At 44.7% G+C, this 144,179-nt stretch overlaps 3 protein-coding genes across 7 annotated transcripts; 2 read left to right on the forward strand and 1 right to left on the reverse strand.

The window, feature by feature from the left end:
- The first annotated feature begins 12,823 nt into the window (after nt 1-12,823).
- LOC129860858 (histone deacetylase 7-like) lies at nt 12,824-85,404 on the forward strand. Of its 5 annotated transcripts, none has more exons than XM_055931713.1 (26): nt 12,824-13,207; nt 26,930-26,998; nt 58,824-59,005; nt 59,287-59,380; nt 62,295-62,415; nt 63,709-63,809; nt 64,489-64,611; nt 65,245-65,369; nt 66,361-66,462; nt 66,619-66,790; nt 67,134-67,333; nt 67,542-67,742; nt 68,698-68,908; nt 69,172-69,305; nt 69,556-69,676; nt 70,572-70,621; nt 71,619-71,726; nt 71,844-71,899; nt 72,241-72,328; nt 72,629-72,748; nt 72,992-73,089; nt 74,397-74,515; nt 76,447-76,580; nt 77,810-77,891; nt 80,422-80,560; nt 80,716-85,404. In XM_055931713.1, exons 1-26 carry the CDS (start codon nt 13,189-13,191, stop codon nt 80,756-80,758), a joined length of 3,012 nt encoding a protein of 1,003 aa, XP_055787688.1. In that variant the 5' UTR covers nt 12,824-13,188; the 3' UTR covers nt 80,759-85,404. The 5 variants fall into 5 exon arrangements, with proteins under 5 accessions (XP_055787688.1, XP_055787690.1, XP_055787689.1 ...); XM_055931715.1 differs by having other exon boundaries at nt 66,646-66,790; XM_055931714.1 differs by having other exon boundaries at nt 65,245-65,354.
- A 505-nt stretch (nt 85,405-85,909) lies between these two features.
- LOC129860861 (twist-related protein 2-like) lies at nt 85,910-90,045 on the reverse strand. The gene is made up of 2 exons (XM_055931719.1): nt 88,999-90,045; nt 85,910-86,326 (listed from the first exon to the last, which is right to left on the reverse strand). The coding sequence occupies exon 1, from the start codon at nt 89,752-89,754 to the stop codon at nt 89,140-89,142; it is 615 nt and encodes a 204-aa protein (XP_055787694.1). The 5' UTR covers nt 89,755-90,045; the 3' UTR covers nt 85,910-86,326; nt 88,999-89,139.
- An 8,940-nt stretch (nt 90,046-98,985) lies between these two features.
- LOC129860860 (E3 ubiquitin/ISG15 ligase TRIM25-like) lies at nt 98,986-101,510 on the forward strand. The gene has a single exon (XM_055931718.1). The coding sequence runs from the start codon at nt 99,060-99,062 to the stop codon at nt 100,683-100,685; it is 1,626 nt and encodes a 541-aa protein (XP_055787693.1). The 5' UTR covers nt 98,986-99,059; the 3' UTR covers nt 100,686-101,510.
- Nucleotides 101,511-144,179: the final 42,669 nt, after the last annotated feature.

Below are 144,179 nucleotides of genomic sequence, written 5' to 3' on the forward strand. Positions count from 1 at the left end.
ATTTCATATGTATATACTGTATCCTATATCCTATTCAACTATTGCTATATATATATATGTATGTATGTATGTATATATACTATTCTATCCTATGTATTCTAGATACACTACATATTCTATCCCCTTACTGTCCATAATGTCTATACTTCCCATCACACATATATGCTCCGGACTCTGACATTGCTCATCCTAATATTTATACATTTCTTAATTCTGTTCATTTACTTTCAGGTTTGTGTGTATTGTTGTGAATTGTTAGATACTACTGCACTGTTGGAGCTAGGAACACAAGCAATTCACTATAACCAGCAATATCTGCTTAATGTGTATGCCTCCAATAAAATGTGATTTGTACTGTGTGTGTGTGCTAGTGAGAGTATATGTGTAGACAACCATACGCTCTAGTTGAGCTCTACCCTGTAGGGGAGAGAAAAACATGACCTTTGTAGCGCACTACTCCCTGAGAGGCCAGAGTCAGTACTTAACCCCTGGGACCGACCAGTCAACATGGAGTCATTCATCACATAACGCAAGACCCAAACACTCCTCCTCCTGGTCTGTCGGAGAGCTCACTGCCCCACAGCCCCTAGTCCCAACCCCTTCACATACATTATGTGCGTCATACAAATATTTTCATAGCTTCTTACATAATAATTTTGACCTTCATCAAGTGGTTATTCTAGTCTGCTCGTCCACAATTGGTCTCTTATTTATTACTGGAAACCAAGGTAACCTCGCTCATAAGACAACCTATTCGTCATTGATACAGTGACAAATGTTGAGAAACCAGAGAATTGCGCACATTCACAATCTAAAAGTAGGTCAATATTAAGTGTTTCTTAAGTCTTTTCCATAAACCTGCTGATGTAATGGTGACCTACAAAAGCAGATGGGGTTGGGGGCCCTCTGCGGTCGCCTGGCTGCTCCAGCCCAAACGCCTGGTGGCTCTACAGGAGGAAAGGAGCACCGGCCCTTTAAGAGCGCCTTCTCAACACAGTTTTATGTTTTATTAAAGTTTTTTTCTTTTCTTTTTCTTCTGCTTGAGTTCCAGTTCCGGATGTGCCAAAATAAAAAGTGGACGAAAAGTATTTCACAGCAAATTCCTCCTGCTCCGTGAAACAAAGCCATAATAGAATAAAATGTGTATCCAATTGTTGTTCTTTTTTCCAACAGCAGGCAGATGTGTTCCATTTGATGTAACAGGGTAGCCTCTCCTCTGAGTGAGCAGCAGCATTGTTACATTACTAAGTTCAGAGGGTAATGTTTGCTCTTACATCACGACCAGCGCTATCCGGCGTTGTCCACCATGACCTCTCAACTCGACTTTCTAAGCTCTCAGGACCAGACCAGGTCGATCAAACCTGTGGTCAACCATGGTTTGACCATGTGATCCAGTTTATGACATCAGAGGGGACATTATGTACCAGATTTTATTAACCCAAGAAACATTCCTGTGGAGATGTTAAACATCCTCTTGTGTGGCTCATCTATTGGGGTCTCTAATACAAGGTGCAGAACCGTCCAAGCATGCTGTTAAACCCACCACAATGTCCTTGAGCTAAGAGCTCTGTCTGATACAATCATTCGATATGGCCTCAAAGAGAGAGATTTGAACCCAGGCCCAGGCAAGCATCTGCAGCCTGGGCAAAAGGCAGGGGTGGATGGAGAGCGGGAGGTGAATTGGACATGGAGGAGGAGAGCTTGCATTCTTGCTCTGTTCTGGTTGCATGTGAAGCTGAAAGCTACATAGCATTACTGTGGGTCTGCGTGCTGTGGGGAGTTAGGCCTGTATCCCAACAGCACCACATACAAAGCCGGACCAGACCAGACCACACAGACACCAGGACCCAGCTGGGGCCCTCAGCCCTCCTCTCACAGAACTTCACTCTCACTCCACTGCTCTATCCCTGACTCGCTTTCTCCCCCCTGTCTCTTCTCCCTTATACACCGGACTCTGTCTCTCCCTCTCTCTTCTGCTCTATCCCTGCTTCCTCTCTCTCTCCTCTGTCTCCATGTACTTCTCTCTCTCTCCTCTGTCTCCATGTACTTCTCTCTCTCTCCTCTGTCTCCATGTACTTCTCTGTCTCTCCTCTGTCTCCATGTACTTCTCTGTCTCTCCTCTGTCTCCATGTACTTCTCTCTCTCTCCTCTGTCTCCATGTACTTCTCTGTCTCTCCTCTGTCTCCATGTACTTCTCTCTCTCTCCTCTGTCTCCATGTACTTCTCTCTCTCTCCTCTGTCTCCATGTACTTCTCTCTCTCTCCTCTGTCTCCATGTACTTCTCTCTCTCTCCTCTGTCTCCATGTACTTCTCTCTCTCTCCTCTGTCTCCATGTACTTCTCTCTCTCTCCTCTGTCTCCATGTACTTCTCTCTCTCTCCTCTGTCTCCATGTACTTCTCTCTCTCTCCTCTGTCTCCATGTACTTCTCTGTCTCTCCTCTGTCTCCATGTACTTCTCTGTCTCTCCTCTGTCTCCATGTACTTCTCTGTCTCTCCTCTGTCTCCATGTACTTCTCTCTCTCTCCTCTGTCTCCATGTACTTCTCTCTCTCTCCTCTGTCTCCATGTACTTCTCTGTCTCTCCTCTGTCTCCATGTACTTCTCTCTCTCCTCTGTCTCCATGTACTTCTCTGTCTCTCCTCTGTCTCCATGTATTTCTCTGTCTCTCCTCTGTCTCCATGTACTTCTCTGTCTCTCCTCTGTCTCCATGTACTTCTCTGTCTCTCCTCTGTCTCCATGTACTTCTCTCTCTCTCCTCTGTCTCCATGTACTTCTCTGTCTCTCCTCTGTCTCCATGTACTTCTCTCTCTCTCCTCTGTCTCCATGTACTTCTCTCTCTCTCCTCTGTCTCCATGTACTTCTCTCTCTCTCCTCTGTCTCCATGTACTTCTCTCTCTCTCCTCTGTCTCCATGTACTTCTCTGTCTCTCCTCTGTCTCCATGTACTTCTCTCTCTCTCCTCTGTCTCCATGTACTTCTCTGTCTCTCCTCTGTCTCCATGTACTTCTCTGTCTCTCCTCTGTCTCCATGTACTTCTCTGTCTCTCCTCTGTCTCCATGTACTTCTCTGTCTCTCCTCTGTCTCCATGTACTTCTCTCTCTCTCCTCTGTCTCCATGTACTTCTCTCTCTCTCCTCTGTCTCCATGTACTTCTCTCTCTCTCCTCTGTCTCCATGTACTTCTCTCTCTCTCCTCTGTCTCCATGTACTTCTCTCTCTCTCATCTGTCTCCATGTACTTCTCTCTCTCTCATCTGTCTCCATGTACTTCTCTGTCTCTCCTCTGTCTCCATGTACTTCTCTGTCTCTCCTCTGTCTCCATGTACTTCTCTGTCTCTTCTCTGTCTCCATGTACTTCTCTGTCTCTTCTCTGTCTCCATGTACTTCTCTGGTTCCTCTGTTTATTACTCCCACTGGACTGTTACTTCTGTCATTCTGTATCATCCTTCCCCACTCTATACAGTATTACTATAAACCGCTTTCAATGTTTTTCTTTCCCCAGTCTTTTTATCTAAATGTTAAGGATTCTTTGGCAGTATGTGGAAGAGGAAGCAAATATTATACTAAAACTAAATAGGAGTCTGAGGCTGAATGCAGAGCGATCCAAAAACAATCTAAGTATTGTTAACAATGGGGTAGATTTATTTGACTGGTTGTTAGGGTTGTGTACAGGCCAATATTAAACATGATGGAAGCCTTATTGAAGCAGGAGAAGGGCGGTTGAGTTGGTTCCATCCCAGAGAATGAATTCCTCCTTCCCAATGGGGAATCATCGCATGCTGATTTTTTTTTAATTATGCATTTTACGAGCAGATCATAACAGAGCTCAGTGAAGGGAATGCAAAATAAGACGTCAGTGTGCTTCTTCCCCACTAGCCACTGTCATACAGATGTAGTTTTATAAATCCGTGAAGATAATAGACAATAACACCTACAGCAAAAATCCAACAGTAGTTCCAGTTAAGCATCATTCCATTGCCATGGGTTCCACTGCAGACTTCCCAGTCTGACTGATCTGTATCCATCCTGTCAGGGCCGGATTACCAAACGGGCATGTGCCCCGGGGGTCGGGGGCACCCTAAATAGCATATGAACAGCTTTAAAAAGATTACATTTTCTCATCCTCATTGCAAAATGTGAAGAATAGCATGAAATGAGCTAGCAAACATCATGTTGGCATTTATTGTCATGAATGTTACCCTGGAGGTAGCTCTGCAGACTAGTCACTAGCTGGCACGGCCACTAAGTCATCAAATCTGACATCGATTTTTTTCAAGGGAAAAACTGTCTTGCTAAATAAAGGAAAACAGAGGTAGGTGCTCCAGCACCCAAAATGCGTCCGGCCCTGATCCTCTAGTGGCTTTCCCTACTACACTGATATAACTATGACCTATGACCTAGCTCAGCATCCAGCTAGAAAGTATTCATACTCATTGGCTTATTCCACATTTAGTTGTGTTACAGCCTGAAGTTGTAACAGTTGATCTCATCCATCTACATACAATACCCCATAATGACAAAGTAAAAACATGTTTTTAGATTTTTTGTTTTTGAAAATATCTAATTTACACAAGTATTCACACCCAATTTCCTTTGAGCATCCTTGATATGTCCTTACAACTTTATTGGAGTCTATCTGTGGCCAATTCAATTGTTTGAACGTGATTTAGAAAGAAACACACCTGTCTATATAAGGTCCTGTAACAGGTCCCACAGCCAATAGCGCACGTCAGAGCAGAAACTATGCTATAAGAGCAGAAACTATAAGTCCAAGGAACTGTCTGTAGATCTCTGAGATACAATTGTGATGAGACATATATCTGGGTAAGAGTATAAAACTATTTCTAGAGTGTTGAACGTTTCCAAGAGCACAGTGGTCTCCATCATTGGGAAATTGAAAAAAATATGGAACTACCCAGACTGCCTAGAGCTGGCCGTCCAACCAAACTGAGCAACCGGGCAAGAAAGACCATGGTTAGGGAGGTGACCAAGAACCCAATGACCACTCTGACAGAACTACAGAGTTCTTTGGCTGAGATGGGAGAATCTGCCAGAAGGACAACAACCTGTACAACACTTTACCAATCTGGGCTTTATGGGAGAGTAGCCAGACGGAAGACACTCCTGAGAAAAAGACACATGACAGCAAACCTGGAGTTTGCAAAAAGCCATGTAAAAGACTTTGAAAGCATTTTCATTTTATTTATTTTAATTTAACCTTTTTTTAACTAGGAAAGTCAGTTAAAAACAAATTCTTATTTACGATGACGGCCTACCCCGGCCAAACTCTAACCCGGACGAGGCTGGGCCAATAGTGCAACGCCCTATGGGACTTCCCAATCACAGCCGTTTGTGATACAGCCTGGAATCGAACCAGGGTGTGGAGTGAAGCCTCTAGCACTGAGATGCAGTGCCTTAGATCGCTGTGCCACTTGGGAGCAAAAGGCAAAAGATTCTGTGGTTTGAGGAGACAAATATTTTACTCTTTGGCCTGAATGCAAAGCACTATGCCTGGAGAAAACCAGGCACAGCCCATCACCCATCTAACACCATCCTTACTGTGGAGCATGGTGGTTGCAGCATCACACTATGGGGATGGTTTTCAGCAGCAGGAACTGGGAGACTGGTAAGAATAGAGGGAACAATGAATAGAGCCAAACACAGACAAATCCTTGATGAGAACCTGCTTCAGAGTACAAATGACCTCAGACTGGGGTGAAGATTTACGTTCCAACAGGATAATAACCCCAAGCATACAGCCAAAGCAACACTGAAATGGCTTCTAAACAAGAATGTGAAAGTCCTTGATTGGCCCAGCCAAAGCCCAGACTTGAATCGCATTAATAATCTGTGGAAAGACTTGAAGATTGCTGTTTTATCTCTGCTCCCCATCTAACTTAAAAGAGCTTAAGAAAATCCCCAAATCCAGATGTACAAAGCTGATACAGATTTACCTACATTTACATTACATTTAAGTCATTTAGCAGACGCTCTTATCCAGAGCGACTTACAAATTGGTGCATTCACCTTATGACCTCCAGTGGAACAGCCACTTTACAATAGTGCATCTAAATCTTTCTAAGGGGGGAGTGTCAGAAGGATTGCTTTATCCTATCCTAGGTATTCCTTAAAGAGGTGGGGTTTCAGGTGTCTCCGGAAGGTGGTGATTGACTCCGCTGTCCTGGCGTCGTGAGGGAGTTTGTTCCACCATTGGGGTGCCAGAGCAGCGAACAGTTTTGACTGGACTGAGCGGGAACTGTACCTCCTCAGTGGTAGGGAGGCGAGCAGGCCAGAGGTGGATGAACGCAGTGCCCTTGTTTGGGTGTAGGGCCTGATCAGAGCCTGAAGGTACTGAGGTGCCGTTCCCCTCACAGCTCCGTAGGCGAGCACCATGGTCTTGTAGCGGATGCGAGCTTCAACTGGAAGCCAGTGGAGAGAGCGGAGGAGTGGGGTGACGTGAGAGAACTTGGGAAGGTTGAACACCAGACGGGCTGCGGCGTTCTGGATGAGTTGTAGGGGTTTAATGGCACAGGCAGGGAGCCCAGCCAACAGCGAGTTGCAGTAATCCAGACGGGAGATGACAAGTGCCTGGATTAGGACCTGCGCCGCTTCCTGTGTGAGGCAGGGTCGTACTCTGCGGATGTTGTAGAGCATGAACCTACAGGAACGGGCCACCGCCTTGATGTTAGTTGAGAACGACAGGGTGTTGTCCAGGATCACGCCAATGTTCTTAGCGCTCTGGGAGGAGGACACAATGGAGTTGTTAACCGTGATGGCGAGATCATGGAACGGGCAGTCCTTCCCCGGGAGGAAGAGCAGCTCCGTCTTGCCGAGGTTCAGCTTGAGGTGGTGATCCGTCATCCACACTGATATGTCTGCCAGACATGCAGAGATGCGATTCGCCACCTGGTCATCAGAAGGGGGAAAGGAGAAGATTAATTGTGTGTCGTCTGCATAGCAATGATAGGAGAGACCATGTGAGGTTATGACAGAGCCAAGTGACTTGGTGTATAGCGAGAATAGGAGAGGGCCTAGAACAGAGCCCTGGGGGACACCAGTGGTGAGAGCGCGTGGTGAAGAGACAGATTCTCGCCACGCCACCTGGTAGGAGCGACCTGTCAGGTAGGACGCAATCCAAGCGTGGGCCGCGCCGGAGATGCTCAACTCGGAGAGGGTGGAGAGGAGGATCTGATGGTTCACAGTATCGAAGGCAGCCGATAGGTCTAGAAGGATGAGAGCAGAGGAGAGAGAGTTAGCTTTAGCAGTGCGGAGCGCCTCCGTGATACAGAGAAGAGCAGTCTCAGTTGAATGACTAGTCTTGAAACCTGACTGATTTGGATCAAGAAGGTCATTCTGAGAGAGATAGCAGGAGAGCTGGCCAAGGACGGCACGTTCAAGAGTTTTGGAGAGAAAAGAAAGAAGGGATACTGGTCTGTAGTTGTTGACATCGGAGGGATCGAGTGTAGGTTTTTTCAGAAGGGGTGCAACTCTCGCTCTCTTGAAGACGGAAGGGACGTAGCCAGCGGTCAAGGATGAGTTGATGAGCGAGGTGAGGTAAGGGAGAAGGTCTCCGGAAATGGTCTGGAGAAGAGAGGAGGGGATAGGGTCAAGCGGGCAGGTTGTTGGGCGGCCGGCCGTCACAAGACGCAAGATTTCATCTGGAGAGAGAGGGGAGAAAGAGGTCAGAGCACAGGTTAGGGCAGTGTGAGCAGAACCAGCGGTGTCGTTTGACTTAGCAAACGAGGATCGGATGTCGTCGACCTTCTTTTCGAAATGGCTGACGAAGTCGTCTGCAGAGAGGGAGGAGGGGGGGGGGAGATTCAGGAGGGAGGAGAAGGTGGCAAAGAGCTTCCTAGGGTTAGAGGCAGATGCTTGGAATTTAGAGTGGTAGAAAGTGGCTTTAGCAGCAGAGACAGAAGAGGAAAATGTAGAGAGGAGGGAGTGAAAGGATGCCAGGTCCGCAGGGAGGCGAGTTTTCCTCCATTTCCGCTCGGCTGCCCGGAGCCCTGTTCTGTGAGCTCGCAATGAGTCGTCGAGCCACGGAGCGGGAGGGGAGGACCGAGCCGGCCTGGAGGATAGGGGACATAGAGAGTCAAAGGATGCAGAAAGGGAGGAGAGGAGGGTTGAGGAGGCAGAATCAGGAGAAAGGTTTGAGCAGAGGGAAGAGATGATAGGATGGAAGAGGAGAGAGTAGCGGGGGAGAGAGAGCGAAGGTTGGGACGGCGCGATACCATCCGAGTAGGGGCAGTGTGGGAAGTGTTGGATGAGAGCGAGAGGGAAAAGGATACAAGGTAGTGGTCGGAGACTTGGAGGGGAGTTGCAATGAGGTTAGTGGAAGAACAGCATCTAGTAAAGATGAGGTCAAGCGTATTGCCTGCCTTGTGAGTAGGGGGGAAGGTGAGAGGGTGAGGTCAAAAGAGGAGAGGAGTGGAAAGAAGGAGGCAGAGAGGAATGAGTCAAAGGTAGACGTGGGGAGGTTAAAGTCACCCAGAACTGTGAGAGGTGAGCCGTCCTCAGGAAAGGAGCTTATCAAGGCATCAAGCTCATTGATGAACTCTCCGAGGGAACCTGGAGGGCGATAAATGATAAGGATGTTAAGCTTGAAAGGGCTGGTAACTGTGACAGCATGGAATTCAAAGGAGGCGATAGACAGATGGGTCAGGGGAGAAAGAGAGAATGACCACTTGGGAGAGATGAGGATCCCGGTGCCACCGCCCCGCTGCCCAGAAGCTCTCGGGGTGTGCGAGAACACGTGGGCAGACGAAGAGAGAGCAGTAGGAGTATCAGTGTTATCTGTGGTGAGCCATGTTTCCGTCAGTGCGAAGAAGTCGAGGGACTGGAGGGAAGCATAGGCTGAGATGAACTCTGCCTTGTTGGCCGCAGATCGGCAGTTCCAGAGGCTACCGGAGACCTGGAACTCCACGTGGGTCGTGCGGGCTGGGACCACCAGGTTAGGGTGGCCGCGGCCACGCGGTGTGAAGCGTTTGTATGGTCTGTGCAGAGAGGAGAGAACAGGGATAGACAGACACATAGTTGACAGGCTACAGAGGAGGCTACGCTAATGCAAAGGAGATTGGAATGACAAGTGGACTACACGTCTCGAATGTTCAGAAAGTTAAGCTTACGTTGGAAAAATCTTATTGACTAAAATGATACAGTACTGCTGAAGTAGGCTGGCTAGCAGTGGCTGCGTTGTTGACTTTGTTTGAAGTGTAGCTGGCCAGGTAGCCTCGATAGCTGGTTAGGTAACCTCGGTAACTGGCCAGATAATAGTCTAACTACACAATTGTCCTAGATACAAGGTCAGCAAAGACAACTATGTAGCTAGCTAACACTAGCCAGCTAACACTACACTAATCAAATCGTTCCGTTGTAATGTAATAGTTTCTTCAGTGCTGCTATTCGGTAGAAGTTGGCTAGCTAGCAGTGTTAGCAGTGTTAGCGGTGTTGACCAGCAGTATTGACTAGGTAGGGGAACGGCAGCGCGGCGGACGAAAATAGCTGGCTAGCTAACCGAAAATTACTCTAGACTCCACAGTTATCTTAGATACAAGGACAGCAGAGACAACTGTGTAACTAGCTAACACTACACTAATCAAGTCGTTGCGTTGTTCCGTTGAATGTAGTAGATTCTACAGTGCTGCTATTCGGTAGCTAGCTAGCTAGCTAGCAATGTTGATTACGTTACGTTAAAAGGACGAAAATAGCTGGCTAGCTAACCTAGAAAATCGCTCTAAACTACACAATTATCTTTGATACAAAGACGGCTATGTAGCTAGCTAAGATCAAACAAATCAAACCGTTGTACTGTAATGAAATGAAGTGAAAGTGTGATACTACCTGTGGAGCGAAGAGCTAACTGTTTTGTGTGGATATATACTCTTTCAGGTAACAACATCTTTCAGCAAACCTTTTTTAACCATATATTGGGATTGAGATTTTACTTGCGATTTAGATCAAAACACTTGGGTGAACTGTTGGGATCATAGAAAACCTAAGACCTAAGACAACTCAAAGCTGTAATCGCCACCAAAGGCGCTTCTACAAAGTATTGACTCAGGGATGTGAATACTTATGTAAATGAGATATTGCTGTATTTCATTTTCAATCAATTTGCAAAAGAAATTAGGAAAACACTCATTATGGGGTATTGAGTGTAAATGGACGAGAAAAAACTATATTTAAGCCATTTTCAATTCAACACAACTAAATGTGGATTAAGTCAAAGGGTATGACTACTTGCTGAAGGCACTGTACATTCCACACCATGTACTCTAACAGCAAGAACAGATAGATCTGTCATGATATCTGGATTCAGAAAATTATATTTTCTAATTACAACCCAACACTCAGATTCAGAGATGGATTTAGAAATTTTGCAAATACTGTACCTTCTCCATCAACCACACGCCTGCATGGTTTCATTTTATGGTAGTAAATATGTAAATATGTCAGAAGGACATGCATGAAATGTACATTCTTTCCACATCTCTTTCAAAGCTCTGTACATTGTTAGCAGGGCAACAGGGAGGCTAGTTATAGGCACTTAGCGCCTCCTCTACTGACAGTTGGATAGCAGCGTTGGATTTTAGGCTTAGCAGAGGGGTTGGTAACCAAAACAGAGGAGGGGGGAGGACACAGAACAATCACTGCATACGTCACACACCCACATCTGGAGGTGTGTGTGTGTGTGTGTGTGTGTGTGTGTGTGTGTGTGTGTGTGTGTGTGTGTGTGTGTGTGTGTGTGTTACATACTCACCCTTCTGGTGGGACCTCGCCCATGTGTTTAGTCATTTAATGACAAAAACCTTCACTGTGTATGCATGCCACGCTGCTCTGCCGACAGTGACACACAGCCTTGTTTCATTATTTATTCATAATGAAAAGCCTTCAGAATTAACCTGCAGCCAATTTCTCAACTCATATTACAGTTATGAATGTGAAGGGCTCCGACTATTGTTATTGATGTAACTACTCTCTAGTTTGACCCACAAGACCGCAGGCAAATTAGTCAATCTGACCAAGTCATCAGTTTACTAACAATCATCCATCTACTATCAGCTCTCCACAGTGTGAGGCAAGCAGCTCCACAAGGGGCCGGTTCATCCATGTCCTCCTGGTTCACCTTTTCCCCTAGAGAGGAAATTGAATTAGCATGGTGAAATCCATCCCCTTGTGTGTGCAATCAGACTGGGGACAGAATACTGTCTGTTGTGGCCCAGCAGCTGAGGCTAAACAGAGAGTACTGGGGACGCTTTTCTTATCACAAGGTATGATTAGTGTGTGTGTGTGTGTGTGTGTGTGTGTGTGTGTGTGTGTGTGTGTGTGTGTGTGCACTTCTGCGTGTGTAGGAAAGTCACGGCCGGCCCGCTCATTAGGCAGGATTAGGCGGCCGCCTATGGCGGCAGATTGACAAGGGCAGCATTTTCTGAGATAAACTGTCCAAGAACATCCAACAACAACACATAAAACTTCACTTAATTCTGCCCAAAAACAAGGACATTTTCTCTCAACCAGTGGCATATGGGCTTTTTAGGTAAGTGTTGATGCCTCCATGTGATAAGCCGTGACCACTTTGCCTCTTCAGGCTGCTGTTGGACAATATGGAATGGACAATCACAACTGTTGTCCAGGAGTTTCACCCCATTGTCATGATCAGTGGTTTCAAGTTTGTATCCGTCAATTTTGACAAGCTGATCAAAGCGAAAAATAAAATATTTCCCGCTGTGCAAACAAATTGCAATTAGGCTCACGATAACTCCTGATAAAGTTGGGTAGCTGATATTCAGAGCATAAATAGCTAAATTGATGAGTCACAGGAATCAGGACTAATGAAGACAATGCAACAACCTGTTTTACAAATGGTGGGCCTAGCACATGGATGGGCATTCATAAAATTCCATTGCAGACATGGTAGGCTACACCCCATTAAGCACGAAACATATTTTTTTGGTCCTGTCCGGACTTTGTTTTTTGGTGTTTTACAAACGGTAGGCTTATCACATAGCTGGGCATTCATAAAATGATATTTCAGGAAACACTGTAGGCTACACCTCAGTAAGCGCGGACCGACACGACGCCTTTTGGTGCAGTTCCGGACCGGCCTTGATTTCCACATCCACGGACATTGGTTTTTGGTCCTGTCTGGACCAAATATGAACCAATCATAGATGTCTATGTTTGGTTCAGATTTTGTTCGGTCTGGACCAGCCTTGATATGGCACAAACATTGACGTCTATAAATGGCTTATTTTCAACTTTCATTCAGAACCAAATATGAGCCTGATCTCAACATCTGAAAATACATGCAATGTCTGTAAAATATGCCTTTTCAACATCCTGAAAAAATATGTATTTTAAACATACGGAAAATACCTTTTCACCGCTTATTCAGAACCTAAATTCAATGTCTGGAAAATATGTACATTAGATATATTTTCAACGTCATTTTACTTACTGGGACTATTATAGTTTTTGCTGGGGGTGGCAGTTTTTGGTCTCGTCTATGGCGGCAGAACAGCAGGGACCGGCCCTGAGGAAAGCTTGAAGTGAAACTAGGACTTTGATATGGGCCTACAGTAGGACTCAAACAGCAGGGCTAAAAATCTCTTATCTTTATCATTGTTGTTTTGTATGTCATTGTTTGCAGTCGAGGCACAGTGCATCATTTGTTTTCCATGTGGATGTCATTGTTTTTGCACTTTAAAATGATTTTTGCAATGGTTTTTCCCCCTCCTGATAGTGTTTCCTGCCATTGTCTTTAGTAGTCTGCCTCCGGCCTCCAAGCTGTGCCTGTCCCTCCTACCTTAACCCCCCTCTCCCCAGCTCCTCTCTCTCACACACTCTCACTCTCTCACACACACACACACACCACTGCACACACATTCTAATCCTCTTTCTTTTCCTCCACTCGCCACTTCAGCTTCTGAGGCAACTCTGACATAAGTTACCCAAAAGTCAGTGATAGGGGGGACCAACTGTGAACAGGTTATGCGTACATGTGACTAGTGTGTGTTAGAGAGAGAGAGTCCACCAGTTAGCTCAGAGTGGTTAATCTCTTTCTCCCTCCCTCTATGCCTTTTGTTGCGGCCCCTCACTTTTCCCCTGCTAGCCTGGATAGAGGGAGCTGACACTGTGCCTGCCTGCTCTGGACTGGATATGGCGTAGAGACACCCTGACGCTATCCTGACTGGATGTTCACCCTACCAGCTGGTAAGACCCTGCTTCAGCGCTACTCTAACTTTACAGCAGTTACGCTTTCATTAAATGTGTTTTTATGTCTGTTATAGTATGGAAGGAGAATGTGTCTATGTGGAAATGCAACCATGTCTCAGTCCTCTTTTGTGTGTGAGTTGGCTTAAAAATCACTTGTGGATTAAGTTAATGTTCAATATACATTTTGTTTCAAAGTCAGCGCTTCAGAGATTAACATCGTACCCAGTCAAAGTGCTCTCTCACTCTTTTTCTTGCCCTTTCCCCGGTTCCTCTCCCTCTTTTCTCTTCTCCCCCGGCTCATTCTGCAGCCCCCTGCTCATGTTTCCAGCTTCCTCCTGTTGTTTTCTGCACAGGTTTTCTTCTCCTCTCCGAGCGTGCTCCCACGCTCTCTCAAAGAAAGGAAGGAAAACAGTGATAACCATTTGCGGAGCAGCAAGATGGAGCTGCTTTAGTTTCCCCTGTGTCTTTAATAGTGTGGAACATTTAAGTGTGGCTTTTTTTCTTGCTTTTTTTGTTGTTTTTGGAACAAAGTTTTATTTTTGGGGCGGAGGGGTGAGAAAATTGGAAACAGACCCACCCACACTGGAAGTGAGTTAGCCCGCATTTGTGATGTGTTGACTGCCAGAGGACAGACAAATTGTCAGAGAGGACTTTGCTAAAGGCAGAGGGAATATGTTTGGCGTATTCTGTTGTTGTCACTAAATCCCCATAGTTTACATGTGCTTAGGAACCGGAGAGGAGAGGACAGGAGAGGAGAGGTCTGGCCTCTGTCATGGGCTGTTTTGAAAGGGAGGGAGTGGCTTGTGTCCATCTGGGACAATCCCAAGTGTTGAGTGCTGAAAGCTTCCCCACCCTGCTCCCAAACCCTGTTTCCCTCTGCATACACAACTGGTAGGGTTGTAGCAATGTTAACTTGACTCTGAGTGTGGGCTGGGGGAGTCTGTGCATAGTCTCTGACAGTGTTGTGCATGTTATCATCGTAGCTAGGTCACCAGAGATGTTGGTGATACATCAGCCCAATTCTGATATTTTTTCCCAATAATTGATAGTTTGACCAATTACATCAAATCTTTCCACATCAGATCTTTTCGGTCAAAATACCAATTAGTGGAAAAAAAGATCCGAATTGGGCTGCCATATTTAACCACCGTGTGATTGTTATGCGTGCAGACTCCATCAATCACTGAGCCTGTTATAACAACATACTGATGCTTTCTTCACTTTTATCTACTTCAAATATGTTCCACCTTACAGAACAAACGTACAACTACAAGGATGCTGTCAATCTAATCTTCGATGTGTTTGTCACAGACAGATAGCAGATACTATAGTACATTCCACTTGCCTCACTCCTCATCTACAGTAGCCTATCTTGTATCTCTCTACACCCTTTACATTCCACTCTTTCATTTGCCTCTTTATCAAATACCCTCTCACTTTCTGTCAATGTATCCCTCCTTCTTTTTCTATCTGACTGTCACTGTCTGTTACTCCATCCAGTTCTCTCTCCCCAGCCCTCTTCCTCCCAGCCTGTGTAGTCAGTGATAAGGGGCAGCAGCAGTAGCCCTTCCTGTCCTGACTGGAAGTGTTGATTTCCACTCCAGTCTCTGGACAACCCTGCCCCTGTCCTGTGTCCACTGGGAACCTCCTTCCACTCTGTGTGTGAACAGCTCTCTCTCTACACACACACACACACACACACACACACACACACACACACACACACACACACACACACAAAACAGCCACACGCACGCACAAACAGCACCACCTACACACAAAATAATTTTGATCAAAGTGGCTGTGTGATTTGAAGCCTCACTGAGCATCACCACATTCAGACTGGAGGCAGAGCAGTATTTTTCCTAGCCCATTGAGCCTGACTGAACAGATGGGTGAGAAAGGACTCAGTTACTGACCTTGGGTGTGGGAGAGGCCACGGGATGATTGGCTAATTACCTCCAGTGTTGTGGTATACCCACTCCGTTCATATGGGACACCAGGGGAGCCGTTGAGCTTAAATCAACACCAACGACACTCATTCATCACCTAATGGCTTCCATTTACTGTGAGGGGCCCGGGGCGGTGGGGAGGGAGGTGTTGGAGGGTGCACAGTGGCTGTAATGCTGTGGCTGTGGCTGTGGCTGGAGGTCAGGAAGGGTTAAGAGGTCACATGGAGCCTAGGAGCAGGACTTCAGGGCAGGATATCCTGTCAGGAAGAGCCATGCTTTTCTCTCCCCTTTATTCCCAGGCATGGAGGGCTAGTGGAGTCAGAGGACACAGTGAATGTGGGGGCAGGGTGGGTACTGGTCTGGTGTAACATTTCACTCACATCTCAAAACAAATGGAGTCTTCCACATGTTGCCCTCCAAGGGTTGTGTATCTATGGCAAACTTGTTTGGTGTATCTAATGTTGAACAATAGACAACGGTAGGCCTGACTGTGCCTATTGAATCAATATGGAAATCATAGCCTAGTCATTGTTTTGTTGTGTTTGGTATTCCAGAGATGTTCTTACCCCTGTTGAGTCCAGATGAAGTCTTTAAGTAAAGAGGTGCTCCAGATGAAGTGGCTGAGAGACCAGGGTTGAGATTAATGAGGCGGAGTTAGAGGGGTCATGGAGAAGATGATGCTAAGGGGCAACAGATGGTTCAGAGGCAGTGGAAGCTGCTGAGGGGAGGACGTCTCATAATAATGTCTGAAAAGGAGCAAATAGAATGCCATGAAACACATGGAAACCATGTGTTTGATATATATGATACCATTCTGCTCCAGCCGTTACCACGAGTACGTCCTCCCCAATTAAGTTGCCACCAACTGTTCAGAGGAGAGATGCAGAGAAAGCACGAGTGGTTTACTACCTTACTGACCGCCCTCCTCTGGTGATACAATGTAACTACAGATGCTGCCGCTTTGCTTACAAACTTCAGGCCTGATAACATGTCATAAAATGATTTAAACAATGTTGATTGTTACAATCAGAAAGTGTTTTATTTAACCTTTATTTTAACCGGGAAAACATATGGAGATCTAGGTGTCTTTTACCAATGGGCCCTGTATATACAACATAAATATACACATTATACTCAAACATATACACATTAAAATACAAAAACACAGTCATGGGAAGCATCACAAATCACCCAGAAAAACAGTTACATTCCTCCACAAAATGAGTCCCCAATTAATACTCTAAATTGCCCAAACGAAACCAGAACATCAAGATGAAATGTATTTAGAATTTTGTTCCAGGAATACGGTGCATTAAAACTAAAAGCAGATCTACCTAGCTCGGTGGAGACCCAAGGAACCTCGAGTTATCCAATCCTGTGAACTGGTTACGCAACTCTGGTGTCTATACTTCAACAGCAAAGTTAGATAAGACAGCATTTATGAAGTAGGGCCTAGTAAACAAAAAGGGAGTAATGTAGAGATCTATGGGTCTTTAGCGAAGTCCAGCCAACCTTTTGATACAGGATGCAGTGATGAGGATCAGAACTGTCACCTGTCAACAAAACCAAGGGCACTATGGTAGATGGCATCCAAAGGTTTAAGCAGCTGCCCTTTCAATAAATAATATCACTATAATCAAGAACAGATAAAAAGGTTGACTGAATAATCTGCTTCCTACTACTTAGAGAAAGGCACAATCTGTTTCTGTAGAAAAATACAACTTCTTAGCTTCTTAACCAGCTCCTCTATATGTTGTTTAAACATCAAATCCTTATCAATCCAAATGCCTAAGCATTAATATGCGGGAACACGTTCGATTGGAAAAGCACCTAATCAGTGAACATGTGGTTCAGCTGAAACATTCTTACGAGAGTTTGAAAACAACATGTAATTGTTTAAATCAGGAAGGGATTCTAAAATAGCTATATAATCTGACTGGTTTTGACACATCCAGATCAACAGTCACGGCAATTGCATACATAATAGTATCATCCGTATATAGATGAAGTAAATAAAAATATTGGATTGACCAATGGGGTTTATATGAGTAGTGAAGAGAAGAGGTCTCAAAATCAACCCCTGTGGTACACCTTTATGTACTTCAAGAAATTCAGAGCACTATTACAGAAACCACTGTAGTTTTTAATGATTTAGACACTAAAATGAAATGTGATGTTTTGTTTGTGGAACTGTCAAAAGCTTTTGATACTGTTGATCATGCTATTTTATTGAAGGAGTTTTCCTTGATCGGCCTGAGCTCGGACGCCTGTACATGGTTTCATGATTATCTTAGTGACAGAACTCAGGCCATCATGATTGATGGGGTTAACTTAGTACTTGTGTAACATTTTATATACATCTAGGTACATAGAATTTCTCACATTCAAGGACCAGATAGGCAGATAAGTAACTGATACTGTGTGTGCGCAAGATAGAGATGGAAAGGCAGAAAGAGATATAGAGAATGTGACAGGCTATTTTGGGCTTCTCTCCATGTCCTACGCCCACCTCGTTTGTCTTGTTGTTTGTGAGAATAGTGGGAGTTGAGATGTGAGATCTCATTCTGATCGCCGATACCGATATTGAGGTGCCCTCTGGGATTCCCCCTGGGCTGTCTTGCTCTTTTGAACCATCTACAAAAATGCATGAAATCAGTTTCAAGTTTAATTGGAGAAGGAGATTTAGTTTCCATTGAGCTTTGACTGAAAATTGCCACATGTGGTATCTGTATGAATCAATATTAAAAATAGCAAACATAAGGTATACCATAGTTATTTCCTATAGTATTACTTTATATGAGGTATGTGCTCATGTGAAACTCATCAGACATACCACCTACTACCTAATGTTGGGTTGAATAGATTATCAATCTCCATTAAATATATATATATATATGAACACAGTAGAGCTTGATGACTGTTCTAGAGAGAACCTAGTGTGAGCTGTTTTCCTTTTGTTTTGGAAAGTGACTGTTTGAACCTGGTGGTGTACTGAACAGAGACACTGATGATGTACAGGATAGAGAGCTCTAACCAACACTTTCCAGTTAGGCCTCTGACACAGCCAGCTGTATGTTTCAGACTCTCGCTCACACAACCACCCACCACGTTAGTGAACGAATGGATACTAAAAACCCATGGAAAATGTGCTATGAGTGTCCCTGTGTATATGTGCGTATTTTTTAGTATGACTGGGTGTGAATTGGATTCTGTACGTGCAGTTCAGGGGGTGTACGACTGATAAGCGAGGGCCAACAGACATTATGCTGGGTCGCAGATAGCCTAGTGGTTAAGAGCATTGGGCCAGTAAATGTTGTTGGTTCGAATCCCTGTGCCGACTGGGTGAAGAATCTGTCGGGGTGCCCTTGAGCAAGGCACTCAACCCTAATCGCTCTGGATAAGAGCGTCTGCTAATTGACCAAAATGATCCTGTACTGTAAACCCTGTCCACGCCATCCTTCACTGCTGCTCCTTGCTTATATACAGCACTGCACACTGTTATCCCATTTCTGTCAACCTCTTTCAAACACACACACACACATACACTTGCATGTGTGCACAAATACACACACGACTCCACTATTAAACATCTAAACATCCACTGATTCCATTGTAGTATTCACTCTCCAACAAACTGTCCTGTACTCAAGTCCATTCTCCATATGTCTTTCTCTATGCTCTCTCTCTCTGCCATACTGTGAGTGTTATAACGATACGACTGCTCTCTCTCCGCCATACTGTGTTATTACTATATGACTGCTGCTCTCTCTCTCTCTCCGCCATACTGTGAGTGTTATAACTATATGACTACGCTCTCTCTCCGCCATACTGTGCGTGTTATAACTATATGACTGCTGCTCTCTCTCCGCCATACTGTGCGTGTTATAACTATATGACTGCTGCTCTCTCTCCGCCATACTGTGAGTGTTATAACTATATGACTGCTGCTCTCTCTCTCTCTCTCCGCCATACTGTGAGTGTTATAACTATATGACTGCTGCTCTCTCTCCGCCATACTGTGGGTGTTATAACTATATGACTGCTGCTCTCTCTCTCTCTCTCCGCCATACTGTGAGTGTTATAACTATATGACTGCTGCTCTCTCTCTCTCTCTCCGCCATACTGTGAGTGTTATAACTATATGACTGCAGCTCTCTCTCTCTCTCTGCCATACTGTGAGTGTTATAACTATATGACTGCTCTCTCTCTCTGCCATACTGTGAGTGTTATAACTATGACTGCTGCTTCCATACCTCCTTATCCAGCATTTTTCACATTCCTTTTGGCTTCTTAAAGGGAAGGACCCTGTTGGCAAGCTGTGACCATCCTCACATCAGACACATTGCTCACTCCTCCATTCTCTCTCCTTCACTCCCTCTTCTTTCTTCTCTCACACTGCAGTAATAAAGTATAGGCCTATCAGTTCACATATATGTAACTGTTTCACTCTCCCACAGCCTGGTGTTTCTGTGCCAGGACATTTACCAGGAGGCATTCTGCTTATATTCACTACACTGCTGGTACTGGTCACTTAGACCATTGTACATTGTGTTTCATAATTGGTGAAATATGATTCTCCAGAGATTTAAAATGATCTCATTTATATACACACAAGTAAATGCCCAGTACTGATTTTTACAACTGCATACTGTCCACACATGTAGCTAACATAAAGGCCAACAGCGCCTTGAAATTAACAGCTTCATGAGGTTTGATTCAGTGGAAAGGTTCTCAACAGCTGGCACAATAACTGTAATCTAGTTATATCTATATTGAATTCAAATGCTCGTATTTACCAACTTTCTGCTTTAGGATGACTTAGTGCTTTGGTTCTCTTTTAATCACTAAATGGGAGTGATTCATGGCAGGAAAACATATTCCTGTGTTAGTGTTTGCACCATACGGGACTGTTTCGGTTGTTTGTTTGTACTTTTGTTATTTTGTTCAGTGTTCTATTGAGTTATGAAATATCTCATTATGGACACTTACCACGCTGCACATTGGTCCGATCCTTGCTACTCCTCCTCAGACGAAGAGGAAATCCGTTACAGATAGAGCAAGAATACAAAATGTGTATTATTTCTTAAACCATAGATGCTGAATTATTGTGGATATTTCAGAAATTGTATCTTGATCATTTGTTGGGTGATGATGGAGTAGGCCACCAGGGTGGTACCATGCACTGTGGTGACCTGCAGGCTGTCTGCCTGATATTTTACACTCAACAACCACCACCACTGTTGGCAACTTCTGGTCTCCCGGTTAGCCCTTTCCCTTGTCATCTTGATCAGACATTATACTAGACATCGGAAAAATAAAAAGTCCCTATTTGTGAGTGTGTGTTGTAGAGTAGATGCATTGAGGTCAGGGCAGGCAGAGAGAGAGTTGTTTCATATGACTGGATTGGCTGGCTGGCAGGCATTCTGGGGCCAAGGGGTTTCAATAACACGGACAATGACAAAGACACACTTTGTTTGTGTTGTGTGTTGTGTGCCTGATGGAACACTAGTGTACATTTCTGTACAGTACGTTTGTGTATGACGGTATACTACAGTATATGTGCTTGAAGCTGTATGACCAGTGCTGGGGAAGCTACACTGAAAATCTAGAAGTGAGAATTAGGCAGGTCTGATGCTGAAAAATGAAGAAAATTCTTGCCTACTTCACCCATATTTTATTTAGTTTTTGCCAAAAAACTAGTGTGTAGTTCCAGTAATTAGCTACACCACTACATGGTGTGTTTGCGAGTATGTTTGCGTATGTTTGCGTGTCTGTATGCAAGTGTGCGCGTCTGACTGCCTGCTCAGAGATAATAGCCAGTACTGAAGGTTTAGGCTAGAGGTTGGGCACAGTGTTTACTCTAGCCTGTGTGCCACATGGTGTCCCAGTGTGCCGCATGGTGTGCAGCATGGTGTCCCAGTGTGCCGCATGGTGCCCCAGCGCGGAGCATGGTGCTCCAGCGGGCCAGCTGAGCCCCGTTTAGAACCCAAACAATGGCTGTCTTCATCCTGCCCTCCTCCTCCCTCCGTCCCTGTCACCGTCTGTCTGATGCCCTCCTCCCTCCGTCCCTGTCACCGTCTGTCTGATGCCCTCCTCCCTCCATCCCTGTCCCCGTCTGTCTGATGCCCTCCTCCCTCCATCCCTGTCACCGTCTGTCTGATGCCCTCCTCCCTCCGTCCCTGTCACCGTCTGTCTGATGCCCTCCTCCCTCCATCCCTGTCCCCGTCTGTCTGATGCCCTCCTCCCTCCATCCCTGTCACCGTCTGTCTGATGCCCTCCTCCCTCCGTCCCTGTCACCGTCTGTCTGATGCCCTCCTCCCTCCGTCTCTGTCACCGTCTGTCTGATGCCCTCCTCCCTCCATCCCTGTCCCCGTCTGTCTGATGCCCTCCTCCCTCCATCCCTGTCACCGTCTGTCTGATGCCCTCCTCCCTCCGTCCCTGTCACCGTCTGTCTGATGCCCTCCTCCCTCCATCCCTGTCCCCGTCTGTCTGATGCCCTCCTCCCTCCATCCCTGTCACCGTCTGTCTGATGCCCTCCTCCCTCCGTCCCTGTCACCGTCTGTCTGATGCCCTCCTCCCTCCGTCCCTGTCACCGTCTGTCTGATGCCCTCCTCCCTCCATCCCTGTCCCCGTCTGTCTGATGCCCTCCTCCCTCCATCCCTGTCCCCGTCTGTCTGATGCCCTCCTCCCTCCATCCCTGTCACCGTCTGTCTGATGCCCTCCTCCCTCCATCCCTGTCCCCGTCTGTCTGATGCCCTCCTCCCTCCGTCCCTGTCACCGTCTGTCTGATGTCCTCCTCCCTCCATCCCTGTCACCGTCTGTCTGATGCCTTCCTCCCTCCATCCCTGTCCCCGTCTGTCTGATGCCCTCCTCCCTCCATCCCTGTCCCCGTCTGTCTGATGCCCTCCTCCATCCATCCCTGTCCCCGTCTGTCTGATGCCCTCCTCCCTCCATCCCTGTCACCGTCTGTCTGATGCCCTCCTCCCTCCATCCCTGTCCCCGTCTGTCTGATGCCCTCCTCCCTCCGTCCCTGTCACCGTCTGTCTGATGCCCTCCTCCCTCCATCCCTGTCACCGTCTGTCTGATGCCCTCCTCCCTCCATCCCTGTCCCCGTCTGTCTGATGCCCTCCTCCCTCCATCCCTGTCCCCGTCTGTCTGATGCCCTCTCTCTCTGGACCACATTGTGATCTTGGGCAGAGGTTACCAGGTCTTGTCCTGAAAGGCCTAAAATAATATCTGTATCTATCTATGTCTTATTGACTTGAGTTGGAATGTACAGCAAAGTTGCAAAAATTCGGTGTATTTTAATGTAATTAAGAGGCATCCCAGGATCTTGCCGTGGAACATGGTTTACGTTTTGACAGTACTCATCTTGCACTTTTTGGAAGCGTTGTCTTATTTTGTGTATTGATCCTGATTTATAATATGTGTGTGAAACTGAGAGTCCTTGTCAGTGAAATTGTGCAGGTGGGAGTCAGAAGTTGGAAGTTTACATACACCTCAGCCAAATACATTTAAACTTAGTTTTTCACAATTCCTGACATTTAATCCTGGTAAAAATTCCCTGTCTTAGGTCAGTTAGGATCACCACTTTATTTTAAGAATGTGAAATGTCAGAATAATAGTAGAGATAATGATTTATTTCCGCTTTAATTTCTTTCATCACATTCCCAGTTGGTCAGAGGTTTACATACACTAAATTAGTATTTGGTAGCATTGCCTTTAAATTGTTTAACTTGGGTCAAACCTTTCGGATAGCCTTCCACAAGCTTCCCACAATAAGTTGGGTGAATTTTGGCCCCTTTTTCCTGACAGAGTTGGTGTAACGGAGTCAGGTTTGTAGGCCTCCTTGCTCGCACACGCTTTTTCAGTTCTGCCCACAAATTTTCTATGGGATTGAGGTCAAGACTTTATGATGGCCACTCCAATGCCTTGACTTTGTTGTCCTTAAGCCATTTTGCCACAACTTTGGAAGTATGCTTGGGGTTAATGTCCATTTGGAAGACCCATTTGCGACCAAGCTTTAACTTCCTGACTAACGTCTTGAGATGTTGCTTCAATATATCCACATAATTTTACTCCTCATGATGCCATCTATTTTGCAAAGTGCACCAGTCCCTCCTGCAGCAAAGCATCCCCACAACATGATGCTGCCACCCCCGTGCTTCAAGGTTGGGATGGTGTTCTTCGGCTTGCAAGCTTCCCCCCTTTTCCTCCAAACATAATGATGGTCATTATGGCCAAACAGTTCTATTTTTGTTTCATCAGACCAGAGGAGATTTCACCAAAAAGTACGATCTTTGTCCCCATGTGCAGTTGCAAACCGTAGTCTGGATTTTTTATGCTGGTTTTGGAGCAGTAGCTTCTCCCTTGCTGAGCGGCCTTTCAGGTTATGTCGATATAGGACTCATTTTACTGTGGATATAAATACTTTGTACCTGTTTCCTCCATCATCTTCACAAGGTCCTTTGCTGTTGTTCTGGGATTGATTTGCACTTTTTGCACCAAAGTACGTTCATCTCTCGGAAACAGAACGCGTCTCCTTCCTGTATGACGGCTGCGTGGTCCCATGGTGTTTATACTTGCGTACTATTGTTTGTACAGATGAACGTGGTACCTTCAGGCGTTTGGAAATTGCTCCCAAGGATGAACCAGACTTCTGGAGGTCTACAATTCTTTTCTGAGGTCTTGGCTGATTTCTTTAGATTTTCCCATGATGTCAAGCAAAGAGGCACTGAGTTTGAAGGTAGGCCTTGAAATACATCCACAGGTCCACCTCCAATTGACTCAAATTATGTCAATTAGCCTATCAGAAGCTTCTAAAGCCATGACATCATTTTCTGGAATTTTCCAAGCTGTTTAAAGGCACAGTCAACTTAGTGTATGTAAACTTCTGACCCACTGGAATTGTGATACAGTGAATTATAAGTGAAATCATTTGTCTGTAAACAATTGTTGGAAAAATGACTTGTCATGCACAAAGTAGATGTCCTAACCGACTTACCAAAATATAGTTTGTTAACAAGAAATGTGTGGAGTGGTTGAAAAATGAGTTTTAATGACTCCAACGTAAGTGTATGTAAACTTCCGACTTCAACTGTACATACACAGCTGACCACATCCTGTACATACAGAACTGACATAGAGGCCTCTTCCCTCACATTAACTGACATCTGAACGCGGTAAATATTCTATACAAATAAATTTCAACATGTTTTAACTGGGCCCTCTGTGTGTCCAACCTCTGTTTAAACATTTTGGATACATTTGATTGAATTATATTCTTAGAAATTCTTAGTGTCTTACAGTCACTCTAAAAGAGTGTTTGTATGCATCAAGCCTCTGACACAGCATAATATGGGTAAAATAAAACAGTTTAACATCAGTCTAAACCAGAGCAACAGATTGGTCACTGCTGCCTGTCTTTTACATTTGGGTGTTACAGTGCAGGGAGGCTCACATAGGCCAGCAACTCGCCAATGCGCCTAAATTTCTGCCTGTGTTTGTGATCATGTGTGTGTGCCTAACTGTGGGCTGCTAGCCTGCTGTGCCGTTTCACTGTCACACACACTGTGGTCTTGTTATTTTCAGCTCATTCCGGACGTGATTCAGACTGGGGGATTGTGTAATTGACAAGACAAACCACACACACATGCACACACTCATAAACACCCACACTTTGGGAGGATTTCTGGTAAGGGTGCTGGGCTCCCCCTGTGCATACGCATGTGAAGGCGAGTATAACCCACAGCACAGCCTGCAGTAGGTTTCGTTCTTGGTGTGCATGAACAGTTTGTTTTACTGTTGAGCTTGAAAAGTGCATCACAGAGGTTGAGTGGAAATAAAAGCAGTGCTCAAGTCGGGGAAAACAGCCTTTGAAAGATGGACTAAACTCTTTATCATAGATCACTTTCTGTCATTTCCTGTCCTCAAAACACGCACAGCACACACAGGTGATGCTCGACTCCTACCTCAAACCCTCATATTGTGTTATTTGCTCCTCTGCAAGAGATGTACATATGTAGGATCTGATTTTGAGTCAGTTTGCTACAGCAGGAAATGTGCATTATTATGTGGATTATAATTAATAGACATTTTTGTAGGGGTTGATAAAGTTTTCGTAAGGGAAAATCAAGTCTGAAATTCCAACGTGGAAATGACAAACTTCAGAATCCTTTTCAAACCTCAAATACACGACAAGTAAAACATGTCCTGCATTGCAAGAAAGTTTTCCTGCAACAGGGTGATCAAAATAAGATCCTACATCTGTAGACAACTGTGTCATTCGGATGTTTTAATCCAAACATCACTATTTATATTGTTACTGTTTAACAAAGCATCAGGGTCACAGGAAGAGTTAGTGGGAGGTGACAGATAAAGTTATGTGCATGGGTTACCTTGTCCAACAGATAGACAGGAAGCCCTTAGTGACTATTTAGATCGCACCATTTCCTAGGAGCTACTGTACGCATTCATTGACATTTCATAGAATTTGTCTGTGAAATTGAAGATGCCCAGATAAAGCTGACAAATTACGTTTTAACTTTCATCTTTTCTCAGAGTTCCATATTTCTCTGCTGTAACCATACATGCTGCTAATTGAGAAATTGAGACATGAACTACTAGAGCACTTGTAAACTCTATATCATATTGTTAGGTTTACTTGATTGTTGTCATAAGTTTACATGAAAATGCTACATTGAGAAACATATTGGAACAGAGAATATTTATTATTACACAAGTTATTACATAGCGTTGTCCAAAAAGTACGAGTAACTCTAACATAGTTATTCTCTTGCAATAAACAGTGGTTGCCATGTCAGCAGGTGGAGCTGTAGAAGCCATCTGACAAAAACTGTGAACAAAGTTTCAGACAGTAAAAAGTATTGTGTTCGGATTGGCTACAGAGTGTACCAATAGGAAGCTCCTATGCTGAAACAATGGCAGAGAGAAGTAGTGTGATGTCAACGCTATTTTTGGTGGTACCCGCCTAGATTTCTATTTTCGTCTTCTTCAGGGGCTGGACTTACCAAGTTGCTTGCGACAACTCTTTCTTTCTCACTCTCTTGTACTACTAACGAATCTCATCCTTTGACCCTGGTCCCGTTCCCTGTAAGTCATTTCACAAATAGCCTAGGCTTCACAGGACGAATCATATCATTGGCTTTTTTTGTGGAGGAGTAGCCTGTTTAGAATGTGGAGTTATTTTGTGACTTATCCTTACAAGGTAACACCTTTTCATTCATGCCCATAACTTGCGAGATCTCAGATAATTGTTCGGTGTTATATTGCAGCAGTAGAGTACCCTATATACCTGGGAATGTATCATATTGGTGATGTTTCTGTGCACTGTAGTCAGGTCTGTCATTCTAGAAATAGGTTGGCAACATTTTTAAACAAGTCGATTTAATTGGGGCTACAATCAACCTCTCCTCGCGGGGCCGTCTTGTAAATGTAGGCATATTATTTCTCTCCTTTCTCGTTTCCATGGCATCCCCTCAGAGCAGATGTTCAGGCCAGGGCAACAGGTTTTCTCGGAGTGAGAAAATGAATTCCACTTTTGAATTGTTACAATAAAGTTCGTGATCGTGAAGCGATACTTTTGTCGGAAACAAAGTGTTTCTTACTTTTTCTGAAAGCTGTGTAAGCTCCTTTGTTTTAGACAGCCTACACTTTTCATATATATGTTTGAAGTTATCACGAAGATAACATTTATAATTCATTGCTTGATGATTGTGAATAATACACTTTCTCTCCCGGTCTGCAGATGCAATCACGGCGTCGGGACCTACCCTAGACAAAGACCAACGGGACAGCGTTTTTTCAAGAGTGGCAGGTAGGCCCCCTAAATGTGTCACTTGAGCCGTGAAATAACAATGTAACAACTCATTGCTGCATATCACCTCACGGTCTTCAGAATAGGCCTGGCCTATATATATATATATATCTTTATATATATATATATATCTTTATATATATATATGCATGTCACCAACCCACCCACTATTCAAGTTTCTTTGAACAGGTCAGAAGAGTTATGCAGTTGTCAGAAACGTTCAGATCTAGCCTATTCTGTATGTCTATAACAATCTATGCACTGACAAATATGGAAATATCCTGGAGAAAACATTGTTCTGGGTTGAGTGCTGCTAATGATGACGAGCATGTCATATTTCATGATTTGTCAGAGGAAGTAAAGTATTTTCACTTTAAGCACGTGATTCTCTAGATATATTAACTTTTAGAGCATCACACGCACACACGTACGCACACCACAACACTACAGTAGGGTAGGGGATCCTATGTTGAATAGGGGATCCTATATTCTTATGTTCTCACACCACAAAGTACTCCCAGAATGACAAACACAGTACATATGAATAAGTAAAACATGTACTGTGTATGTTGTTGTTTTGAATCTGATGGGGATGAATCCTGTTTGAACTATCAATCAGTGTTCATTGTAAAGGCTGACATGCTTATTACGTGTGTGGAATAGTTGGCACTGACGGTCAGTCTGAGTGTATGTATTAGCTCTGACTGCTAGCTCTTGCTGTGCCAGGCTTATGTTCCATCCTTTCAAACGAGTCCGATTTCCTTAGAAAAACAGAGTGAGGTCATGGCCGAGGCTGCAGTGTCCAGTTTCATGTGTGTCCATCCAGGCCAACTGACAGGACCCTTCTCCTCTGTGTCCCTCTAATCTGTCGCTATTCATCAGAGGGCTGTGCGTCTCATTCTCCGCTAGCTGCTGCTGTTGCTCTGATGAGACACACAACAAGCCCCCTTAATTGAAGTTAAACCAATGAGGTAATTAAAACTAGGCTGTGGTCCATCAGCGCTGTGCTGTGGTTGTTCCTCAGATCCTCCTGTTGTGATTCTACTGCCACATGCCAGAGGAAAGATACTGTGTCTGTGATGTGTTATGTGCCCAGATGGTAGTGTATCATTCCATAGCAAGAAGCTCAATATCAGTCAAAGATATTTTCTAGCAGTTTGGATTTGGGTCATGACAGCCTATTCAGAGTCTGGAACCGAGTACGTGTCTGTGGTTTTCTGTTTGTCAGGACGAGGTATTTGTTGCTTGTGAAACCACATAGTGAAGGGTTGTGATACGGAGAGTGAAGAAGATGAGAACTCACCAACCCTCAAAAAATATAGTCTTACATTTCCCTTAACATACCAGGAAAGGAGGAAAATAGAGATAACAATAGCAAGATTGTTTTGCAAGGAGCTGCAGTAAAGATCACGTTTCCTGTTTCTGGCTGAAACCTGGGTCAGCTGACTCCCTCTTCCCTCCCGTTGCTGTCTTGAGAGAAAAAGCCCAGAGGGTTGAATTGAACTTTTAGTCAGGGAGGCAGAGACTTTTAGTCCTGTATTAGTCCTATATACAACTCGACTGAAGTTGGATAGATTGATCGTTTGCTATCCTTTAGATCCATGAAATCATTTGATACAGGTAGAGTTTCATATTCCTTGTGAGGACAGACCTTGTTATCTGTGGAACCAAACATTGTTGAATGTGAAATGTGAGTCTGGATCCCTGAGGCAGGCCTGTACATTGTGTCCTTAGTCATGCTGTCCAGGAATTGGTTTAATAACGGCAGCATATACATATAGCATTTACCTCTCAGGCCAGTTGGACATGTTAAAAAGTTACCAAGTCACCTTAAGCAAACTCACAGATCTAGTCAGTTAATGGCCTGATGCTCTGCTAATGGTCTCATGCTCTACCTGTGTTAACTTTAAATGCCATGAACCAAGAAAATATATCTACTTATAGCTCTGAGGTTTGCTTACTGGATTTGGCCTTTCTAGGGAGTTTTTCCTAGCCACCGTGCTTCTACACCTGCATTGCTTGCTGTTTGGGGTTTTAGGCTGGGTTTCTGTACAGCACTTTGAGATATCAGCTGATGTACGAAGGGCTATATAAATAAATGTGATTTGATTTTGGAGATGGATACGTTTCTGGTCTCCGATAACGACTGTGGGTTTTGCAGTTATGTATTCAGTGTGTGTGTGTGCGTGCGTTTGTGTGTGTGTGTGTGTGTGTACATGTACATGCGTGTGTGTGTTACCAAGAATTTTAATGTCCTCTTCTGTTGTTGTTCATTCAGTCAGAAAAGTGTGACTCTGCATATTCATGGTTTTCCCAGAACAGTTGTTAAAGTTTAAACGTCTCAGAGAGTTTGCTATAGGGAGAGAGATAGAAAGAAAACATGTAACTGCAGAGGGACACAGAGACTTAAACTTGGCGAGAGAAAAACAGAGATGTACGGATGTCAGAAAGATGTCATTATCTGCATTTTTCTGTGCACTCATATGCCGTTTACCTTAACCACTGAATTATACTGTAGCCTCTCCTCTTCTCTCAGAGAGCAGTAAATGTAGCAAACTCTCCTCTTTCCTTTCTGTGTCTCTGCCAAGCTGGGCTGGCCATGAATGTTCTGTTTTCATAGTACCTTAGCGTTAGCAATCCAGAGGCCTTTCTTCTCTCCTCTCGTCCCTCTCTTCCCACCCAGGAGCCAGACCAGGGTTCACTACACAACGTCCCCATACTGCTGACCTCTGGGTCAAGTGGCGGAACTTTCGTTTACCTGTCTGTTCTGCTCTCAGGGTGATGCAGGAAATTGTGTTTGACTTCGTAGTCATGGTTATACAGTACAGGTTGCTCTTCCACGGTTCAGTGCAACAGGCTTTTTGAGATGCGCTATGTAGTTCTTTACTGGGTGCATCCTCTTCTTAAATAACATGACAGAGAATGAAACCGCAGTAATTGATGCATGCAAGACAAGTGCAACCTTTCATATCACACCATGTAGCCTACAGCACAGCAACACTTAACGCGACTCAACTGGCTGTCCGTAACAATGTTTGTTTTAGTTTCTTGCTAAGAGATGATGTGGTGATACGGTGGTGGCATGGCTGAGACAGGTGTGTGTTGTTGTGAGGGTTGTTGATGTGGGTGTGTTGACGTATGATGGGCCTGGGTGATGAGGGGGCCATGCAGAGTCTTTTTGAGAGAGTTGCTGTGTTGAGTGTCTTATCCCACTGGGGCTGTGGGGAATGTGTTTGATGTTGGAGGTGGATGGAGGGGTGGAAACACACGCACGCACGCACGCACGCACGCGCGCGCTTTAAGGGAGTGACTAATCAAATAACCTCACCACCCAGCAAACAGGGGACATCCTGAGGACATTCAGAGACGTTCCCTTTAGGTCCCACAATTCTATCCTCCTGCTTACAAGCAAAAATTACAGCAGGAAGCACCAGTGACTCGGTTTATAAAAAAAAAAGTGGTCAGGTGAAGCAGATGCTGAACTACAGGACTGTTTTGCTATCACAGACTGGAACATGTTCCGGGATTCTTCCGATGCCATTGAGGAGTACACCACATCAGTCACTGGCTTTATCAATAAGTGCATCGAGGACGTTGTCCCTAAAGTGACTGTACGTACATACCCCAACAAGAAGCCATGGAATACAGGCAACATTCGCACTGAGCTAAAGGGTAGAGCTGCCGCTTTCAAGGTGCGTGACTCTAACCCGGAAGCGTATAAGAAATCCTGCTATGCCCTGCGACGAACCATCAAACAGGCCAAGTGTCAATACAGGGCTAAGATTGAATCGTACTACACCGGCTCCAACACTCATCTTATGTGACAGGGCTTGCAAACTATTACAGACTACAAAGGGAAGCACAGCTGCGAGCTGCCCAGTGACACGAGCCTACCAGACGAGCTACATTATTCTATGCTCGCTTCGAGGCAAGCAACACTGAGGCATGCATGAACGCATCAGCTGTTCAAGACGACAGTGTGATCACGCTCTCCGTAGCCGACGTGAGTAAGACCTTTAAAAAGGTCAACATTCACAAGGCTGTGGGGCCAGACGGATTACCAGGACGTGTGCTCCAAGCATGTGCTGACCAACTGGCAGGTGTCTTCACTGACATTTTCAACATGTCCCTGATTGAGTCTGTAATACCAACATGTTTCAATCAGACCACCATAGTCCCTTGCCCAAGAACACGAAGGCAACCTGCCTAAATGACTACAGACCCGTAGCACTCACGTCCGTAGCAATGAAGTTCTTTGAAAAGCTGGTAATGACTCACATCAACACCATTATTCCAGAAACCCTAGACCTACTCCAATTTGCATACTGCCCAAACAGATCCACAGATGATGCAATCTCTATTGCACTCCACACTGCCTTTTCCCACCTGGACAAAAGGAACACCTACGTGAGAATGCTATTTATTGATTACAGCTCAGCGTTCAACACCATAGTACCCTCAAAGCTCATCACTAAGTTAAGGATCCTGGGACTAAACACCTCCCTCTGCAACTGGATCCTGGACTTCCTGACGGGCCTCCTCCAGGTGGTGAGGGTAGGTAGCAACACATCTGCCATACTGATCCTCAACACTGGAGCCCCTCGGGGGTGCGTGCTCAGTCCCCTCCTGTACTCCCTGTTCACCCACGACTGCATGGCTAGGCACGACTCAACAACATCATTAAGTTTGCAGACGACACAACAGTGTGATCAACATGCTTGGTCACCGACAACGACGAGACAGCCTATAGGGAGGAGGTCAGAGACCAGGCCGGGGGGTGCCAGAATAACAACCTATCCCTCAAAGTAACCAAGACTAAGGAGATGATTGTGGACTACAGGAAAAGGAGGACCGAGCACGCCCCCATTCTCATCGATGGGGCTGTAGTGGACCAGGTTGAGAGCTTCAAGTTCATTGGTGTCCACATCTCCAACAAACTAGAATGGGCCAAAAGGCAATTGCTCGGCCTCCGATCGCAAGGCACTACAGAGGGTAGTGCGTACGGCCCAGTACATCACTGGGGCTAAGCTGCCTGCCATCCAGGACCTCTACACCAGGCAGTGTCAGAGGAAGGCCCTAAAAATTGTCTGACCCCAGCCATCCCAGTCATAGACTGTTCTCTCTACTACCGTATGGCAAGCAGAGTGCCAAGTCTAGGACAAAAAGGCTTCTCAACAGTTTTTACCCCCAAGCCATAAGACTCCTGAAAAGGTCATCAAATAGCTACCCGGACTATTTGCATTGTGTGCCCCCCCAACTCCTCTTTTACGCTGCTGCTACTCTCTGTTTATCATATATGCATAGTCACTTTAACTATACATTCATGTACATACTACCTCAATTGGCCCGACCAACCAGTGCCCCCGTACATAGGCTAACCGGGCTATCTGCATTGTGTCCTGCCACCCACCACCCGCCAACCCCTCTTACACTACTGCTACTCTCTGTTCATCATATATGCATAGTCACTTTAACCATATCTACATGTACATACTACCTCAATCAGCCTGACTAACCGGTGCCTGTATATAGCCTCGCTACTGTCATTTTCACTGGCTTTTTTACTGTTGTTTTATTTATTTCTTTACTTACCTATTGTTCACCTAATACCTTTTTTGCACTGTTGGTTAGAGCCTGTAAGTAAGCATTTCACTGTAAGGTCTACACCCATTGTATTCTGCGCACGTGACAAATACACTTTGATTTGATTAAGTGTTTCGGCGTGACGTTATCCCTCTGACGTTCTGAGAAAGTTCTAAGAATGTTGCGTGATGGTCCCAAAGGAACGTTCTCTAGTTGAGTGTCATCCGAATAGCAATGATAGGAAAGATCATGTGAGGATATGACAGAGCCAAGTAACTTGGTGTATAGAGAGAAGAGGGCGTAAAACTGAGCCCTGGGGGACACCAGTAGTGAGAGTATGTGGTGCAGACACAGATCCTCTCCACTTCACCTGCTAGGAGCGGCCTGCCAGGTAGGATGCAATCCAAGAGTGTGCAGATCCTGAGACGCTGAGATGAACTCAGCATTCTTGACCGCTGATCAGCAGTTCCAAACGCTGCCAGAGAACCGGAATTCCACATGGGTTGTGTGCGCATGGTACACTAAATTAGAAGGATTGCAGCCAAGTGGTGGGGAGCGTCTGTAAAGCCTACAGGGAGAGGTGCAAACGGGTGTAGAAAACACACACATAGTTAACCTGTCTAGGATCAGCGTGGCGCTAGCGGCACCCCCCCCCCCCCCCACTGAAAAACCAGTGCCGCGAAATTCAAAAAAAATATTTTTTTAAAATATTTAACTTTCACACATTAAAGTCCAATACAGCTAATGAAAGACACAGATCTTGTGAATCCAGTCAACATTTCCGATTTTTAAAATGTTTTACAGGGAAGACACAATATGTAAAGATGTACATCTATTACCTAAAAACACATTAGCATAATCCACCATCTTTTATTTGTCCACCAACACCAGTAGCCATCACCAATTCGGCTAAACTAAGATATTTATAGCCCCTAACCAACAAAAAAACTCATTAGATGACAGTCTGATAACATATTTATGGTATGGGATAGGTTTTGTTAGAAAAAAGTGCATATTTCAGGTAGATGGCATAGTTTACAATTGCACCCACCATCACAAATGGACTAGAATAATTACAATGAGCAACGTGTTTACCTAACTACTAATCATCAAACATTTCGTAAAAATACACAGCATACACGAATCGAAAGACACAGATCCTGTGAATACAGACAATATTTCAGATTTTCTAAGTGTCTTACAGCGAAAACACAATAAATCGTTATATTAGCTTAGCACATAGCAATTAGCAGCCCAGCATTGATTCTAGCCAAAGTGAGCGATAAAAGTCAACATCGCCAAAAGATATTAATTTTTTCACTAACCTTCTCAGAATTCTTCCGATGACACTCCTGTAACATCATATTACACATTCCATATAGAGTTTGATCGCAAATGTTTATATTTAGCCACCAAAATCATGGTTAGACAATGTGAAATGTAGACAAGCTGGTAAAGAAAATGTCCTTGCGCCACTTAGACAGTGATCTACTCTTATACATAAATACTCATAAACGTGACTAAAAAATATAGGGTGGACAGGGATTGATAGACAATTTAATTCTTAATACAATTGCGTTATTACATTTTTTAATTTATCCTTACTTTTCAATACAGTTTGCGCCTAGCGAAGCTACGTCATAAAACATGGCGTTCTAAGCCACTAAAATGTTTCGACAGAAACACGATTTATCATAATAAAAATGTCCTACCTTGAGCTGTTCTTCCATCAGTATCTTGGGCAAAGGATCCTTTCTTGGGAGAAATCGTCTTTTGGTGGAAAGCTGTCCTCTTGCCATGTGGAAATGTCAACTGCGTTCGGGATGAACTGAAAAGCGTGCCCAACTTTTCACATCGTTGCAAAAATAAATGTCCCAAAATCGCACTAAACGGATATAAATTGCTATAAAACGCTTTAAATTAACTACCTTATGATGTTTTTAACTCCTATAACGAGTGAAAAGATGACCGGAGAAATATAACAGGCTAAACTAACGCTTGGAACAGGAGCGGGTCGGTGACCAGCACGCGCGTTACGCACCAAGGAAAGAATGACTAGCTTCAGGGTTTTTTCATTTGTAGGGCCTGTGAACGTGCAATCGACCCCGTTGGAATCGTCATCACGTAAAGGCATCCAGGGGAAGACGTAAGAAGTGTCCGTATAGTCATAGCAACGACAGTGCCCTTTTAACTGCCTTCAGAAGAGTGGCCAACATTTCTCAAATCTGACTCCATGTCAGGGAAATTGCTGTAGAATGGGCTCTGTTCCACTTAGAGACAAAATTTCAACTCCTATAGAAACTATAGACTGTTTTCTATCCAATAATAATAATAATATGCATATTGTACGATCAAGGATTTTGTGGGAAGCCGTTTAAAAAATTAGCCACATTAGCATAAATAGTCTAAACAGCGCCCCCATCCCCAACAGGTTAACAGAGCTACAAAAGAGCAAAATGAGATCTGTAATAACCAGATACTCAGGGGAGAGAGTAGTGTGGAGCCTTCCTCTCTTTCCTTCCTCAAACAACTCCACAGAACAATTCGGCAGAACCGTCTTTGTTTCGGCAACGGTCTTAGTTTTACGACACGACCGCCACTGACACGACCATGGCCACCATAAAGGCCTGAATAACTAACACTAATTGCTAATTGCCTAGGAGAGGTGAAACATCTCCCCCTCCCCCAATATAGCCACTGATTACCAAAATAAGTCACAAATTGATCCTAGTTGATGTGTCAAAAATTATCTGCAAATTATGAGCAGTCAGCAGTTCACACTCCAAGTAGGCTGCTGGGAAAACAGGCAGAAGTTCACACTCCAAGTAGGTTGCTGGGAAAACAGGCAGCAGTTCACACTCCAAGTAGGCTGCTGGGAAAACAGGCAACAGTTCACACTCCAAGTAGGTTGCTGGGAAAACAGGCAGCAGTTCACACTCCAAGTAGGCTGCTGGGAAAACAGGCAGCAGTTCACACTCCAAGTAGGCTGCTGGGAAAACAGGCAGCAGTTCACACTCCAAGTAGGCTGCTGGGAAAACAGGCAGAAGTTCACACTCCAAGTAGGCCGCTGGGAAAACAGGCAGCAGTTCACACTCCAAGTAGGCTGCTGGGAAAACAGGCAGCAGTTCACATACAAAGTAGGCTACTGGGAAAACAAGCAGAAGTTCACACTCCAAGTAGGCCACTGGGAAAACAGGCAGCACTTAAAGTATATGGCCCTAGCTAGACAACAACAGATTATCACTCCTGGAGATAGCAGGAGTCCTCTAGCTATAGCATGAAGCAAAGTAATGAAATGGTATCGGAGTTTTAAGGCAAGTGGTACACTGTTCAGCTAAATTAGTGTAAAAGTCTTTAAACAATGACACTATTATTACATTTGACATAATCACTTGGTACTGACTTTTCAATATGACCCCGCCTGGGATTTGAACTCACAACCTAGGAATTTGAGGTATCCTAATCTTCCTGCTGCGCTACTAAATCTGTAGAATTTCAGAAGTCTCCTACACATTCATGACCTATAATACATCTCTGTACTTAACAGAAGAGTGCCATCTGCACTGATATTTAAAACCTCTTAAGGATCGGACCCTTTTTTTAAATGTTCGCCTAAAATTACATACCCAAATCTAACTGCCTGTAGCTCAGGACCTGAAGCAAGGTTATGCATATTCTTGATACCATTTGCAAGGAAACACTTTGAAGTTTGTAGAAATGTGAAATTAATGTAGGAGATTATAACACATTAGATCTGGTAAAAGATAATACAAAGAAAAAAACATGTATTTTTTATTTATTTGTTTGTTCCATCATCTTTGAAATGCAAGAGAAAGGCCGTAATGTACTATTCCAGGTTAGACGCAATTTAGAATTTGGCCACTAGCAGTGTATGTGCAAACTGTTAGACTGATTCAATGAACCATTGCATTTCTGTTCGAAATGTTATATCAAGACTGCCCAAATGTGCCTAATTGGTTTATTAACGTCTAAAGGATCGGTGTGTCCCCCACGGGACTGCTGAGCTAACGTAGGCTAATGTGATTAGCATGAGGTTGTAAGTAACAAGAACATTTCCCAGGACATAGACATATCTGATATTGGCAGAAAGCTTAAATTCTTGTTAATCTAACTGCACTTTCCAATTTACAGTAGCTATAACAGTGAAATAATACCATGCTATTTGCTTGAGGAGAGTGCACTCTTATTAACTTGAAAATGTATTAAATGATCAGTTAATCTGACTATTCTCTCATTTATTTCATTTACTAATTTCAGCATTTTGAGCTTAGTTGTCTAATGTTGGTGGGGCATATTATAAATATAATACTTTTTCTTCAGTGTATTTTTAACAGTGATGAGATTTACTTTAAAGTGCAAAGTGTAGGAATAGGCCTACACGTGAAATCAGTAATTGATAGACATGGTGGAATAGCAGGGAAATCGGAACGCTGTGAACCAAAGGTTGTGAGTTCAAATCCCAGGTGAAGACATGTTCAATTATAATTACTGTATGACTAAACATATGTAATGTGTGTCAAATATGTAAGTTGAAAACACTATGTTAAAAGCACTGTCTGTGTGTGGATGTCCCTAGCATTGCCAAAAGACAAAGTGTTGTGAGTATACCTGTGGTTCACCAATCAGAGCCTTGTGGACCTCATGCCCTAGGTAGAGGGGGAAAATGTTTATTTGAGCTCATCAGGTGACGTCCCCGGGATAAACAGGGAACTAGACAAAAACCAACAGAGGACCATGACACAATGTCCCAAGAACGTCCTAAAAATGTCCCTGGGACAAACGGGGAACTAGACAAAACCTCCAGAGGACCATGGCACAACATCCTAAAAATGTCCTCGGGGATGTCCCTGGGAAAACGGAGAACTAGGCAAAACCTCCAGGGGGACCAAGGCACAACATCCCAAGAAAGTCCTAAAAATGTCCTCGGGACCAACCGGGAACTAGAAAAAACCTCCAGTGGACCATGACACAATGTCCTGACGACTTTAGGCGACCATTTCTTGACGTCCTAACGACTCATTACTGTTTGCAGGGCAGCTGCTTTTGAAGCAGAGGGTCTGAAAGGCGCTGACAGCTGTGGAGTCCTTCAGACCCTCAAAAAGAAGGGGAAAAAGAGGGGTTGAGTAAAACAGAGGGAGAGAGAGAAAAAGAGAGAGCGAGAGAGATGGAACTGAGAGAAAGACAGAGAGAGAAGGGGATGTAGAAGTACTGACAGATCAGGGTATATGGAATTGCGGTCAACAGGCACTATAATTAGAGATCCTGGGTTGCACAAGGTTGATTTAGCAACGGTTAAGAGAAAAACACTATCATTGTTTAAAGGCCCAGTGCAAGCAAAAACATGATTTGCCTATGTTTTCAACACTGAGGTTGAACATTGAGGTTGAACATTATGACAATGCCTTTTTAGTTAAAACTGTTTGAAAAGTAGTGCTGAGAGATTAGTGTGTTTTGATGTCGGTTCAATTTCGGGTTCAATTATTAAAAAATAATCACTGTTTTCGATTTTGGTTTTGATTATTTGGTTTAAATGCTGTAACAACACAGAATAAAACAATTGTCACGACTTCCGCCGAAGTTGGTTCCTCTCCTTGTTCGGTCGGCGTCGCCGGTCTTCTAGCCATCATCGATCCACTTTTAATTTTCCATTTGTTTTGTCTTGTCTTCCCACACACCTGGTTTCAATTCCATCATTACATGTTGTGTATTTAACCCTCTGTTCCCCCCATGTCCTTGTCCGGAATTGTTTATTGTAAGTGCACGTTTATCTGGTGTGCAACGGGTTTTGTACCCATTGATTGTTTGTTCTGATTCCGGTGGTTTTTATTATTAAACTGCTCCGTTGTAAACACAGTTTTTGCTCTCCTGCGCCTGACTTCTCTGCCGCCAGTACGCACCCCTTACATTAATAAAAGTCCTGTGATGGTAGTGACTGTCCATTAATGATTATCACTTATTAACCATTATTTATTCACATTACTTTACTTTAATAAAATATTTCAGTTGTTGTATATATTACATTTGTTTTATTTGATGAATGTATTATTTAATTTCAAGTCATCTCATCACTATAGACCTGCTGCCTATGCTGTTTGACAAAATCACTATTTTGTAATTCTTCAAAGTAGGTAAGGCAGGTGACTGCTGAATACTAACTATCAATTACTTACAGCCTGTATTTTCAGGTGGAGATACCTCGCAACACAACAGCTGCTCTCTACAGTGCATTCGGAAATTATTCATTCCACTTTTCCACATTTTGTTACGTTACTGCCTTATTCTAAAATGGATAAAATTGTTTTTCCCCCTCATCAATCCACGCCTAATACCACAGAATGACAAAGGAAAAACAGCTTTTTAGACATTTTTGCACATTTATAAAAATAATAATTTAAATATTGCATTAAAAAAATTATTCAAACCCTTTATGCAGTACTTTGTTGAAGCACCTTTGGCAGTGATTACAGCCTTGAGTCTTCTTGGGTATGAAGCTACAAGCTTGGCACACCTGTACCTGGGGAGTTTCTCCTATTCTTCTCGGCAGATCCTCTCAAGCATTGTCAGGTTGGATGGGGAGCGTCGCTGCACAGCTATTTTCAGGTCTCTCCAGAGATGTTCAACTCTGACTGGACCACTCAAGGACATTTTCATCAAGGATCTACCTGTACTTTGCTCCGTTCATCTTTCGCTCGATCCTGACTAGTCTCCCAGTCCCTGCCTCTGAAAAACATCCCCACAGCATGATGCTGCCACCACCCAACTTCACTGTAGTGATGGTGCCAGGATTCCTCCAGTTGTGACGCTTTGCATTTAGGCAATATAGTTATATCTTGGTTTCATCAGACCAGAGAATCTTGTTTTTTCATGGTCAGAGTCCTTTAGGTGTTTTTTGGCAAACTCCAAGCGGGCGGTCATGTGCCTTTTACTGAGGAGTGGCTTCTGCCTGGCCACTCTACCATGAAGGCCTGATTGGTGGAGTTCTGCAAATGGTTGTCCTTCTGAAAGGTTCTCCCATCTCCACAGAGGAACTATGGAGCTCTGTCAGAGTGACCATCGGGTTCTTGGTCACCTCCTCGACCAAAGCCCTTCTCTCCCAATTGCTCAGTTTGGCTGGGCGACCAGCTCTGAAGAGTCTTGGTGGTTCCAAACTTCTTCCATTTAAGAATGATGGAGGCCACTGTGTTCTTGGACCTTCAATGCTGCAGACATTTGTTGGTACCCTTCCCCAGATCTGTGCCTCGACACAATCCTGTCTCTGAGCTCTACGGGCAATTCCTTCGACCCCATGGCTTGGTTTTTGCTCTGACATTCACTGTCAACTGTGGGACCTTATATAGACAGTTGTGTGCCTTTCCAAATCATGTTCAATCAATTGAATTTACCACAGGTGGACTCCGATCAAGTTGTCGAAACATCTCAAAGATGATCAATGTAAACAGGATGCACCTGAGCTCAAGTTCTAGTCTCATAGCAAAGGCTCTGAATACTTATGTAAATAAGGTATTTTCTTAAAAACATTTATACATTTGCAGAAATGTGTAAAAACCTGTTTTCGCTTTGTCATTATGGGGTATTGTGTGTACATTAAGTAAAAAAAGTTTTAAAATCCATTTTAGAATAAGGCTGTAACGTAACAAAATGTGGAAAAAGGGAAGGGGTCTGAATACTTTCCGAATGCACTGTATATCAATCAATCAAACACATGTATTTATAAAGCCCTTTTTACATCAGCAGATGTCACAAAGTGTTATACAGAAACCCAGCCTGAAACCCCAAACAGCAAACAATGCAGATGTAGAAGCACGGTGGCTAGGAAAAACTCTCTAGAAAGGCCAGAACCTAGGAAGAAACCTAGCGATGAACCAGGCTATGAGGTGTGGCCAATACTCTTCTGTCTGTACCGGGTGGAGATTATAAGAGTACATGGCCATTTAAGGCCATTGTTCTTCAAGATGTTCAAACGTTCATAGATGACCAGCAGGGTCAAATTATAATCAGTGGTTGTAGAGGGTGCAACAGGTCAGTGCCTGAGGAGTAAATGTCAGTTGGCTTTTCCTAGCCGAGCATTCAGAGGTCGAGACAGCAGGTGCGGTAGACAGAGAAAGTCGAAAACAGCAGGTCCGGGACAAGGTAGCACGTCTGTTGAACAGGTCAGGGTTCCCTAGCCGCAGACAGAACAGTTGAAACTGGAGCAGCAGCATGACCAGGTGGACTGGGGACAGCCAGGAGTCATCAGGCTAAGTAGTCTTGAGGCATGATCCTATGGCTCAAGAAGGGAGGGGGGAGAGAGAGAGAATTAGACGGATCATACTCAAATTCACACAGGACACCAGATAAGACAGTAGAATTACACCAGATATAACAGACTGACCCTAGCCCCCCGGCACATAGACTATTGCAGCATAGATACTGGAGACTGAGACAGGGGTGGGTCGAGGGACACTGTGGCCCTGCACAATGATACCCCCGGACAGGGCCAACCAGGCAGGTTATAACCCCACCCACTTTGCCAAAGCACAGCCCCCACACCACTAGAGGGATATCAACAGACCACTAACTTACTACCCTGAGACGAGGCTGAGTATAGCCCACGAAGATCTCCTCCACGGCACGAGCCCGATCACGCATTATTTGTCTCTTCCGTAGCAGGCGTAAAAGAAACACAGACCTTACAAGTAGATGCGCAATGGATTATGGTCATTGTAGTTAATTACCACTTTTTATGCGCTAAACTATGTAGAATATCGGCCTGTTGGAAACTACAACTCCTTACTACATTGCACAGTTCAGGCTGGATCTGATTTATCTCCAAAGAAGCTGTGCATTGAGCACAAAAAAAAAATGAAATTCAAATAATTGAACCGATGTCAGTCAATTAGTTGTTTAAAAACTGGGAAAAAACAGACATTTTGGTTAATCACTCAGCACTATTGAAAAGACAGCCTGAAATCTCAGCCTGCTTTGGTAGGATGGAGTTTTGGCCTGCCTGGTGACATCACCGGGCGGTAAATTAGTTAATAGACCAATAAGAAGGAGTTCCAAACCTCTCTGCCAATAACAGCTAGTTTTCTGTTTTCCCCTTCCAACTCAGACCACTCCCAGACAGTCTGAGCAAAATTCTTGCTTGAGAAATTGCTCTTTGCTAAAAACCTATTTTTGTTTCTTTTTGACCATATTAATTGAAAATGTAAATCTTGCCCAGATATTATTTGATATTGAGATCAAAATGGCTGCATTGGTAACAACAAAATACTAGCCCCATTCAGTTTTCTAGGAGTCAATGACCTGGTTTTTACTTTCAATCCCTTACTAACCTTTCCATCTCTCCTCTCTCTGTTGCTGTTGGTTAATTAGTTTGATGTCCTCAGGGCCTATGGAGTGAGAGTTAGACATTAATCAACTCAGTTGAATGGGTAGCAGCTCCCCTTCAGCCATTTACTGGCTGGGCTATGGGCTGGAGGGGGAGAGGGGGGAGGGGGAGAGGGGACTCCTGCTGGCCCCTGGTCTTTCAGCTCAAATGTAATGTGAGGAAGAAAATATAGCTTGGTCTTGAATAGCTTGGTCTTGAAAATACTGAGCTAGCAGCACATGCATTTGACTGAGCCTGTCTGAATAGTTGTAGAGCTATAGCTTTACACTCATGGTTTATTAGTAGAGACATCTGGTGTACATTCTGTTTACTACTGTTCATCTAAGAACAGTAGTAAAGTGTACATTTAGCATATGTTCTATATTTGATCTGGCGTGTGTATTTGTGTTAATTTGGCCACCGTGAGCTTCGCTTTGGTTATAGCTTTACGGTTCATAAATACCATCTCAACAGAAGTGACTGGCTCGGAAGAAGCTAAACTCTGCAAACAGGAAGTGTCTCTTTCTCTCTCATTGTTGTGTTTTTATCAACTGTGCTTCCTTTTGCCTGCCGTGGTTACCATGGTTACACTAGCCCCCTGATCTCTAGCGGTGTTATGGGATGGCCCAGGGCAAAGCAGAGCTAGGCCATGTCTGTCTGTGAGAGCTGAGACTGAATATGGCCAGTAAGAGCGAGAGAAGAAGAAGGAGTTAAAAGAGGATGTGGTCTGTTCAAAGATGAGTAAAGAGGGGGGTAGCACTTCTGACTAATTATAGCTCACAGAGAGAAGAAGCACTGCTGTGTGTGTTTTCATATCTTTCAGATAGTTTTTGAAGCGTGGTTGGCTTGTTGTTTTGGGCCTGTCTCTGTCCGTGTCTTTTTCTGTCCCTGTCTCTGTCCCTGTCTCTCTGTTCCTGTCTTTCTGTTCCTGTCCCTGCCCATGTCTCGCTGTCCTTGTCTCTCTGTCCCTGTCTCTCTGTCCCTGTCTCTCTCTCCCTGTCTCTCTGTCCCTGTCTCTCTGTCCCTGCCTATGTCTCTGTCCCTGTCTCTCTGTCCCTGCCTATGTCTCTGTCCCTGTCTCTTAGTCCCTGTCTCCCTGTCCATGGCTGGAACCTGAGTTTTAATCACTAGGGCTTCCTTGCCTGAGCAGGAAACCAAACAATAGACTACTTTAAAAAATGATCTCAGGAGGGCAGCTGGTGGGGAAAGCTGTGTGTGTGTGTGTGTGTGTGTGTGTGTGTGTGTGTGTGTGTGTGTGCATGTGCGTGTGTGTGTGATTAATTAAAATGTCTGAGAGCTCTTCTGGTGTTGATTAAAGCTCTCTGCATTCTCCCTGCTCTATGGGGCTGGTATTTGCGCTGCTCCTTCCACAAAACAGAAAGAGAGAGAGAGACAGGCAGCGAGAGAGAAATTGAGGGAACAGAGGAACTGGAGAACTGCAGAGGGACTCAAACAGTTAGTCGGGCCACTTTAAGATTGTAGAAGGAGATTTGAGAAGGACCCAGTTCTTAGAGCTTTTGCTCACTTTTTTTATGCTAACCAATCTCTCCCAATTTATTCCAGTAGTATTCCAATCACCCATGTTACGTTAATGGAATCTTTCTAATGTTCCGTAGTAACATATACCATATGGAGAGACGTCACTGTGAGGCCTTGGTAATAAATCTCACATTGTGTTGTTTTATCTCGGCACCCCCTGACCCCACTAAAGGAAACCTGAGTTGTTTTGGAAACCCAGGTAAGGACAGTGGACACTTTAGCCTGGACAGAATGTATAATACATAAACCTCTGCTCCACTGTCAATCCACTGGCCCACAAAGAAAGAGGTAGTCACACACACAAATGCCAAGTTATCTTTACTCATTGTGTATTTATTCCTCGTTAATATTTGTATATTCTTATTTTTTTAAATCATAAAAAGTCTACACCTGTTTATGAAACATGTGATAAATAACGTTTGTCACACCGTCTACGAATAGCAAGATGTACTTGGCTTAGCTGAGGAGTTACAGAGATAGTCTCTGTTTTTATTCCGTATTTAAACGGGTCCCTGTATTTCCTTGGAGCAGTCAGCCACTGTGGACAGGTCTACTTCACTTCACTGTGTATGCTGAGCATGTTATACAAGCTGCCATGTGGGCACAATTTTCCATTCTGATTCTCTCTCTCTCTCTCTCTGTCTAGCAGTCTATCTACCCTCCTATACTAATTCATCAACTGTATAAGTTATTATACATGAACCTTGGACCTCTTTCAGTAACTCTAGGCTTGATGACGTGAAGCTTTATTTGGAATGCTATAAGTAGTTACTTCCACTTGAGAGGACTAGGCCCTGGGAAAGCAGGTCTGACTGACTGAGGAATTGAAGACTAGTGAAGGAGGTAAGGAAGCACATGATATTGAACAAGCACCATGGAAGGAGGAAGATCTCAGTCCACAGGCACGTCATTATGGTCGGCTTCAATTAGGCAACACACGCGCATACACACTGAGGCACACACACACACACACACACACACACACACACACACACACACACACACACACACACACACACACACACACACACACACACACACAGAGAGAGGTAGGTCTCAGGTGATTTCCATAACGATGAGGGCTGGAAGCACACCTTCCATTGGTAGTCCATAGATAGCTCTCTGGCACATCTGTCCTCCCACACAAACAAATGAGCTGGCCGGATAGGATCACATCACACTAAACCAGTCACACGCCACACACACACACAAACGTGTCCGCACACATGCCAGCCTGAGATAAACCATTCACAGAGAGGGCCACATACAATGTCTCTGTTATTCCACAGCTGGTTATTTTGGGCTTGTTTATATTGTTTTTCTATGGGAAAATGTTATTTCACAGTACATACAGTACTTATCTCTGGTGCTTTATCAATCTGGAATTGTTTCTCTTGATTCTGCCTCGAACCATATCACAAAAGTCAACTTTTCATTTTGACCCCAGATTCGAATTCCATGAAAACACAACTCATATCTTTATATTAGCAACACTCTATTCTCCAAGCTCCCTATGTGCTCACATTGTTTTGGAGGTATGTTCTACACATTTTTCTTAGTGACAGGTTGATAGATATGCTGGGCCATGATTAACATTCCTGCTGTAATTCCAGACATATTTACCCAGCAGAGGAAGTCTACATACTGCTACTCTGCTCTGCTGTTCTGCTCTCTGTCAACCTTTGTCTTATCTTACCTGTCTGTCTGTTTCTGTCTGTCTGTCCTACTGCTACAGCTCATAGAGATGGGAGGGGAGGAGAGGAGAGGTGAAGAGATAAAGGAAGAGAATGGAGGAGAGGGGAAGAGAATGGAGGAGAGGGGAAGAGAATGGAGGAGAGGGGAAGAGAATGGAGGAGAGGGGAAGAGAATGGAGGAGAGGGGAAGAGAATGGAAGAGAATGGAGGAGAGGGGAAGAGAATGGAGGAGAGGACTGACAGGACATGGAGGAGACTAGTGACTAGTCTGGAACCAACAGGACTCTGAACAGCTTCTACCCCCAAGCCATAAGACTGTTAAATAGTTAGTCCGGGTAGCTATTGGTTAACTATTTAACGATCTGCTTGACCCTTTTTGCACCTTTTTTTTTGACTCATCACGTACGCTGCTGCTACTGTTTATTATCTGTCACTTTATTCCTAGTTATATGTACATATCTACCTCCATTACCTTGTACCCTGTGTATATAGCCAAGTTAATCTTTACTCATTGTGTATTTATTATAACTTTTTACTTTTTAGATTATTTCTCTATTTTCTTTCTCTCTGCAATGTTGGGGAAGGCCCATCAGCAAGCATTTCACTATTAGTCTACTATTAGTCCTGTTGTTAACGAAGCATGTGACAAATATTATTTTATTTTACTTTATTTGACTACCTACCCTGACTGACCTATCCACCTCATTTTTGAACGTTGCTATGGGCACAGCCAAACAATGGAAGTGATGGATTCGACTTCCGCTTTACTTTCCCACTGCAGCACGCTGGTGGCAAACTTGCCAGTGTAAATTATTTGAAAGAGTACATTTACAGAGTATAAAAGTCAAGTAAACATGTATACTGTAAGTGTATAAGTCTAATTTTATATTTATTTAATTCAAGTTAGTTGGGTTGTGTCAGTGTTAAGGCCCGGGTCTTCAACCAAGCCAATAACTATAACGATGATGATAGGCTACATAACTATAAAACGTTGGTGAGCATCCACACTAGAAGAAAGTTAATAGTATATCGTTATACAGTCCTACACCTGTTAATCAACTGATCAACGCACCGTACATGCTGCTATTAGGTAACACAAGACCATTCATGAGGTCTCTAACGCACAGATAGTGGTTCAGACTGTTCAGTGCTTTCAGGGTGTGTTCATTGTCATAGTGACAACTGCAAATAATACTTTAATGTACATGTAGGCATAATGAAAATAATATAGTAACTCGTTTTTAAATGTAGCAATTCGACAACAAACACTGTTTACTCTGCGCATCTTTTAGGCCTACATAATGCCATTGCCTCATTGCTCAAGTGGTTTGCAAGTGATTTCCATTTTTTCTAATGGTTGTCAATTTCTTTGGGTCTTCTTTTTTTACAGTGCTCACCTCTGTCTGTCCTGTGCAACTATTTGCAATGCATCAGTGCAACAATGTTATCATAACGGGCCAAAAGGGATCACACCAATGCACTTTCTCTCCTTAACTTTCCCCGACATGCATTTCCAATGCTGTAGGCCTGTTTTACATTCAGCAATTAGCAAGAGCAAGCCTTCTCATTTCCCCGAATAGGCTATTAGGTCTAGAAATAAACACGATCAAAATAAATGTCCTATAGCTTTTGTAGTCTATATCTTTCCCTGGGATTTTATGAGAAGAGGAATGGCCGGCCTATTGCGGAGTGGCTTGTGCACGGGAACAGCTGGAAGAGAGAGGCTAGTGATGTGTAGCCGAAGTAAGAAGCTAAATATTAGCTAGATATTAGGCCATTCAGTAGCTAAATATTAGAGCTATAGGCAAAATATTTGCCTGTCAAGGTGCAAGAAAAATAAGTAACCAGATTATGAAATGGCAGATCTTTAATTGTCACATGTTTCGTAAAACAGGTGTAGACTAACAGTGAAATTCTTTCTTACGAGCCCTTCTCAACAATGAAGTATACAATAAATAAAAAATCATATTTAAAAAAAAATAGTAACACAAGCAATGATAGCTTGACTATATACATTGGGTACTAGTACCGAGTCGATGTGCAGGGGTATTAGGAAATTGAGGTAGATATGTACAGTGCATATAGGTATTAGGTAGGGGTAAAGTGACAACAGGATAGGCCTAGGCCAAGGTTTGTAGACAAAATTATTATTCATGTGCTACAACAACACAGTTCAATGAGGAATGTATTATTGTTATCAAGTGAATACACAATTATTGTCCATAGACAGTAAACGTCAGTGATGTGGGCTAATTGGAATAACTGCTCATAAATAAATGTTTCATGCCGAAATAACTGCATAGGCCAATAGACTAGGCCTGATCATGCAACCATTTGGTTCAGTTTGGGTCTATTCTCAACAGTTCAGAGGGTCCAGAAAGCTGCATTAGTAGGCCACTCACATGGCGTATGTCTATTTAGTCAGGATGTAGCCCCGTGTTAAAATAGGCCTAATATAGGAACATATGGGCTTCTCCTTTCCAACTCCCCCTGCCTGTTAATGCTGTAGCCTATTTTACATTCAGCAAACAAGCATTCATCTCTCGTCCAATAGGCTGTTAGTAGGCTAAAGAAAATACGTCAAAATAAGTGTCAAACAAGCTTTTGTTGTCTGGCTTTTCATGCCCCTCGACAAGATTTAAAAGGAATCGCTGTGGCAGCGGAGAGGACAGGTGCGTAAATGCACAACAGAACAATTAAGACACACAGGCTCGAAATGTAGCCTATAGCCTAAGTTCGAAGCGTATGCATGTTAGCCCATAATTCATAAGCTCAATGTTAGGCTTAATATTGCAGTGAAAATATCTAGTCAATTTATCCCGCGAGAGAAAAAAAGGTTTAGGCTGTCAGATCATAGTTCGCCTACACTATGTGTGCTCCTGAAGCTGCGCTCCTTTCTAGTCCCAGTCCCGGCGGGTACGCAGCACGAAAAGCTACCCTATTGTTTTAGTTTTTTAGGGACAAGAAATGTATCCTACCTAGACTACAATAACAACACAATGTAATGAAGAATGTTATTATTGTTTTTAAGTGAGTACAAAACACTAGTCTAGCCTGTAAACTGCAGTGAATAGCCTATGACATTTGAATAACCGTTCTGGCATTTTGAATGCATATTCATTTCAAAATAACTGCATCTAGCCTTCCTGATTGGGCAACCATTTGAATCAATTATGGTTTTTTTCTCGGATGTTTAGCCTACAAGGTCCATGCAGATTAGCAGGACAGTAATATGGTGTATTTTGTCATGGTGTATCAGTTAACAGAAACATGCTAATGCAGGGATTTCTGGTGACGCGCATATGAAGTATGATAATGCGCAAGCATGGAGGAAGTTGTATCCATAGTTTCCACGTTTGGCTTCCGTGTTTTAAAAGCGTTCGAAAATGAGGTGGATAGGCCTGACTAATGAGGCCTGATATAGGCTTCTGTTATCAACAACTGCATTTCATCACAATTATAAAGAATGCCGCTATTTTGTATGAATATTTCGTATGCGTTAAGTCCTCAAGCATTACTGCAGAGCTATGTTACCTGATGTACCAACATGTGATCTGGTATCCTAGAAATTGAATAGAGGTGACCTTTGTATATGGCAGGAACAACTCCGTTATGTATCCACATGTTGGAAACGGGCAGCTCCTAGAAGTACATAGAGCACAGCTAACTGCAGGCAATCCTATACTGCAGACAGGAATGGCAAGCCATGCTGCGCAGCAGGGTTGACCTCGCGCACTAAACACACACGCTCAGCGACAGGAGGGCCTGCAGGAAGAGGGAAGGAGGTGTTGAGTTGCACTTGTACTGAGAGATGGTGAAAGACTCCTCCTCAGGAGTGGAACACACACACATATAGAGGTTGGGATCATAATAACACTGTGGCATGTCGCCTTTTGGGAGGGAGGGAGTTTGAGATGCCTCAGTGGAGGCTCAGAGAGGGGGGGGGGGGGGGGGGGGGGGGGAGGGGGGGGGGGGGGGTCTCCCCGGTGACTTTCTCAGGGGTGTCAGGTTGTCATAACAATCCCCCTGCTCTGACCTCTTTCCCCTTTCCTCCTCTCATTTCTTCTCTGTTTAATTATGTCTCAGGAAGTTCAAAGGGAATACTTTAAGCTCCTGGCAGTCTTGCAGAGACTGGTTGTGTCTGAAATCTTTCTTGTCTACTACTTACTGAAACTGCATACATACTTTGTACTAATCGTACTACATACTATTTAAAACTTACTGTTTAGTAAACCCGAATGCAGTAAGCACCAAATATCAACATACTAGGCTACTGAGAATGCATCATCTAATGCGTAATTGCGTTTATTCCCGCCATTGGTTAATTTTTCTACAGCCCGTCACCATATCTGATTATCAGCTGTTGTCAAACACGTGAGTCTGAAAAACAATTATCTTCCTCAGTTGGGTGCAGCGAATTCTACTAGATGAAAAGTCGAAATGAGTAGGCATTTAAAGCATACTCAAGTTTTGACATTTTCATGTAGTATAAAACTTTCTTTTCGCATACCCAAAATGCCTTCTATTTATAATGCAAGTATTCAGACACGGTCACAGAATGTAAAGGAACTGAACCTGCATGACTAGAAAATTGCTCATAATGTAGGTGAACCTTTCCACTAAGTAACTTGACTTGTGTTTTAAGCTTGGCCAAGTGTGGGGCTTTTGTAGTGCCTTCATGGAATAAATTCTTTATTAATTTTTTTTATATTTTTGGAAAAGAGACGGTTGGAGAATTGATGCAGACTGAATGTAGACCAGAGGATACAGTGGTGATAGATAGTGTGTTGTAGATAGGGTTGCACATTTTGGGGAATATTCAGAGGTGGGAACTTTTCGTGGGAATATATGGGAATTAACGGAAATATATGCAAATTAATATTAATACCATTTAAATGTAGATATGTTTTGCATTGGATATATTTACCATATCATATGGAGACTGAAATATAAACATTTTTACCTTATCATAAGTAGACATAATTGCAAATGATTAAATCCTTCCAATGGAAATTTAAAAAACTATTTAGTTACAAATTTAACTTTAATTCAATTAGTTGACTCTTCACACGGCATGATTTTACTGAACAACAAAAGAAAGGGAATATTGAATGATCCCCAATGATCCATCGCATCTCCCAAAAATGTTTTCAACATACATCTGTAAAATGATAGTCTATAAACTAAAGCTTTGGTTGTCTTCCTCTCAGGCTTCCATGTCTTCTTTCGGTACCTTCTCAATGTCCACCTCTTGAACATCAGACTCTGAAGCCTCATCTTCACTGTCACTTTCCAACCTTGTTGAGGATGGCTCGTTGTCAGGCTCAAAAAGACTCAAATTTGCCCGGATGGCCACCAATTTTTCAACCCTTGTATTGGTCAGCCTGTTGTGTGCTTTGGTGTGTGTGTGTGTTCCCAAACAAAGACCAGGTGCGCTCTGATGCAGCTGATGTTGGTGGTATTTGGAGGATGATGGAGGCAACAGGGGAAAGAGCCTCACTGCCAAGAACCTTGCCCTCATCCAGGCCAAGGTGGCGAGACACAGTAGTGATGACCCCAAAGGCCCTGTTGATCTCTGCACCAGACAGGATGCTCTTGCCAGCATTCTTGGGGTCCAACATGTACACTGCGGTGTGTATGGGCTTCAAGCAGAAGTCTTCACGCTTTTTGATGTATTTCAGAACTGCAGTTTTCTCTGCTTGGAGCAACAGTGAAGTGGGCAGGGCAGTACGGATTTCTTCTCTTACATCTGCAAGCAGAGTCTGAACATCAGACAGGACGGCATTGTCTCCCTCAATCTGTGCAATTGCTACTGCTATAGGTTTCAGCAGTTTCAGGCTGCTTACCACTGTCTCCCAAAATACATCATCCAGGAGGATCCTCTTGATGGGACTGTCCATATCAGCAGACTGATATGGCCATTTCTAGGAGAGACTCCTTCCCCTCCAGGAGACTGTCAAACATGATGACAACACCACCTCAACGTGTGTTGCTGGGCAGCTTCAATGTGGTGCTCTTATTCTTCTCACTTTGCTTGGTGAGGTAGATTGCTGCTATAACTTGATGACCCTTCACATACCTAACCCTTTCCTTGGCTCTCTTGTAGAGTGTATCCATTGTTTTCAGTGCCATGATGTCCTTGAGGAGCAGTTTCAATGCATGAGCAGCACAGCCAATGGGTGTGACGTGAGGGTAGAACTCCTCCACTTTAGACCAAGCAGCCTTCATGTTCACAGCATTTTCTGTCACCAGTGCAAATAGCTTCTGTGGTCTAAGGTCATTGATGACTGCCTTCAGCTCATCTGCAATGTAGAGACTGGTGTGTCTTTGTCACTTGTGTCTGTGCTCTTGTAGAATACTGGATGAGGGGTGGAGATGATGTAGTTAATTACTCCTTGCCCACAAACATTCGACCACCAATCAGAGACGATTGCAATACAGTCTGCTTTCTCTATGATTTGCTTGACCTTCACTTGAACTATTGAACTCTGCATCCAGCAAATGAGTAGATAAAGCATGTCTGGTTGGAGGGGTGTATGCTGGGCGAAGAACATTCAGAAATCTCTTCCAATACACATTGCATGTGAGCATCAGAGGTGAACCAGTTGCATACACAGCTCGAGCAAGACATTCATCAGCATTTCTCTGACTACGTTCCTCCATTGAGTCAAAAAAACCATCTGATTTCAGGAGGACCATGAGCTGTCGCTATCTTTAAGGTGTCTGATTCCTCATTTTCACCTCGAATAGAAGTAGAGGGACTTTTGTCAGAGGTTGCTTGTTGTGAGCACTGAGGGAACTTTATGCACTTGGCCAGATGATTCTGCATCTTTGTTGCATTCTTCACATGTGATTTGGCACTGTATTTGCAAATGTACACAGCTTTTCCTTCTACATTAGCTGCAGTGAAATGTCTCCACACATCAGATAGTGCCCATGGCATTTTCCTGTAAAGATTAGAGAAAAAAAAGACTTAAAATACAAATAAATACAGATAAAGAGTTACGCAGTTAGATTAAACAACTCCTTTTTAAGACAAATGTTTTAAAATGAAACATGTATGGAAACAGGTGAATTAACACTCCTCAGTTAGCAGGCTCAAGCAAGCTAAAACCCACATGGTAGCAAAAACTAACTAGCAGAAAGTGTTAACAAGTTATAAATGATTTAAACACACTTTGCTGTAGGCTACTTTTTACTAATTAACAAAAAATCATGCATGTCATATAAAATATATTCACCCCACCCAGTATTGTAATCAAAACTAATCAGAAAGCATGTAGTCCTTGGCTCAGACAGTGTAGTGGTGTGGGCTCAATAGTGTGCAAGATCTTGAGAATCAGCTGTACATGTGATGGAGGAATGCACTGTGCATGGGATAGTTTATCCAAAATATGCTACAAGACCTAGAATTGCCATATGTATATCCCACAAAAAAAGGTTAATTGTTGTAAGCTAACTTTTTTAGATGAATTTAAGCAAAATTCCCCAAATTCCTGGGACATTAACCGGAAACTTTCCGACCCTTTGCAACCCTAGTTGCAGACAGTTGTTGTATTCCTGGGTGTCACCACTGGCACCATTCTGTGGACTGTCATCAATCTTTTAGTGTATGCAGAGTGACAAGGCTTATCTACAAGCCCTAAAGGACTGTTTGCACACTCAGACACACACACACACACACACACACACATACACACCTGTGCATTAACAAATACATTTATATTTTCAGAATGGTTCCTTTTTTAAAGACTTTATACACATTATGCGCATACATATTCAATAGATTTTCACTGGAGGATGTTGTTTGTGCTACATATCCTCTGGGCTGATGGACAGGACCTTTGATGAGGAGGAAAAACAAAAGTCACCATAGAAATTAGCAGCAGAGCCTGAAAAAAAACATTCCTCCCACCCCAAAATAGATGTAGACATGCCAATTAGAGCCTCCAGTCCAGTCAGCATAAACAAAAGGAGGTAGGGGAGGGAGGGAGGGAGTGAGGGAGGGGGAGGCGTCTGACCCAATTGGAGCAGATGTCACTTGGTCAATACTTCCTGTTTTGTTGGCCTTTTTATTTTGAGACGCCTAATTTAGAGGCCCAGCCGGTCTGCCCCTCTCTCTCTGTGGAGCTGGGCCTGAGATTTACTCTGACACTTTGGCTCCCATTGTTCCAGTTTCCTTTCTCTCCTAGCAGACCTGACCACAGAGGACGTCACTCAGCTCCAACTCAGCCTCCATCAACACAGACTATAGTGTTGATAGTGTCACCACTGTCTGTTCCCCACGCTTTTCCCCTTTATCTAACCTTATTCAGAGGATACAAATGTCAGCAGTTGACATGTTTTCTTTGGTGGTGGGGTGTGTGTACTTACTCCAACTTCATACTACAGTTATGGTACTGTACACATAAGTTATCCGTGCAGAATGTTCATGTCAACTGATGAGTGGAGTGGTAGAGGTTATAAGAGGTAGTGTGTCTAGTTACAGAAAGGCTTGGTTTCATACTTACTCAATCAGTCATTCTGTGTTCTGCCTAATCTGGAGGAGGGACCAGAGGGAGAGAGGTTCCCGTACACACTGGCCATACTGGTATAACCGGTCCAGAGCGGAGAACAATATTCTGGGGAAGGCGAGAGGAGGAGGAGGAGGAGAGACTCATTGTCTTCTGTCTGTTCATTGTTCAGTTGGACTCATTATCCCTCAGGCCAGCATGGAACCAGGCTTCAATAACCACATCTCATCATCATCACATCACAGCCAATCAGAGCACAGAGACCATGACTTCATCATCACATCACAGCCTATCAGAGCACAGAGACCATGATTTCATCATCACATCACAGCCTATCATAGCACAGACCATGACTTCTTCACATCACAGCCTATCAGAGCACAGAGAACATGATTTCATCATCACATCACAGCCTATCAGAGCACAGAGACCACGACTTCACAGCCTATCAGATCACAGAGAGCATGACTTAGGCTGTAATGTGATGATATAGTGCACTACTTTTGAGCCAGGGATTAGGGTGCCATTCAGGACACTGCCTCTGTCTGTTGTACTGTAATGGTTATTGTATTGTTCTTCCACTGAGTGTTCCTCAGACAGACAAAAAAACAGACCATCAGGCAGACAGTGCATTTCTATGTGCAGTCCTGCTCACATTTGCTTGACATTTTTATGAGTTTGTCCATCAGCCAGTTTCATATTTCAGACATTCTCAGATGCATAGTTTACCTTTGAGAGGGTCAGACAAACAGGGTATCTTCCTCACAACACAGACAGGCAAACACACACACACACGCACGCACACACACAGGCAAACACACACACACACAGGCAAACACTCTCACTCACATACTCATCCCATTTCCCAGTGGGTTCCATTACTGTGGAAACTAAAGGTGAGGGAGAGTCTGGTGAAAAACATAAGGCTTGTATAGGTAAATGTTGTCTCTAAATATAGCTGGCGGTGGGAGAGGGATGCAAACAGAAAAGGCGCTTGTGTTTTCTGCTGATGAGTGGCCCCCTTTGTTTCCTTTTATGAGTCGCTGATGTTACGTTCCTGGAATAATCCACTTGTTCCTCCTTATTTGTCAGACTCTAGTCAGTGTCTCCTAAATAGTACACTAGTCCCTATATTATGCACAAAAGTAGTGCACTATATAGGGAGTAGGGTGTCATTTGGGATGCACACAGAGAGCCTGTTGACTCCTCGTCAAGAAGGATTTTAATAATTCCAAACATTGATGGCATTCATGCAGCCTCTGTCAAGGTTTTCGCCTTTCTCTTCTCCAGCCTCCTAATATGGAGGCCTTAAGCAGAGGGCTGTGTCAGTACATGTTATGGCCCGGTTGTTACAGCTGCATTTATACACAAACACCAACTGGACTTTAAAAGACAAAAATGTCCGTCAAAGGCTTCACCGCCATCGCGTCTGCAATGCATGCATTCATTTTTACACAGAAAAACACACTGCAGCCTACACACACACACACACACACACACACACACACACACACACACACACACACACACACACACACATATTCAGCAGCCCGTTTTTAGTCCTACAATAGGATTGTGAAAAGCTCATCTTTCATTCCTAGATAAACACACTTTTGTTGGTTCTCTCTCATTAGCAGTAGGGAGTGATTGATTTAGTTAAACAGTAATAATGCTAGTCGGGTGAACAATGAAGTGTTTGTGTAATGAAACAGTATATGTTGACACTGTCCCCAGCTGGCTGTGCACTGTGAGGGCCTGCAAACAGCCCTTGGATTTCCATGGGCGTCCAAACTAAAGCATGAATCACATCATCTGTTGTTCCCATTCGGGATGTGAGAGTACACAGCTGGCTATATCAGTGTGTATGAAGGAGGCTTTTCTCCTCACACACAGGCACTACACACTACACACCACAGCAGTGTTGTAGGCTATAGAATATATCTATCTTACCCTCAGTCACTCCACATGCTCCTCAACCCAGCTGTGAGATACAGTTCTACTGCCTGCAGGTCCTGACACAAGACAGAAACATTCTCGCTGGTGCTGCTTGGAATTTGGAAGCAGGCCAAGTCAAACTTCATGAAATGTACAGTACATCATTTCACTTTACAAAGCCTCAGACAATTGAGACTTTGTGTGTGTAGTTAAAAACTCAACCAAAGACTTGGCAATTATGTCAATAATTGTTTTGAGTCTGTGTCCGTATCCGTGTGTGAGAGTGTGAATGCATGTGTGTGTTTCAGTACTGTGCAGTAAAACCCACAGCTCTTTCCCAACCCCGTCCTGGATCCTGTTGTAGAGCGCGGCAAGGCAATCTTTCCCACTGACTCACCCATGCAATGCAAATGTCCTGGATTATCATGCAAATCAGACATTTATGTCAGTGAATAATCTATAGTGAGGGAGACAGTGGAGGGGAGAGGGAAAGGCTGTGAAAGTGGAGGGGAGAGGGAAAGGCTGTGAGACAGTGGGGTGGAGAGGGAAAGGCTGTGAGAGTGGAGGGGAGAGGGAAAGGCTGTGAGACAGTGGAGGGGAGAGGGAAAGGCTGTGAGAGTGGAGGGGAGAGGGAAAGCCTGTGAGAGTGGAGGGGAGAGGGAAAGGCTGTGAGAGTGGAGGGGAGAGGGAAAGGCTGTGAGACAGTTTTGGGGAGAGGGAAAGGCTGTGAGACAGTTTTGGGGAGAGGGAAAGGCTGTGAGACAGTTTTGGGGAAAGGGAAAGGATGTGAGACAGTGGAGGGGAGAGGGAAAGGCTGTGAGACAGTGGAGGGGAGAGGGAAAGACTGTGAGACAGTGGAGGGGAGAGGGAAAGGCTGTGAGAGTGGAGGGGAGAGGGAAAGGCTGTGAGACAGTGGAGGGGAGAGGGAAAGGCTGTGAGAGTGGAGGGGAGAGGGAAAGGCTGTGAGAGTGGAGGGGAGAGGGAAAGGCTGTGAGAGTGGAGGGGAGAGGGAAAGGCTGTGAGACAGTGGAGGGGAGAGGGAAAGGCTGTGAGACAGTGGAGGGGAGAGGGAAAGGCTGTGAGACAGTGGAGGGGAGAGGGAAAGGCTGTGAGACAGTGGAGGGGAGAGGGAAAGGCTGTGAGAGTGGAGGGGAGAGGGAAAGGCTGTGAGACAGTGGAGGGGAGAGGGAAAGGCTGTGAGAGTGGAGGGGAGAGGGAAAGGCTGTGAGACAGTGGAGGGGAGAGGGAAAGGCTGTGAGAGTGGAGGGGAGAGGGAAAGGATGTGAGACAGTGGAGGGGAGAGGGAAAGGCTGTGAGACAGTGGAGGGGAGAGGGAAAGGCTGTGAGACAGTGGAGGGGAGAGGGAAAGGCTGTGAGACAGTGGAGGGGAGAGGGAAAGGCTGTGAGACAGTGGAGGGGAGAGGGAAAGGCTGTGAGACAGTGGAGGGGAGAGGGAAAGGCTGTGAGACTGTGGAGGGGAGAGGGAAAGGCTGTGAGACAGTGGAGGGGAGAGGGAAAGGCTGTGAGAGTGGAGGGGAGAGGGAAAGGCTGTGAGAGTGGAGGGGAGAGGGAAAGGCTGTGAGAGTGGAGGGGAGAGGGAAAGGCTGTGAGACAGTGGAGGGGAGAGGGAAAGGCTGTGAGACAGTGGAGGGGAGAGGGAAAGGCTGTGAGACAGTGGAGGGGAGAGGGAAAGGCTGTGAGACAGTGGAGGGGAGAGGGAAAGGCTGTGAGACAGGGGAGAGGGAAAGGCTGTGAGACAGGGGAGAGGGAAAGGCTGTGAGACAGGGGAGAGGGAAAGGCTGTGAGACAGTGGAGGGGAGAGGGAAAGGCTGTGAGAGTGGAGGGGAGAGGGAAAGGCTGTGAGACAGTGGAGGGGAGAGGGAAAGGCTGTGAGACAGTGGAGGGGAGAGGGAAAGGCTGTGAGACAGTGGAGGGGAGAGGGAAAGGCTGTGAGACAGTGGAGGGGAGAGGGAAAGGCTGTGAGACAGTGGAGGGGAGAGGGAAAGGCTGTGAGACAGTGGAGGGGAGAGGGAAAGGCTGTGAGACAGTGGAGGGGAGAGGGAAAGGCTGTGAGAGTGGAGGGGAGAGGGAAAGGCTGTGAGACAGTGGAGGGGAGAGGGAAAGGCTGTGAGACAGTGGAGGGGAGAGGGAAAGGCTGTGAGACAGTGGAGGGGAGAGGGAAAGGCTGTGAGACAGTGGAGGGGAGAGGGAAAGGCTGTGAGACAGTGGAGGGGAGAGGGAAAGGCTGTGAGACAGTGGAGGGGAGAGGGAAAGGCTGTGAGACAGTGGAGGGGAGAGGGAAAGGCTGTGAGACAGTGGAGGGGAGAGGGAAAGGCTGTGAGACAGTGGAGGGGAGAGGGAAAGGCTGTGAGACAGTGGAGGGGAGAGGGAAAGGCTGTGAGACAGTGGAGGGGAGAGGGAAAGGCTGTGAGACAGTGGAGGGGAGAGGGAAAGGCTGTGAGACAGTGGAGGGGAGAGGGAAAGGCTGTGAGACAGTGGAGGGGAGAGGGAAAGGCTGTGAGACAGTGGAGGGGAGAGGGAAAGGCTGTGAGACAGTGGAGGGGAGAGGGAAAGGCTGTGAGACAGTGGAGGGGAGAGGGAAAGGCTGTGAGACAGTGGAGGGGAGAGGAAAAGGCTGTGAGACAGTGGAGGGGAGAGGAAAAGGCTGTGAGACAGTGGAGGGGAGAGGAAAAGGCTGTGAGACAGTGGAGGGGAGAGGAAAAGGCTGTGAGACAGTGGAGGGGAGAGGAAAAGGCTGTGAGACAGTGGAGGGGAGAGGAAAAGGCTGTGAGACAGGGGAGAGGGAAAGGCTGTGAGAGTGGAGGGGAGAGGGAAAGGCTGTGAGACAGTGGAGGGGAGAGGGAAAGGCTGTGAGACAGTGTTGTATATGTACAGCAGACATTCTTTTTGTATGTGTCGTGTCCAGTGTGGGATCGCCGCTCACATTCATCTAGCCCACATCTATACACTGAGTGGGCTGTGCCTCTGGTCTATTTATCTCCCTCTCTGTCACATCTCTCTTTCTCTCTCTCTTCTCTTTACTCAACAGTACCTCTCTCTCCTATACGGTTAGTTTCTGGGAGTTAAGTGTTACTGACGTACAGTAATTAAACACTTGATCTGAAGTCAAGAGGTTGGAAGTAAGAAATGGATTTTCTGAGAAACTCAACCCTCTCCCCTCCCTCCACTAGAGCCCTCAGTGTCGGCACCCCTGGGGTCAGTCCCAATGGACCTGCGTGTGACGGAGCGTGTGATGCGGCCGGGTTCGGACACGGCCCTGCTGACGCCCCTGCACCCTCCTCTGCTCCACAGCCCCTTCTCCCACCAGCCCTGCACTACCTTCTCACAGCACCAGCTGCACCAACACATACGGGTACGTACTACATCGTTAGGCCTGCTCTCAGCACACATTGTTGCCAAACACCGACACACACACTGATGTGAAAGGAACCCATAAATTGCATTACATGTCTGTAATGTTTAATGTGTAATGTTTCTTATACATTTTAGCTCGTATTAATAATGACTTTCATGCCCCATTTACACTCATTAGCCCAAGTCTTTCTGTCACCCATATGTCACACATTCCCAGATCAGAGCGGCACTTTTCCCTGTTTCCACTCATACTTTAATGAGTGTCTCGTCGGGTTTCAGTTTAACATGGAACAACGGAGACGTGAGCAGGAGCAGGAGCAGGAGAAACAACAAGAGCTGCAGCAGCTGTGGCACAAGGACAAGAGCCAACAGAGTGAGTTTTACTGTGTGTGTGCTTGCGTAGGTATGCCTGTATGCTTGTACACTGTAGAAGGAGAGAGGGTTAAGTTGAGCCAGTGGGTCAAGTTGAGCCAATGGTTAGTTGAGCCACCCCTTATTTCTAGGAAACCATACACACAATGAATCATGTGACCAAATAGTTTGGAATAGGTCATGGTTTCATGGAGTCTGTGAAGCATGGAAAAAGTGGTAAGCAAGTTAGGTACATTTACTTATATTTTTACCAAGTCAAATAAATGTATTGTGTTAAAGGTTTCATGATGCTTGTATCTAAACCAAAGTAGATCGTTTTAAGATTGTTCTGTACATCAGTTGGGGTCTCTATCAGCTTCAATAGGAGGTCCTAAACCTAGCATGATAGTTCATCCTTGTAGCTGTGTGGGCTAATAGAGTCAAACTGTTTGCCTCAGGGTAAGTTGAGCCAATGGCCAGCATATCCCATACAAATGATGATGACATTTTCTCAGTTTTATTCATAATATGCATTGTATTTTTGCATATGAACTCAAGATCAACGTCAAACAAGCAGAGGTCTAGCCCCCCTTGAAGTTCTTGAGGGAGCAGCCAAGTTAGTGAAAGAAGGGAAGAAGTTCATTTGGGATGAAAAATAGACTGAATGACACTGAAGAAGTCCAACAACGAAACGAACGTGTACCTGTGCAGGAGAGAGGCTATGATAGAGTAGCAGAGGCACACAAGGTCTTATCTGATGACTTGGAGACTGAGCTTGCTAAACATATCAAGAATATTGTAGACCAGTTTCATAAGCTTTAGTAGCCTCAAGTGCAGAGAAGTTGCCTACGAATTGGCACAGCGAAACAACATCGATGTCCCAGACAACTGGTCAAGTCATGGAAGGGTAATATTGAGCAGAGAGATCTATATCTGAATGTACATTTAAGATATAAAATATACCACTCCCATTCCATGAATTAAACTTTGACATACAGGTAACTGCCAAAATAAAGGAAACACCAACATAGAGAGTCTTAATAGGGTGTTGGTCACCACGAGCCAGAACAGCTTCAATGCGCCTCGGCATAGATTCTACAAGTGTCTGGAACTATTGGAGGGATGAAATACCATTCTTCCACAAAACAAATCCAGAATTTGGTGTTTTGTTGATGGTGGTGGAAAACGCTGTCTCAGGCACCACTCCAGAATCGCCCATAAGTGTTCAATTGGGTTGAGATCTGGTGACTGAGACGGCCATAGCATATGGTTAACATCGTTTTCATGCCCATCAAACCATTCAGTGACCACTCGTGCCCTGTGGATGTCATCCTATGGGGACATAGACATGGTAGCCAAAATAATGGCCTGCCCAGTGTTTTCATACATGACCCTAAGCATGATGGGATGTTCTTTGTTATAATGAATACTATATTTCCCGTTGATGTAGTGCTGATTTTCAAAAAATTGCTCAACATACCCCACTCTCCCCTATCGTTATCCTCATTGGTTGGTGTTCTGCACAATGTTGTGTAAAGTGAAACAGATCCATCAATGTCAAGACAAACATTCTACACACACACACACACACACCCACATACACAAATGTACATACACTCTACAAATGTAAATATTCTCACCAAACAGCCAAAGAATGCCTTGGGCAAAAACCGACAGGGACACCGATTTGAGAGGCATTTCTTTTTGTCTATTCCCAACAGACTGAGTCATCATAAATAGCACCTAGACACAAATAACACCAAATATCTTGTCTCTTACAACAAGCAGAGGAAAACAGTAATTTAGTGCTCTGTCTTTGCATGTCCATAAATACTGACTGGAGTATTCCTCCAGTCAGACAGTATCTGGTAGGGCCCTGGAGAGAAGGGGAGAGGACAAGAGAAGAGAGGAGAAGAGAGGAGAAGAGAGGAGAAGAGAGGAGAAGAGAGGAGAAGAGAGGAGAAGAGAGGAGAAGAGAAGAGAAGAGAAGAGAAGAGAGGAAGGATGAGCTGTAGAGTGCTGTTGTTTTGGCCCCTGCCGTGTGGGTCCCAAACCCGGTTCTCTGTGAGTGGCTGTCAATGGACCATTGTGGCTCTGCTCAGAGCAGCTCATCTCTGTGTGTTGTGGGCTGAGGCATGCTGGGAGGGCTGTGGTAGTAGACATCCCGTGTTGCTTCCTCCTCACACAGAGCCCACTGTTCCTGTTGCCTTTCACACACACACACACACACACACACACACACACACACACACACACACACACACACACACACACACACACACACACACACACACACACACACACACACACACACACACACACACACACACACACACACACACACACACACACACACACACACACACACACACACCACCAGATTATATATAGATCCTCATCCTACTACCATCCAAGACAATACGGGGTTTCACTGTCAGTCATGAACACTGGATACTACTGAATACTATCATGCTTACTGTAGGAGGGAGTTTCTGGGCCGATATTGACTTTTAGAGCAGAACAGACAGAGCTGAGCCGCTCATTTTGGAGAGAGAGAAAGAAGCTCCTCTAAAACAGTGGTTAAAAAATAGCCGAGCTGTGCAAACAGCACCGGTGTCAATATTGACCGTATCAATAGTGACACCTCCTGCCACCTCCCCCTGTCCCCCACGCCCTCCCTAGTCCCCTCCACACACACACTGGGACGGCATGGTCACAGCTTCCTAGCATGGGAGCACAGAGGGAGACTGAAATAGAAAGGGATTTTCCCAAATGTTGCCATCTCATCTTGGTTCTCTGGCTACAATGTCATGCTCTGGGCATAAAAGGAGTCGTTCTTTCACTTTAGTTACAACGATGCAGTTGATAGGTGGAACACTCTACTAAGCAGTTGTAGGGATTGGTCTGATGGTCTCTATATCTGTGTTGATTGACAGGTGCTGTGGCCAGTTCCCTGGTGAAGCAGAAGCTCCAGGAGGTGATTCTGAAGAAGCAGAAACAACAAGCCCTGGGAAGAACCAGCTCCAACCCTCTCAGTGGTCCCCCTGTGGGCTACAGGTCAGAACTCTTTACACCTTCAGTAGCATGTGGGCTTCAGGTCAGAACTCTTTACACCTTCAGTAGCATGTGGGCTACAGGTGAGAACTCTTTACACCTTCAGTAGCATGTGGGCTTCAGGTGAGAAGTCTTTACACCTTCAGTAGCATGTGGGCTACAGGTGAGAACTCTTTACACCTTCAGTAGCATGTGGGCTACAGGTGAGAACTCTTTACACCTTCAGTAGCATGTGGGCTTCAGGTGAGAAGTCTTTACACCTTCAGTAGCATGTGGGCTACAGGTGAGAACTCTTTACACCTTCAGTAGCATGTGGGCTTCAGGTGAGAAGTCTTTACACCTTCAGTAGCATGTGGGCTACAGGTGAGAACTCTTTACACCTTCAGTAGCATGTGGGCTACAGGTCAGAACTCTTTACACCTTCAGTAGCATGTGGGCTACAGGTGAGAACTCTTTACACCTTCAGTAGCATGTGGGCTACAGGTGAGAACTCTTTACACCTTCAGTAGCATGTGGGCTTCAGGTGAGAAGTCTTTACACCTTCAGTAGCATGTGGGCTACAGGTGAGAACTCTTTACACCGTCAGTAGCATGTGGGCTACAGGTGAGAACTCTTTACACCTTCAGTAGCATGTGGGCTACAGGTGAGAACTCTTTACACCTTCAGTAGCATGTGGGCTTCAGGTGAGAAGTCTTTACACCTTCAGTAGCATGTGGGCTACAGGTGAGAACTCTTTACACCTTCAGTAGCATGTGGGCTACAGGTGAGAACTCTTTACACCTTCAGTAGCATGTGGGCTTCAGGTCAGAACTCTTTACACCTTCAGTAGCATGTGGGCTTCAGTTGAGAAGTCTTTACACCTTCAGTAGCATGTGGGCTACAGTTGAGAAGTCTTTACACCTTCAGTAGCATGTGGGCTACAGGTGAGAACTCTTTACACCTTCAGTAGCATGTGGGCTTCAGGTCAGAACTCTTTACACCTTCAGTAGCATGTGGGCTACAGGTGAGAACTCTTTACACCTTCATTAGCATGTGGGCTACAGGTGAGAAGTCTTTACACCTTCAGTAGCATGTGGGCTACAGGTGAGAACTCTTTACACCTTCAGTAGGATGTGGGCTACAGGTGAGAACTCTTTACACCTTCAGTAGCATGTGGGCTACAGGTGAGAACTCTTTACACCTTTTGTTGCATTACATCATGTTTCAGTATGTGTGCTGTGCTCAGTCATTTCACCTTGATATCTGTATAGAATTGATTTTCCAACTCTGACTGTGTTGTGTGTTTTGTTTCTGTAGGGAGCTGGCTCCAGACCCTAGTGGGACACCCCAGCCTCTTGTGTCCCCCCCCCCACAGGGTTCCAGAGAGGGCTCAGATGACACCCCTCTACGCAGGGCAGGTGAGACACACAAACGCACAAAGACACAGATAGACAGACAGACACACTAATCCGGGTATTTGCCATGCAAAGTGTATAGTTCTCAGCGCCACGCCTTGTGCCTCTGTGCCTGAAGCTATGAGGATACCATCTACAATTAGCCCATTACATAAGATCCTTGTTTCAGAGTGGTAGAGCTGTCAGCTGTGGCGCGGTTCCCAGCCCGCGCACACATACGCACGCACACACACATACATACGCACGCACACAAACATAGGTACAAACATACACACACACACACACAGCAAAGAGAGGTGACTGACTGACAGAGTACTGCTTTTAACACAGTTTTGACAAACTGTTATTGTAATTAGCCATGTGGCAGCACACTACTTCATCACTGTCAGCTTGTTCATTATACCTGTTTGAAATCGGATCTTGGCTTCACAGTGCCTGTAGAATCTGTTTTAAAGAGGCTAACAGTAAATCCAAACGTGTTCTAGTACATGATGTACTTCAGCAGAATATACACCTGCTCAAAATGTATGATTCGAGAGGAAGATTTATCTTATAAAAGTGCTGATTCTGGTTTCACTTGCTTGGATTTAACATTGTACTCTACTACTAACATTATTTTGGTTTGGATAGTTTTCTTAGACTGTGAATTAATACTGATGATACTTTCTCTGTCGCTGATCAGCCTCAGAGCCCAACCTGAAGGTGAAACACAAGCTGAAGAAACACCTGAACACTCGTAAGAGTCCTCTGACCCGCAAGGAGAGTGCCCCGTCCCCCATCAAACACCGGGTGCCCGACACTCTGGGTAAGTCCCTCACTTCCCCGAACAGAACACTGCTGCCCACTAGGCTCTGTGGTGCCAGGGCTAATAGAAAATACAAATGTTGTTATGGAATCATTCTCTCTCTCTCTCTCGCTCTCTCTCTCGCTCTTTCTCTCTCTCTCTCGCTCTCTCTCTCTCTCCCATCCTCCCTCTCTCTCTCTCCCTCTTTCGCTCTCCCATCCTCCCTCTCTCTCTCTCCCATCCTCCCTCTCTCTCTCTCTCTCTCTCTCTCTCTCTCTCTCTCTCTCTCTCTCTCTCTCTCTCTTTCTCTCTCTCCCATCCTCTCTCTCTCTCTCTCCCATTCTCCCTCTCTCTCTCTCTCTCTCTCTCTCTCTCTCTCCCATCCTCCCTCTCTCCCTCTCTCTCTCTCCCATCCTCTCTCTCTCTCTCTCCCATCCTCTCTCTCTCTCTCTCTCTCTCTCTCTCTCCCATCCTCCCTCTCTCTCCCATCCTCTCTCTCTCTTTCTCTCTCTCTCTCTCCCATCCTCCCTCTCTCTCTTTCTCGCTCTCTCTCTTTCTCTCTCTCTCTCTCTCCCATCCTCCCTCTCTCTCTTTCTCGCTCTCTCTCTTTCTCTCTCTCTCTCTCTCCCATCCTCCCTCTCTCTCTCTCTGCAGACTCATCTCCCAGCAGCAGTAGCACCCCAGTGTCTGGCTGCAGCTCCCCCAATGACAGTCTACCCAATGAGAATGGAGTCCTGCCCTCTGTTGACGGGCTGTCCCATGAGGTTATTATCCGATTGGTATTTACCCACCCTCCCTTACCCCTCCACACACATACACTTATACATTAAAAATGCATGAGATAAGGACAGAGGCTTCTTTGTCCTCTCTTGTGGGTTTGTGTGGAAATGGGAGCCGTAAAGCCCTAGTTTCTAGACAGTTCATTTGGTGTGTTTCTCTCAGTTGTTCCTGTCTGGGTAATGAAATGTTTAAAGCAGTGATATTGGAGAAGGACATCTGGCTATAGCCCTGTAGCCGAACGCAGCACCAGATCTGATCATCAAATTCAACTCTCTCCACCTCGCCGTCCTGTCTTGGCTAATCAGCAGAATAAAAAGGCTGTCTCACATGCATTTTGAAAGACTCAAACACTACACAAACATGCAGACACGCAAACAACGCACACTCACTAGTTATTTATGCACTTACAAAAAATCACTTAAACACATACACTACATGACCAAAAGTATGTGGACACCTGCTTGTTGAACATCTCATTCCAAAATCATGAGCATTAATATGGAGTTGGTCCCCCATTTGCTGCTATAACAGCCTCCTCTCTTCTGGGAAGGCTTTTCACTAGAAGATGTTGGAACATTTCTACTGGGACTACAAGAGCATTAGTGAGGTCGGGCACTGATGTTGGGTGATTAGACCTGGCTCGCTGTCAGCCTTCCAATTCATCCCAAAGGTGATCGATGAGGTTAAGGGAAGGGGCTCTGTGCAGGCCAGTCAAGTTCTTCCACACGAACCATTAGTGTATGGACCTTGCTTTGTGCATGGGGGCATTAACATGCTGAAACAGGAAAGTCCTTTTCCAAACTGTTGCCACAAAGTTGGAAGCACAGAATCATCTAGAATGTCATTGTATGCTGTAGCGTTAAGATTTCCCTTCACTAGAACTAAGGGGCTTAGCCCGAACCATGAAAAACAGCCCCAAAAGGTACCTATCAGCTTTGAGAGTAAACAGTCTAGTCAATGTAGTTGAATTCATGTTGTGTGTGTCCTCAGGCCCAGAGACTACTGCTCCAGGATGGGTCTCTAGCCCACTTCACCATCCAGAGTTCCTCTGCTCTACCCACCATCACCCTGGGCCTGCCAGCCAATGCCAGGGTAAGCATATCACACAACTTTATGAAAATGACTATGTTATGAATTCAAGGTATTGTTATTATTATATTGCGACAGAGACATGGAAAAAACACTAAGACTCGTCTTTGATAGCAACAAGATCATTTATCGCCACTTTATATGTGTGTATGTGTGCAGAGTGATGGAGACTTGTCCCCTCTCAAGGATGGCCGGGTGCCTATGGTGGCGGGAGGCCAGTCTGTCTACCTTCCCCTGGGGATGGAGGAGCAGAGTGGGTCGCTGTCGCCCCACCTCCAGCCTGTCCTCATCCTAGAGCCCTCCAGACTGGTCCATACCCCCATGCTCACTGGTGAGACACACCATCACATTCACATACAATGCTGGCTGGCTTGCAATATGTTTGACTTCCAATAAACATTTGCCTTTGTATACAGCAGTTAAAATTCATTTTGCATGTAATTTGACATAGAACAGGAGAAGTTCTTGCCAGGAATGTGTTCCTTATAAATGTATTACACAATACACAATTGCAAAGCTGGATTCTGTAGGCATTATCACTTTTCTCTTGCCTCATGTGAAAGAGCTAAGAAAAGGTTTATTCTGACACCAGAGGAAATGTGGTACCGCCACCTAGTGGCCTTGACAAATAGTCAGATTTACAGCCATACTCTCCCTGTCTCCTCCTGTCTCAGTTCCAGGCCTGGGCACCGTGCCACTACAGTTTGCCCCCCAGATGGATCGTCTGGCCCCGGGTGGTGGCCCTCACAAGCCCCTGAGCCGAACCCGCTCAGAGCCGCTGCCCCAGAGCCTCAGATCCCTACACCCCCTGCTGCAACAGCACCACAACAGCCAACTACTGGAGAGACTTAAACAGCAGACACACCTGGGCAAGGTGAGTGACTTACACACCTTCACAAATCCCGTATTTTCTCACACATACTCTCAAACTCACTCATACTCTGTTGTAATGGATTATTGATTTTTGTACAATCCAAGGATGGTTTCCTCTGTCAGCAGCTGTCTTTTTCGAAAATAATTCATTGATTTGAATGGAGTTGGATGAATCTAAATTGATCAATAATTTTGTGTGTGTGTTCCAGCTGATGTCTAAATCCAGTGAGAAGCCTCGGCTCAGACAGATCCCCTCAGAAGACATGGACTCTGAGGAGGTGGGGCCAACGCACAGCGACACCTATCACGGCCGAGCACGGGTGGAGTCACTGAGGGAAGCGGAGCCTGTGTCTGATTTGGACAGCCAGGGAGAACAGATCAATCTGCAACACACACTCATACTCAACCAGGTAAGATAAAGACACAGATGATAGAGGACTACTAATAGAATATGCCTTCCTTGAACTTCCAGCAGAGGGCAGCAACGTTTATTTTTTTTCGTGCTTCATGCAGGATTGACTTTACTTTCTGCGTGTATAGATTCCTGTGGGTTGAAAATCACGACAGCACTAAACATATCTCTCTCTCTCTCTCTCTCTCTCTCTCTGGCTCTCTGTCTCTGTCTCTGTCTCTCTCTCTCTCTCTCTCTGGCTCTCTGTCTCTGTCTCTGTCTCTCTCTCTCTCTCTCTCTGGCTCTCTCTCTCTCTCTCTGTCTATCTCTCTCTCTCTCTCTGGCTCTCTCTTTGGCTCTCTGTCTCTGTCTCTGTCTCTCTCTCTCTCTCTCTCTCTCTCTCTCTGGCTCTCTCTCTGGCTCTCTCTCTGGCTCTCTCTCTGTCTATCTCTCTCTCTCTCTCTGGCTCTCTCTCTGGCTCTCTGTCTCTGTCTCTCTCTCTCTCTCTCTCTCTCTCTCTGGCTCTCTCTCTCTCTCTCTCTCTCTCTCTCTGGCTCTCTCTCTCTCTCTCTCTCTCTCTCTCTCTCTGGCTCTCTCTCTGGTTCTCTGTCTCTGTCTCTCTGTCTCTCTCTCTCTCTCTCGCTCTCTCTGGCTCTCTCTCTGTCTCTCTCTCTCTCTCTCTCTCTCTCTCTCTCTCTGGCTCTCTCTCTCTCTCTCTCTCTCTCTCTGGCTCTCTCTCTCTCTCTCTGGCTCTCTCTCTCTCTCTCTCTCTCTCTGGCTCTCTCTCTGGCTCTTTCTCTGTCTCTCTGTCTCTGTCTCTGGCTCTCTGTCTCTGTCTCTGTCTCTGTCTCTCTCTCTCTCTCTCTCTCTCTCTCTCTCTCTCTCTGTCTCTCTCTCTCTCTCTCTCGCTGTCTCTCTCTCTCTCTCTCTCTCTGGCTCTCTCATTTTCTATCTTGCTCCCTCTCTCGCTCTAGTCATTGCTATGGGAGAAACAGAAACAGCTGCAGCAGTTGCGTCGGCAGACAGCCCACATGGAGACGCTGGCAGTACCCATGATGCTTGGCAGTGCCCACCGGCCCCTCTTCCGTACCCAGTCCTCACCAGCCTCCACGTCCCTCACGCTGCCAGACAAGCCCCTGCCAATACCCGCCCCAGAACCACATAGCAAACCACGCTTCACCACCGGTAAGAAATGAACCACACACACCCAGGCACACTGCCACAAGGTAATCTGTTTAGGTGTAGGTTATTATCCCTACTGTGGCTGTAATTTAATTGATCCAATCTGAGGCCTGGTCAAGGACTCTCTGATAAGATATGGGTAGTAAGCCGTTTATATGCTTATATTACATTTGTTTCATTATCTCTCTTGTTGTGGTTAGATCTGTCTTACAGCTGTTGATTCACCGGAAATACTAACGTTAATGTGTGGCTCTGTTTGGTTGCAGGTCTGGTTTATGACTCTCAGATGCTGAAGCACCAGTGCACATGTGGTGACAACAGCAGCCACCCAGAGCATGCTGGGAGGATCCAGAGTATCTGGTCACGTCTCCAGGAGAGAGGTCTCAGGGGCCAGTGTGAGGTACATAGACCACCGTTTTTAACCCCCTCGGCACACTGGTTAAATCAACGTTATTTCCACGTCATTTCAATGAAATCATGTTGGACCAACATGGAATAGACGTTTAATTGACGTCTGTGCCCTGTGGGTAGACTCAAGGGACAAACATGACCTTTTCATGTGTAGCCATATTCAATATTGATGTGGGTAGTTGTATCTTACTAAATGCTCCAGTGTCTGCTCTAAGTCTGGTCCATTTTCCCCCATACAGACTATCCGGGGACGAAAGGCCACTCTGGAGGAGCTGCAGTCGGTCCATTCAGAGCGTCATGTCCTGCTGTACGGCACCAACCCACTCAACCGCCTCAAACTGGACAACCGCAAGCTGGCCGGTACGTCCTCACTAAAGATTTGATGATGTTTTCATATAATGTGTCATGCCAATGACAGTTATGCCAGGGCCCCTTGCATAAATGGCAACAGTTTGGCAAAAGTTAAGTTAAGCTACACTCTCTGGTGTCTCTAATAAATAGAGATTTGCCTTTGGTTAATGAATCTAACAATACTGTATTGATAGCACTTTGGAATCTCTTACGTTTAGAAGATAACTCATTCGTGTATTTACAGTTTTTCTCAATCACATACAAGCATTTTTTGGAACAATTTTGTCGATTTTCAAAACAGAGTCCACAATACACAGAACTCTGTGGCCTTTTGCAAAGCAGTACATAACAATGAACACAGTTTCACACATTTCTCTTCTGATGAAAACCACCTGTTAATATTCTGGGAATAAAAATGTTGTATTCACTGATGAGTTTTTGCAAAAGCGGTTCTAAGATTTGCGAGGCAGGTACGACGGCAATAAAATGATCAGAAGTTCTGTATTTCAGAATTTGATCATTGCTATTCTGCTATAGATACATTTCAATACAGATCCAAAAATTGCTTCTATGCGATTGAGAAAAACTGTGAGATGTAATTCCACTGATGGTACACAGACAAACTGATGGTACACAGACAAACTGATGGTACACAGACAAACTGATGGTACACAGACAAACTGATGGTACACAGACAAACTGATGGTACACAGACAAACTGATGGTACACAGACAAACTGATGGTACACAGACAAACTGATGGTACACAGACAAACTGATGGTACACAGACAAACTGATGGTACACAGACAAACGTAATGTCAGATGCTAATAAAATGATATGAAAATAAGCTGTTAACACTGATTATTTGTGATGAATAATACCACTCATTGTTCTCCCTCAGGCATTCTCTCTCAAAGGATGTTTGTGATGCTCCCGTGTGGAGGAGTGGGGGTAAGTGAGAGGCCCGACACACACACACATGCATGCACGCACACATGCACATACACACATTTTTCCCCAGCTCTCTCTCTTGTTCACAACACACACCACTCGATTTCAGTTGGAAATTCTTCCCTCCAAGTCCTTACCAACATGTATATGATATGGTCCATTCAGAGTGATTAGTGATGGGAGTTGTTGATGTTATTTCACAGAGAGGACCATGAGAAGATGTGGAGGGGATATGAAAAAAGAAAGCATGAGTGGGTTGAGACAATAAATTGCCTGACGATCTCTGTTGGACCAGGAGATTTCAAGCTAATAGAAACATGATGCTCATGACAGGGGATTAAAGAAATGCCTCCAATTTCATTGTCTGAGCCAGACAGCTAGAAATACAAGTTTGTGAACAAACGGGAAAAAATGATGAAAGGAAGAAAGGATATGTAGAATGGAGTGGCCAGAAGCATGTTTAAGTCCCTGAGGGAATTCCCTCGTGTGCTTGTATGCATTTTCCTCTCCCTGGAAATGTTTGCATTTTCCTCTTCCATGTATGCACCATGTATGCATTTTCACCACGTATGCATTTTCAACATTTATGCATTTTCCTCTCCCTGGAAACAAGTCCTGTTTTTCCCTCTTGTATTTCTCTGTTGCTTGGGTAGCAAATCTCTATGGCACCGGGTGTGTCTGTGTACTGTAAGTATGGTAATATATCAGACAGCTGTTTTATAGTCCCATAAATGATTGAGGTGAGGTCTGTGTGCCTCCAAACTGGTGTACCTGTAGTAATACTTAGTGCCAAACTGGTGTACCTGTAGTAATACTTAGTGCCAAACTGGTGTACCTGTAGTAATACTTAGTGCCATTGAAACCATGAAAAGATAAACACTAGACCTGATCCATATAGCATGTTAGCAGATTCTCAACACATACTAATGACTGGTTCCTTCAAGTTTGGCAGTTGTGCTGTCCTGTCACTCACCCTTGTGTTGTTTTTGATTGGCAGGTGGACAATGACACAATCTGGAATGAGTCTCATACGTCCACGGCATCGCGCATGGCTGCAGGCAGTGTCACAGAGCTGGCCTTCAGAGTGGCCAAGGGAGAGCTCAAGGTAAGACACAGAGATCTGTAATCCCCATCAAATCACACTCCAGACTATCTCTCCAACTGCCTCAGGCAACTTGAGAAAGAATAGTGAATGATCATGTTTTGTTTTGTTTCTCTCCAGAATGGCTTTGCAGTGGTGAGGCCCCCAGGCCACCATGCTGACCCTTCCAACCCAATGTAAGTCTGTCGCATATCGAATGTGTGTGTGTGTGTGTGTGTTTTTGTTTGTGTGTAGTTTTTCGTGTGTACTATACTCCTTGTGATAGTGCGTGCCCAGGCTAACCACAGCGGCCTCTGCTGAGCGTTGCAGTGTCAGCACGCTGTCTGATGAAAGATATTTATGGGCTGATAGTGAAGCTGGGAAGGAAAAGAACAGAGAGAAGATTTATGCCTCTCCTATTGGTGTGCTGAATCGGCTTTTAGGAATTCCACCATTTTTCTTCGTATCTTAACCACTATCATCTTGTATTGCTAATGTCTGTTTCTCTACCTTTCTTTCACCCCCTCCCTCCCTCCAGGGGTTTCTGCTATTTCAACTCAGTGGCCATCGCAGCCAAGCAGCTCCAACAGAAACTGAGTGCCAACAAGATCCTCATCGTTGACTGGGTAAGGGACTACAGTTGCAGTGATTGTAGCAATAACAGTAGCAACACTATTTTTGTTGGTGGTATCCTCGTCTCAGTTGACCTACTGTTTTGACAATAACTACAGTATTTAGTATGACCCTTATGATATACTGTGTACACATGAAAACATGTATGTAAACACAAGTAAACACATGTGAGTTCTGTCTCACATTGCTTTATTTGTTACTATTGGCCAGGTCTAGGATATGACTAAAATAAGCCAACAGTTATGTGATTTAATGTAACCAAATCTTCTCTTCCATCTCTGTCCTGTTGCCAGGATGTTCACCATGGTAATGGAACCCAGGAAGTGTTTTACAATGATCCCAGTGTGCTGTATATCTCACTGCATCGCTATGACGACGGCAACTTCTTCCCTGGCAGCGGGGGGCCAGCTGAGGTAAGTGACATCATTGGGTCAGCTCTACACCGGGCATTCTGCCAGTAGGACAATGGGCATGACATCAAGAGAAGCTAGAGCAACTAGCTAGGTTCCAAAGTAACAGTGGACAGATGTTTGCTCAAGGGTCTTAGTGTGTTTAGGAGACATTCTATTACACGTGTTGTGCCTCTAGCACCTCTATGTTATTGACTGCATCTCCATGGAGAAAGCATTGTCTCAGTAGGGCTCTCTGTGTTGTAGGTGGGATCTGGTGCTGGAGAAGGCTTCAATGTAAACGTTGCCTGGACTGGAGGTCTGGACCCCCCTATGAGTGATGCTGAGTACATCGCTGCTTTTAGGTACGACAGCTCTGACCATGATCCTTTCTGGTTTAAACATGAATGTCCACCCGTCCCCATTTCTGTAACTATGCAAAAATGAAGGTCTTACCTTGTCACTTTCTAGAAAGGACCCCCTTCTCCCCTCATACGGTATTGACTGTAATTTGCAAAAGTGCAAAAACTCTTGACACTTTTCTGAATCGGAGTCATTTGAAGTGCATGTGTACGGTCCCAATTCTCAATGTTTTATGTGTGAGATGAAATTGTCTCCAGGTTTGGTTGGTGTTGTATTAAACAGACATTTCACTGCCACTTCCTCCATAGCACTTAATTGCCACCGGTGGGTGGTTCAGGTTCTAATGAAGTTTCTGTATTTTGGTTAGGTCTGCTGTCTGGTGGCAACCGTAGGAAACTGTGGCGACCACAGACAGTGGTGGGTGGGCCCCACCTCTAAGCCAGCGTAACAAAATGAGAATGACAACATAGTCCTGGAAAAGTTTCAACAAAAGTTTTTAACTTCAATGTAATAAGAAACCAGGGTTTAATATTCCTATTACACCTCTCTTTTCCACACAGTAGTACACCACCCTTGGAAATAATAATAAAGCCTCTGTTTTTGAATCTGAAAGGACACCACCATTTTGTTGCCACACATGTCTGTCCCACACAGATTTAAAATGTCTAACAAGTTTGTTGGTGAAATGTTCTCAGTCAGTTTCTCTAAACTCCAGGGGCAAGGAATGCACCCCCACCACCTCCTTGTCTCCTCTGTCTCATTCCTCTTCTCCCTACCTCTCTCCTTCCCTTGCTCTGATTGATCTTTAATGAGCCCTCTCCCTCTCTCTCTTGTTCTCCCTGTAGTCTGTCTATAGCTGGGCTCACAGGGGAGTAGGGGAGGTTTTATTGGTCTGCAGGGGAGGCAAGGTTGGTTAGTGTGGTGGGGAGTGGGGGGGGTCTGGGCTGGAGGAATCCAAACGCAGGATAATGAACCCAAATGGATCCCAGATGGCAGGCTGTCAGTGACGTGAGGAGAGTGACAAGCTCCAAATGGGAACCAGACGTGCTTATGGAGGCTTTGAACTCGGGCGGCAGCAGAGATGCCTGCGTTAGCTCCCTCGCTAGCTAGTGGCCCTGCTCAGTTCTGTGCTGTGCTGGTTGACTCTCTAACAGAGAGAGGTGGCTGACGCCAGTCCAGAAAACAACAGGAGGCCCCTGCAGCTCGACCTCAACCCTGCTCTCTTCACTGTCATTAACAGCCAGACAGGGCTGTTTGTGGAGTAAATATTGTTGAGGTGTTGTTGAAATGCTGTTGTTTCTCCCTGCAGGACGGTGGTGATGCCCATAGCTCAGGAGTTCTCCCCTGATGTGGTCCTGGTCTCTTCAGGGTTCGATGCAGCAGAGGGACACCCTGCACCTCTAGGGGGTTACAACGTCACCGCCAAATGTAAGCAAGGCTTTCCTCAAACAGTACACGTTAGACCATGAGCTAGCTTGTACAGTGGTTTCAGAGCTTTGCTAGTTAGTTCTTGATAAATAGAAGGTAAGACATTTATAAGCCTTGACTTAGTACACGCTGACCTGGTTGCATCACTGTTGTAAATCTGTGTGTCTTTATTGATTTATATGAATCTGTGCTGTAAATGTCATTAAGATTGGTACATGCACTGTAGTACAGTGCCTTCAGAAAGTATTCATACCCCTTGACTTATTCCACATTTAGTTGTGTTACAGCCTGAATTCTAAATGGATTACATAGATTTTTTTTATCTCACCTATCTACACAACGTACCCCATAATGACAAAGTGAAAACATGTTTTTAGACATTTTTGCAATTGTATTGAAAATGAAATACAGAAATATCTAATTTGCAAAAGTATTCACACCCCTGACTCAATACAATGTTACAATCACCTTTGGCAGCGATTACAGCTGTGAATCTTTCTGGTTAAGTTTCTAAGAGCTTTGTACACCTGGATTGTACAGTATAAAAAATAAATCTTCAAGCTCTGTCAAGGTGGTTGTTTTTTCATGTCTTGTCATAGATTTTCAAGGCGATTTTAGTCTAAAATGTAACTACACCACTCAGGAACATAACATATCCTCTTGGTAAGCAACTCCTTGTGTTTTAGGTTATTGTCCTGCTGAAAGGGGAATTTGTGTCACAGTGTCTATTGGAAAACAGATTGAACCAGGTTTTCCTTTAGAATTGTGCCTGTGCTTAACTCTATTCCGTTTCTTTTTATCCTGAAAAACTCCCTAGACCTTGCCGATGACAAACATACCTATACCATGATGCAGCCACCACCATTCTTGAAAATATGAAGAGTGGTACTTAGTGATGTGTTGTGTTGGATTTTCCCCAAACATAACACTTCGTATTCAGGACATAAAGTTAATTTCTTTGCCACAATTTGTGCAGTTTTACTTTAGTGCCTTATTGCAAACAGGATGCATGTTTTGGAATATTTGTATTCTATACAGGCTTCCTTATTTTCACTCTGTCATTTAGGTTAGTATTCTAGAGTAATTGAAATGTTGTTGATCCTCAGTCTTCTCCTATCACAGCCATTAAACTCTGGAATTGTTTTAAAGTCACCATTGACATCATGGTGAAATCCCTGAGCGGTTTCCTTCCCCTCTTAAAATTGAGTTAGGAAGGATGCCTCATTATTGTTATTTTATTGTGTTACTTTTTAAATGTTTTACTTTAGTTTATTTAGTAAATATTTTCTGTTGTATTCGGCACATGAGACAAATACATTTGATTTGATTCTATTGTTTTATTTGTATCTGTAGTAAATGGGTGTATTGATACACCATCTAACGTGTAATTAATAACTTCGCCATGCTCAAAGAGATATTCAATGTCTGCTTTTTGTATTTTTACCCATCTACCCATCTACCCATCTTTGCGAGGCATTGGAAAACCTCCCTGGTATTTGTGGTTGAATCTGTGTTTGAAATTCACCGCTCTTCTGAGGGACCTTACAAATAGTTGTATGTGTGGGGTACAGAGATGAGGTAGTCATTCAAAAAATCCTGTTAAACACTATTATTGCACACAGTGAGTCCATTCAATGTATTATGTGGCTTGTTAAGCAAATATCTACCCCTGAACTTATTTAGGCTTGCCATAACAAAGGGGTTGAATACTTATTGACTCAATACTTATTGACTCTTAATTTTAAATGAATTAGTAAAAAAATCCACTTTGACATTATGGGGTAATGTGTGTAGGCCAAGGAGTGTGAGTACATTCTGAAGGCACTGTATATGGCCATGTTGTCAGTCTAGAAAAGGAGTTGGCACACATGCCTCATTGAACATGATTTAGGCTAGTTTATTGACTGTGTTGTTTTTGATGTGTCCATCAGGTTTTGGGTTCCTTACCCGGCAGCTGATGGGTCTGGCTGGAGGCCGGGTAATCATGGCCCTGGAGGGAGGTCACGACCTCACGGCCATCTGTGACGCCTCCGAGGCCTGCGTCAGCGCTCTCCTGGGCATTAAGGTGAGAGACTGGTTTAAGGTGCATTAAAGCAGTTTATTATCTACTTTTAAACCCCTTCATAAATCATGTTAAGTATACCACAAAGGAATGTGAAGTCTATAGGAATATTCAATCATATACAGTGCATCCGGAAAGTAATCAGACCCCTTGAATTTTTCCACATTTCGTTACATTACAGCCTTTTTTCTTATCTATCTACACACAATAGCCCATAATGACAAAGCGAAAACAGGTTTTTAGAAATACCTTATTTAAATAAGTATTCAGATCCTTTGTGATGAGACTCAAAAATGAGCTCAGGTGCATCCTGTTTCCATTGATCATCCTTGAGATGTTTCTACAACTTGATTGGAGTCCACCTGTGGTAAAATCAATTAATTGGCACATGACAGCCCGCTTGAAGTTTGCCAAAAGGCACATAAAGGACTCTGACCATGAGAAACAAGATTTTCTGGTCGGATGAAACCAAGATTGAACTCTTTGGCCTGAATGCCAAGCGTCCCGTCTGGAGGAAACCTGGCCCCATCCCTATGGTGAAGCATGGTGGTGGCAGCATCATGCTGTGGGGATTTTTCAGTGCAGGGACTGGGAGACAAGTCAGGATTCAGGGAAAGATGAACAGAGCAAAGTATAGAGAGATCCTTGATGAAAACCTGCTCCAGAGCGCTCAGGACCTCAGACTGGGGCAAAGTCTGTGAATGTACCTGAGTGGCCTAGCCAGAGCCCGGACGTGAACCCGAACAAATATCTCTGGAGAGACCTGATAATAGCTGTGCAGCGACGCTCCCCATCTTACCTGACAGAGCTTGAGAGGATCTGTAGAGAAGAATGGGAGAAACTCCCCAGATACAGGTGTGCCAAGCTTGTAGCGTCATACCCAAGAAGACTCGAGGCTGTAATCGCTGCCAAGGGTGCTTCAACAAAGTACTGAGTGAAGGGTCTGAATACTTAATGTAAATATGACGTTTCAGTTATTTATTTATTTTTGTGCAAAAAAAATATGTTTTTTGCTTTGTCATTATTGTGTATTGTGTGTAGATTAATGAGGAAGAAAAACACTTCCTACATTTTAGAATTAGGCTGTAACATAACATAATGTGGAAAAGTCAAGGGGTCTGAAGACTTTCAAAATGCACTGTAAATAATAGGAACGATATTGATGGCTGGAAAGGAGGATGTTGTTGATTAGTGGCCTGATGGTTTCCTCTCCCACTGTGTTGTCCATACAGGAGCCTCTGTCGGAGGAGGTGCTGCTGCAGAAGCCCAATGCTAACAGTGTTTGCTCGCTACAGAGAGTCATACAGATACATGGTGGGTAAACAGTCATTCTACTCCTTATGTCTCTTTCTCATACAGTACACCACTGTCCCTATGTTCCCTCTGTCTCTATTCTATTTTTGTCTATCCCTTTACTCTGGTCTAATCCTAATTATTGTGAAATGCAGACTTCCTGAGTACACACAATGATTTAATACATTAGGCTACAAGGCTATTAACAATATTGATATTTCACCATATGGGCCCATACAGTATGAGGGACTAGCTTTTATATCAGTTGGACGATTAGACCTTCTGACTGCAGCAAAAGTGCTCACTGCTCATTCAAGTGTGTGTGCTTACTGGCTCTGGTTTAGGCAACAAAACACACAGAATAAACACACATAATGTAGGGCAGAGTGGGGTAAGTTGAGCCATGTTTTACATTCAGCTTCACTCCGTCAAGGGAAATATAGTATTCTTTTAACAAAGGTATCTACATATATTTCAGGATGTTGTGTATACAGTGGCTTGCGAAAGTATTCACCCCCCTTGGCATTTTTCTTATTTTGTTGCCTTTTAACCTGGGATTAAAATAGATTTTTGGGGGGTTTGTATCATTTGATTTACACAACATGCCTACCACTTAGAAATGCAAATATTTTTTATTGTGAAGCAAACAAGAAATAAGACAAAAAAACTGAAAACTTGAGCGTGCATAACTATTCAGCGCCCAAAGTCAATACTTTGTAGAGCCACCTTTTGCAGCAATTACAGCTGCAAGTCTCTTGGGGTATGTTCCAATAAGCTTGGCACATCTAGCCACTGGGATTTTTGCCCATTCTTCAAGGCAAAACTGCTCCAGCTCCTTGAAGTTGGATGGGTTCCGCTTGTGTACAGCAATCTTTAAGTCATACCACAGATTCTCAATTGGATTGAGGTCTGGGCTTTGACTAGGCCATTCCAAGACATTTAGATGTTTCTCCTTAAACCACACGAGTGTTGCTTTAACAGTATGCTTAGGGTCATTGTCCTGCTGGAAGGTGAACCTCCGTCCCAGTCTCAAATCTCTGGAAGACTGAAACAGGTCTCCCTCAAGAATTTCCTTGTATTTAGCGCCATCCAACATTCCTTAAATTCTGACCAGTTTCCCAGTTCCTGCCGATGAAAAACATCCCCACAGCTTGATGCTGCCACCACCATGCTTCACTGTGGGGATGGTGTTCTCGGGGTAATGAGAGGTGTTGTGTTTGTGCCAGACATAGGGTTTTCCTTGATCGCCTTAAAAGCTTAATTTTAGTCTCATCTGACCAGAGTACCTTCTTCCATATGTTTGGGGAGTCTCCCACATGCCTTTTGGTGAACACCAAACGTGTTTGCTTATTTTTTTCTTCAAGCAATGGCTTTATCTTCTGTCCACTCTTCCGTAAAGCCCAGCTCTGTAGAGTGTGCGGCTTTAAGTGGTCCTATGGACAGATACTCCAATCTCCGCTGTGGAGTTTTGCAGCTCCTTCAGGGTTATCTTTGGTCTCTTTGTTGCCTCTCTGATTAATGCCCTCCTTGCCTGGTCTGTGGGTTTTGGTGGGTGGCACTATCTTGGCAGGTTTGTTGTGGTGCAATATTCTTTCCATTTTTTAATAATGGATTTAATGGTGCTCCGTGGGATGTTCAAAGTTTGTATATTTTTTTATAAGCCAACCCTGATCTGTACTTCTCCACAACTTTGTCCCTGACCTGTTTGGAGAGCTCATTGGTCTTCATGGTGCCACTTGCTTGGTGGTGCCCCTTGCTTAGTGGTGTTGCAGACTCTGGGGCCTTTCAGAACAGGTGTGTATATACTGAGATCATGTGACAGATCATGTGACACACAGGTTGACTTTATTTAACTAATTATGTGACTTCTGAAGGTAATTGGTTGCACCAGATCTTATTTAGGGGCTTCATAGCAAAGGGGGTGAATACATATGCACACACCACTTTTCCGTTTTTTTATTGTTGTTGTTGAATTTTTTTAAACAAGTGTTTTTTTTTCATTTCACTTCACCAATTTGGACTATTTTGTGTATGTCCATTACATGAAATCCAAATAAAAATCGATTTAAATTACAGGTTGTAATGCAACAAAATAGGAGAAACGCCAAGGGGGATGAATACTTTTGAAAGGCACTGACTGAATATATGTAAAAATATAGTTTTGAAAACATAGCTTGCCCCAAAAACGTGGTCTCTTGACATGTTTTACACCGGGTATGGGGTATGTTGAGCCACAGGACAGGGTAAGTTAAGCCCCTACTGAATGAAATATTACCGCTGTCTTTTTAAAACCATGTCTATCTTTATTTCCCAAACACAGATCAATCACTTTTAATTAAAAAAAAAAATTTAAGCATGACTTAACACCCAACAAACACTTTGTACCTTCTTTAACACTTTTAACATAGGCCCTGTTGTTACCTGATAAGCTAGCGATAATGCCTTGCATTAGAAACACTTTAATTTGCTCAACTTCCTCCAATGACCATTGGCTCCATTACCCCACTCTCTCCTACTGTAGAGCCCAAAATATTCTCTGTCTGTTTTTCAGGTCAGTATTGGCAGTCCCTGAAGACGTTCAGTAGCTCCGTGGGACTGTCCTTCCTGGGTGCTCAGAGAAGAGACTGTGAGGAGACTGATGCTGTCAATGCTCTGGCCTCTCTCTCTGTGGGGGTCCTGACCAGCAAGAGGTACGACAGGAGCACATATACCCAAACACTCCTAAACACTCTCAAACACTCCTTAACACTCTCACAGTAAAGGGCAGGCTCCCCTGTACAGTACTGTACAAATATGATGCATGATGCTTTTCCTAACCATCTTCTCTATGTGTTTGCCCCCCCAGCCTCCTCGACGAGCCTATGGAGCATGACGACGATTCCATGTAAAAGATGCTGACTTTTGACCTCAGAGACCTCTCCTTCAGGACGTCCCAATAGCCTTGGAGATCCTGCGCTGTCACACGACGAGGGGGAAGAGTGTAGATTGTGGAACTCTGCCTTAACCAATGAGACCTTAAAGCCACACAGTGCCTCAAAGACCACCGTTCATTCTCCTAAGACTGTATACAGTGCAACTTAACACAGCGAAGAGTGAACTCAACACATTGGAACTAATGTAGCCTGCTAAGCCACACCAAAGACCTGTCAGTGTATATGTGAGATAAAAGAGGTTCTCTCAAACAACTGATTATTTTACTCTGTCCGTGGTCTAGCCCTAGCAAGACAGAGTCATTTATATTGTGTGTATTCAGAAGGACACGTCCATACCAGCCCTGTGCCGTCATATTGACCACTCTTTGGCCTTTAAAACATGTACAGACATAAAGGTCTTATGGAGGCACTTACAGTAAAGAAATACTTCCCAGCCGTTGTCTTATTTCCCCAGTGTCTGTGAATAATACAGGCCATAGAGACGAAAGGAAGATGTGCCCTTGAAGGAGGGAATACTTAGCAGCAGGTCTGTGGGTGTCTGTTGTTGTGTCAGTGAGCAGAGCAGACCCCAGTCAGTCTGAGGAAGACCCTGGACAGACAGAGGGAGAGAGAGAGAGCCTAGAGGGGACCAGCCAGCACCTGGCAACTGTTGAATGGCTCAGTCGGTCCTCGATGATGTCATTAATAGTTTAACCACTAAATAAATACAAAAAATAAGAAGAAAATGAAGATAAGGATGACTGTGGTTTTATCTGTTGTTTTTGTTTTTGCACTGTGCATTCCGTAATGTGAAACGTTGAACATTCCAAACCTCGGCGAAACTCAACTTCTACATTATTTAATTATCTGTTCAACTTTGAAGATTGGAAGATATTGTTGTCCTCTAAAATCCACTCTCACATTCTAAAAAGAAGACTTATGCATTCTACATTTCTACCGGCATGTATACACATTGAGTATTTATACGAAGTGCATTTGCAAAAAAAATCCTGTTTGGCCAGATTGTATTACGAATACTTTCAACTGCTGTTCATAGACAAGTGTCTTTATATATTGTTGGCAGAGACACACACAAACACACACACTCAGAAAGGCATTGTAGACATGCACGCTATTTCCCTTTATGTCTTACCACTGACATGATGAGGACCAAAATTTTACCTCCTGTCTCGAGGATATATAGTATACAAACTGTATGAACAGGAACAATTAAACCAATGAATCTTATGAAGAGCTGAAGACCTACCACTGTTTGGAAGGAAATACTAGTTCTATGTTCATTCCTATGCCATTGTATTGTTTATGATGCTAGTCAAAGGCTCTAATGCACTTCATGGAGATCTCCCAAAGAAATCGGTCTTCAATATGGCTGCAGTGGGACTGTATTACTGCAGATGGACCAGTGTGGTTACTGTGTTACTGTACGTTGATGTTTGTTTTTGCAGGACCAGAATTTTGACCTGTGGATAGACATTTATTGTGTACATTCATTTGACAATTCAGTTCCCTTGATATTATCCACGGACAGTAATATCAAGCAGAGTTGAATACAGTTAAACTGAGCGTATTATTTTATGTGAAAACTTTCTTTATGTTGTTGCTCTGTACTATTACTGTTAGCGCTATGGAGGTCAGTGGCGGTCGGTGCCATTTAAAATGAGGGAGGACGATTTCTTTTTTTATGAGCATGGCCTTATTTCTATTACATCATATTGGATGACTGTCATTCATTTTCCATTCACACAGTTCACTGTAACAGCGATAGGTTTAGGCTACTACATGATACTCAAATGTTACCTATACCCATCATGTTGCTACAACCTAGCCTATGAATGAAAGTTTACAACGAAGGTGCACACAGGTCGAGAGAAACATTTGAGGTGACAGACCGTGACACATGGACACACAGTGACACATTCAATATCGCCTTGCACACTCTTGCCTGCATCTAGCTGATCTAGGGTGTAATCATTAGTCCAACAGTTGCAAACAAGTTTCTATTGGACAAATTCAGGTATGTTTATCCCCATTTCGTTCTGTTTGCTTCCGTTTAAGAAACGTTTTACAGCAGAATGAATACACCCCTGATCACGCGTAAATACAGTTCACTTTCATAGCAGCCACGTTGTATTCCTTCTCGCATCTATGCGCTCTCCTCCTCTCACCTTTTGCTTGTGGACTTCAATGCACAACACATCAGCTGAATGTGACCAGGCAAAAAAAAATGTTCCAAGCCAAACTATCATAACCGCTACACACAGCCTACATCGTTGTCACCATATTAGCTAAAGTAACGTCATAGTCAACCTAGCTAATATAACTAATGCTTTAGTAAACCCGCTACAATCATGCAGTAACGTTACAGTGTACAGTCAGTAAGCAGTTTAGCACCTGCACCGGGGGCAATACATTTGTAAAACCAAAATCTTACCTTACCTTGGAAGAGTTCCAGTGTTTTGTTGGATAGTCATAGCCAGCTAGCTAACATAGCATCCCTCTGTCCGAGAAGAGTATTTAATCAGGCTAAACTAGCTAGCTGCATAGGCTAGCTAAGTAAGTGAAAGTGAAAAAAATGACTCTCTTGCTTCTCCTATATTTTGGAAGAAATTATTTTGTTCAAAACTGTTCAACTATTGTCTTTCTCTCTTTGAGTCAACTACTCACCACATGTTATGCACTGCAGTGCTAGCTAGCTGTAGCTTATGCGTTCAGTACTAAATTAATTCTCTGATCCTTTGATTGGGTGGCCAACATGTCAGTTCATGCTGCAAGAGCTCAGATAGGTTGGAGGACAAGTCAATGTACCCAGAGGAGGATGAACCATGGTGCTACCCTACAGAGTGCTGTTGAGGCTACTGTAGACTTTCATTGCAAAACAGTGTGTTTTAATTAATTATTTGGTGACGTGAATAGTATAGTTTTATCTAATTCATTCAATTTTATGAAATTCACTGAGGGTGGTCCTCCCCTTCCTCCTCTGAGGAGCCTCCACTGATGGAGATGTGGCTTTACTATGATGGTGCATACTTCTCCCTTAGGCCTTGTGTAGGAAGTCTCTCTTGTACTCCAGTTGTATGTATGATGCAGTACTTGACATCATGCTGATTATAGATTTTCAGATATACTGTATCTGCACACATCCAAACTGAAACTAGTTTGTTAACATGTCCTGAGACCTTTTTTGTGTGTTCATGACGTCCAGTGTAGATTGTTGTTGTTGTGAATTGAAATGTGTAGCACATTCCACTGTTTCGTTTTCTATATTCATTCTGGGGTTATGTAGTTTGTCTTAATGAGCATTTCATCTAGATTGCACTCGTTTTTAGAGGTTCTTCAGTGGATGGGAAAAAACTGCCCACCATCAAATTGAGAAATTGACATTTGTTTTCAGATTCACAATATTATTTTGTATATGACCCCATACTTCTATGGAATGTGGCTAAATGTCTAAATGTATCATAAGCTCTCTATTAATGTGTATTACTGTGTTTTCTCTGTTGAAAATCGAAGAGGAGAGTGAGAGAGAGCATCCACTTCTGACTAACCACTGCAGAAAGAAAGCATTTACAAGGCATATTTTTCAGGAACATACTTTCTCTGCTGGTGCGCCAGTACAGTGGCATGTACGCTGGTGATGCACGTCAATCTTGTCTTAAATAAACATTCTTCTCTAACCTTCGCTTCATCCTCTGCCCTAGTTGTCGTTGAGAGAGAGATAACGATAACCATGCTAACAAGTCTTATAGTCTTTTCTTACTATACTCTGTACCAACCACTGTGAATGGCTACAGATGTAGGATTGTAATTTGATAACCCTGTTACCGGAGAACTTTCCTGAAATGCAGGAAATTTAAACCTTGTAGTGTATTTGAGGAAAGAAAATGAAAAAAGTCTACTTTTGATCCGTTTTTTTTTTGTTGTTTAATCTCTACAATACTGTCCGTTAATTATAATCCACATAATTCACATTTCCTGTTGCTGCAGGACTACTTTTGTGCTGTAGCAACTGGTTCAAATAATGTGTGTAGGAGGCCATTGCCCGTTTTCAATATTCATTATTGTTTGTACTAACTATTTGTTTTGGGGTGGTTGTTTTCAAGACTCTGGGCAATGTTTGCCCGTAAGATCCCCTTAAAGACTTGTAAAAAAAGAAATAGAATGAACCACCATTATTCATATTCTCGTAGAACAGTGCCTGTGCTCTCTGTCTCGTAGTACACCGGTGGGGATCTGTTGTCTATGAAGTAATGTTGGATACTGTACATGACCTCTCCTGTAAAGACTTCCAGGGGCCTATGGGCAACACTCTTATTGTTTTAGTGACAAGTGGGCCACTCCTCTTGATTTCCTTTAATATTGTCCTTTTATGCTCCCCTTTTTCTTAAAGTCACTGTAAATAGATACTCAAGACCAAAATACATCACGCATGTGCCTTGAGTCAAGTATTGGTAGCCTTCACTAACTGGAGTTAAGAATAACAGTCTTTTTTTCATATTTTTTATTTACCTTGTGCTCATTTTTTCCTACATATTTCCTATGTATGTATAGAAAGAATGTTTATTTTGTACTGTTTTTCTCTTAATTAAATTGTTTTATTGTCATTTTTGTGTGTACAGAATTGTAGGTGTGACAACATGTTGGATATACGGTGTACTTTCCTGGTCCTCTAATACATGTATCCACATGTGCTTCTGTGGTTGGGCATATCATAGGATTTCTTTCCAACCAGACAACCAATAAATATTTTAGAGGCCTTATTTTCCCCAAAAGAACAACAGCTTTATGGGCAATTATACCCTGGTCTGCCTGAGCAGACACTTGGCCCTCATTAAGGAAGTCTGTGCTATAGAGCACTAATTTATGCTGACAGGGTAACACGTAGATTATCTGATAACCCAGGTTCTTTTACACACAAACTCAAAGAAGGATAATCGCTGTATTTCTTATGTATTTGGCGTTTAGAAATGTTATTGTGTCATCATCCATCTCCAAATGTTTTGTATTCATTTTGGATGCTGATGGTGGACTTGTCCATTCTGGTGTAGTGCAGTACAGGGTGTATGCTTTAAGGTGACATTGACAATAAGATGGGGCTGAGAAAGATGCTTCAGATGCTCAAGTACTCATTTTATTATCTTATACCAACTGTTTCCCTTTTAATGAGGAATTGTATGTTGGTTTACAAACAGTTCTGTACTACATCTAGTTACACTACAATAGGAATATTCCCATTAATATCTGCAACTTACATTTGTTTACCAAATTGTTTCCAAGTCACAAGTTGCAATTTCCAGGTCCTAAAACTCTATAGTTGTCCCTCTTCTAGACCTGCTAGTAGCTCTGAATCATTGTCCCATAGATTCTGTGTGGGCTCGAGGAAGCTGAGTCTCTCTACAGTACCTCTCCAGAGTGAGGCCAGGCTCATATCTTTGATTTAGTTGGTCCAGAGGTGTAGGTCCAAACCAGTAAACAAAGGGATTGCAGACCAACAGGTGGATGCTTCTCAGTCGCCTAGGTGCGGTGCTGGGGAGACAGACACAAGATTCTGTAAGTGCTACGTGCTTCAAACATTCTGCAAGTGTTACGTAATGAAAAATATGCCATTTCCTTTTGTGTTGAAGAAAGCACAAATTATTAGTCCGTGATGCCTAACAAAATCCCTCTGCACTCTCTAACAGTTAAACTGGTTCAACTCCCAGGGGGAAAAGTCATGGGCATAAAAACTCTCCTTAGCGTTGAGCTGTTTGTCCATTTTCCCTGCCCCTGTTTTGTTTGGAGGTCAGGGTGTTTTGTTGACCAGGTCCTTATAAAATGTGGTATTTCTATTAAATGTAACTGGATAATATCAATGAACATGCATATAAAATACAAAAGTAACCTCAAATATAAGTATAAACTTAGAACTGACGGTTGTGTGTGGCAATAAGTTTAGAAACGAGACCAAAGCAGGCTGAAACACCAATGTGTATTTGATCTCCTTAATTAATAAGGAAGCCATTTGACAGCGGTGTAACAACTGGTGAGCTGTAGCGGCCATCTTGAAAGACACGGATAAACATTGATGCTTAAAGAAATCTGTATTTATGTGGCATACACACACACATACCAAAGCAACCACATGGAATAGCAGGGAGAACATGTGCATACTGTATTCACATGTATATGAATACAAAGATGAACAGAAAGGGCTAAGCAGACTAACTGGAGAATACTGCAGGACCCTAATGAGAAAGGAGCAAAGAATGTCTTCCTTCAGAGTCAGCTTGAAGACTGAACCATAACAATGACCATCCCAACAAACACTGTCTGAGAATGCATTTCTCATATCTAGCCGCCTATACAGGCCACTTTCATTTCACATGGTATTAAGTAAGAGATTAAAGTGTATGTAGCTTTCATTCACCTCAAACACAATTTCTAGAGGACAATATTATTTGTGAATGTCACAGAAAATAACTTGTCAATGTGGGCTAGGTTGTAGGAACACACTGTGCTGAATGTACTATGAAAAATACTTCCCTCAGAAGCATGGTAATGGTACATCTTGTGGACAGTTTAATGATACGTTCTGGGGGTTTTCCTGCATTGGGAATGAAGTGGGTAAAGCAGTGGTTTCAAATGGCAAAGGCCAAATGTGTGGCTACTGGTGAAGGGAGGTACAGCCACTGATGAGGCGTCTGACAGTCGTCTTTAACATGGATCGGTGGAACTGGACGAATCAATGACACCACTTTCATCAAACTCTGTGGTTTGTGGGAGTGCAGTAGACAGCCATCACTTCTCCTTTGATAGCTAACTGCTGCATGGCTTCTCACAACCAGTTAGTTCTTGACAAGGCTCAACAAAAACAATCTAATTTTCGTGCAACGTAGCAAGTTTAAGCCAAAATGAAAGGAAAGTATTTCAAAGGAAAGTTTTTGCACCAAAATAAATAAATGGAATTGTTTTTTTGTTGGAAAGTGAAACGTGTAATGTTACTTTTTCCACAATAATTTGGCTTCTAATGTAGATTATTATGAATAGGTCAGTGTCTAGGAAATGTATGAGACTATGGGATACAATGAGTTATGTATGAGACTATGGGATACAATGAGTTATGTATGAGACTATGGGATACAATGAGTTATGTATGAGACTATGGGATACAATGAATTATGTATGAGACTATGGGATACAATGAGTTATGTATGAGACTATGGGATACAATGGATTATGTATCAGTGTCTAGGAAATGTATGAGACTATGGGATACAATGAGTTATGTATGAGACTATGGGATACAATGAGTTATGTATGAGACTATGGGATACAATGAATTATGTATGAGACTATGGGATACAATGAGTTATGTATGAGACTATGGGATACAATGAATTATGTATGAGACTATGGGATACAATGAATTATGTATGAGACTATGGGATACAATGGGTGATGTATGAGACTATGGGATACAATGAGTTATGTATGAGACTATGGGATACAATGGGTGATGTATGAGACTATGGGATACAATGAGTTATGTATGAGACTATGGGATACAATGAATTATGTATGAGACTATGGGATACAATGAGTTATGTATGAGACTATGGGATACAATGAGTTATGTATGAGACTATGGGATAATAACATCAAGTCTATGAAGAAGTTGCATATGATTATGTTCATGATTTCTGGTCTAAATTAAATTTGTATATGTATAGATAATAAAAAGAAGATACCTACTGTATGGAGCGATTTGTCAGAGTTCAACGCTATTTGTTACAAAATGTATGAAATAACAGCTCTACATCTTCCTATTAGGTCCATAGTCCTGATGATAATCATGGGATACATCAAACTGCTATTTTATATACATGTTCAATATAAACTGATCTTGTAGAATAGTTACTGTATACCTTGAATGTAAAAAGAGAATTGTGTTAACCTAAGATGTGCTGTCCTATGTACCTCCCTTGTGATTCACTTACTTGGTAATAGTTACTGCGTTTCATTCTGACAAATGTCCAGCATGGCATTCAATACTCCAATAAAACACCAGGTGTTGTCCTATGTTTATATCTGATCACCTCCAGCAGATCTGTTCAATTAATACTTCTTTGCATGCAATATAAAACAGTAAGATTTTGCTTTGGAAAGATAATATTGAGTATGTACTGTATGGTGTGTATCTCGGCAGACGGAGTGCATACCTGGTGTAGAATGATAAGAGGAGTTAGATGACGTGAGGATGAGGGTCAGAGAGCAGGGGTCAGAGATCATGGGAGATTGGCTTGGGGAGGGCGAGGGGGCAGGAGAGGAGGGACGGGGTGTTAGAGAGGTAGGTGACAGGGCTAGTGGGTAGCGGACATGGACCAGGCCCCCTCCATCCTCCACACTGAGAATGCATAGCTGAGTCTCTCGTGGGCTAGGTAGTTACAGCTGGCCAGCTTGGCATCCATCTCGTCGCTCTGCAGGACCTGGTAGAGGAAGTCAATGTAACGCGAGGCCAGCTTTAGGATCTGGATCTTGCTCAGCTTGTCCGAGGGGAGCGTGGGGATGATCTTACGCAGCGAGGCAAAAGCGTCGTTCAGGGACTGCGTCCTTTGGCGCTCCCGTACATTGGCAATCACCCGTTGGTGCTGAGGGTCCTCCAGGGGCTGGCCTGGGATGGGGAGAGGAGACAGGGAGGGCTGGCCTGGGATGGGGAGAGGAGACAGAGAGGGCTGTAGACTCTTCTTAGGCCTCTTAGGTCCTGATGGGATCAAACTGGGAGGCCCTCCTGTTGTTGACTTGTTGTCCTCTGTTGGCGATAAAATGTTGTCTGTCCTGGTGACACTCTTGCGCCCGCCAGCCCCTGGTGTTACCACCACCACAGGGTATTTGATTGGAGCACAGTCTGGCTCCTCCTCACTGGACACCACCCCTCCCTCAGGGTATTCACCACAGCTTGACGGATCCTCTCTCATGGCAGTCTATCTACCTAACCCTGTTTCTACACCTACACTGTTTCTATCCCACTCCTCTGTTCTCTCCTTAAGGCCCTCTAATGTGCTATGCCCCCTTTAGTTACTCTCTTTTCTGGCAAGCCTGTATATAGAAAATACCCGAAGTGATCTGCCAGGTCTGCTAGCAAGAGAAAGCGAATGGAAAAATAATAAATTCTCAGTATTGGAAATCCATATGTTGCCTATACCTAGACATGACAACAATCTAATACTACAATCTGCTCACTACATTCAGAACAGCAGTTGCATCTAGTATCCTAGATCAATGTAAGACAGCAGCCAACCTGCATCTGGCTTTTTAAAGAAGAAAGAGGATGGAACTTGTAAGTTCCCACCCATCTGTTCCACAGATTGGTCCAGCTGGGTTCTAAGGCACAGCCAGGCCAAGCATAACAGGAAGAGAATGCGTTTGGTGATTGGTAAGGGTAAAGGGATGAGGCGGAGACAAAGGCACGTGGGTTGACCAATCAGATGGGGATATTCTGGCGTTTTTTCCCTCATAGAAGTTGTCCAAGTTTATAGGTTCCAGATTTCTTTCAAAACAAGTCGTTCCCCTCCCCTCCCCCACACCCTTTTTCCCTTCTAAAGTCTCCACAACTCAACACCATCATCAATTCTTTTGGATTTTGGAACGTAGGAAATACTTGAAAGTCAAAAGAGAGAGGCTTCAAAAGTGCTTCCCTTTACTGTTTGAAACCAAGACAATATTCTGCTTACATGATATACTATAACTCCTCATCAGTGTGCCCAGTTTTCTTAGAATAATTAAAGACTTTGCAGTTTCAGTAGTTTTAGGTGGATAGATACTATGGTACTAGGTTATTGTTTTCTTTCATCTGTAGCCTACATAACCGAATCCTCTGCCCATACTCTGGATGGAATATACAACAAATGCACAGTTTGACTGGATTCAGTTCCACAGTTTCATTCGTTTTGTAAATCAGAACAAGCATCAGAGACAGTGTTTTCAGATTGGTTTTATTTTACTGGAGTCTTGGCGCAGTGTTCTGAGCAGTAGGCTAAAGGGGAAACTGGCATACCAGAGTAGCAGTGAAGTCTAATAGCAAAATTAGCTCAAGCAAAGGAAAGAATGAGCGGTTCTGAATCCAAGGGGGGCCTCTGGGAACCTTTGTTTCATCCTCTGTGCCAGAACAAGAACACAGCCTTCAGTTCTACCACCATCAGTAGGTTCTCAAATATGGCAGACATCCACAACAAAGAACAAAATCTATTGTTTGATTTTCAGAGATTAGATTCGAACAAGCCTCAGTCCAAAACAGTTCAATGAACGCCCTCCAACTTAAAAGTGCACTTAATATACATCAGGAATATTGAATTGTGTCGCACTACAGATGCAATGTTATTAAGACATTAAATCACTTGAGTGCATTTAGTATGAGGTTTGGGTTATTCTCTGAAGAAATGTGGAATTCTGCAAAAAGAGACTTCTTGTCTATTTACTTACAATAAACAAACAGAAGTCACCTACTACTGTCTTACCTTTAAATATATCATTAACATGTGTCAGACTTCCACTGTCCAGCCCAGATGGGCGGTAAAGGCTGTGGATTTTAAATAATTCCATTGGTGTCATCAGGAAACTGACCTCCTGAATGCATACCCAACACTGGTCAATGTATAAGCCTAGTATAACAAACAACATTACCTTCGAAGGGTGCAGATGCACAGCATCTGGACAATTGGGTGTCATTGTTAGGAGGCAGAATGCATTCATTATGTTGTGTATACCATTCAGGAATGTAAAGGTCAATTTCAAATGTAGCTCTTTAAACAAATCAGCTTGTGTGTCCTTTCCGGAGTCATCAAGACACCTGTGAATGATCAAACTATTTATAAATTACAATCCCATTGAACACCCTCACCATAAAAATACATATCTCAGAGCTAATTCAATAATGGAAAATTGATATCAGGGTTGATATAGACACACATATACACAGCACATTTCTAGAGAGGGGCCAAGCATGCTCACAATGGTCTGTGTTGTATGGAAGCCCCCCCCCCCCCCCCCCCCCCCCCGGAGATAGCCGACGTCTGGAAAAGGGAAGAAATCTCTGCCTTCTTCTGTTTGAACTGCACGCTCAAACGAGGACTTAGCCTAAATATTTCCACTGAGAGAGACGGCAAAATATATTATCCCATGATGAGGTTATATACACACCCTGGCGCATATGCACACACACACACATACACACCTACATGCCCTTACACACACACACACACACACACACACACACACACACACACACACACACACACACACACACACACACACACACACACACACACACACATGCACCACATGCATAGACAGACATGCATATATACACCAACATCCTAGTAACACAAACATTACTTCATCGTTTGATATATAGATGTGATGACAGGGCATGACTATAACTGATACCTTTATTCAATCAGAGAAACAGTGAATAATCTTCAGTTCAGATATAAAAGGAGAGGTGTTTAAGAACAGGCAGATATCGTCCTCTGGCTGGTTCTACCTCGCGTGTCACTATGTCATTGTCTCTGTAACATGGAGGAATGCCTGACAGGAAAAACAAGAAGGACCCACGCTCAGAGAAGAAAAAGGGAACGAACGAAGGAGAGAGGCAGGGAGAGAAAAGTCTCCCCAAACAGAACCAGATGGAGTGTGTGGGGCGCTCTTTGATCTCTACTCTGCCTGATTGATGTTGCACATTTCATTTCCTCGTCAGGGATGTGACATAATGTTTCGGCCACTATTTTCTCCTTTTTACTCTCTCTCTCTCTCTTTTCTTTGCAGTGGTCAACACACCAAACAATGAAAAGACATCAAAACTGTGACCATCGAAACCAAAAATGTTGGAAAAGACAACTTGACTGGAAATAGTTCTGAACCCACCAGTTCTGCTAAATCTACTTATAAACGGACTGAAGCAGCTCGCGTATCAGAGTAAGACACAGTGGAACTGCTGTGAGTGAGGGAACATGTCTATATTATAGCATGGCTGACATCCACAGGAATGTCTAATACTTTAGCTGTGACCTCAGTCTACATCTAATTCAACAAAAGAAATGAGCAGTCGTAAAGCAGAGATCTCCAAAGTGTAACCTACTAAGATTTAATGATGACTGCAAACATACTGCTTTGATATCTCATTTCCTGAGAACTAATTTTGCAGTCAGATTCCCTATTTAATATATATTGTGGAAGGTGGTGAGTGAGATATGACTCAACATAGGGAGTTTTCAATTATTCCTGCGACATTTTGTGTGTGAAACGTTGGCAGCCTTGAAGCAAAGCTCTATTGCACGATCAATTATTGTTTGTTTTCCACATGCCAGCTACTTTTAAATAACACTCAAACCAATCCCAAAGAATAGAAGCTAACAAAGTGATGAATTGCACATATTGCAACAGGGACACTATCCTCTCCCTCCTGTCACACAGGCACTGTTCACCCCACTGCCCAAAGCTGTGGGACACCCCCACATCTGGCCTCCATTTCCTCCAGTAAAGAGACACTTCCTGTGGGCAGGCTTTGAGGGGGAAGGGGGCTGCACGTCTAAAGTTTGGGTATGCTGAGCGGGTGCAGCAGGGGCAGAGGTGATATAGATTTGGACACAGGTCAGGGTCAGAGGGGTATCCACTAATGTTATGGTTAGAGCAGGAATGGGCATGGCTTGGATAACAGACAGTTGCAGTAAATAAGCTTTATTGTCTGTGTTTCTGAACAACTGAAATCTCATTGTCTCCTTAACATACTGTATCTAAAAGTTTAAAAATGACAGACAGTTCGTTGGCTGCATTCTCGTGATACCTTAGGAAATGTAGATAGATGTTTGATAGAAATAGGTCTAAAAGGTGTGTTACGTAAACTACTGTATAGCAAACAGTATGTACAGTATCAGTATGTACAGTAACAGTATGTACAGTAACAGTATGGTACATTATCAGTATGTACAGTAACAGTATGTACATTATCAGTATGTACAGTAACAGTATGTACAGTAACAGTATGTACAGTATCAGTATGTACAGTATCAGTATGTACAGTAACAGTATGTACAGTATCAGTATGTACAGTAACAGTATGTACAGTATCAGTATGTAGAGTAACAGTATGTACAGTATCAGTATGTACAGTAACAGTATGTACAGTATCAGTATGTAGAGTAACAGTATGTACAGTATCAGTATGTACAGTAACAGTATGTACAGTAACAGTATGTACAGTAACAGTATGTACAGTATCAGTATGTACAGTATCAGTATGTACAGTATCAGTATGTAGAGTATCAGTATGTACAGTAACAGTATATACAGTAACAGTATGTAGAGTAACAGTATGTACAGTATCAGTATGTACAGTATCAGTATGTACAGTAACAGTATGTAGAGTATCAGTATGTACAGTAACAGTATATACAGTAACAGTATGTAGAGTAACAGTATGTACAGTAACAGTATGTACAGTATCAGTATGTACAGTAACAGTATGTAGAGTATCAGTATGTAGAGTATCAGTATGTACAGTAACAGTATGTAGAGTATCAGTATGTACAGTAACAGTATATACAGTAACAGTATGTACAGTAACAGTATGTACAGTATCAGTATGTAGAGTATCAGTATGTACAGTATCAGTATGTAGAGTAACAGTATGTACAGTATCAGTATGTACAGTAACAGTATGTACAGTAACAGTATGTACAGTATCAGTATGTACAGTAACAGTATGTACAGTAACAGTATGTACATACTGTACATCAGTATGTACAGTATCAGTATGTACAGTATCAGTATGTACAGTATCAGTATGTAGAGTATCAGTATGTACAGTAACAGTATATACAGTAACAGTATGTAGAGTAACAGTATGTACAGTATCAGTATGTACAGTAACAGTATGTACAGTAACAGTATGTACATACTGTACATCAGTATGTACAGTATCAGTATGTACAGTATCAGTATGTACAGTATCAGTATGTACAGTAACAGTATATACAGTAACAGTATGTAGAGTAACAGTATGTACAGTATCAGTATGTACAGTATCAGTATGTACAGTAACAGTATGTAGAGTATCAGTATGTACAGTAACAGTATATACAGTAACAGTATGTAGAGTAACAGTATGTACAGTAACAGTATGTACAGTATCAGTATGTACAGTATCAGTATGTACAGTATCAGTATGTAGAGTAACAGTATGTACAGTATCAGTATGTAGAGTATCAGTATGTACAGTATCAGTATGTACAGTAACAGTATGTACAGTATCAGTATGTAGAGTAACAGTATGTACAGTATCAGTATGTACAGTAACAGTATGTAGAGTAACAGTATGTACAGTATCAGTATGTACAGTAACAGTATGTACAGTAACAGTATGTACATACTGTACATCAGTATGTACAGTATCAGTATGTACAGTATCAGTATGTACAGTATCAGTATGTAGAGTATCAGTATGTACAGTAACAGTATATACAGTAACAGTATGTAGAGTAACAGTATGTACAGTATCAGTATGTACAGTATCAGTATGTACAGTAACAGTATGTAGAGTATCAGTATGTACAGTAACAGTATATACAGTAACAGTATGTAGAGTAACAGTATGTACAGTAACAGTATGTACAGTATCAGTATGTACAGTAACAGTATGTAGAGTATCAGTATGTAGAGTATCAGTATGTACAGTAACAGTATGTAGAGTATCAGTATGTACAGTAACAGTATATACAGTAACAGTATGTACAGTAACAGTATGTACAGTATCAGTATGTAGAGTATCAGTATGTACAGTAACAGTATATACAGTAACAGTATGTACAGTATCAGTATGTAGAGTATCAGTATGTACAGTATCAGTATGTACAGTAACAGTATGTAGAGTATCAGTATGTACAGTAAAAGTATACACAGTAACAGTATGTAGAGTAATAGTATGTACAGTAACAGTATGTACAGTAACAGTATGTACAGTATCAGTATGTACAGTATCAGTATGTACAGTATCAGTATGTACAGTATCAGTATGTACAGTATCAGTATGTACAGTAACAGTATATACAGTAACAGTATGTAGAGTAACAGTATGTACAGTATCAGTATGTAGAGTATCAGTATGTACAGTAACAGTATGTAGAGTAACAGTATGTACAGTATCAGTATGTAGAGTATCAGTATGTACAGTAACAGTATATACAGTATCAGTATGTACAGTATCAGTATGTACAGTATCAGTATGTAGAGTATCAGTATGTACAGTAACAGTATATACAGTAACAGTATGTACAGTATCAGTATGTACAGTATCAGTATGTAGAGTATCAGTATGTACAGTAACAGTATATACAGTAACAGTATGTACAGTATCAGTATGTACAGTATCAGTATGTAGAGTATCAGTATGTACAGTAACAGTATATACAGTAACAGTATGTACAGTATCAGTATGTGCAGTAACAGTATGTACAGTATCAGTATGTACAGTATCAGTATGTACAGTAACAGTATGTACAGTATCAGTATGTACAGTATCAGTATGTACAGTAACAGTATGTAGAGTAACAGTATGTACAGTATCAGTATCAGTATGTACAGTATCCGTATGTACAGTATCAGTATGTACAGTATCAGTATGTACAGTAACAGTATATACAGTATCAGTATGTACAGTATCAGTATGTACAGTATCAGTATGTACAGTATCAGTATGTATAGTAACAGTATGTACAGTAACAGTATGTACAGTAACAGTATGTACAGTATCAGTATGTACAGTATCAGTATGTAGAGTATCAGTATGTACAGTAACAGTATCAGTATATACAGTAACAGTATGTACAGTATCAGTATGTACAGTATCAGAATGTACAGTATCAGTATGTACAGTAACAGTATCAGTATGTACAGTATCAGTATGTACAGTAACAGTATGTACAGTATCAGTATGTACAGTAACAGTATCAGTATGTACAGTATCAGTATGTACAGTATCAGTATGTACAGTATCAGTATGTACAGTAACAGTATCAGTATGTACAGTAACAGTATGTACAGTATCAGTATGTACAGTATCAGTATGTACAGTATCAGTATGTACAGTAACAGTATCAGTATGTACAGTATCAGTATGTACAGTATCAGTATGTACAGTATCAGTATGTACAGTATCAGTATGTACAGTAACAGTATCAGTATGTACAGTAACAGTATGTACAGTATCAGTATGTACAGTATCAGTATGTACAGTATCAGTATGTAGAGTATCAGTATGTACAGTATCAGTATGTACAGTAACAGTATATACAGTATCAGTATGTACAGTAACAGTATGTACAGTAACAGTATGCATAGTAACAGTATGTACAGTAACAGTATGTACAGTAACAGTATGTACAGTATCAGTCTGTACAGTATCAGTCTGTACAGTAACAGTATGTACAGGTAGGAGGAATTAAAGTGGTGTGTTCTTTATAATTGACGTTGCTTGAATAGCTGTGGGAAATGTTCCACATTTGAGGAACTTGAAGTTGGCTTTTGTAAAATCCCTCTTAATGTTAGAAAAAACATCTGTTTCTTTACTGTTCCAAGATGGGGGCTTCAGAATCCACTTTTATGGATAAAGTTTATAAACCAAAAAAATATGCAGGCCTTACTGATTCTTTCCAAGGATTTCCGACAAATTTCTCTCTCTCTCTCTCTCTCTCTCTCTGGAGAAAGGGGTGCAATGAAATTAATAAAGAAAGTGGTGCCACTTCAAAGCTCAGCTTATTCACCAGGAGCTTGGTACCTGTGGTGCCACTTCAAAGCCCAGCTTATTACCAGGAGTTTGGTACCTGTGGTGACACTTCAAAGCTCAGCTTATTACCAGGAGCTTGGTACCTGTGGTGCCACTTCAAAGCCCAGCTTATTACCAGGAGTTTGGTACCTGTGGAGCCACTTCAAAGCCCGGCTTATTACCAGGAGCTTGGTACATGTGGAGCCACTTCAAAGCCCGGCTTATTACCAGGAGCTTGGTACCTGTGGAGCCAATTCAAAGCCCGGCTTATTACTAGGAGCTTGGTACCTGTGGTGCCATAGGAGTTTTAATATGCACTGGGAAATGGCACATGCCCTCGCAAATCAGGTTTTTCCTTTGTTCTTACAGTAAACTATCAGCCTCTTACTACCTAAATGACAATTTATAAATTACAACTCAAACCTCTGCCATTATAGCACCGCACTATTCTCTTCAAACCACTGTAGCACAGTCAAAGTCAAGTCCGGGCCAGACATCCAGCAGAGGACGCCAATGTCACTCTAACTGTGGATTAGTGGTGGGATGGATGGACAGTGATCCTGGAATGTATTTTTGATACTCTCCCTGACATACTGTCAACATCCAAGATACAATGTATGAAAATTTGTCTGTTTATTGTTTATTGTTGTTATTTTGTGCAGAAACACTTAAACTGCACAATTCCATGATATGAATATACAAAAAAAGATAGGCCTAATGTTTAATTTGTTTCATCAGTCTGCTTGTTGTTTGTTATCTAGGCCATAGGTATTTTGTAATGATGTATGCCATTTTTCATGACCACCAGGAGGGCCACCAGGAGGGCCAACTGACAAGCCCCTGTATGTCATGTGTATATGACAAATAAACAAAATTGAACTTGCTGGGCTTTTTGACCTTTTTTTACTTCCCCTGTTTAGTCTTTAACCCGGGACTGAATTTTCTGTTTGCTTATTTTTAGCGTGCTAAATAAATAAACAAAAAATAGAGACCTCTTCTATCGACCTCAATTAAACCTTGTAACTTCTGTACAAACATAAAACAAAACACCCATTTTTCCAAGAGCTGGGAGACATTTAGAGTGAGGTGTTTACAGTAAACACAGTGCGATGGGACACGTGTTTATACAGTATGTACAATACTGAGTTCCTCATCTCATTTTGCAGTTTCCTTAATGTCACGGAGCGGTTTCAATCATTGTGACTGAGTTATATTTTTGAAAGACTTTTGGTTATTGGATTCAGAACATATTTTAATAACTATGTGTACTGGCAGCTTACTGTCAAGGACTGCCCCTATGACAGGAATCTTGGGACAATCACCTCTCGGAATGTTGCTCAGCACACATTTCAACTTTGCTTTGCCAGCAAATATCAAAGCTTACTTCCTTGACTTGCTCTCATTCCCTCTGTCTCTTCAGTGTGTGTTGAGTCCAGTGTGGAGAATTAAACTGAATAAGGAAGGACCATGCCTCTGTCTAAACCAAAGGAGCTGTTAGAACATGAGCTCAGCTGCCCCATCTGCCTGCAGCTCTACACGAATCCCGTGTATCTGCCCTGTGGCCATAACTACTGCCTGGCCTGCATTCAGAAGGCTACAGATGTCAACGGTGGAGAGAAGAGCCTTCCTCAATGCCCTGAGTGCAGAGAAGAGTACGGCGGTACAGAGACACTGCAAAGGAACTTCAAGCTCTGCGGCATCATAGAAAGCTACAGGGCCGTTGCGCCAGCCGACCACCTGAAGAGAGAGCCGCTGAAGGTGCGCTGTGACCACTGCCTGGACATAGAGACACTGGCCATCAAGACCTGCCTAAAGTGTGAGGTGTCCCTGTGTGCCAGGCACCTGCAGCACCACACTGAGAGGGAGTCCTTCAGGACCCATGACTTGGTGGAGCCCCAGACTGAGCTGGGCCAGAGAGGTTGTGCCATCCACGGACGCCTGCTGGAGTACTTCTGCGCCAGCGACATGACCTCTCTCTGTGCCAACTGCTTCATTGAGGGCACCCACCAGAATCATGATGTCCTGGCATTTGAGGCAGCCGAGGAGGAAATGAGGCGGGCCCTGGAGATTCAGAGCAAGGCGGTGGCCAACAGGCTGCAGCTGACCGAGACCCTGCTACAGAGGGCTGCTGAGGACCAGGGCACCTCTGAGGCTGTGGGAGACAAGCTGCTGTCCAAGTCTGTGGCTTTGATGGACAGCATTGCCGGCCTGGTGAGCAGGTACAAGGACAGGATGAGCCTGCTGCTGGAAAAAGAGAGAGGCCATCGGAGGGAGAGCTGGCAGAGTGGCCTGGGGCTTCTAGAAGAACAGCAGCAGCAGCTGATGGAGGCCCAGCAGCGCACCACTGAGGTCCTCACAGAGACAGAGAAGTGTCTGTTCATCAACAGGTTCCTGCTAATTGAGCCCCAGCTCAGGGAGGTCATGACGGGCACCGTGGCCAGAGTGCCCAACAAGGTCCCTCTGAACCCCAAGCGGCTCCAGGCCAGCCTGAGGATGGAGGACTTCAGGGCAGAGATGGCTCGGCTCCTCCAGTCTCTCCACGTCCTGCTAAACCCTCTGGAGCTGACCTTTAACCTCAGCACGGCCCACACCAGCCTGCTGCTTTCCAACGACCTGCGGACAGTCAAGTACAGCGGTACCAAGCAGGCCTACGCTGATAACCAAGAGAGGTTCAGTACCGCTCCCCAGGTCCTGTGCTCCCAGGGCTTCACCAGTGGGGAGCACATCTGGGTGGTGGAGGTGGGCGACCAGAGCATGTGGTCAGTGGGCTTGTGCTACAAGAGCATGCCCAGGAGGGGTGACCACAGCCGGCTGGGGCATAACACGGCCTCCTGGCGTTTGCAGTGGAAGAACAAGAAGCTGACTGCGTGCCATGCCTCCTCAAACGTGGCGCTGGCGGAGATGGCCAATCAGCCGCTGAGGGTGGAGATGGCTCTGGACTATGAGGGGGGAACACTAATCTGCCACAGCACCAAGGACCGTCGGGAACATCTGCACACGTTCAGGGCTGTGTTCAGAGAGCCTGTGTACCCTGCGTTCAGCATCCTCTCCACCAAAGAACAGTCCTGGATCACGCTACAGAGTGGAGTGTAACCCTCCCTCACCCTCCACCTTAGTATGTCCACCTGGGCTTGAAATGCCTTTGCTACTGACTAACCAAAGAAATACCTTACTTATTATTATGATTATTACGGATAAATATATGGGTAAAATGGGTAAATCTAAATCTCTGTTTGAAAATATCTATGAATATTCAGAAATGTTGTCCATGCTAGTCCTTTAGTTGCTCCTTTTTGTTGCACAGTACATCATTAGTTATTGTCAGTATATATGTATCTTGTTATTCACAATGAAAGGAATGCCAGCTTCTGATTGAGTTTGTTGCATGGGTAAATTCAGTAAATAGCCACATCTATGTGGTGTTATGTTATTTAGTTGTTTTAGAGCTGATATAGTGCAAAAATAATGTGCCATAGTACATGTGAATATCAGCTACTTTATTTTCAAATTTCACAGTTGTTGACAACATGACAAGAAATGTGTGCGTTGTAATTTTATTTGACAATCAGTCCACTGTGGAATCACAATGTACAGAATAAACAGTTATATTGCTTTTGTGCTTTGCTGAATGTTTGTCTTTGATTCAAGGCTTGTATTGCTGAATCTGATATGCACAGTCATTTGTTTGTTGTCAAAATTCCATGTCTTTGCATCCTACATGCACACAAACTTGTGCATTGGCCCAACAACCTACTATCAGGAGCTAATGCTATGAAAGATTTAACCTGTATAAATACAAATGAGCAACAGGATGTAGGTCCACAGTTCATTTTAGTTCAAGGCAATGTTCTGTTGTAACCAGACAACAAAGATCATTTTTGGCAAAGCTCGAAAACTATGCAAATGGTATTCTCCATCACTAAATACATTATTATTGATGAAGTGGTATTGTGTTCGAATTATTGTTGATGCACTGTCTATTTAAGCAGATTATATTTGTGTACCTGTTTTTTAAAGCCCCCATGGAGTCGTAATTATTTTTTCAAATCATTACTGTATGTCAAATAAATCACAGTGTGTGCTTATTTAAGGAAAATAATGTATGTCTCTGAGCCTCCTTTGGCTTTTGAAATGGTCAGTTTCATCAGGTGGGCGTTAGGAAACACATTTGAAAATATTTACATACACAGCCCTGATTGGCTGATAGGATGGTCTAAATAGTGTAATGACCCGGCTGGGTCATAAAGGGAAAAGAGACGGACTCTAGGTGTGCAGGTCAGAACACAGGTTTATTCATAAACTGGGCTATTGTTCCGGCCACAACCCACGCCGCTAAATGCCGAACGTACACAATGTTACCCTGTCGGGTCAAGAGTCACTCTCATAGGAACAGATCAAGGCACGAACAGAAGAGAGAGAACAATGAGACAGTAATCCCTATTTATGCATTTCCAAATCCCGCGGTATTACCCATCATACCCCCCCAACCTTTCCATCTGTCCTGACATATTCAACCCTTGCTAGTAGCCATGAGAACCATAACACACCCACAAACACAGAACACAATACCGGGTCGTTACATAGCCCCCCCCTTTCTAAACCCTAGCCCCTAGGGTTACTCAACAAAATCCTTAAAACGACCCGGAGGTCGCATCAGTCTCTTGGGCCTCCCCGTGACTCTCAGCGGTGGCCCCCCAGAACGCTCCTCTGCCCCAATGTCATTTCCAGCGCCCTCCGAAGAAGCAGCCCCCTCCCCAGGCTCAGGTTGTGCTAGAGTCTCCTCGTTAGACTGTTCCCGTGGGCTCACATCAGAGCCCTCACTCCCATTCCCTACCGTTTTCCTCCCTCTGTAGGGTGCCAATCGATCCCGGTGGACCACCACCTTCCTGCTCCGTGGGGGAACCTCCACCCGGTACGTCACCTCCCCCACTCTCTCTATCACCAGACACGGCCCCACCCATGCACTGTCCAGCTTTGGGCACCGCCCCTTCTTGCGCGTGGGGTTGTGAAGCCACACACATTCTCCCGCTCCAAAGTGCCTCCCCCTAGCGCGCGAGTCGTAGTGGCGCTTTTGGCGCACCCCTGCGTTTTCGAGTTGCTCTCTTGCGAAGGTGTGAGCCGCTTCTAACCGGTTCTGCAGACGACACACATAGTTCGGGCCAGGCAAAACCCCGTCGTCATTATCAGGAGGGTGGCCAAACGTCAGTTCGGCTGGGGTGCGCAACTCACGACCTAACATTAGTAGTGCTGGGGAGCACGCAGTCGATTCTTGAACAGCCGACCTACACGCCATAAGAATAAACGGTAAGTGGGTGTCCCAATCTCTCTGGTGTTTTGAGGTAACGATGGCCAGCTGCTGTGCTAATGTTCTGTTAAATCTTTCCACCAGCCCATCGCTCTGCGGGTGAAGCGGAGTAGTGCGCGTCTTCTCCGCGCCTAACCGTCTACACAACTCTGAGAACACCCGTGACTCGAAGTTTCTTCCCTGGTCGCTGTGAATAGACTGTGGCACCCCAAACCGACTGATTATTCCCCCCACCAACGCATCAGCTATTGTCCCCGCCTCCTGGTCTGGGAGAGCGTAAGCCTCCGGCCACTTGGTGAAGTAGTCCATGGCGGTTAGAATCCACCTGTTACCGCTGTCTGTGGTTGGAAACGGCCCTACTATGTCTACCCCCAGTCTCTCCATGGGCTCCCCTACTGGGAATTGTTGTAGGAGGGCGTGTGACTGACCTGGAGGTCCTTTTTTAGCAGCACACTCGTCGCACTGCCTACAAAAGTCCTCAACATCCCTCCTGTGCCTTGCCCAATAGAAGCCTTTACGCATGCGCTTTAACGTTTTGGAGACCCCAAAATGCCCTGCGCCTACTCCCCCATGAAGCTGCTGTAACACGCTCCCCTGCAGCCTTTTGGGCACCACTACCTGCCACGTAATTTCTCCAGTCGCTGGCTTTTTCCACCCCCTCTGGAGCACTCCCTCAGCCACTCTAAGGACTGTGAATTTAGCCCACAGTCCTTTGGTGACTGGTGATAGAGGGGCTACTTCCCCCCACGGCGGTCGTCTTCTCTCTTCCACCCACCGCAGCACAGGACGCAGCTCTGCGTCCTCCTCCTGGCGACGCCTCCACTCCCCAACGTCCACAGCCTCAAGCTCCCGGCACTCTGTCACACTCAGCTGACTCACCGTGGCGGTGACTCCCTCCTCCCTGCACAGTTCTCTCTCTCGCTCCACCCGTTTGGCGCAGTACCCACAGCCATCCTCAGCACACGGGCGGCGGGACAAGGCGTCTGCATTGCTGTGGCGAAGGCCGGCTCTGTGCTCCACCTGGAAGTCGTAGGGTTGTAGCTCCTCCAGCCAGCGGGCAATCTGACCCTCTGGCTCCTTGAAGGAGAGAAGCCACTGCAGGGCGGAGTGATCCGTCCGGACCACAAACGGCAGGCCCCCCAGGTAGTACTTGAAATGGCGTACTGCTGCCACGACAGCCAAAAGCTCTCTCCTTGTCACGCAGTAGCGTTTTTCAGCCTTATCAAAAGTCCTGCTGTAATAAGCTACTACGTGTTCCCCATCAGGACCCCGCTGAGCCAGCACAGCCCCCAACCCCTCATTGCTTGCGTCGGTGTCCAGGATGAACGGACGGTTCGGGTCTGGTGAGGCCAGGACAGGGGCCTCCATCAGGGCCCGTTTGAGGGCCTCAAACGCCCGCTGGTGCTCTTCGGTCCACTGAAAAACAGTGTCCTCCTTGAGTAGCTGGTTCAAAGGAGCCGCTACCCCCGCAAACCCCTTCACAAACCTACGATAGTAGGATGCCAGTCCCAGGAAGCTCTTAACCTCTTTTTTTCCCCCTGGAACTGGCCACCCCCTCACAGCCTCTACTTTGTCTGGCATCGTGCTGATGCCCTCACCACCCAGCTGATGCCCCAGGAACGCCACCTCCCTTTGCATGAAATGGCACTTTCCCGGATGTAATTTTAGCCCCGCCCCCGAGATTCTCTCCAACACTCGCCTAATTGCCCCCAGTGCCCCCTCAAACGATGTGCCGTGCACCAATATGTCGTCTAGGTACACAACACACTCGTCTCTCGGAACCCCCGCCAGCACTCTGTCCATGAGCCTCTCAAAGGTGGCAGGAGCATTACAGAGCCCGAAGCACAGCACCTTGAACTGCCAATGGCCCCTATCTGTGGAGAAGGCCGTTTTTTCACGTGCCCCTGGCGAGAGGGGCACCTGCCAGTAGCCACTGCGCAGATCAAGGGAGGAGAACCACGAGGACCCTCTCACGTGGTCTAGCGACTCATCAATCCTCGGTAGGGGATAAGAGTCTTTAGTGGTGACAGAATTTAGGCCCCTGTAGTCAACACAAAACCTAAGTTTACCCCCTTTCTTAGGCACCATGACGACCGGCGCGGACCATGGGCTATCTGATGGCTCAATGAAATCAGCCCGCAACATGTCAACAATAGCTGTGTCTGCTGCTTCCCTCCTGGCAAGGGGAATACGACGGGGCCGAATTTTAATGGGTCGGGCGTCCCCAGTGTCTATTTCGTGCTGAACTAGGTGCGTTTGTCCTACCTCATCTTCCCCCCAAGCGAAGCTATCTTTAAAGTCCAACAGCAGCTGCTTTAACTGTCTCTGTTGTCCCTCATCCAGACCCTGACAGTTCTTCAGCCACACAGCCTCGACGGCGTCGATAGCTTCCTCCTTCCCCCCGTCGGGCTGATGGGTTGAAGGGGCCAGTGTGTTTTGGGCTACTGGGCTGCCTGTGCTTGCACCATGATTGGGAGTGAAGGCCGTCGCCGCCGGAGACAGCTGCTGGGATGGCACAACGACCAAGGGAGCAGCCGGGATGACCGGTGGAGTTTCTGCAAGCTTGGAGGAAGACGGAGGAACAGCCCTGCCCCCTGCTGGCCCTCCCGAAGGCGACATTCCCACTGTGGGCCCCCCCGACAGCCTCAAAGTACCTGACGCTAAGTCCAACTGAGCCCCACAGTTTTTCAAAAAGTCCATTCCCAGTATACAGGGGTCCTGCACCGCTGCTACCCACACCGGACACCCCACAGTTCTCCCCCCCACAGTCACAGATAGCTGACACTTCCCTAACATGGGGGCTAGCTCCCCCGTGACAGTCCGTAGCTGGACATGGGTCGGCTCCACCCGCACCCCAACAGGTAGTATGTCTGGTCTCACCAGGGTTACTGTAGAGCCCGTGTCGACCAGGGCCAAACATTCCACCCCCTCTACCTTGACGACGACATTGCAGAAGTCCCCAACGGTGGTACGTCCCACCACAACTACCGGACTAGGAAACACGGCGGCAGCTACACCCTGGGGGAGCAGGACCCCACCCTCTTGTCTGCGCTGCTGGGTACCTCCTTTGCTTACAGTGGGTTCGGGGGCGGGGGGGTGGGCCCGCGCTGCCCCCTGCGCGAGAACCCGTTGTCGTTTCCCTGGTGACGGGGGAATCTGCCACACTCCCGCTGAATGTGGCCAGGTTGGCCACAACCCCAGCAGACAATAGGAGTTGAGCTGACACTGCGACGTTGCCTGGAGCCCCTCTCCATGACAAGCGAAGCAGTCTTGACCAGCCCGCCCAACTCGTCAACCCACTCTGGCTTTGTGACCCCTGGCACCCCAGCCACCGCTGCTCTCACCTCTGGTTGACTGGTGACTTCCACTCTCACTCCCTCACCCCAGATCAGCTCCCTCTTCCTGGCTATCTCCACTGCAGCCTGCAGAGATGGTGGGTCCGCCATCTGAACATGCTTACCCAGTTCGGTGGAAGAGAGCGCTCTAATAAAACTGTCCCGTGCCAGCTCGTCTTGCACCCCAATCGGCATAGTTGCATAAGCCCGCCTGGTCAGGCTCAGAATACCACTTGCCAACGCCTTTAATGATTCCCCCTGAAGTCTCTTTTTGTTACACAGTTCAATACGCAGCATGTTGGGCTGCGCGTCGCTGCCGAAACGGCCCCCCAATGCCTCCACTAGCGCACCGTAGTCGCCCCTATCGCCCGGGGCTAGCGTTAGCAGGCATTCCGACGCCTCCTCCGCCAGGCTCAGGGCAAGCTGTAACGCTTTCGTCTCGTCAGACCACCTCCCGGCTCTAGCCAACAACTCGAATTGAGTGAAAAAAACTTCCCATTTACCTTGTCCATTGAACTTTGGTAGTTTAGCCGCTACCGTGGCTAATGGCAATAGGTCGCCGCCATCTCTGTTTACCTTAGCAGGCCCAGCCATTTCCGCACCCGGTGACGTCGATATCCCCGTCGCCGTGACGTCAGCTCTCGAGCGATGCGAAGGAAAACCCGCCAGTTCTGCCATCTTGCTGACTGACAATTTAACTCCCGCCATGTGGCTCTCCAGCTTCCCTACGGCAGTCGCCGCCTGACCCTCCCGACCGGGTACCCCCGAGCCCACAACGGACACTTTGTCCGACTCTTCCTTAATTTTCCGCCTCGCCCCAAGCGACATGACCGTAGATGCGAGTCACGCTAAAGCCAACCCGGCCTATACTGAACAGCTAACTCGCCTAGTCACGATCCCGTAGTTCGAAAGCACTTCTGACACCAATGTAATGACCCGGCTGGGTCATAAAGGGAAAAGAGACGGACTCTAGGTGTGCAGGTCAGAACACAGGTTTATTCATAAACTGGGCTATTGTTCCGGCCACAACCCACGCCGCTAAATGCCGAACGTACACAATGTTACCCTGTCGGGTCAAGAGTCACTCTCATAGGAACAGATCAAGGCACGAACAGAAGAGAGAGAACAATGAGACAGTAATCCCTATTTATGCATTTCCAAATCCCGCGGTATTACCCATCATACCCCCCCAACCTTTCCATCTGTCCTGACATATTCAACCCCTGCTAGTAGCCATGAGAACCATAACACACCCACAAACACAGAACACAATACCGGGTCGTTACAATAGTTTGACAGTTGTTTCAAAAGTTGTGCTCCCATAGTAGCTTATTTTCTTTATTTAACTAGGCAAGTCAGTTAGGAACAAATTATTATTTACAATGACGGCCTAGGAACAGTGGTTTAACTGCCTTGTTCAGGGGCAGAACGACAGATTTTTACCTTGTCAGCTCGGGGATTCGATCTACTGGCCCAACGCTCTAACCACTAGGCTACCTGCCGCCTAGCTACTGTCTATTCAGATAACATTCCACTCCTTGTACTCTGTGTCATATGCAAAAGTTGTTTGGCATGACAAGGAGTGGCATGATAGCGAAGCAGACTGGTACCCAGACCACTCCCATAGTGCCTCTTCAAGAACAATAGATGGACCTTGACAAACTGGTTTAAAAAAAAAATCTCACACTAACTTTAATACATGACTTAATGCAGTCAAAAAATAATCTCTTAGCAAAGGGACAGGTGATTGATTGTGCTAATGCGGCTACAATGTAGGGAACCTACCACAATAAAATATGATTGTTTTTAATCTATGGTTGACTAAATGTCCACATCCTCACTAATGATTTCCGAGAAGCAAAGCAGACATTCTTCTTATGATGGAGCAGTAGATGACACGCGATATGACATTGCTTCTCTCTTCCCGACCAACCTGCTTTTCCAGCCGTTCTTCTTCTTTGATATCATGGCGGTCTGCAAACAAAAGTTTCAGGTGCACGCCGCCACCTACTGTGCTGGAATGTACAATCAATCATGATCTGTCCAATTCTGTACTACCATTCAAAAAAATTATAAATAAATCCCTATTAACTTATACCTCACCCTCCCCCTAAAAACACTCCCCAACCACCCATAAACCATTCAACTTTATTTATACCATGCTGAAACACTCCACCCCTTAGGATTGTTCAGCATGTCAACAACCATTTCAACAGTAACATCTGTTACCTTCAATATCTCTTTTGCCGTCTCCACAATAACCTTCAAACTGGCTTTTCTGCTTTCCACAACTCTAATCGTGTTGATAACCTTACCAATAAAAGCTATGAAGTCAACTTCATTCATTATCAAAGTGTCCTTTGACAGCCCACATGTATGATCCCCGACAGTACAATAGGTCCAGTTACTACAGTAATATCCACGTAGGCTCCATCTGTCCACACTGTAGTTCTACCAATCTGTTTTACAGTCTCTGCATATGATACATCATGACTGATCATATTTCTCTCTACTTCTTTCTCTATCTCTCTGTCTCTCTACTTCTTTTTCTGTCTCTCTACGTCTTTCTATCTCTGAGCGTCTCTCTGCACCTGTCATCCACCAAATGCTTTCCCCCACAATTACAGCACTTAACTTTCACATTGCTGACACATTCACCATAATCATGTTCCCCTCCACATTTGACACATATGTTCTTTCCTTTACGTTGAGCAGCTACGTGTCCCATTCTTTGGCATTTAAAACACTGTAATGCATATGGGACATATTCTCTGACATTGAAACTAAGGAATCCTATCTGTACTTTTCCAGGGAAAACTTGATCAAACCTGATAAGCTTTCACTTCTTTGACTTTCTTTCCTACTGATCAACCTTTTGGCCAAAACGTTGTACACAGTACCCTCTAGTGACAAAATGACGTTGGAAATCGTATTAACCGAAATTAAACTACACTTCCCATCAACCTTTTTGTAGCACTTTTAACGAAGATATTAACATCTTTAAATCCCATTGAATCCTATAATTGTATTCTCCTATTGCGTTCGAGAAAACTAACCCATCATTTACATTGAATTCGTATGATTTGTTCGCGTCTTCCCCCCAACGATGTTAGCAAAAATGCGCCCCCTTTCAGCTAGTAGTTCCATCCTAGTACGTCCACGTCAACAGCATAAGAGCAGTGAGGCGCGTTCAGTAAAAAGATAGGATAAAATCAGGCGGGTGCCGTGACTGTTGTCAAAATACAGAAGAAAATGCAATTGAACGAATTAAAGTACCCACATTTTTGTTCATGAGATTGTTTTACCTTTTAATTTTATTGTTGGGGAATGTGCAAACATAATTCATGCGTGGTAACTGTTCATTACTGGCTTGAAAAACTTCCTTGCAAAACTTGCTTTAAGTATAGCAGGTTGCCAAATTTGCTCTCAAAACTTGATTTTAGCAAGCCATGGATGATTCAAACACTGTACTGTCAGATAAGATGATTTATTAATAAAAGCTATTATAGTTAGTTATTATTATAGCTATTATAGTTAGTTAGCTGGCAGGCTAAGTTAGATTTTATGCATGATTTGTGTTAAACTTTGATTGTATTATAATAATAATAGTGTGGCGGGTGCTTATATTTGTCATGTTTTTTAACATTTTTATTATTATTATTATTAATATATATATATATATTTTTTAAACAAACTTACAAACAGAAATTAAACAAAAAAGCTCAGTTTAAACCAAGAAGTTAGGTTCCACACACGGAACGTACAGTGTAATTCTGAAATACATAGGTCACCACCATTCTAAGAGAATCCTTGCAGCATAATAGCTGATACCTCAGGTTCTAGGTAATTTAGATAAGGTTCCCATATTTTGTAGAACTGATCTGTTTTAGAATGCAATGTACATGTCAGATATTCCAGAGGCACCCATTCAAATAGTATCTTATGCCAATCTTTAATAGAAGGAACCTTATCACTAATCCACTGTAAAAGGATGTTTTTCCTCGCTGTGAAGGTAAGGATGTTGTAAAGCCTCCTCTTACCCACAGAAGTAACATGCCTACTAGGGAGACCTAACAGTAAAGAAACTGGGTCCAATTCTAGATCAACCCCTAGGATCTTTTCAATTTCTTGCAGAACACCAGACCAGTATCTTTGTATTTTGGTACATGACCATAAACAATGTGTTAGGGTGCATGTATCAGTTTTGCATTTAAGACACTGAGGAGAAGAGGAAGAGGGGCTAAAAACATGTCTGCGATTTGGGGATATATGCAATCTGTGTATTATTCTTAATTGGATTGCTCTAGTACGATTACATATAGATATTGTTTTTGCATATCTCCAAATGTCCTCCCACATCTCTTCGTCAATAGCAACAGACAATTATTTCTCCCACACTTGTTTCACCCTGTGTGTCGACAGCAGAAAAGGACCTTAAAGCATCATGAAACAGACTTACAGACATTTTCCTTTGTGGGAAAAAAAGCATTCTTTCAATGACAGACATATCAGGGTTACCAATTAAGGTGGTGCTCTTCACAATATAATGTCTTACTTGTAGGAAGCGGAAAAAGTCCTGCTTTGGGAGTCGATATTTCTCGACCATCTGCTCAAATGACAATAAAATCTTATCAGCAAATAAGTCATTTAGTCTGCGTATGCCCTTATTAAGCCAAACGTTAAAGCCAGCATCCAGCAATCCTGGACCAAAATCTGGGTTGTTAAGAATTGGGGTAAGAGCAGAGGTTAGTTTGGACCTTCCCAGGAAGCATTGAACTGACCTCCATACTTTGAGTGTGTTAAATGTAATAGGATTATTGCAGTGATCTTCTACGGACTTAACTTCTGAAAAATAAAAGATCCTGTAAGGGGTATTTTGAAAGAGAAGTCTCAATGTCTAACCAAATAGAGGAGTCATCGTTTGTGATCCAGTCAGAAATATAACATAGGTGGGCACACCACTGATAGAACCTGATATTGGGCAGATCCAAGCCCCCCATAGAACTTGGCAGCTGCAATATTGTCATCTTAAGTCTTGGCTTGCGTTTACTCCATATAAAGGAACTTAGCCATCCATTTACATCCTTTATTACCTTACTGGAGAGTAATACTGGGATCATTTGGATTGGGTAAAGTAGTCTAGGTAAAATGTTCATTTTCAAGAGGGATATTCTACCCAACCAAGAAATCGGGAGAGAGTTCCAGCGCTCCAGATCCTGTTATTGTATCAAACAAGGGAACAAAATTGGCTTTGTACATTTGCTGGAATTTAGGAGTTACAAATATACCCAGATACTTAAAACCTGAGGGAGACCATTTAAAAGGGAAGGGGGGGAAGTATTAGGTACAGAGTGAAGGTTACCAAGTGGCATAGCCTCTGATTTAGTTAAGTTATTCTTGTAGCCTGAGAATTCGCTAAATAATTCAATAATATTAATAAGAGATGTAATTGAAGTCTCGGGACTAGAGATGAATATCAGGACATCATCAGCATACAAGCTTATTTTATGGTGAACATTACCAATGAGGAGCCCCTGTATAGCAGGCGTTACCCTGATGGCCTCGGCCAGTGGTTCCATAACGAGTGCAAATATGAGAGGGGACAAAGAACAACCTGTCTGGTACCTCTGTATATAGAGAAGCTATTTGACCTTAGCCCATTAGTAAGGACAGCAGCCTGAGGATCATCATATAAAACTTTCACCCATTTTATAAAGTTGTCCCCTAGACCAAATTTATTTAGAGCAAAGAATAGGTAAGACCACTCCACATGATCAAATGCTTTCTCAGCATCTAGGGAGAGCACAAGACCATCCATAGCACTTTCTTGGTAGGCTTGAATTACATTAAGAAGCCGCCTGACATTGTTGCATGACTTACGGCCCTTAATGAAGCCAGTTTGGTCTCCTTTCACAATTAGTGGCAGTGAGTCCTCTAATCTTGTGGCTAGAATTTTAGAAAGCAATTTTCTATCCACATTCAGAAGGGAAATTGGTCTGTACGAGGAACAAGACTCTGGACATTTTCCCTTTTTGAGAATAAGTGATATGTTGGCTTCTCTCAGTGTTTGAGGGAGCTGGTCAAATGAGTGGTTAAACATATCACGCAATGGCTCAAGGATCAGGCCATGGAACTCTTTATAGAACTCACTACAAAACCCGTCTGGTCCTGGGGCCTTACCCTTTTGCAGATTCTTAATTGCGAACATTATCTCTTCCTCTGTAATAGGGGCATTAAGGAGCAACCTCTGTTCTTCGGAGATAGTAGGGAGCTCAATCTTAGAAAAGAAATTCTCCATCAATTTGGGTGCTTCATTTGGCAGCTCTGAGGCATAAAGATTTGCATAAAATTTCTTAAATGAGTCATTTATCAATTTATTTTCATAGAAATGATTGCCATCAGAATCAGTAATAGTAGCAATTGACTGTGAGTCAGCTCTCTTTTTAGCTAGGTACGCCAAGTACTTTCCTGGCTTATCGCCATGTTCATATAGCTTTTGTCTGACAAATCTAATTTTCTTTTCAGCGTCCTGTGTTAGGAGAGAGTCCAACGTTGATCTAAGGACTGATATTTCCTTTAATAGGGCAGGAGTGGGAGTTTTAATATAGTCCTTCTCTTTAGTTCCTAATTCACCCTCTAACGTTTTTTGCTTTTCACACTTTTTCCGCCTCTTAGTGGCTGTGTATGACATAATCAGACCCCTAGTGTACGCTTTACAGGTTTCCCAAAGGAGCGAGGGGTTATCTGTCGATTGAGAGTTTATAGAGAAAAATGCTTTAAACTCTGTAATAAAATATGATGTGAATGTATGGTCTTTAAGGATGGTTGTATTCAACCTCCAATGTCTTGACAGATTGAATGCCCCGTTGAGTTTTATGTCCAGGATCACCTCCGCATGATCAGATATGACTATGCTTCCTAACCTAGCGGATAAAACAGACCGCAAAGACATCCTGGGCATAAAAAAGTAATCTATTCTAGTCTGACATCCATGAGGTGCAGAGAAAAAAGTGAACTCTCTGTTGGAGGGATGAAAAGTTCTCCAAACATCAGCATACCCCAGATCATCACAAATAGCTTTAAGTGACTTAGCTTGAGGAGAGAGTGAAGCTATACCGCTGGGAAACTTATCAATAAGGGGGTTCAACAAACAATTTAAAATCTTCTCCAACCACTGCAGTGTCTGAGTTTAATTCTGAAAAGTCTAGAAATACCTTAGTGAGGAAATCAGGGGGGTGGGCAGGGGGGAAGTAAATATTCATTATGGAAATGTTCTGCCCTTGTAAAGTACCATTAATTATAATAAAGCGACCAAATGTATCTTTCACACAATTCAAGACCTTAAGTGGTAAGTTCTTTTTCACAAGAATTGCTACACCTCTACTTCTGGATGTAAATGATGAGAAAAACACTTGACCAAACCCCCTTGTTGTAATTTCAGATGCTCCTTATCATCCAAATGTGTTTCTTGCAACAGGGCAATATCAATATTTTATTTTTTCAAAAAAACAGTACCTTCTTTCCTGACATTGCACTTTGACCATTCAATATCCAGACTGAATCCTACTGTAAAAGTGGGGTGGTACCTTTTTCCATGTGTTGAACTCTCTTCTATCTCACCGAGCATAAACAAACGATATGAACCCTGAACTCGAACTATACTAAACCCAAAAATTAAACATGTAAAGATCTAAAAGGGGGTTTTCCCACTAGCTAACATGCAACTAGCTAACACGCAGGGGATTTCAACTTTCCAATGTAGACTGTTAAGTCCGCATTGCCACTCAATAGCCTCATCATCCTTTATATATATGGAAATGAAAATCAATAGAACAAGATTGAGGCTCTTCCACCTAAAACCAAGCCTGGGCACCAATATAGATTCACACATATCTCAGCCTGAGCTATAGCGGCAGTTACTTTAGCAAGAAAAATAATAAAGATACGAATATTACTGAACCGGAGCACGTGAGAACTCACACCACTGTTTCACACCACTGGCTCCGGACTAGAGGGCGCCGCTGGAGGCTCCAACTAGAGGGCGTCGCTGGAGACTCAGGACTAGAGGGCGACGCTGGAGGCTCCGGACTAGAGGGCGACGCTGGAGGCTCCGGACTAGAGGGCGATGCTGGAGGCTCCGGACTAGAGGGCGTCGCTGGAGGCTCCGGACTAAAGGGCATTGCTGGAGGCTCCGGACTGACGGCCTTCGTTGGAGGCCTCGTGCCATAACTCCTCACTGGAGGTTTCATGCCATGGATCCTCACTAGAGGCTTCGTGCCATGGATCCTCACTAGAGGCTTCGTGCCATGGATCATCACTGGAGGCTTCGTGCCATGGATCATCACTGGAGGCTTCGTGCCATGGATCATCACTGGAGGCTTCGTGCTATGGATCATCACTGGAGGCTTCTTGCCATGGATCATCACTGGAGGCTTCTTGCCATGGATCATCACTGGAGGCTTCGTGCCATGGATCATCACTGGAGGCTTCGTGCCATGGATCACCACTGGAGGCTTCGTGCCATGGATCACCACTGGAGGCTTCTTGCCATGGATCATCACTGGAGGCTTCGTGCCATGGATCATCACTGGAATGGAGAGACACACAGGAGGCCTGGCTCTGGGAGAAGGCACAGGATTCACCAGGCTGGGGAGACATGCAGGAGGCCTCTTCCTTGGCCGAGGCACCGGATACACTGGGCCGTGGAGGCGCACTGGCGGTCTCGAGCGCAGATCTGGCCCCACCCGTTCTGGCTGGATGCCAGCTTCCACCCGGCAAATGCGGGACGCTGGCACCAAGCACACCGGCCTGTGGATGCTCGGCCGAGACACCGTGTGCATCACCCCAAAGCACGGGGCCTGACCAGTCACATGCTCGCCCCGGTAAGAACGGGGAGTGGGCTCAGGTCTCCAACCTGACTCCGCCACACTCCCCGTGTGCCCCCAAGCCTCTCGGGCTTCCTTGCCAGCCGTGTTCCCTCGCACCGCTGGTTCCCTTCTCCTGCTGCCTTTGCTCTCCTGGCTGCCTCCACTTGTTCCCATGCGAGGCGATCCCTTCCAGCCAGGATCTCCTCCCATGTGTAGGATCCCTTCCCGTCCAGAATGTTCTCCCATGTCCATTTCTCCTTTTTTCCCACGCTGCTTGGTCCATTGGTGGTGGGTAGTTCTGTAACGGCTGTTGGAAGGAGAGGACCAAGGTGCAGTGTTGTACGTGTCCATATTTATTAAAAGAACACTGAAATAACAAAAATAACAAAGATAACGACCGAAACAGTTCTGGCTGGTGCAGACACACAAAACAGAACACAACTACCCACAAAACACAGGTGGGATGAGGCTACCTAGGAATGGTTCTCAATCAGAGACAACGATAGACAGCTGCCTCTGATTGAGAACCACACTCGGCCAAACACATAGAAATATAAAACATAGAACAAAAACATAGAATTCCCACGCCAACTCACACCCTGACCAAACCAAAAGAGAGACATAACAAAGGAACTAAGGTCAGGGCGTGACATTTTCACAACTTTGGAAGTATGCTTGGGGTCATTGTCCATTTGAAAGACCCATTTGCGACCAAGCCTTAACTTCCTGACTGATGTCATGAGATGTTTCTTCAATATATTCACATAAATTTCCTACCTCATGATGCCATCTATTTTGTGAAGTGCACCAGTCCCTCCTGCAGCAAAGCACACCCACAACATGATGCTGCCACCCCTGTGCTTCACGGTTGGGATGGTGTTCTTCGGCTTGCAAGCTTCCTCCTTTTTCCTCCAAACATAACGATGGTCATTATTGCCAAACAATTATATTTTTGTTTCATCAGACCAGAGGACATTTCTCCAAAAAGTACAGTGCAGTTGTGCAGTTGCAAACCGTAGTCTGGATTTTTTAAGGTGGTTTTGGAGCAGTGGCTTTTTCCTTGCTGAGCAACCTTTCAGGTTATGTCGATATAGGACTCGTTTTACTGTGGATATAGATACTTATGTACCTGTTTCCTCCAGCATCTTCACAAGGTCCTTTGTTGTTGTTCTGTGATTGATTTGCACTTTTCGCACCAAAGTACGTTCATCTCGAGGAGACAGAACGCGTCTCCTTCCTGAGTGGTATGATGGCCACGTGGTCCCATGGTTTTTATACTTGCATACTACTGTTTGTACAGATGAACGTGGTGCCTTCTTGTGTTTGGAAATTGCTCCCAAGGATGAACCAGACTTGTGGAGGTCTAAAAAAAAAATTCTGAGGTCTTGGCTGATTTCTTTGGATTCTTCCATGATGTCAAGCAAAGAGGCACTGAGCTTGAAGGTAATCCATCCACACCTCCAATTGACTCAAATGATGTCAGCCTATCTGAAGCTTCTAAAGCCATGACATCATTTTCTGGAATTTTCCATGCTGTTCGAAGGCACAGTCAACTTACTGTATGTAAGCTTCTGACCCACTGGAATTGTGATACAGTGAATTATACGTGAAATAATCTGTCTGTAAACAATTTTTGGAAATATTACTTGTCATGCACAAAGTAGGTGTTCTAACCGACTTGCCAAAACTATAGTTTGCTTACAAGAAATGTGTGGGGTGGTTTAAAAAACGAGTTTTAATGACTCCAACCTAAGTGTATGTAATCTTCCGACTTCAACTGTATATATGTAGCGTGGTTCGTTCTGCGTTGTGTACTTTTAATTAGGACACTGCCACAACTGGAGGTCTGCTGGTTGGATTTTTTATTTGCCCTGCACATGAAGAGACAACACACAATACGTTAGCCCTCGGCGCAGTCACAGCTCTCAGGCACCTCGCTAGCCAAAGGTCAGGCAAAAGAGAGCGTCAAAAAGAAACAACAGGTGCTGTGTGCACACATTCAGTGCACAACAGCACACAATACAAGTAAAATGATATATAACATAATTCGGACAAAATAAAAGACATACCTGCTGCACAAGAAGAGACAACACACAATATGTTAGCCCTTGGCGCAGTCACAGCTCTCAGGCACCTGCGCGAGCACATGGAAACTCACTCAAACACTGTCCCAAGTACTCCCAAGTTACAATAGGTACCCTAGTTAGCGAGCTTTGTGAAACTTGTTAACATAAATCTTTATATTGTCCACATTGTAACAAAACTTATCGTTGCATAACAGCACATTGTGTAACATTACCAGGGTTTTATATTGAACAATTGCGGAGCCAAGGACAACATACCTTGCTAGCCGAAGGTCAGGCAAAAGAGAACAATAAGAGGGTACGGAAATACAGATACCCCGCGATGGGCCAAACCAAAATATACAAAACTTTTACAATCACGTGTATGTACAATATAGATATGAAAAAGTGTTTGTACACCAAAAGATAACATGAACTATGCAGCTGTAATCAAATAAAAAAACACTGAATTATTATTATTATTATCAAATTATTAACATCCCCTCTTGACCTGGCCTATTCAAACTGGTCCTTGTGTGCAACTTGGTGCATTATCTAGGGGAACAACATCACACTGCTACATTCACCCCCACTGTTTTACACTAGATTATAGGCACAAAACAAAACACATTACCTCGAAGGTAACAAAGCGAAGAAAAAAAAACATTTCACACCCACAGGACGACAGAGTAACCCAGTGTAGTCCCTTAATTGTAGACCCACAAATGGTCGCCCAGCTGAAAAGCTATCCCGTGAAGGATTAGGAAAAATAAGGGGTTGCTAATCCCTTATTCAACTATATATGAAAAATGCCATATACATTTTATGCTGATGGACTACACACAAAGTTACATGAATTGTCAAATATATTGAACAAACCCACAAATCATTCTAAGACATGCTTAGATTACTACATATATATAAAAAGAAAAGGTAGGCAATATCCTACCATCACTGAGAAACCAAGAACTGTTTCATTTCCTGTGTAGACATAGTTTGGATTAGCCTATTCACTGGCTTAATAAGTCTACCTAGTCTAGTCCAAACACCCTCATCCAAAAACCTAGCAGGAATGTCACGGACAGCACTAACCGTGCTCAGAGGTCTAACCTCAGATGGGGAGTACTACAGATCGGCATATCCGGAACCAGCACACTTTCAGTTACAGACTCAACGCCAGTAGTGTCAGACGACTGATCAAAATCCTGGTAGATTGTCACAGACCACACTGACGAAGCATCTTCAACCAAGGTAGCATCATCTGTCACAGCATCATCCACACTGAATGGAGTTTCTCTATCAGAACTCTTGTAGGCTTCGGGGATATCTCTCTGATCCACTTCTGCTGAGCACACCTCACTTAAGGGGGCTTCATACAGTTGTTCCACTTCACTTCCATCAGCTGGGACTTCACCATCCTCTTGGAGTATCCTCCCAGAAGACTCAGGAAGGCATGCTACCCAGTGGACAATCCTGGCGTCACTCCCATCCATTTGGCTGGACTGTGCAGACATCTCAGACATAATCAGGTTCCTATGCACAGTTTTGATGCGTCCAGTGGTAGGGTGTTGGATACGATATGTGTTCAGTGAGCTGTTCTTTGCAACCACTATGTACACCACACTCTCCCAGCGATCAGCCAGTTTCTTCTTGCCTCTCTCCCCCTTGTTAGCAAGTAGAACTCTATCTCCCTTCTGCACCGAGTGACCCTTAGACCGTCTGTTGTAGACCTCGGCTTGTCTCTTTTGTTGCTTACTGGCATGCTGCTGGGCCAATGTCATGGCCTCTCTCAGATCCTCACCCAGAGACTGGACATACTTATCCACATCTACTGTGTCCCCATCCAACAGCACACTTTCAAACATAACATCTACCGGCAACCTAGGGTTGCGTCCAAACATCAAGAAGAAGGGCGGAAACCCAGTAGTCTCGTGAACAGTGCAGTTATAGGAGAATGTCTATGTGTTCAACATCTGAGGCCATTTAGCCTTGGACCTAGCTGGCAGAGCTCTAATCATCCCACCCAGTGTGCGATTCAGACGTTCTGCTTGACCATTACCCATGGGATGATAAAGTGTGGTGTGGGACTTTTCAACACCGAATAACTGAAGTAATTCTGCAATAAGTGAAATCTCAAAGTTAGCACCCCTGTCAGAATGGATACAATCAGCCAACCCATAAATGCATAAGAAATTAATCCAGAGAACACAAGCAACAGTCTTAGCAGACTGGTTTGGACATGGATACGCACAGGCCAGCTTAGTAAAGTGATCTGTCACTACTAACACATCAATAGACTTGTTGTTTGAATCTTCTGCAGTCCAGAAATCAATACACATGAGTTCGAAAGGTGCCGTTGTCACAATGGAGACAAGTGGAGCTCTTGCTTCAGGCTCAGGTGCTTTACTCAACACACATCTCTTACAGTGGGCCACGTATTCCTTGACATCCTTTTCCTTTTAGATTCTCAGTAAAACCGCTGTCTCGTGAGCCACAATGTGCGCTGCTGACCCTGATGACCAGCATCATCATGAACTCCCTTCAACACAAGGCCTCTCAAAGACACAGGTACAACATACTGGAATATTTTCTTCTTACTCACTGGGTGTTTTGAGACACGATACAGAATCCCTAACCGCGTGGTGAGTTTTCCCCACTGTCTTAGAGTATAAACTGTTTCTTTAGCTTCAAGCACTCGCTCTCTCCTAGATGGGCACCGGCCTCTATCTACAAAGAACATGACTCTGCTGATGACAGGATCCAGTGACTGGTTATCATACAGCTCCTTGTGTGTAAGGACAGGTAAAGGGCTCTGACCCATGGACATCAACTTCTCAAGGTGCTGCACATGTGAAACGGCCCTCACTGTGGCACCATCATCCCATCAGCGATGGGCATGGAGGACAGCAGACACCTCTTCACAGGAAACCAACCCACTGACATCGTCTCCAGCTCTACTCAACTCACTCCCAGGAGCCATAGACGTTCTACAGCCAGCCTCGGGCTGCTCACAGGAGAGGCGGAACATGTCTTGAACATCATCCATTCGAAGACCTCTGGTTTCCTCCGGCATGACATCATATGGAATTCTTGTCAGTCGGTGCAGAACTTTGGAGCGGACAAACGGCTCTCTGCTCAAAGCATCAGCAACGACATTCTTGGGCCCTGGTATGTACTGGATATCAAAATCAAAGAGTGCCAGCTTTGCAACCCATCTCTGCTCGCATGCATCAAGTCTCGGCTTTGTAAGAATATATTTGAGTGGATTGTTGTCGGTCCACACTGTAAACTTATGCCGCAGCCAATGGCTGAATTTATCATGAATGGCCCATTTCATGGCTAGAAATTCCAGCCGGTGAGCAGGATACTTGGATTGTGCATGAGATTTACTAGCAAAAGCTATTGACCTGGCCTATTCAAACTGGTCCTTGTGTGCAACTTTGTGCATAATCTAGGGGAACAACATCACACTGCTACGTATACACTTGATATTAATATCAAGAACCCTAATGGCTAAGAAAAGGGAGCTAGTAAAGGTAGAGGAGCTACAGTAGATAAGGATGAAAGAGGAATGGAAAGCAGGAAAGGGAGATGGCAAAGGAAGGAAGAAAGGGAGCTAGGATATGAGGAAAGGAAATTATGCAAGGGAACAGGGAAAGGAGAAAAGGAAGCAAAGAAAAGATAGAGGAAAGGAAACGAAGAAAGGAAGCTAGGAAAATGAATAGTAGAGGAAAGGGAGTTAATAGGGTATGTGTCCCACCTCATCAACAGCCAGTGATACTGCAGGGCGCTAAATTCAAAACAACAGAAATCCAATAATTTAAATTCCTCAAACATACAAGTATTTTACACCATTTTAAAGCTACACTTGTTGTAAATCCAGCCAAAGTGCCCGATTTCAAAAAGGTTTTACGACGAAAGCACACCAAACGATTATGTAAGGTATGAGCCAAGTCACAGACATAGACAGCCATTTTTCCAGCTAAAGAGAGCATTAACAAAAAGCAGAAATAGAGATAAAATTAATCACTAACCTTTGATAATCTTCATCAGATGACACTCATAGGACTTCATGTTACACAATACATGTATTTTATGTTCGGTAAAGTTCATATTTATATCCAAAATTCTGAGTTTAGGCAAGACGCTACTGTATCACTTGGCAAAAAGCCTGAGAAAAAGCATAGCGCCACATTAAAATGAATGAGTATGAAAATTACTATAAAATCAAACTTTCATTAAATCAGACATGAAAGATATAAAATTAAAGCTACACTGGTTGTGAATCCAGCCAACATGTGTAACGCTCTAGGTGTCGGGGTGTTTGTGGAATCAGACGCAGGAACAGCAGAGCTTCAATAGGTTGAGTTTAATTCCCAACTCGTAAACAAACAATGTCCAAACCGGACTACTGGGTGTCAAATAAACACCTGTCTTCAAACATGAAGACAAAACCAGTACACACACACGAACCACTCCCGAAATCCAAAGAAACAGACGAACAATCCCGCACAAAGAAGCAGACAGGCTGGCTGACTAATAAAGCCACCCTGATTGCCAATTCCCTCAAGCCAGGTGATAACCATTAACACATAAGGAGGGGGAGGAAAAAGAGTCAGTAGCAGCTAGTAGGCCGGTGACGACGACCGCCGAGCGCCACCCGAACGGGAAGGAGAGCCTGCCTCGGTTGAAGTCGTGACAACATGTCAGAATTCAAATAGGCTTTTCAGCGAAAGCATACGATGCTATTATCTGAGCATAGCACAATTGTAAACAAAAGAGAGAAAACATTTCAACCCTGCAGGAGCGACACAAAACGCAGAATAAAAATATAATTCATGCCTTACCTTTGACGAGCTGCTGTTGTTGGCACTCCAATATGTCCCATAAACATCACAAATGGTCCTTTTGTTCGATTAATTCCGTCGATATATGTCCAAAATGTCCATTTATTTGGCGCGTTTGATCCAGAAAAACACCGGTTCCAACGTGCTCAAACATGACGACAAAATATATCAAAGGTTACCTGTAAACTTTGCCAAAAAATGTCAAACTACTTATGTAATACAACTTTAGGTATTTTGTAACGTTAATAATCAATAAAATTGAAGACGGAAGGATATGTGTTCAATACAGGATTAAAACGATATGTAGCATGCCTTCTGTTTGATTGAAACGCATGTCTAGGACACCAGGAGTGCCTCGACTTCAAGATGGCCGTATTTCTTCATTACACCAAGGAATAACCTCAACCTATTTCTCACGACTGTTGACATCCAGTGGGTAGGAACTGCAAGCAAGTTGCTTAGAAATCTGGTTTCCCAATGAAAACTCATTGAAAAGACAGTGACCTCAAAAAAGAAAAAAATCTGAATGGTTTGTCCTCGGGGTTTCGTCCAAACGTGAAAATGCTGCCCCCTACCCTAGAGAAGTTAAGAACAAAACGGAACTGAACATTGTAACAGTATCTTGTAACATTATGGCAATATTTTGCTATTGATCAGCTGTCACATTGTGCCGAAACATCACAAAATATTGTATGTGAGAAAATCAAGTTCAACTTTGACTCTGCAATTCTTTGGGTTTTTCGAGCAAGGATAGATTGGCCAATATCGTCAACTATTTTGCCAAGTTATAAAGAGTTTAAGTATCTTATAGACAGTTAGTAGAAGTCTAATTAATGTATAGATTGTTTATAAATCAGTTAGGCTAAACAGTTATAACTCATTCTGAAAAATTATGTGACGTGTAACTACTTATAAACCCTTTAGAAACCCTTCAGAAATTGTCAACAAGTAGAGGCCACTGATAAGTTGTTTATAAAGAAAGAAAACTTAGGGGATCCTGGTTTTGGGCGCTAAGTTCGCCTCAAAACGAACCTATGTTGTGTTCAGTTTTCAGAGGGTGAGGGGTGCAGGTCCTGTCAACCAAACAGCAGACTCACCACTGCCCCCCACCAGCCTCAAGAAAGATGCAAGTAAGCTAAACTTATACTTCCACATTCTCTGTATGACCCAGACTCATCAGAAAATGTGCAATAAAGTGTAAGTGTCTTGTTCACTCTTCTAAACATCATGTAAGAGGGGGTTTTGAGACTGGATGGTAAAGCCTCATACTGCAGTGTATGTGACACACCTAGTAAGATGTACTGCACAGCATAATACTGTATAATAATATGCTGATAATTGTCCAATAATAACTACTTTGTGTGATTAATGTTTTTGTTTGCAGGTCCCCCACCCTCTCTCCATCCACAGCCCAGTCCCATGACCGTAATGTTGGTTTAATCAGCCCCAAACATGCATTTTGCAGAGGAAACGAGCACTAGTGTATGCAACAAAAAAAAAATCTGGTATTAAGTGTACTATTTCTCACTTCACAGGTACTATAAGACAAGGTGTGTGAACATGATTCCTATCTGAATGTTAAGAACATGAACATGTTTTGGACGATGGTCTTCCATTGTGATTCTCTATCCTTTTGTCCATGCTCCATTCTGGTTGTTCATCTGTTTCTGTACTCTTCCAGGTCATACATGTGGTATTTGCTGCCCCCTTGAGGAATGTTTGGACTAGCACAGTTTACACCGAAATGCATTACTGTGAGGTGTGATAGTGGACATTGTTCCAGTGCTGCAGGAGGGGGACAAGGCCAAACTACTAGTTAACACTGTCTCTCTATCGCTCTCTTTCTCTCTAGCTCTCTCTGTCTCTCTCTCTCTCTCTCTCTCTCTCTTCATCTTCCTCTCTTTCTAGCTTTCTAGCTTTTGCTTTCTCTGTGTTTTTCTTTCTCTGTTTCTCTGTCTCTCTCTCTCACTCCCTCTGTTGTTTTTGTATTCCCCTCTATGTCACGGCTCTCTCTCTCTCTCATCTTGGAGAGCAACAGCGTGTTCAGTTTGTTGGACTAATGTATAATCACACCTCTTGAGTATTTGTCAATGGTAACATTATTTTTCCTTCCAGTGGACTTTGCAGTATCTTTCTCTGTTGCTATATGTATCTGTGAGGGACATTAACTGAAACCACAATCATTGCAGTAAGCAGCAAGGTCATTGATATAGATTAGGAATAACACAGGTCCAATCATCCAACCCTGTGACACACCACAGGATATCTTGGTCCTGGTAGATGCACAGCCGTTTGCATAAACACATTGTTCTCTGTCATAAACATGCCTAAATAACCAATTATATGTATAATCATCAAAACCGTAATAATGCAATTTAGAAAGTTCTATTTCATGATCAACCGTGTCAAAAGCTTTGGATGAATCTAAAAAGATGCCAAGAGCGTATTCATTGTTGTTAAGGGCTTTAAAGATTTTATCCACAAGTTGCAAAAGAGACATATCTGTGGAGTAGTTTTTACGAAAATGATGTTGGTGCTCATAAAGAACACAGTGTTGATTTAAATATTTCAACATTCTCTTATACACTAACTTTTCTAGGAATAAAAAAAAACAAGTTACAGATATTTGTCACGACTTCCTCCGAAGTCAGTCCCTCTCCTTGTTCGGGCGACGTTCGGTGGTCGACGTCACCGGTCTTCTATCCATCGCCAATCCATCTTTCATTTTCCATTTGTCTTGTCTTGTCTTCCCACACACCTGGTTTCAATTCCATCAATTACATGTTGTGTATCTAACCCTCTGTTCCCCAAATGTCCTTGTCCGGGATTGTTTTTTGGAAGTGCACATTATGTCTGGGGTTTTGTCCCATTGGTATGTATTGTTTTCGTTCCACGGTGATTTTTATCATTAAACTGCGCCATTGTAACACAGTCTTTGCTCTCCTGTGCCTGACTTCTCTACTGCCAGTACGCACGCCTTACAGAATACCGGACCAAACTTATGTAGTCAGCAGGAGCAGGTACCCTGGGTATAGGGGTGGAGGAGCGCGTCCGGGAGCACGCAGCAATGCTCCACCATCTTGGCACCGCCATGGACCGCGTTGTCCAGACAATGGACCGCTGGGAGAGACAGGGAGTTCTCCCACCGCCTCCACCAGCACAACCGGGGTCTCCACTATGCGCCCCTCCTTCTCCTGGAGCCAGTGGGATTCGTCTCTTCCTTCCCCAGGAATATGATGGGAAGGCTGCGAACTGCCAGGGGTTCCTATTACAGCTGGACCTATACCTGGCCACCGTCCACCCGGCTCCTTCAGGCCGTGAGAGGGTGTCCGCCCTCGTCTCGTGCCTCACCGGGAAAGCCCTGGAGTGGGCCAACGCCGTGTGGAGAGAGGGAGATGCGGCGTTGGACCAGTTTGAGGAGTTTACCCGCCGTTTCCGGGTGCCTCTTCCATCTGAGGCAGGGGACGAGGAGCTTCGGATCCTGGCTGCCGGCGCGGGATGGAACGACAGGGCCCTGGTCGATCATTATCGTTGCAGTCTGAGCGAGGACGTCCGTCAGGAGTTGGCCTGCAGAGACACCACCCTCATGTTCAACGAGCTGGTGGACCTGTCCATCCGGTTGGATAACCTGCTGGCTACCCGCGGACGTTCAGATCAGGGTCTGTTGGTTCCATCCCCTCGCACCCCCTCTCCGATACCTATGGAGCTGGGAGGGGTGGTGCGCAGGGAGACCGGAGGGGGTTCCAGCTCGTGCACCATCTGTGGCCGCAGAGGTCACACTGCCGGTCGGTGCCGGGTTGGTTCCTCTGGGTATCGAGGCAGCAGGCAGGGCGCTCTGGCGTCACCCCAGGTGAGCCGGCACCATTCTCACCCAGAGTCCTCTGTCGCACATATGTTTGTGTATGTCACTTTTCCGGAGTTTTCCCCGCATTCCCAGCATAAGGTGCTCGTCGATTCAGGCATGGCTGTGAATTTTATAGATAGATTGTTCACCCTTAGTTTAAGGATCCTGTCACGATCGTGTGGCGGATTGATGGACCAAAACGCAGCTTTTGGAAAGTAAGCCATCTTCTTTTATTTTTTTAAAAGATGACGAAAAATAAACACGACACGAAACACTTTAACAAAACTAACAAAACAACAAACGACCGTGAAGCTAAATAACGTTGTGCACTTACACACACTGGCTACAAACGTTCTGACATAGACAATTACCCACAACCAATGAGAGCCTATGGCTACCCTAAATAAGGCTCCCAATCAGAGACAACCGAAATCAGCTGTCTCTAATTGGGAACTCATTCAGGTAACCATAGACTCTCCTAGACCACTAAACATACATAGACAACACTAGACACATGTACTCCACACAAACCCATATACTATACAACAACCCCTTTACCATAAAAAACACCCAAAACCAACAAAACACAAACATTCCCCATGTCACACCCTGACCTAACTAAAATAATAAAGAAAACAAAGAATACTAAGGCCAGGGCGTGACATAACCCCCCCCTTAAGGTGCGAACTCCGGGCGCACCATTACACAGTCTAGGGGAGGGTCTGGGTGGGCTTCCTTCCACGGTGGCGGCTCCGGCTCTGGTCGTGGTCCCCACGTCACCACAGTCCCTAACCACCTCCTTAGCTTCTTCAAAATGACCCCTCTCCACATTAACCCCATTGCATTAAGGGGCAGTTCCGGACTAAGGGACAGCTCCGGACTAAGGGCCAGTACCAGGGTAAGGGGCAGTACCAGGGTAAGGGGCAGTACCAGGGTCAGGGGCAGTACCAGGGTCAGGGGCAGTACCAGGGTAAGGGGCAGCACCAGGGTAAGGGGCAGCACCAGGGTAAGGGGCAGCTCCGGACTGAGGAATGGCAGCACCGGACTGAGGAATGGCAGCTCCGGACTGAGGAATGGCAGCTCCGGACTGAGGAATGGCAGCTCCGGACTGAGGGACTGCAGCTCCGGACTAAGGGACGGCCCATGGCTGGCTGACAGATCTGGCTGCTCATGGCTGGCTAACGGATCTGGCTGCTCATGGCTAGCTGACGGATCTGGCTGCTCATGGCTGGCTGACGGATCTGGCTGCTCATGGCTGGCTGACGGATCTGGCTGCTCATGGCTGGCTGACGGATCTGGCTGCTCATGGCTGGCTGACGGATCTGGCTGCTCATGGCTAGCTGACGGATCTGGCTGCTCATGGCTAGCTGACGGATCTGGCTGCTCATGGCTAGCTGACGGATCTGGCTGCTCATGGCTAGCTGACGGATCTGGCTGCTCATGGCTAGCTGACGGATCTGGCTGCTCATGGCTGGCTGACGGATCTGGCTGCTCATGGCTGGCTGACGGATCTGGCTGCTCATGGCTGGCTGACGGATCTGGCTGCTCATGTCTGGCTGACTGATCTGGCTGCTCCTGTCTGGTTGGCGGCTCTGGCAGATCCTGTCTGGTTGGCGGCTCTGGCAGATCCTGTCTGGTTGGCGGCTCTGGTAGATCCTGTCTGACGGACGGCTCTAGCGGCTCCTGTCTGGCTGGCGGCTCTAGCGGCTCCTGTCTGGCTGGCGGCTCAGTGGGCTCATGGCAGACGGGCGGCTTTGCAGGCTCATGGCAGACGGGCGGCTTTGCAGGCTCATTGCAGACGGATGGCTCAGATGGCGCTGGGGAGACGGATGGCTCAGATGGCGCTGGGGAGACGGATGGCTCAGATGGCGCTTGGCAGACGGGCAGTTCAGTCATCGCTGTGCAGACGGCAGACTCCTGCCGGCTGAGGCACACTGTAGGCCTGGTGCGTGGTGCCGGGACTGGTGGCACCGGGCTGGGGACACGCATCTCAGGGCTAGTGCGGGGAGCAGCAACAGGACGCACAGGACTCTGGGGACACACAGGAGGCTTTGTGCGTGGTTTAGACACTGGTGGTAAAGGGCTGGAGACACGCACCATATAGCTAGTGCGTGGAGGAGGCACTGGTGGTACTGGGTTGGGGCGGGGAGGTGGCGCCGGAAATACCGGACCGTGCAGGCGTACTGGCTCCCTTGAACGCCGAGCCTGCCCAACCTTACCTGGTTGTATGCTCCCCGTCGCCTGACCAGTGCGGGGAGGTGGAATAACCCGCACCGGCCTATGTAGGCGAACCGGGGACACCATGCGTAAGGCTGGTGCCATGTACGCCGGCCCGAGGAGACGCACTGGTGACCAGATGCGTTGGGCCGGCTTCATGACATACGGCTCAACGCTCAGTCTAGCCCGGCCGATACGTGGAGCTGAAATGTACCGAACCGGGCTATGCACGCGTACAGGAGACACCGTGCGCTCTACTGCGTAACACGGTGTCTGCCCGTACTCTCGCTCTCCACGGTAAGTACAGGGAGTAGGCGCAGGTTTCCTACCTGACTTCGCCACACTCCCTTTAAGGCCCCCCCCAAGAAATTTTTGGGTTGTACTCACGGGTTTCCAGCCTTGTCTCCGTGCTGCCTCCTCATATCGCCTCCTCTCGGCTTTAGCTGCCTCCAGCTCTTCACGAGGAAGGCGATATTCTTCCGGTTGAGCCCACGGCCCCTTACCATCCAGTATCTCCTCCCATGTCCATGAATCCTGTGTAGGTAGGTCCTGTTGCCGCTTTCCATGCCGCTTGGTCCTATAAATGTGAGTAATTCTGTCACGATCGTGTGGCGGATTGATGGACCAAAACGCAGCTTTTGGAAAGTAAGCCATCTTCTTTTATTTTTAAAGATGACGAAAAATAAACACGACACGAAACACTTTAACAAAACGAACAAAACAACAAACGACCGTGAAGCTAAATAACGTTGTGCACTTACACACACAGGCTACAAACGTTCTGACATAGACAATTACTCACAACCAATGAGAGCCTATGGCTACCCTAAATAAGGCTCCCAATCAGAGACAACCGAAATCAGCTGTCTCTAATTGGGAACTAATTCAGGTAACCATAGACTCTCCTAGACAACTAAACATACATAGACAACGCTAGACACCTGAACTCAACACAAACCCATATACTACACCCAATAACCCCTTTACCATAGAAACACCCAAAACCAACAAAACACAAACATTCCCCATGTCACACCCTGACCTAACTAAAATAATAAAGAAAACAAAGAATACTAAGGCCAGGGCGTGACAGATCCCCATTGTTCCCGTGGCTGTGCCTTTCCCCGTACATGCCTTAGATAGTCGACCATTAGGGTCAGGGTTGTTCAGGGAGGCCATCGCTCCTCTGGGCATGGTGATGCAGGGGGGTCACAAGGAGAGAATTAGTCTCTTCCTTATTGACTCTCCTGCGTTTACCGTGGTGCTAGGCCTACCCTGGTTAGTTTGTCATGCCCCCACTGTTTCTTGGCCACAGAGGGCTCTCACGGGGTGGTCGCGAGAGTGCTCGGGGAGGTGTTTAGGGGTTTCCGTTGGTGCTACTACGGTGGAAAGTCCAGACCAGGTCTCCACCGTGCGCATTCCCCCTGAATATGCTGATTTGGCTCTCGCCTTCTCCAAAAAGAAGGCGACTCAATTACGACCCCATTGACGGGGAGATTGCGCGATAAATCTCCTGGTAGACGCTGCACTTCCCAGGAGTCACGTGTATCCCCTCTCACAGGTGGAGACAGAGGCTATGGAAACATATGTCTCCGAATCCCTGCGTCAGGGGTACATTCGGTCATCCACTTCACCCGCCTCCTCGAGTTTCTTTTTTGTGAAGAAGAAGGAGGGAGGTCTGCGCCCGTGTATAGACTATCGGGGTCTGAACCAGATCACTGTGAGGTATAGTTACCTGCTACCGCTCATAGCCACAGCGATTGAGTCAATGCACGGGGTACGCTTCTTCACCAAACTAGATCTCAGGAGCGCTTACAACCTGGTGCGTATCCGGGAGGGAGATGAGTGGAAGACGGCTTTCAGTAACACTTCAGGGCACTATGAGTACCTCGTCATGCCGTACGGGTTCATGAATGCGCCATCAGTCTTCCAGGCCTTTGTAGATGAGATTTTCAGGGACCTGCACGGGCGGGGTGTAGTGGTGTATATTGATGACATTCTGATATACTCCGCTACACGCGCCGAGCATGTGTCCCTGGTGCGCAGGGTGCTTGGTCGCCTGTTGGAGCATGACCTGTACGTCAAGGCTGAGAAGTGCCTGTTCTTCCAGCAGTCCATCTCCTTCCTAGGGTACCTCATTTCCACATCAGGGGTGGAGATGGAGAGTGACCGCATTTCAGCCATGCGTAATTGGCCGACTCCCACCACGGTAAAGGAGGTGCAGCGGTTCTTAGGGTTTGCCAACTACTACCGGAGGTTTATCCGGGATTTTGGTCAGGTAGCGGCTCCCATTACCTCACTGCTGAAGGGGGGCCCGGTGCGTTTGCAGTGGTCGGCTGAGGCGGACAGGGGTTTTGGTCACCTGAGGGCTCTGTTTACCTCGGCTCCTGTGCTGGCCCATCCGGATCCCTCTTTGGCGTTCATAGTGGAGGTGGACGCGTCCGAGGCTGGGATAGGAGCTGTGCTCTCTCAGCGCTCGGGGACGCCACCAAAGCTCCGCCACTGTGCCTTCTTCTGGAAGAGGCTCAGCTCGGCGGAGCAAAACTATGATGTGGGGGACCGGGAGATGTTGGCTGTAGTCAAGGCTTTGAAGGCGTGGAGACATTGGCTTGAGGGGGCTAAACACCCTTTCCTCATCTGGACTGACCACCGCAATCTGGAGTACATCCGGGAAACGAGGAGATTGAACCCTCGCCAGGCAAGGTGGGCCATGTTTTTCACCCGTTTTGTGTTTACCCTTTCCTACAGACCAGGCTCCCAGAACGTGAAGGCAGACGCATTGTCCCGGCTGTATGACACAGAGGAGCGGCCCATGGATCCCACTCCCATACTCAACGCCTCCTGCCTGGTGGCGCCGGGTAGTGTGGGAGCTGGACGCGGACTTTGAGCAAGCGTTACGTGCAGAGCCCGCTCCCGTCCAGTGTCCCGTTGGGCGTCTGTACGTCCCGTCTGCTATTCGTGACCGGTTGATCTATTGGGCCCACACATCACCCTCCACTGGTCATCGTGGGATCGGTCGGACAGTGCGCTGTTTGAGCGGGAGGTACTGGTGGCCTACCTTGGCTAAGGACGTGAGGGATTATGTTTCCTCCTGCTCGGTGTGCGCCCAGTGTAAGGCTCCTAGGCACCTGTCCAGAGGGAGGCTACACCCCTTACCCGTTCCACAACGGCCTTGGTCGCACCTGTCGGTGGATTTTCTAACCAATCCCCACCCCCTCACAGGGTAACGCTGCGATCCTGGTCGTTGTGGATCGGTTCTCAAAGTCCTGTCGTCTCCTCCCTCTGCCCGGTCTCCCTACGGCCCTACAGACTGCGGAGGCCTTGTTTACGCACGTCTTCTGGCACTATGGGGTGCCTGAGGATATAGTGTCTGATCGAGGTCCCCAATTCACGTCTAGGGTCTGGAAGGCGTTCAAGGAACTTCTGGGGGTCTCAATCAGCCTTACTTCAGGGTTTCACCCCGAGAGTAATGGGCAGGTGGAGAGAGTAAACCAGGATGTGGGCAGGTTTCTACGGTCCTATTGCCAGTTCGTGCCCTGGGCCGAGATGGCACAGAACTCACTTCGCCACTCCTCCACTAACCTCTCTCCCTTCCAGTGCGTACTGAGGTACCAGCCGGTTCTGGCACTTTGGCATCAGAGTCAGACCGAGGCTCCTGCGGTGGACGACTGGTTCAGGCATAGGGAGGAGACATGGGAAGCTGTCCATGTTCACCTTCTGCGGGCCGTGCCGAGCCAAAAGGAGAACACAGACCGCCACCGCAGTGAGAATCGGGCCTGGCTCTCGACCCAAAACCTGCCCCTCCGCCTGCCCTGCCGGAAGCTGGGTCCACGGTTTGTGGGGCCATTTAAAGTCCTGAGGAGAGTGAACGAGGTTCGTTATAGGTTACAGCTTCCCCCCGATTACCGTATTAACCCCTCGTTCCATGTGTCTCTCCTCAGGCCAGTGGTGGCTGGCCCGCTCCAGGAGTCTGAGGTGCGGGAGGTTCCTCCGTCCCCTCTGGACATCGAGGGGGCCCCGGCATACTCCATTCGCTCCATACTGGATTCGAGGCGTCGGGCGAGGTGCCTTCAGTATCTCGTGGAGTGGGAGGGGTACGGTCCGGAGGAAAGGTGCTGGGTTCCAGTCGAGGACGTGTTGAACCCTTTAATGCTGCAGGAGTTCCACCGTCTTCGTCCGGATTGCCCTGCGCATCGCCCTCCGGGTCGTCCCCAAGGCCATTGTCGACGCGCAGCTGGAGCTGCGAGTCAATGTGGGGGTACTGTCACGACTTCCTCCGAAGTCGGTCCCTCTCCTTGTTTGGGCGACGTTCGGCGGTCGACGTCACCAGTCTTCTAGCCATCGCCAATCCACCTTTCATTTTCCATTTGTCTTGTCTTGTCTTCCCACACACCTGGTTTCAATTACATCAATTACATGTTGTGTATTTAACGCTCTGTTCCCCACACGTCCTTGTCCGGTATTGTTTTTTGGAAGTGCTTGTGCACGTTATGTCTGGGGTTTTGTCCCATTGTATATATGGTTTTCATTCCAAGGTGATTTTTATCATTAAACTGCGCCGTTGTAACACAGTCTTTGCTCTCCTGCGCCTGACTTCTCTACCGCCAGTACGCACGCCTTACAATATTGGGCGATAATTTGTAAAAGATCTTGGATTCCCAGATTTATAGAGGGGGATAACTTTGGAAATGTTCTAATCTTTAGGAACAATACCAGTTTGCATAGATTTGGTGAAAATATATATATACCTTAGAGGCTCGGTAATCGAGGAAGACACTGATTTCACCAAATAAGCACCTTTCTCATCATGATCTGCTGCTGATATCTTTAAATTGGCGATTACCTCCATCCCCTCCATTACATCAAGAGGATCAAACTGAAGAAGAGAAGGGAAATGTCCCTTAATGTAATCAAAGGGATTTCCATCAGTTGTCTAAGTTTTCTTTGACAAAGTGGAACCCACACTCACAAAAAAGTTAAAAAATGTACATGAAATAACATCAGGATCACTTTACAGTAGGTCTTATTTCCAACAATATATTAAGATGCAATAGCTGTAGATGCCTTTTTCTTATTCAACATTTGATTGCTGATTTTCCAAGTTGACTTTATATTATTTAAGGATCCTTGGAATTTGTTATTAAAATGTACATTTTTAGATATCCAAAGTAGATGAGTAGATATATTTGTTCTTATACTTTTTGTACTTTGCAGAATTCAGGGGAGAGGGATTTGTGAGAAACTTTTTATACAACCAAGATTTCCAAAACCCTTCTGCTGCTCTCTTACGTGGTTTAACTAAGGGAAAGCAGTGGCGAAATACAGAACCTATCTGCTGCTCTCTTACGTGGTTTAACTAAGGGAAAGCAGTGGTGAAATACAGAACCTTCTGCTGCTCTCTTACGTGGTTTAACTAAGGGAAAGCAGTGGTGAAATACAGAACCTATCTGCTGCTCTCTTACGTGGTTTAACTAAGGGAAAGCAGTGGTGAAATACAGAACCTATCTGCTGCTCTCTTACGTGGTTTAACTAAGGGAAAGCAGTGGTGAAATACACAATTGAAAGATGTGAGAAATGTCTGGTAAGCAGACTCCACATCGGCCTGATTATAAACATTTTACCATTAAATATCAATCAACATCTTAAAGCGCTCACAATTACTTTTGTTAAATATTCTACGTTTAATGCTACTAATCATTCCCATCTGTTAATTTCCAGCTGCCAAAGAGAAGTGGAAAATTGGAAAGTGATCAGAAATGTCAGTATAACGCAAACCTGTATTAGCCACATTATTCAAAGAATTTGTAAAAATATGATCAATAAGGGTGTCAGATGAACTGGTCAGTCTTGTGGTCTTATAGATGAGGGGAAACAGATAGCTGGTGGATAAAGTATTCAACAAGCCAGAGGTCAGTGAGTGGTTCTCACTTTTAAATAGGTTTATGTTGTAATCACACAATAGAAAACTAATTTTATCTTCATTATTAATTAAATCCAAGGTTGATGCAAGGATATCAATGAAACTACCAATGTCAGAATTGGGTGGCCGATAGATGCATCCAATTACCCCTTTTCTTACCACCCAAAAATGTACAGGAGGGAAGTTCTATGAAAAGAGATTCAACATCAATGTTATTAGACGTAAGTGAGAGGTCATCTCTTACAATTAATCTAAAATGTTTATGAACAAAAATGGCCACTCCTCCCATTCTTGATGTTCTACAGTGGTGAGCAGCATTATAAGGAGACATGTCAAAAAGCATGCTTGTCTCTTCAGTCAAACATGTTTCTGAAAGGGCACAATGGAAAATTCATGACTGAGAGAAGACTGATAATGAACAAGTTGGTCATGATTTTTAGGAAGGCGGCGACCGTTTAAGTGAAAGGTAGAAAATAAGCTTGTCTTGAAATGAGTTAAACTGCTATACAGGTTGTTAAATTGCTTAACATTATAGTCATCACAAGTGATAGACTTATTTCTGGTAAACTAGATTGATAGTTGGCTTTATTAATATCTAATGGGTTAAAGACCATGTTATCAGATTGATATCCTGCCCATGGTGGTAGTTGAACCAAATCAAATCTAGGTTGTGTTTTCACTAGTTAATGACTTTCTTGGCATGTAGTGGTGTAGCTAACTACTGGAACTACACACTGCTTTTTATAAAATATAAAATATAATTGAAGTAGGCAATCATGTTCTTTATTTTTTGACATCAGACCTGCCTAATTTTCACTTTAACCATATGTTGTGTTTAATAGGCGTAATTACACATTCTGTTAACCAGTGCTTGACTTGGACTTAAATAGTTGCCGGTACTCATTTTGGGTGCCAGTACTGTTTATACAGTATTTAGGGGCAGGAGCTCCACCCTATTTTTGAGATAATATTCTAAAAGAGGAAGAGGAGCTCAAGCAGTAGAACATTTGAGGTGCCGGTACTCAGCTCTGGTGAGCTCCTGCCCAAGTCAAGCACTGCTGTTAGCATTTGACCCCAAAGTAATCTGTCCAGCAATTTGTGGTCTATGACATTTCAGATTTACGTATGCACAACAGTAAAGTAAAGTACAAATACCCCAAAACCTACTTAAGTAGAAGTTTAAAGTATTTTTACCTAAGTACTTTACACCACTGAAAATGTGCATACGTAAATCTGAAAACTTTTACTTCACTACATCCCTAAAGAAAATGTTGTACTTTTTACTCCATTCATTTTCCCTGACACCCAAAAGTACTCGTTACATTTTGAATGCTTAGCAGGACAATTGTCAAATTCACGCACTTATCAAGAGAACTTCCCTGGTCATCCCTACTGCCTATGATCTGGCAGACTCACAAAACACACATGCTTTATTTGTAAATGACGTTTGAGTGTTGGAGTGTGCCCCTGGTTATACCTACAGTGAATTAAAAAAAACAGAAAATAGTGCGGTCTGGTTTGTGTTACGATAATCCTCCTCCTCTTCATCAGAAGAGGAGGAGCAGGGATTGAACCAAGGTGCAGCGCGTTGAAATGACATGATGAATTTATTTAACAAGACAAAACGAACTATACTTGAAAATGATACAAAATAACAAAACGAAAGTAGACAGACCTGAACGACGAACTTACATACAACGTGAAGAACGAAATGAACAGGAACAGACTACATGAAATGAACAAACCGTAAACAGTCCCGTATGGTGCAAACATTGACACAGACACAGGAGACAACCACCCACAAACAAACACTGTGAACCGCCTACCTAAATATGACTCTCAATTAGAGGAACGCCAAACACCTGCCTCCAATTGAGAGCCATACCAGGCAACCCTAAACCAACATAGAAACAGACAACATAGAATGCCCACCCAAACTCACGTCCTGACCAACTAACACACAAAACTAAACAGAAAACAGGTCAGGAACATGACATAACCCCCCCCTCAAGATGCGTACTCCGAACGCATCACCAAAAAGTCCAGGGGAGGGTCTGGGTGGGCATCTGACCACGGTGGTGGCTTAGGCTCCGGGCGTGGTTCCCACCCCACCATAATCAATCCCCGCTTCCGTAGCCTCCCCACAATGACCACCCTCCAAATAACCCCACCTAAATTTAGGGGCAACACCAGAATCAAGGACAGCTCTGGGACAAGGTAGCTCAGGACAGAGGGATAGCTTAGGAGAGAGAGGTAGCTCAAGATAAAGAGGTAGCTCAGGATAGAGGGGCAACTCCGGACTGAAGGGCAGCTCCGGACAGAGAGACAGCTCTGGACTGCTGGGCAGTTCTGGGTATCTAGCCTTTTCAGGCTGAAGGGCAGCTCATGGCTGGCTGACGGCTCTCGACGCTCATGGCAGGCTGACGGCTCTCGACGCTCATGGCAGGCTGACGGCTCTCGACGCTCATGGCAGGCTGACGGCTCTCGACGCTCATGGCAGGCTGACGGCTCACGACGCTCATGGCGCTCTGACGGCTCTCGACGCTCATGGCGCTCTGACGGCTCTGGCTGCTCATGGCGCTCTGACGGCTCTGGCTGCTCATGGCTCTCTGACGGCTCTGGCTGCTCATGGCTCACTGGCGGCTCTGGCTGCTCATGGCTCGCTGGCGGCTCTGGCAGATCCTGTCTGGTTGGCGGCTCTGGCAGATCCTGTCTGGTTGGCGGCTCTGGCAGATCCTGTCTGGTTGGCGGCTCTGGCAGATCCTGTCTGGTTGGCGGCTCTGGCAGATCCTGTCTGGCTGACGGCTCTAGCGGCTCCTGTCTGGCTGATGGCTCTAGCGGCTCCTGTCTGGCTGACGGCTCTGTAGGCTCATGGCAGACGGGCGGCTTTGCAGGCTCATGGCAGACGGGCGGCTTTGCAGGCTCCTGGCAGACGGATGGCTCAGATGGCGCTGGGGAGACGGATGGCTCAGATGGCGCTGGGGAGACGGATGGCTCAGATGGCGCTGGGGAGACGGATGGCTCAGATGGCGCTGGTGAGACGGATGGCTCTGGCCGGATATGGCGCACTGTAGACCTGGTGCGTGGTGCCGGAACTGGAGGCACCGTGCTAATGATAAGCACCTTCCTACTAGTGCGGGGAGCAGGGACAGGGCACACTGTATCCTCAAAGCCTACTCTACCCCTGATGCGTGGTACCGGCACTGGTGACGCCGGGCTGAGGACAAGCACATCAGGATTAGTAGGGGGAGAATATATAGTGTGTACAGGGCTCTGGAGACGCACTGGTAGCTTAGTGCGTGGGGCCGGAACTGGAGGCACCGGGCTAGATGCACGCACTACAGGGAGAGTGCGTGGAGGAGGAACAGGGCTCTGGAAATGCACTGGTAGCCTAGTGCGTAATGTAGGCACTGTAGGTACTAGGCTGGGGCGGGGAGGTGGCGCCGGAAATACCGGACCGTGCAGGCGTACTGGCTCTCTTGAGCATTGAGCCTGCCCAACCTTACCTGGTTGAATGCTCCCGGTCGCCCTGCCAGTGCGGCGAGGTGGAATAGCCCGCACTGGGCTATGCAGGCGAACCGGGGAAACCATGCGTAAGGCAGGTGCCATGTATGCCGGCCCGAGGAGACGCACTGGAGACCAGACGCGTTGAGCCGGCCTCATGACACCTGGCTCAATGCCCAATCTAGCCCTACCAGTGCGGGGAGGTGGAATAACCCGCACTGGGCTATGCACACGTACAGGAGACACCGTGCGCTCTACTGCGTAACACGGTGTCTGCCCGTACTCCCGCTCTCCACGGTTAGCCTGGGAAGTGGGCGCAGGTCTCCTACCTGCCCTTGGCCCACAACCCCTTAGCCCCCCCCCAAGAAATTTTTGGGAATTACTCACGGGCTTTTCGGGCTTCCGTGCAAGACGCGTCCCCTCATAACTCCGGTTCTTCACTCCAGTAGCCTCTGCTCTCCTCAGTGCCTCCACCTGTTCCCATGGGAGGCGATCCCTTCCAGCCAGGATCTCCTCCCATGTGTAGCAACCTTTACCGTCCAATACATCGTCCCAAGTCCATTCCTCCTTCTTGCGCTGTCCCTTACTCCGTTTAAACCGCTGCTTGGTTCTGGATTGGTGGGTGGTTCTGTTACGATAATCCTCCTCCTCTTCATCAGAAGAGGAGGAGCAGGGATTGAACCAAGGTGCAGCGCGTTGAAATGACATGATGAATTTATTTAACAAGACAAAACGAACTATACTTGAAAATGATACAAAATAACAAAACGAAAGTAGACAGACCTGAACGACGAACTTACATACAACGTGAAGAACGAAATGAACAGGAACAGACTACATGAAATGAACAAACCGTAAACAGTCCCGTATGGTGCAAACATTGACACAGACACAGGAGACAACCACCCACAAACAAACACTGTGAACCGCCTACCTAAATATGACTCTCAATTAGAGGAACGCCAAACACCTGCCTCCAATTGAGAGCCATACCAGGCAACCCTAAACCAACATAGAAACAGACAACATAGAATGCCCACCCAAACTCACGTCCTGACCAACTAACACACAAAACTAAACAGAAAACAGGTCAGGAACATGACAGTTTGCTTAATATTAAGAATTTGAAATCATTTATGCTTTTACTTGTACTTTTGTACTTAAGTATATTTGAGCAATTACATTTACTTTTGATACTAAAGTAGATTTTAAACCAAAAACTTTTACTTTTACCCAAGTAGTATTCTACTCGGTGACTTTCACTTTTACTGGATTCGTTTTCGATGAAGGGATCTTTACTTTTACTCAAGTATGACAATTGGGTACTTTTTCCACTGCTGCAAATTGTTCACGAAGTAGTTTGGATGTAGTCAACTACTTTTTCAAAGTAACTTTAGCTAAGTAAAGTATATTTGTAGAGCTTTTTTTTATTGAATTTATTTTGGGCAACAGACATCTACAACAAAATGTACAATATGGACCCAGAGGATATCACTTGAAAGTATTAATTAAAACGCTTATTTCCAAAGTGGTCCTCGATGGTAAATAACAATAACACATATAATGATTTAAAAGGCAAGACAAAATTACGAACAACCATAAATACATTCGTTTATATTGACATCCTAAAAAGTGGCACTATTCACTGCACTTCTCCCTAACCTTAAAAATCAACCATATTAATTTCTCATTAAAACAACCTATTAATTGCACATCATACTGATCCTTCAAATAAATACACCTGACCAGCAGTAGGGGGCACAAGGGGCAGTGGAGAGGTTTCCCTTAGACAACCTTGTCCTGCTTTTTAAAGCTATTTTAATTTTATTTGCTTGATCTCCAAGGGAAGGCTATTCCATAGACAAATGCCTGTATAGAAAAACGTGTTCCTCGCAGTACTGTTTCCTCATGGGATTTTACAAGACATAACACCAGCTCTGGTATTGTAACTGTGCTGGTTATAGACCATATCAATGTGGTTTTTCATGTAACCTGTGGCATGATCATTTAAGATGTCAAACATATGATTACATTTCAGTTGGTCCACTCTGGACTCCAAAGGCATCAAGCCAACCTCCCGGAACTCCTGTACCCCTATGTGGGTCCTAGGGGGGACATTCAGCATATACCTGATAACATTATTTTGCAGGACCTGCATTCTCTTTTACAGCTTTATTGATAGCCTACTATACCAAGCAGAGCAGGCATAATCAAAATGACACTGAATCCAAGTTGAGACAAGGAGTTTCTTAACTTTAATGTTAAAATATCTAGTGTTTGCCATTTTAGAAAGAATTTTAGCAGCAATCAGGTCTCCAGAAATGGATTGATCTAGGGACACACCAAGGTAAGATACCCTTTTTTTAGATTCAATCTCCTTGCCTGCACAGTTTACCGTTATCTTGTCACCACTAAGCAATCTACGATTTGTTCCAAACAAAATCAATTAAGTTTTTCCCAAATGTAGTGACAATTTGTTGTCAGACAACCAATCTCTAACAATATGCAATTCCTTACTCAGGGTCTCCTCTATGTAAACTGCATCCTTCCCTGATACCAGTATGGCTCAATCCTCAGCATAAAGCAAGAGTTTGCACTTTACTGTATCTGGCATATCATTAACGTATATAAGAAATAAGAGAGGCCCTAAAATGGATCCCTGCGGTACTCCACAGAATATTTCTTTGGCCTCTGACAGAACATCACCAACATTACATACTTGTGTTCTGTTGGTCAGAACCTAAACCAATTCCCTGCTACATAATTTAGACCCGTGCATTTCAGTTTCATCAGGAGAATATCATGGTCCACAGTGTCAAAAGCGTTCTGCAAGTCTAACATGACCACGCCTGTATAATTCCCCTTCTCACTTTCCTGCTTAATGTGGTCAAAAAGGTGGATAAGGCAAGTATCAGTGGAATGAGCTGTGATAAAGCCAGATTGTAGTTCATAAAGAAGTTTATGCTCACGAAGTTATCCCTCAAGTTGATTAAAAACAAATCTCTCGACAACTTTGGATAAGATGCTTAGGATCGACACAGGCCTGTAGTTTCCTACATTTGTTTTACTGCTCTTCTTGTAGAGTGGAACCACCCAGGCTGTTTTGAGATCCTTGGGAAATACTACTAATAGAAAGGTTTACAATATGCGTTATCATTTTAGCAGTGAAGCACTAGCACTATCCTTTATGAATCTTGCAGCTTAACTTTTTCCAGTGTGAAGTAATTGTTAGCTTGGTAAACTATATTTTCAGAGTAGCTTCCTCAACACTACAGGGTTGTCCTTAAAATGAGGGACAGGCGTTAATGATTCACAAATCACATGAAATAAATAATAAAGTGGCTTTAGATCTTCCTTGACGTCACAGAGTGCATTTTGTCACTTTAGCAAGCCAGATTTATTGAATTCTCTCTTAAGAGCACTTCATTTAATATAACAGGCTTTTAAAATGCAATATTGGTGTACAATTTCTACTTAAAAAATCAAAAGGATGTAAGAGGCACTCTTTTCATGGAACAGAGCTCAAATTGCATATTTTTGATTGGACTAATACTTTTCATAATAATAATAATAACCCACCCCCACACACCGCTCTACCAATTCTTGATGGATTGTATTTCTCCCCTAACCCCTCCCCTCCCTCACTCATCACGCACAGGGCTGCGTTATCTTGTGTGTGAGCGGTAAATTGAACTCAGAGAGTTTCTTGGGGCTTTAGATAGGAGGGGAGCGTGTGTTTTACACGTAGCCCCTTTCAGTAAGCCTGCAAAGAGACGTGTTGTGGAGGCTCTTATCTTCGCTCAGACACACGCCGGACACTAATAGAAATTCTTTGGAGAGGGAGCGTGTGGGGAATGCTCAATGAGCCACCAGAGCGCGGGCCTCAGATGTGAGAAGGGGGGGTAACTGGTAATTGCAGTTCACCCCCCCATCTCCCTCAAGGCCGTCCCCTCCCTGCCTCCTGATTAGTCAGGACACTAATGTCAGTGATTGTAACCATGTCGACCCTTAACCTTGGTTGATCTGCAGCTGTATTAGTAGACCATCCTCCATCACCCTCCTCAAATGTGAAAGGAGCCATGATTTGCATGGAGTGTCCTAATTGAACACGGTACCAATGGTCTTTTTAGTTTGCTTTACCGTAGAGATGTTGATGTAGGCTGGCCCTAGACGTCACTGAGGGGATGGAAGCTAAGCTTCAGATTCCGGTTTTATGGTTTGACACTATGCGGTGGTTGGGTATTCATCCAGGATTAACTGGAGCCCCGCCCTGCTTTCCTAGGCCCTGCATGGGCTTGAGTGTCTCTGTGAATGGCCTCAGCTCCATAGAGATCCAGTCAGTGAGCAGGATAAACTGGAGTTCTGGCAACCCATAACCACACCACTCTGCATCCCTAACTGCTACTGATTAAAGGGCCCGTACACATAAAATCAATGATTAGGATAAGGAAGTAATGAAGCATCATTTGACTACTAGGCTAATTTGCTGGGTTGACTATTGTTGGTGTTAGTGATGCTTCAGTATTTGACCATGGACCAGCTGGTCTAACCAATACCTCCCCTCCTGTGTCTCAGTGATTCACTATCTCTGACACACCCTGGTATTTCTCCAAAGGTCTCTCTCTGCATCAACTCAATTCATTAGCACACTATTATGCTCATTGTCCAGCCGCTCCTGTGACCTTTGTCAGACGGGGTAAGAGAATAGCAATGTTATTAGCAGAGGGAAGGTGATAAAAGCGTTTCTCTTGTCTTTCTCGGGGTTGGCGCCGTGCGACAGCCGGGGTCACTTAAAGCCAAATCACTAGAGGATGTGAAGCGGAGCGTCAGCGCCTTCCTTTAATTTCATCCCTCGCCCAGCCTTTTGTCTTCATGCAACTAACCGCTGGATGCCCCCCTCCTCCTCCTCTTCATCTCCTCATCCCTCTCTCCTCCTCTTCATCTCCTCATCTCTCTCTCCTCCTCTTCATCTCCTCATCCCTCTCTCCTCCTCTTCATCTCCTCCCCCTCCTCCTCCTCTTCATCTCCTCATCCCTCTCTCCTCCTCTTCATCTCCTCATCCCTCTCTCCTCCTCTTCATCTCCTCATCCCTCTCTCCTCCTCTTCATCTCCTCCCCCTCCTCCTCCTCTTCATCTCCTCATCCCTCTCTCCTCCTCTTCATCTCCTCCCCCCTCCTCCTCTTCATCTCCTCATCCCTCTCTCCTCCTGCCAAGGCCCTTGCTGCTCTGTGCCCTATGAATAGTCCTTGTTAATTCTTCAGAAGATTAATTTCAGAGAGAAAGAGGGAAGAAAAAGGGCTGAAGGGATTTTGTATTTTAAAATGTATTAATGCCCTTTTGCAGTATGTCGGCAGAAATAGGTGATAAGTCACATTAGCATACCCCCTCCCTGCTCTGTACAATTAAAAAGCTAATTTCATTAGCAGCCTCCCAGCTTCGCCTCTGATACTGTTTCACACCAAATGCCATCTATGGTTTCTCAGGGTTGTTTGCACATTGTGACTCACTACATTAATCACAGTGAATTCTCAGTAAATACAACATGAATACACATGTAAACAGTCCGTATTTGTATGGCTCTATATCTTACCCCTCTCTTACAGCAAATCATTTTTGGCTCTGTTTTCAGATTAATGTCATTTTAGTGGCTGTGAACTTGGTTACCATGACATTAGCATGTAGTTAACCTGCTGATGTTGTCAATGTATGACAAGGTTAACTTCAGGCAGTGTTCCTTATCCCAGCCAGCCAAGATGTCCTTAAGACACTTCCTCATCTCAACACTGGATGGCAGTAGAAGTCTTCTGTGTCCCAGCTCTGGGTCCATCTATGTGCTGCATGAAGTTCTACAGTAGGCTACTCTTCTACCTACCTTACTGTACTGTAAGTGTGTAATTTCCCTCTCCTAGGAAAGCTAGAGACAAATGTTATGATATCACCCCAGATAATCTAATAGGCCCTAATCGCTCACATTTTCATAAGGATTTCAGTCCAGCAGCAGCCTGAGCCATTTACCTCCATTATAATATGAATGGTAGAGTGGCACACTGCACTAGCGTGACCGTAGTAAGCGCTCCTCTAGTGAAGATGGATAGGGGATTTAAAGTGGCAAGCTGCTGTGTGATCCAACAGATGTTTAGTTTGATTGGAAATTCTTACGTTTCCGTTTACATTACTCACATTTCCTCAATGTGGAGCCAATTGTCTCTAAAACTAGCGTCTTACACACTCAGACTACATCACTTTATTGGTTTTCCTCGAAACTGCAACAGCTGTGTGCTCAGCCCTTCTAGAAAGATCCCCTCTACTTAGGCATATGGCAGCATGCTTCATTACTGTGGCTCAGATGCATACAAATCCAGCTATATTGTTAGCATTGACGTTTTTTTGCTTTCATATAAACCGTGTTAATGGTTGAAGCAGACGGCTGAGAGGAGCAGAGCAGTGAAGAGTCTTCTGTGATGCAATAGGTTAAGAACGTGCCAGTTGAGGGTTAATATGAAATCGATCAGACCAGAATGAGGGGACGTCGACTGGCAAAAGTCCCAGGTGACACTTTTGGCTGTCCTTTCGTTGTCGTGGCCTGTCATGTGTGAAAGATTGGGTAGCCCTGGGTTCTTCTCTGAGATGGCAGACAGAGCCACGTTATCATGTCTTCAGATGCTCTGTATTGAGAGCTATCTCA

This window comes from Salvelinus fontinalis, chromosome 8 (assembly GCF_029448725.1).
Source record: "Salvelinus fontinalis isolate EN_2023a chromosome 8, ASM2944872v1, whole genome shotgun sequence".
Classification (NCBI taxonomy): domain Eukaryota; kingdom Metazoa; phylum Chordata; class Actinopteri; order Salmoniformes; family Salmonidae; genus Salvelinus; species Salvelinus fontinalis.

Excerpts from the sequence above, each read along its gene's own strand:
- LOC129860858 (XM_055931713.1), top strand. Across the intron at positions 69,677-70,571 it reads GGACAACCGCAAGCTGGCCG|GCATTCTCTCTCAAAGGATG; the intron begins GTACGTCCTCAC and ends GTTCTCCCTCAG. Across the intron at positions 80,561-80,715 it reads GGGGTCCTGACCAGCAAGAG|CCTCCTCGACGAGCCTATGG; the intron begins GTACGACAGGAG and ends TTGCCCCCCCAG.
- LOC129860861 (XM_055931719.1), bottom strand. The coding sequence starts at position 89,754 with ATGAGAGAGGATCCGTCAAGCTGTGGTGAATACCCTGAGGGAGGGGTG.
- LOC129860860 (XM_055931718.1), top strand. The coding sequence starts at position 99,060 with ATGCCTCTGTCTAAACCAAAGGAGCTGTTAGAACATGAGCTCAGCTGC.